We start from the raw sequence: 142,158 nt of genomic DNA on the forward strand, positions 1-142,158 counted from the left end.
CCTGCTCTCAGGCTCTGGTTTGGTCCAGTGCTGCAAGGCCAGGTCAGCTCCATCTAGGGTGTCCTGGCACTTGGTAGGACACGTTGGCTCAGAGTAAACCTTCCTATTTAGCTACGAAGTCAAGCAATCTATCAATCCTGGGGGCCCTGGTGCTGCTCTAGACTCCCAGGAGGCCCTGCAGCCTAAAATCCAGCTGTTTGCACAAGGACAGGGCGGAGGAATTCCTGGTAGTTCAACCTTACAGGATGGTATGGGTCTGGAGTCGTGGGAATACAATGGGGTTACAGGACACAAGCTGCTAAGGATTTGGGGAAGTTAACGTTGCTAAGGTTTCCGATAGCGGGCCTCAACATTAAGATCCGCTCAACATTTAATCATTCAAAGAATATTTATTATTGAGTGCTTACCAACTGCCAACCACTGTTCGACCAGGAGAGTCGAACAGAAAGAAAACTGAACCCTGCTAGGAAAAAAGGATAGATACCTGGATTGAGAGACCATGCCTGATTCATTTACAGATCGTGAGGGGTCTCAGAGATCATCTGGTCCAAACCCTCTTGTCTCCCACCATTGTTGAGGGAACCTGCCCAAAGCCATGGAGCTGACCTGGAGCCACACTTAGCACCTAACCTCAAGGAAGGCTCGGAAATTGGCATAAAAGTACCATCCTTGCAGTTAACGCACTCACCATATGGGGGCACCAGCATCCTCCTACTCTCTTGTGGCCACCGGAATATAAAAAAGCCTGATTTTCAAGCAATCTGAGGTCAGCCCAGAACTTCTACTGAAAAAAGTGCCTACTGCTTATTGAGCATTTCTGCACGTAGGACGCCGCTAGTAGCTTTATATATCTACATAAAACATGTCTATATCCTCACAATCATGTTTTGAACACCAGGAAGGTACTGCCCATGGATTTTAAGTAACTCACTGTAGGTCACAGAATGAATATGCCTCCAGAAACGAATGAAACCTTCTCAGGGTGGTTCAGAATCCCACACTCTTTCACCGGCAGTTTGATTCCTCACCAGATCCTTCTGCTTTTCTCCTTCACGTCCTTTCTTGCTATCTTTGAGGTGGCTGTATTCTACCTGATTTTCATGTGCACTGTAACTTTAATGCTGTTTGAGAAATCAGGGCCACAAAGGAAGAGGGAGGAATTGGCTCGATGTCCCTTAGAAAGCTAGGTGCTGAGGCCCAGGCTCCTGTGAGCTTTGGGGTTGCCCCCAATCCAGGAGACAAATAATAATAACTAAACATATGGAGCTGGGCCCAGTGCTCAGAGATGTAGGGAAATCGTCTCAATAAATCCCACAGTATCCCAGGGAGGTAGGCATTTCATTTCATTCCATAGATGAAGAAACTGAGGCACAGAAAGGTAAATTACTCGCCCAAGCTCTTCCCACTGAGTGGTGAGATCTGGACCCAGGTAGTCAGTTACAGAAATAGTGTTCTTTGCTGCTATTCTACAGAGCTGCACTTCTAGGAGTTTGTCCTTCCCCAGCCTTACTCTCTTGGAATGATGGTTACATACCCTTGCACAGCGCTTTACAGTTCATGAGTGTTTTGCATCTAATATCTCATTTAATCATTCAAAGAATATTTATTATTGAGTGCCTACCAACTGCCAACCACTACGTTCTAAGTCCTTGCTACCCCAAGTGTGGTCCCTGGACCAGCAGGAGGGAGCTGCTGGAAAGGCAGTCTTGGGCCCTGCTAGAAACCAGAGTCAGAATCTTCATGTAAACAAGATTCTCAGGTGATTCATAGGCATATTAAAGTTTGAGAAACCCTGTCCATAATAAAGCCATATATATCTCACTTAAATTATAAAGATTCAAAGATCTATTGTGACTTGCTTGTCTTCCCGTAGCTAATAACAAGGCAATATAATGTAAAGAACTTACAACGGTATCTCACATATAGTATCTGCTCAACAAATAGCTATTATAAATGATAGTCAAGATGTGAAACATTTGGTTCCTTTTTTTTTTTAATGTTTATTTACTTTCGAGAGAGTGCAAGTGGGGGATGGACAGAGGATCCAAAGCAGGCTCTGCACTGACAGCAGTGAGCCCGATGTGGGGCTTGAACTCACGAACCGTGAAATCATGACCTGATACAAAGCTCAACTGACTGAGTCAGCCAGGTGCTCCTGGTTTCTTAACTCTATAGCCCTTTGGCCTCAGCAGAGCCTTCTTAGGCACCATTCATTCCAAGAGCTGAGGCAATGATTGCGTTCTGTCTTCCTTCCTAACTCAGCCAGAGTCTAGAGAATGGGGATTTAGGGGCTCCAGAAGCTACTGTTTGTCCAGATCCTACAGCAGGGGGCATCCTGATGGTGAGGCTGTTCTCCAGAAGAGGCCAGATATACAAAGAGGGAGACTAGAAGGTTCTCAGGGGATCCCAGTTTCCAACCTGGAAATTCAGCACCTGTAAACCTCATCCCGTCTCCGGGGTCCCTCCATGCTGAGGAACTTCAGTATCCCAAGCCTCCCTAGCCCTCCTCTCCTCACTTCCTGCCCCATCCCCTTTAGTAGAAGGCCACCTGTTCCGTTCCCTCTCAGTCAGAAAGACACCATCTGGTAAGGGACTGGGCCTGTCTCCTGTGCTGGCCAAGTCCTCCTCAGGATCCTCTCGGCCAGGGTCTATGGTGCCTGCTATCCTGGATAGTTTCCAGAACACCTGCTCTGGCTCTTCCCCAAACTTCCCTGCTGTCTTCTTGGAAAGTGCTGGCTCCCCATCCTCTTTGGAGAACTAACAAAGGAACATTCATTTTTTTTTTTTTTATTTTTTTTTCAACGTTTATTTATTTTTGGGACAGAGAGAGACACAGCATGAACGGGGGAGGGGCAGAGAGAGAGGGAGACACAGAATCAGAAACAGGCTCCAGGCTCTGAGCCATCAGTCCAGAGCCTGACGCGGGGCTCGAACTCACGGACAGCGAGATCGTGACCTGGCTGAAGTCGGACGCTTAACCGACTGCGCCACCGAGGCGCCCCGGAACATTCATTTTTAAATAATCTACCGTTTTATCTTTATTACTCTCTGAAATAAAAATTTAAATATTAATTTTAAAGCAAAATTTGCTTAGGGCAAAAATTAAATAATAATATTCAAATAATATAAAGTGAAAGATCCCACCCTTTAAAAATTTCATGAGACTTTCTTGAAACTTGTTTCCTTTCCAAAATGACCTAAGCTTGGACGCCGTGCGAAATCAACTCAAAAAAGGTTTTGCCCGAACCACCCAAAGTTCTCCTATTCAGGAATTTAACTTTTCACTATAGTTGCCTGTCTCCATTAGACAATAAACGTTCCCAAACGCGGTTTGCTGGTCTCCACCAGGTGCTCGATCTCTGCCTCTCTGTGCCCTTCTCTCCCTTTCTCCCGCCCTTTACGCCCAACATGCGGCCACCCCCTCAGGGGAGGAGCCTCGCGCCCTCCCCAGCCAGAGCAGGGCCCCGCCCCCTGCGCTCTCCACCCCCCCTCTCGGGGGCGGAGTCCCGCTCCACCCCACGCCCCGGCCGAACACCGGAGCCCTGCCCCCCTGGGGGAGGAGCCTGGCGCTACCCCGCCCCTCCCCGCCTCGGGATCTGGACCTGCTTCTCCCCGAGCCGTTCCGCGGGTAGAGCCGGGCGCACGCCAGCTTTCCCGTCCTTTCCGTCCTGTGCTCGGAAGCGGCGCCGCGGTCCTGGGTTGGGCTGAGGGGTGCGGGCCGCAGCCGGTGAGTTCCGCCGCCCGCCCCCGCCGTGGCCCGCGCCTGCGGGGAGGGAGGAGCAGGCCGGGACGGCGCAGGCCCCTTGCGCAGCGGTGCGCGGAGCCCCTGCGGCCGGGAGTGCCCGGTTTTCCCGCGGCCTGCGCGGGGTCGTCACCAGCTACCTGCGCGACGACTCAGTGACCGACAGTTTTAGAAGCATCCTTTCCGGAATCCGCACTCGCGGCCCAATTTTTTGGTTGGTTTGTTTACCGCTGTGCGTCCCTGCATTTACCCCTGGCAGGCTCCCCTCCGTGCCCTTCAGCCCTGTCTCTGCGCCTGCCCATCTCCCTGCCTCACCCTGAGAGACTTGGGGAAAAGTAGCCATTTTAGAGCCACCCTCGGGGAGTGAGTGGTTTACCTCAAGAAGGGAGGACGCCCTGAAGCCCCTCTCCGCTACCTCTTTCGGCTACGAAGCCATTAACCAGCCTCACGGCAGTTAGCCTCTCTAAGGAGGGGCCTTGAGAGTAGGCAAGATGTCCCCATCAAATCTTTGTCCTTTCCCCTTCTGGTCCCTTCAGGCTATGGCAGAGGTAACTTGCTGCCCAGTTTTACATCTCCATAAGTATACCTAAAAGAAATACGCCCCTGTGTCAAGAAATTTCAAAGGGTAAGTGCATTTCAGATGGACGCTTTTCCAGAAACTTCCTCCGTTGGAGATGGCTTGGGTACAGAGAGCTGGTTGAGGTTTAGGTCCGCTCCAGTCTGGCAGGTCTCCTTGCAATCCAGAACTTTTTGTCAGTAAAGCCTCTCCAGTATCTTGAAGGCCTGATTAAGGGAAATAGCACTACTTTTTAGCGAATCTAAAGCACCATCAAATTTAAAATACACATTATTGAGCGTGCTGCTAATTAAACTATGAGAAAGCATGCATATAGTAAGAGGCATCTCCATTTTGGAAAACTTTAAATGTTTTTTAGAACTGCTGAAATACGATAGCTCCCACCATGCCAGGTACCTACTTAGTTCTTTGGGGTTTTGTCATAACTTACAGAGTCTTGTGCAGGTGAGGAAATGGATGGTTAAGTAGTGTGCCCTGGTTAAGGGGAGGGGTGGGGTGGGGAGGGACTCCTAGCTGCAGGAAACCTGGGTACAGGCCACTCAGACTCAAACATCTGAATGCTTATACGTAAACTCTGAGTGAACTTGGGTGATTGGGGGCAGAGAGAGATGGGGGTCACAGATAACCATGGATCAGGGTTAAAACAACCCCAGCTGGGGCGCCTGGGTGGCGCAGTCGGTTAAGCGTCCGACTTCAGCCAGGTCACGATCTCGCGGTCCGTGAGTTCGAGCCCCGCGTCGGGCTCTGGGCTGATGGCTCAGAGCCTGGAGCCTGTTTCCGATTCTGTGTCTCCCTCTCTCTCTGCCCCTCCCCCGTTCATGCTGTGTCTCTCTCTGTCCCAAAAATAAATAAACGTTGAAAAAAAAATTTAAAAAAAAAAAAAACAACCCCAGCTGTTTGCAGTTACCAGGAATAATTATCTGTAGTTAAGCTGGATGTGGCCTCTCCCTGCTCGGAACGAACATGACCCCCTGTCTGCACTTGTCATGGTTCTGAGCTCTGTATTTGTCATCACACACACAGAACCCCTACTAGTGGGGTGGTCCTGGGAAGACCACATCCACATCTGTGTCTCTGTGTCCCTTACAGCCTTCTCTTCCATCACCATTTCTCCCCTAAAAGTGGGGAGAGAAATCAGCAGCAGTGGGTTGGAATAATTTTGCTGAAGGGGGAGGACAGGGAAAGTGTGGCGAGGAGTTTGGGGCCCACAGTGCAGGCAAATTACCTAGGGCCAGCTCCCGTCCAAGCCGCCAGAGGAGCAAAGTGGAGGCTCCCATGACGTGATGCCTAGCATGCTGTTGGTGTGTAACAAGTTTGCTGCATGAAGAAAGGAGAAGGAAACTGGGCCATTACTGGGGAACTGGCCCACACCCTGGCACAGTTCGTCCTTCTCTTTGATCTGACCCCTCTTCTCAGCCACACTCTCTTTTTGGCCATCTATACTCTTCAAGCTGATGGCAAAACACAGCTGCTTGGAACTTGGCACCCATAAAAAATGCTAGAGAAAAGCTAGCTTCTTTTCCCCACTTCTGCCTGCAGGGATGCCAGAAGGACCATCTGTGAGGAAGTTCCACCACTTGGTCTCCCCCTTTGTGGGGCAGCAGGTGGTCAAGACAGGGGGCAGCAGTAAGAAGCTAAACCCTGCCAGCTTTCAGTCCCTGTGGCTCCTAGACAACCAGGTGAGTTGATTTGGGCTTGATACCTCACATAAATGGGCTGGCTCCATCAGCATGTCCTGTGACTCCCGTAGAATTTATCTCTAGGGGCGCCTGGGTAGCTCAGTTGATTGTGTGTCCGACTTCGGCTCAGGTTATGATCTCGCGGTCTGTGAGTTCGAGCCCCATGTCAGGCTCTGCGCTGACAGCTAGGAGCCTGGAGCCCGCTTCCCATTCTCTCTCTCTGCCTCTCTCTCTACCCCTCCCCTGCTCATGCTCTGTCTCTCTCTCTCTGTCGAAAATAAATAAACATTAAAAAAAAAAAAAAAAAAAAGAATTTATCTCCAGACTTGCCATGTTGTCGCTTCCTTGAGCCCAAGACAGCCACGCTAAGACCCCATGCGGCCTCTCCTCTGAAAGAGCATAGCCTTCTGATCTAGATTCCGGTTGACTCATCCTTGCCCTGAGCATAAGTCAGAATTGCCTCAAGGAGGGTCCCAGGGCTCCTGTGGTCTGACTTGTGGCTCTTCCTCTAGGCCTGCTTCTTACCCTGCCCTAAATCTCACTTCCAATCATATTGAACTATCTGGGGCTCCTCTACCAATCCTTCTTGCTCAGGGTTTTGACATGCTGCTCCCCTGCTTGGGCAAGTCTTCCTTTTTTCCCCAAATCTGCCCCATTCCTATCCCTTCATGTGACCATGGTAATTCCTCATTTTCAGGATTCAGCCTTGCCATCACATCCTCTGAGAAGCCTGGCCTGCCTGCTCTAAAGCTGGGGAGAGACTTCTCTGTGCTTCCAGCCCCCCCCCCAACCCTGAAAGGCGGGGGGGGGGGGGGGGGGGAGTGGGGGGTCCTCCAATTGAATTTGTTTTACTTGTTGAATGGAGGAGACAGATAAATAGGTCAGGGCCTGTGCCCTCATCAGTATTGTATGCCTAGCACTAAGCTGAGTGCCTGCTCTTAGGAGGCATATATATGGTAATTACCTATGGAAAAAATAAATTAGCTCTGGTTTTTAGCTGTGTGCTCCTAAGCAAATTGCTTAATCTCTTAGCTCTAGTTTCTGCAATCGTAAAATGGGGATAAATCACTTACCAGTTAAAATTGTATTAAACCGACTTTATGCCTGGCACAGATAGGTGTTCCATAAATGCTAATTCTCTTTATTCTACCTTACCCTTCACACACCCCCCTCAGGTTATAAAACCATTCTTGGTTAGAACTGAAAGAGGTCTTCTAGAGCTTCACGTATATTTTCAACGTTTGGAGAAGGGGGGCTCAGAGAGGTAGAACTCTCAACCCAAGTTGACATAGCTACCTGGAAGCCAGGTCCCCTGACTTCCAGGTCTGTGCTCCTCCCAAGGGAGCCTTTGGACTCTTTGACCAGATGCTACACTGCAAAGTTTGCAGGGGCAGGATTATATCCTTTCACCTCTGGATCACTAGCACTTAGCCCGTGCCCACCACAGAACTAGCTCTCCGAGAATATATGTGGAATGGCTGAGTGGACTGAAGAATGTGTGGAAAAGGAAATCTTGAAACGGAACTGGGAGCCAGTTTCCTAGAAAACCAAGGTAGAAATTGGGTGTTGTGGAAGCCTGAGAACCCTGCGGGACATGGCCTTGGGGAACAGCCTGGCATGTGGGTGGTAAGTTCTCATCACTGCACTTCTCTGCACGTCTCCCTCCTAAGGGTCCGAGAGTCAAATTTGGAAAGTAAGACCTGGATGGACAACAGAGGAAACTGTTAGGTAACAGTGAACGGGAAGGAGAAGAGCATATGATTAAGCCCCATTTGAGGGCCTCAACAGAGAAGAGGTCCTTGGGGCCTAGAGTAAAAGACTTCATGAAGGAGGTGGGATTTGAGTTGGACCTTGAAGGATGTAGGAATTTCGATGGACCAAAAGGAAAGAAGGGCATTTCAGGTTTCTGAAGCAGTTACAGACAGGAATGAGAACAGTGGGCTGATGAAGCAGGGAAAAGATTGGCCCCACTCTGTGCCACCCGTTTTTCTGGCATGTCACTTTCTCTGTCTTTCCTTGTTGGTTCTCCAGTTTCTATATCTGGAATTGTGTTTGATTACTCATGACAGATTCAGAAGAACAGCTTATTCATGTCTGGAGGTTCCTCCCTGCCACCCCCCGCCCCCCGCTCCCCCCTTTACTTCCTTGACATAATGGGAAGTCTAGAGGAGGCAGTCCAGAGTGGTATGGGAACAACACAAGATCATTAGGCATCAGGTTCTCTGCTTTCCCCTCCCTGGGGTGTGACCCTCATCCTCATGATGATAACATGGCTGCTGGGATTCCAGCCATTACATTCTAGGCAGGAAGAAAGAGGGATAGGGCAGAAGGGACCTGAAAGCTGCTTGTTCACCTGTTTTATTTTACTATTTTTTTTAAGTTTATTTATTTTGAGAGAGAGAGTGGGGGAGGGGCAGAGAGAGGAGAGAGAGAATCCCAAGCAGGCCCCCTCACTAACAGTGCGGTGCCTGATGCAGGGCTCCATCCCACAAACTGTGAGATCATGATCTGAGCTGAAACCAAGAGTCAGACATTTAACTGACTGAGACACCCAGGCTCTCCATGGTTCACCTGTTTTAAAGAGCTTTTCTGGAAGCCACATTTGACCACTCCTGCATATGTATCACTGGCTGCCCCATCTCTAAGGGAGTCTGGGAGACAGAGATTTTTAGCTGAGAATATTGAGGTTCCCATAATTCAGCAGGTTTGTCAGTAGGGAAGAGGAGAGAAGGAGCTTGGGAGGCAGTCAACAGTCTCCCTACACCAGGTTCCATATCTTCTTTGTTTTTCCCTCTCATTTTGCAAAGCACACACTCCAGGAGCTGCCTGAGAAAGAGAGTGCATGGGGGATAAGTATTGAGTCCTTACATGGCTCTTAATGTTTCTATTCCATCCTTTTTGGGTGGAGTGGGAGATCTAATCCAACCCCCCTACATACTTAGACTTTTAACCAATCCTCTAATTAAAAAAAAAATCTGTAGCAGCCTTACTGAGATATAATTGACATAACATACAATTCAGCCATTTAAAATGTGCAATTTGGGGGATGCCTGAGTGGCTCGGTCGGTTAAGCGTCCGGCTTCGGCTCAGGTCACGATCTCACGGTCCGTGAGTTCGAGCCCCGCGTCGGGCTCTGTGCTGACAGCTCAGAGCCTGGAGCCTCTTTCAGATTCTGTGTCTCCCTCTCTCTCTGCTCCTCCCCTGTTCATGCTCTATCTCTCTCTGTCTCAAAAATAAATAAACTTAAAAAAAAAATAAATGTGCAATTTGGTAGTGTTTAGTATCTTCACATAGTTTTACAACCATCACCACAATTGATTTGAGAACATTATCATCTCCCCAGGAAGAAACCCTGTGCCTGTTAGCAGTCACTCCCCATTTCACCCCAACTTTCCACCCCTAGCCCTAAACAACCATTAATCTATTCTCTGTTTCTATAAATTTGCCCCCCCCCCTTTTTTTAAACATTTCACATATATGGAATCATGCAACATGTATTCTTTTGTGACTGCTTTTACTGAGCATAATGTTTTCAAGGTTCATCCATGTTGTAGCATGTGTCAAGAATTTCCTTTGAAATAATGAGTTTCCAGAGGGAAAGAGTGGAGACTTACTCATCTGTATGCCCCTCAGAGTCTAGTGCACTGCCTGGCACATTGTATAAGCTCAATTAATGGTCAGTTAATTGAAGTAACAACAATTTCACAGGAATTTAAAAGAGGGACAGTAGAAATTGCCAACAGTGTCTTGACCTAGGCATTTTTTGACCTGATGAATGTTTTGATCCTCAGGGGCATTTGACAGATACAGCATTATACCAACATTGGTGAATTTTCATCAAGAGGGTGTTTTCTGGAACAAAGCCTGTTTTTGCCCACTTAATTCTTGCTCACTTTTTTATGTAGCTCAGTTAAAGCTGTTTCTAATATGTGGCAGCAAACTGCCGTGCTCAGACTTGCAGATGAGTTATTCTGGAATTATTTAGAAAGGTAATGCCCTCTTTTAGGGAGAGGATTTCGAAGAACTACAGTTATAATGTGTATACTCACTGACAAATTGGAGATGACATCAGAACTGTGTGATCTCTAAGTACGTACTTTGGGTGGCTGAAAAAGCAACATAGGTGATTCCATTATTGATGCCAGGTGTTTTGGTTTTGCCTGAATTTCAAATCATGCAGATCTGGCTCATCCTGGAATCTGGACATGCATATTACATACTAGGGCTAGCAATATGAAGATAGAATACGAAGCAGCTGGAACATTCTTTTACATACATTTCCCTTTCTCCTCTTTTACTGAAACCATTTTCATTGGGATGAGGTGAATTCTTATTACATTTTATATACATTTTATGGTTTGATTCATGGATCAGTTTTTGTTGATCGATACTCAATTTTTATTGATTATAGTTTTTTATTGTGAGTTCTCTTGTGGTTTCTTCTGAATCCAATTTCAGTGAGTTGAGAAGTACCAATTTTTAAAATGTGTAAAATACATTGTATATTTAGAGTGTACACAATACTTTAGCTGCTGTCAATTTGTGTGGTGTGTGTGCTGGCTATTTCTAACAAAGAAAGGTATTAATTAAATACAAGAATGACAATTTGCATTTACTTCTTAGCCAATCCGTGAAAGCATTTCCCCTCAGGAATTCTAGGGTGGTCCTGCTGTATAGCATGGATCTGTGTCGTTGCTAATCTAAGTCTTCTGCTTTCAATCACTTTGAAAACTATGTGCTAACTGCCCACACCACTTGAGTGGAGAGCAAAAGGCAAGTACAAAACATTCAACTTGGGAGAGCTTCATGGAAAAGGCAAAAAGGGATAAATTTACATTCAGAGAGATACCTGCATACCCCTTTTCTTGTCTTCCCTTCTTTGGGGCTGTAAGCCTGTCCCAGTCCATTCAGACTACTTTAGCAGAATACCACAGATGAGGTGACTTATCAACCACCGAAATTCATCTCTCACAGTTCCAGAGGCTGGAAATCCAAGATCAGACAGCCTGGCGGCTTGGGTGTCTGGTGAGGGCCTGCTTCCTGGTTCATAGACCGCCACCTTCTTGCTGTCCTCACCTGGTGGAAGGGGTATGGGAGCTCTCTGGGGTCTCTTTTAAGGGCACTAATCCCATTCATGAAGACTTCACTCTCATGACCTAATTATCTCCCAGAGGCCTCACCTCCAGATACCATCACACTGTGGGTTAAGTTTGACTGTACAAATGTGGGGAGAACACAACTCCATAGCAAAGGCTTAGATCACTTTCATTTTTTTTCAGGTCCATGGAAAGAAATTATTCCTTAGATTTGATCCAGATGAAGAACTTGGGTCCCTTGGCAACAACTCACTACCGGAGCCTCTGCAGGAAGGAGAGAAGAAGGAAGAGGCTGAGGACCAAAAGCAGGCCTTGGGGCCCAGCAGCCGGGAAATCAACCGGTCCTCTCAGTCCCTGGAGCGTGTTGTTCCCAGTGGAGACAACAGTTTGGAGTGTTTGCGGGGAGACACTCCCGCAGAAGGTGCTGAGAGGTGGCTGCAGGTCAGCTTTGGTTTATTTGGCAGCATTTGGATGAACGAGTTCTCCAGAGCGAAGAAAGCAAACAAGAGAGGTGACTGGAGGGACCCCATTCCAAGGTAATGGAGTGGTTGAGTGGGCTGTGGGCTGTGGCTCTGCAGTGTTTAACACAACGCCCCCGTGCAGGCTTGGGGCTAGGCTCTGTGGGCTCACTCACATGGCTATCCTCCCTGCTCTCCAGCTGCACACTTCCTGGGAGAGAGAAGACACTTCCGTGTCTACCCATAGTAGACAGCAGTCTGTGGTCTGTACTCAGAGAGCGGAGGAAACATACTGGGGCAGCTTAGAAAAAAGGAAGAACATCCCCCACAGGCATGGCTCCTGAAGGTGGGATGGCTCTGAAGGACATTTTATGGCTTGACTAGTGCACTGTGAGAGCAATGCCTTGGTGTGTAAGTCCCTGTCCATTTCCAGGATTATTCCCTTAGTACAGATTCCCAAAGGAGTCATTGCTGGTCATGGAGAACGCACATTCTCATGGTCTTGCAGAAGTGCTCACACTTGGCTGGATTCTTTTATATTTATATATATGTGTATATGTATATATAAAGCTTATAGATATATAGATCTGTAGATATGATCTATAGATATAGCATGTATATATTATACATTTTTTTCCATGGGGGTAAAATATGTTGGTCAGAGTTTAATGGATAATTTGTCCTGAGACCTTGAAAACTTACAAATCAGGGGTGCCTGGGTGGCTCAGTCGGTTAAGCGTCCGGCTTCAGCTCAGGTCACGATCTCACGGTCCGTGAGTTCAAGCCCTGTGTCGGGCTCTGGGCTGATGGCTCAGAGCCTGGAGCCTGCTTCCGATTCTGTGTTTCCCTCTCTCTCTGTCCCTCCCCCGTTCATGCTCTGTCTCTCTCTGTCTCAAAAATAAATACATGTTAAAAAAAATTTTTAAAAGAAAAAAAGAAAACTTACAAATCAGAATGCACATCTCAGCACTGTGGGAAGGGACAACCAGGTAGTCCTGAGGCTGAGGCTGAAGCCCCTGTGCACTCTCAGAAGACAGATAATGAAGATTAAGTTTACTTTTATTATGATGCCCTTACTTTATGCAAGTCTTAATATTTTAAGCCACACAGTATGTGCACAATCGCAGATAATGGCGGGGAAAATAATGCCACTAAATAAATTCGCAACAAAAGATTTCATGTGTCTGTTTGCCATCTGGATGTCTTCTTTGGAAAAGGGTCTATTCATGACTCCTGCCCATTTCTTCACTAGATTATTTTTGTGTGTGTGGGGGGTGTTGAGTTTGATAAATTCTTTATAGAATTTGGATACAACCCTTTATCTGATATGTCATTTGCAAATATCTTCTCCCATTCCATTGGTTACCTTTTAGTTTTGCTGATAGTTTCCTTCACTGTGCAGAAGTTTTTTATCTTGATGAGGTCCCAATAGTTCATTTTTGCTTTTGCTTCCCTTGCCTCTGGAGACATGTCAAGTAAGAAGTTGATGCAGCTGAGGTCAAAGAGGTTGCTGCCTGTGTTCTCCTCTAGGATTTTGATGGCTTCCTGTCTCACATTTAGGTCTTTCGCCCATTTTGAGTTTATTTTTGTGTATGGTGTAAGAAAGTGGTTCAGTTTCATTCTTCTGCATGTTGCTACCCAGTTTTCCCAACACCATTTGCTAAAGAGGCTGTCTTTTTTCCATTGGATATTCTTTCCTGCTTTGTTGAAGATGAGTTGGCCATACATTTGTGGGTCCATTTTTGGATTCTCTGTTCTGTTCCATTAATAAACATATTTGCTTTTGTGCCAGTACTACAGTCTTGATGATTACAGCTTTTTGTAATACAGCTTGAAGTCGGAATTGTGATGCCTCCAAGCTTTGGTTTTGTTTTTCAACATTACTTTGGCTATTCGGTGTCTTTTTATTTATTTATTTTGAGAGATAGATTGAGATTGTGCACAGGGGAGGGTCAGAGAGAGGGAGAGAGAGAATCCCAAGCAGGCTCCAATGCTGTCAGCACAGAGTCTGAACACGGGGCTCGATCCCACAAACCATGAGACCATGACCTGAGCTAAAATTAAGAGTCAGATGCTTAACTGACTGAGCCACCAGCACCCCAGGGGTCTTTTCTTTAAATCTTCTCTTGCCAAGTTATATCTGTTTTTTTTTACCCTTCATGTTTTATATTTTCCTTTGTCCCCCACCCTACTCTTTTTCTTAATTAGGCTTACCAGAGTTTTATCAACTTTGTTCGTCTTTCAAATAAATAATACTAGTTTTATATACTCTATAAGGGAAGAGTGTCTACTCATTTTCCAAATGTTTGAGTGGGGTCATCATTTTGTTGTCATTTTATTACTGGATTCTGATCAGGACAGTCAGCCTGTAAATTTTCTACTTTAGGCATCTGTTAAGATCTGTAGCCAAACACATCATTGATCTTTGCTTACATTTTTATGTACATAAATGAAGATCAAAGTAAAACATTATGAAACTGTTAAGAACAGGTTATTGCTTTGAAAACTCAAATTTTCTCTATCCTTGCTTATTTTTTTATTTAATATGCCAAATGTGGGAAGAAGAGTGTTAAAATCCTCTAGGGTGATTGTGGTTTTATAAAGTTTCTCCTTGTCTTTCTAGTGTGTTTATGTGTTTGCTGCCCTTTTGTTCAAGGCATCAAAGTCTCTGACTCTCATAGGTTCTTTGTAGCTTTATTATTAAATAATAACATACATTCTATTTGCCTTTAATCTTGAATTCTGCCTTTCCTGATGTGAATAATGCTACTCTGGTTGGCCCCCCATTTGGTCTTTTTCCACTTAGTTATAGGCATACTTTTTTCATTGATGTTAGGTATGTTTCTTATAAACAGTGAACATCTGGCTTTCGTATCTATTTCTTTTTAAGTTGACTTATTTATTCTGAGAGAGAGAGAGTGTGCAGGGGAGGGGCAGAGAGAGGAGAGAGAATCCCAAGCAGGCTCCACACCAGCAGCCCAGAGCCCGACACGGGGCTCCAACCCACGAGCCATGAGATCGTGACCTGAACCAAAACCAAGAATCGGATGTTCAATTGACTGAGCCACCCAGGTGCCCCGGCTTTGGTATTTCTTTAAAGTCAAACCGAAACTGTGTTTTGGAATGGGGTAGCTGCAGTATTTGGATTTCTTCCATTTGCCATTTTATTTTATCTTGTTTCTTTCCTTCTGTTGGATTTTTCAAGTTTTTTTTTTTTCCTCTTTTTAACTCCTGTTAATTTGGAAGTGCTTCTGTTCATCTCCTTTCTATTGCTAATAATCTTGTCTTTAAATTAGACCTGTGTTTTTTCTTAGCTAATAATGACTGAGTTTTTAATGACATTAAGTGAATGACACCTGTCCCTTATTATTGAAATGTGTTTTTTGCTCACTCTCCTTCATCATTCTGAGAGACCTTTAAAATGTCTCTACTTCACTGCTGCTTTTCTGTCATACCCACCCTATCTCTTGCGTTTGCTGAGATCGTTTAGAACCTTAGTTCCAGGTTGTTAACTATATAATAGTATTAATTATGTGTAGGTAAATTAATTAATATTAAAAACACATGAACATGGGTATCTTCTGATTCAAGAATGCCTTCCTAACACATTACAGTTCTCCGGTGTGCTACTGTATAGTCCGCTTAGATCTCACAATAAATATTACACAACCCAGTGCTGCCCCTTATGACCCCCCCTTTTCATCTCCCCTTGGCTTGAGGTCCCTGCTGCTCTCATCCCATTGGAAAGTTAGTCTTCCTTGAGTAGTTAACCTCAGTTGCTATGGTAGATGTGTCTCTCAGTCCTCTTCCTCTGAAGTTGTCCCTTCACTTCCACATAAGGTGCCAGCTACGTCAGATATGTGGATATTCCCTTTCAGATGTGGAGTCCGGTTGCGGTCTGATTATCTGCCCTCACAAAGTAACCCATTGTTTCTTTATCAAAGTTCCTAAAGTTTCTCCTCTGTCCTTGGAATTCAGGAAGCCCCTGGGAGTACGTGTGGGTATGGATTTCTCAGTAAATCTTGCCTGGACTGGGAGTGGTACCTCTTTAGCATTCATTTCTCTGTCCTTTTTTTTTTTAATTTTTTTTTTTTCAACGTTTATTTATTTTGGGACAGAGAGAGACAGAGCATGAACGGGGGAGGGGCAGAGAGAGAGGGAGACACAGAATCGGAAACAGGCTCCAGGCTCCGAGCCATCAGCCCAGAGCCTGACGCGGGGCTCGAACTCACGGACCGCGAGATCGTGACCTGGCTGAAGTCGGACGCTTAACCGACTGCGCCACCCAGGCGCCCCTAATTTCTCTGTCCTTCTTAACGAACTGTGTTTTGTGCAGGTAGCCACATCTGCTGGGCTTTAAGACTTTTCTGTGTGTTCCACATTGTCTTCAGTGAACGTGTATTGCTATGATCAGAGAAATGAAGCGATACAGATGTCTTCTTTTAATCACTGCATTTAGCCCTGAGATTTTTCTGATGCTGGCAGAGCCATCCCTTTTCTCTTTTGGGATCTTAGCTTCCCTGGGTTAATCTTTTTTTTTTTTTTTTTTTTTTTTTGGTTAATGTTTATTTCTGAGACAGAGACAGAGCATGAGTGGGGGAGGGGCAGAGAGAGAGGGAGACACAGAATGGGAAGCAGGCTCCAGGCTCTGAGCTGTCAGCACAGAGCCTGATGCGGGGCTCAAACCCACAAACCAGGAGATCATGACCTGAGCCGAAGTGATTCACTCAACCAACTGAGCCATCCAGGTGCCCCATGGGTTAGTCTTGACTGTGGAGTGGGAGCACTATGGATGTCTGGCCTGACTCTCGAGTGGGAACTGTGTGTATGCGTGCCCTGAACTGTATGGACTTAGGATCTTTTCTTTCTTCCCAGGTTGGTCCTGTACTTTGGCGGTGGCGGCTTCCTGGCATTTTATAATTGTCAGATGGCTTGGAGCCCTTCCTCAGTGGTCATACCCGCTTCTGACATCTTGTCCGAAAAGTTCCATCGAGCACGAGCCTTGGAAGCTCTGAGCCAGGAGCAGCCTGTCTGCTATACACTGCTGGACCAAAGATATTTCTCTGGTTTAGGTATGACTGATGGGAGAGGGAGGAGACCACCCCCCCCCCCCACCCCCGCCCCAAAGTGTGCCAGTACTGCTGGTCTTGAGGCGGTCATTTAATCTCTTCAGCTTCACTTCCCTCATCTTTAAACTGAGGGAGTTAGATTAGGCAATTTCTAACTTCTCTCCTAGCTGAAGAATTCGTATCCTAATTATATTATAAGCTGGAGTCTGCCGGTGGCCACAGTCCAGTGTAACTTCCTAAGGGGCAGGAGCCCTGTCTTCTTCCTCCTTGAATGCTCCACTGCCTGGTGCGGTGCCTGGCACGCAGCAGGTACTCGATCACCTGATCGGTATCTGCTGGGAACTGAGAGCTGTACAGTTTGCTGAGGGAGAGCACCGCGTTCGCTGGTGGGGCCTCTCTTGGGCAGGTGGAGCTGCCTGCTGGCCAAAGCACACAAGCCTCAGGCCTCCTCTGGGAGCTTAAAAGACATGCCCGAGGAAGCAGGTTCCCTCTCTCTGTGCAAGGGTCATGAGCAATGAAACTGTGAGCGTTTTGAGGCGGGGAGAGCTGAGCACTGTGAAAACTAGAACAGCCTGAACTAGAAAAACTTACTGCTCTTCCTGCTTCAGCAGAAGAATTAGTGCACCTGTGATTGGCTGCTGAGGCAATCGGGCAAGCCGGTGATGACAAAATCACCTCATAGCCGAGGCCTCGTGTTGCCTGCCGCAGCCACAGCTCACCTTGTGAGCAGGGGGGAGGCCCAGGGGCTCACCAGACAGCGGCCTCGCATTTTCACAGTAAGACTGTGGGAGTCCCTGAGCCCTGAGGAATAAAGAGACCCTTACAAGTAGCCTTTGGGATATTTATAGCGGGAGCTAATGCTCTACTAACTAGTCATTATTACTAACCATAGTAATAACAGCCAACATTTTTTCAAGTGACTCTAATATGCCAGGCACGTGCTTTCATTCTTACTGTTTCTCTGTAGGATAGTTACTTATTACTTTTCCCTTTATTCAGAGGAAGCAACTAAAGCAGAGGACACATTGCAGATAAATGGTACAGCTGAGCCGTGAAACCGGTTTGCCAGTGAATTGGTCATCCATCCAGTCCACACATGCTGAACACTTGCCTTCCGCCACGCTCAGCTTCTCCTCTTAAGGAGGTTATTAATGGCCCAGTGAGCATGGACTCAGGTCACCACAACTTAAGATAGATTGTGGCAAATGCCTAGTAGAGATTAAAGAAAGTGCGCTGCTGGAACATTTTGAAGAGAATCAGTTAACTGATTCTGGAAGGAGGGCTCAAGGCTGACTTCAGAGACCGTGGCAGCAGTAGAAAAATAATGAAATAATACCTCTTAAACACTTTCTACTTCAGGCATTATGCTTGACATTTTAAATATTTACAGCTAGTATTTATTGAGTATTTTCTGTGTACCAGCCACAGTGCTCAGCATTTGTGCTTGTGTGTGTGAGAGAGAGAGAGAAAGAGAGAATTCTCGTTTACTGCTCACAAAAGCAGGTAACCAAGCCCCATTTTACAGCTGAGGAAAGTGAAGCTTACAGAAGTTAAGGAACTTGCCAGAGTTACATAGCTAGGATCTGGTTGAGCAGGGGTTCAAAGGCAGATGGTCAGGTTCCATAGCCTGTTTTGAGAACCTCTTTGCTGTGACATGGACCATGCCTAAGTTTACTTCATTCCGTCTTCACAACAACCTTAAAGGTAAGTATTAGCAAACCCGCTTGGCAGACAGGAAGTTGACTCAGGATATGTGACTTGCCCAAGAGCCTCCAGTCCATGGTAGAGCTGGCTCCAGTTTTCCTGGAGGAGCCCCCTGCCGCTGTCCGACCAGCTTCAGTTTGCTCTGCTAACTTTGTGGACCGGGCTCCTCATGGATGTGTTCTTTTTCCTTCCCTTGCCCTCTCCCTGCCTCCTCCCAGGGAACATCATTAAGAACGAAGCCTTGTACAGAGCTGGGATCCATCCCCTTTCTCTTGGTTCCCTCCTCAGTCCTCCGCATCTGGAGGCCCTGGTGGATCACGTGGTGGAGTTCAGTGCCGACTGGCTTCGGGGCAAGTTCCAGGGCAAACAGCAGCACACGCAGGTCTACCAGAAGGAACAGTGCCCCGTCGGGCACCAGGTTATGAAAGAGGCATTTGGGCCTCCAGGCGGCTTCCAGAGGCTCACCTGGTGGTGCCCGCAGTGCCAGCCCAGGCTGCCACCTGACGAGCAAGAGCAGGGCCAGCTCTCCTAAGGCTCTCTAGCCCCTTCGTCATAACACTTTGCCCTGCAGGGGCTGATTCCTGAGTGTCAGGAAAGCGGGCACTGTCAGTATGTGGGACTGGGCACAGGAAGTGGAGGGCAACGTGGGTCGGGGGCGGGGGGTGGGTGTCAGTACCATTGCTGTCCATCTCTCTGGTGTTCTAAGGCACTTTCTACAGGGTTAGATTTTTTTCTTTTCTCTAGTTTTGGTTAATTCTTCTTATCTAATTCTGCCATTGTGAAAGATGAGAAAAATTATGACAACGGTAAAGGGAGAAACCTCCCAGTGGGGCATTGAAAGTGATAGCATATGGAGAACAGCTATGCCTCCACATTGCTTTGCAGGCCTTTGGTTTTGTTTTTGAAAGCTTGGTTGGTTTTCAGGCCCTCCATTTGGAAAAAGGAGTTGTCTCTCTTTGTTCCCTTAGAGGGGTCCAGGGATGAGGATGGAGTAGCACATGAGGGTAGTGACCCACCTGGATCCTTTCCTGTGGGATGGAGACCCCGAGAGAAGGGTGGGAGGAAGAGAGGGACCGGGAATTGGCCACCTTCCTGCCATGCCCAGTGGGCTTAAGAGAAAAGCTGCTTATTTCCTCCTTAAGGTGTTGATATGTTGAACAGTGCAGGAATCGAGGATTGTGGAGACATGTCAGGTTGTTAGCAACATGTCCAAGAAACGAGGACAGTGATGTGAAAATAAAGCTCTTTGTTCTTTTCCGTTGTTGTCTTTATTTGGTAGTCAGGGCTCTTAGGCTGTAAATACCTGAGCTCTCGTGAAGGCGGCTGTGTAGGACTGGCTGAGTTGGTCCGACGGGTCCACTGAAAAGGAGCAGGGCAGGGAGGGAGTGAACACACACCTGCTCTTCTGCCCGTAGGTGTGCTGCACTGCCATGAAATGTGGCAGAACACAGATGGATTTATTTCCATGCACCAACCTCTGGCCTGTAGAAGACAGTGATTTGCATGAGCAAAATGGAAAAGCGGTAAATATTTTAAGGCTTTCCTTTACATTCATCTCTTATGTCATCAAGAGTTGTTAACACTGGGGAAAGCCACTTTATGGCAGACCTGTAACCTGTAGGGACAGTTAACATGTACCGAGTACTTTATGAGGAAAGCTGTTAGCCCAGTTATTGCCATATAATCTGCAAAAAAACCTTTCGTGGAGATAAGTACTCACTGTTACAGTCTTTGTTTTGTAGATGAGGAAACAGAACTCTAGACTAGAGGCTGAGGAAGTTGCTTAAGATCACACAGTTAACAGAGTTCAAGGGCACACACATATCACTCACAACTTTGTGGTTCCTTCTATACAGGCCTCTATAACTGTGCCCCCGTACTGACCCAGGTGATGACTGACATCAGTAGGGGTATGTCCCTGAAAGTAGCCAAGTTTCCTTCGATGCAGCACCTCTGAAAATATGACCTTAGGAAGAAGCATCACCCCTGATGTCTCGCAAATGAAGGGTTCTGTCATCAGATAATGCCTTATTCCCCTCGTGGTGCTTTGTGGACCTCATAAAAGGCTCCCAGAAATTCTGCAATGAAGCAAAGTGCTCTTACTTTGCCCACTGTTTCCAAACCTTATTTTACCATGAAACGCATTTCACCTTTACTCCTCCTTGGAACAGAGTGTGGAAAAGGCAAACTTCTTCAAGCACCATTTGAATCTGCTCTCACACGTGCCTCTCCACTGTCTGTTTTTCCTTTGGATCATTGCCTGCAACCAATATCAACGACCCCATTCAGTCATGACTTTTTTTTAAAGTTTATTTTGAGAGAGCACACAGGCGAGTGGGGGAGGGGCAGAGAGAGAGAGAGAGAGAGAGAGAGAGAATCTCAAGCAGGCTCCCCACTGTCAGTGCAGAGCCCGATGTGGGGCACAATCTCGTGAACCGTGAGATCCTGACCTGAGCTAAAATCAAGAGTCGGATGCTTAACCGACTGAGCCACCTAGGTGCCCCTCAGTCATGACATTCTTATATCCAATCTAAATCATTTCTGCTTTCTTTGTATTTCTTTCATAAATATCTTACACAATTGTACCTTAGTTACCTTTTATACTTTACAGAAGTGCCATTCTTTCGGCCTTAGGCTGTATACGAGTCAGCTAGGGTTGCCTGACAAAATAGTATGGCGTGGGAAACTTAACAGAAATTTGTGCTCTCATGGTTCCAGAGCCTGAAGTCTACCGTCAAGGTGCCAGCATGTCAGTTTCTCCTGAGGTCTCTCTCCTTGGCTTACAGCTGCCTTCTTGGTGTCCCCACAGGGACTTTTCTCTATGTGCAGGTACTAACTGGGGTCTCTTGCTCTCCTTAGAAGGATACCAGTCCTATATATAGGTTAGGGCCCCACACTTACGACCGCATTTAACCTTAGTCACCTCTTTAAAGGTCCCATCCTAATATCCCACATGGCAGGTTAAGACTTCAATGTAAGAGTTGACTGGGGAGAGAAATGGGGGTATTTAACTTAAATTAGTTTGTAAAACCCAACTTCCAGACTGGATACTGTGAAAATACTATTTGAGTAATAGACTGCTTTTTGTATCTATAAGAATTATTTATTCACTCTTGCATGTATGTGTGTGCATGTATATATATTATATGAAAATGTATGTGTGTGTTATGTGTTTATACATATGCATATACGTATATATATGTTTCCTGAATTCAAATTTATCTTTCTAACTCACATGGGAAAACGTAAGTGTAAAATGTTAGGTATAAGTTAGGGCAGTGACGATGTCCAGACAGACTGTTTCCTCTAAGTCAACATCTTATCAGTACACTTGGTCCAGAGTACAAGAAGGGGAATGGCCTGGGAAGGTTCTAGAGACACGGGAGGGTTGGGCACTGTGGCCTGTGTGTGGGTCTACCCCATTGTGATTGGTAGAAAAGGAAGGAGAAAAACGCTGTTGCTGCTGTTGGTAAAAGAAGTGACAGAACTGGAAACAGCAGTGGGAATGGAACGGAGGGGAGGTGCAAGGGCAATCACGGGGTCGAGCTCCTAGGTGTCTAGATGTGGAGACTCGAGGCCGGGGTTGGAGAGGGAGAGCCGAAGATAGCTCAAGCCTGGCGCCTGAGCTAGAGGAGCTTCCCCACTGACCGATAGGGAAAATCAGCGAGGAGGTGAGCAGGTTCTGGGGAGAAGATCAAACTTGAGGCATGTTGAGCTGGAGGCACCTGTACGGCACCGGAGCTGGGGAGGACAGCATAGTTTGGAAGTAGACCTGGCCCTCCACGAGTGCAGGCCGGGCTGAGAGGCACGGATGTGAGAGCTTTCCTCGTAGCATGATGCTCAGTTAGAGAAGGTTAACAAGGGCCATCACATATCATGAGAAAAGATGGCGGTCACAGTGGGACCTTAGAGAATGTCTTGTGTTTAAGCGGCAAGAGCAGAAAGAGAAGCCAGTCAATGAAAGATCAAGTATAACAGGAGGAAAAGTCAACTTCAAGTAGAAGCTGATAGTCAACTGGCTCATGCCAAGTTGAAGGAGGAGAATGAGAAGAGGCCTTTGGATTTGCCAATCAAATGTGAGGTCATGAGAGCCTTCAAGAGAACAGTTGCACAGGGTGGTAGCCAGTCTAAAGGGGCTCAGAACTGCACGGGAGCTGAGGAAGTAGAAGTGATGAGGATAGTGTGCCCTTCAAGAAGGTTAGTGTTGAAGGAAATGAGAACAAAGAGGTCAGGGAGGAGGTATTTATTAAAGGCTGGATATTGGGGCACCTGGGTACTTCAGTCGGTTAAGCATCTGACTTCGATTCAGGTCATGATCTCATGATTCATGGGTTCGAGCCCCGCGTCGGGCTGTGTGCTGACAGCTTGGGGCCTGGAGCCAGCTTCGGATTCTGTGTCTCCCTCCCTGTCTCTACCCCTCACTTGCTCATGTTCTGTCTCTCTCTCTCAAAAATAAATTTAAAGAAAGAAAACATTTAAAAAAGTAAAATAAATAAAAGGTGGATATGGTGTGAGGATTTGTACATAATTAGTTGAGAGGAAAAACTAGACAGCACACTAGCGCTGGCACTTAAAGATGACCAGGCAAGGATAGGAAGAGAAAAATAGATCCGGAGGAAATTTGCTGAAGGTGAGATCTCTTTACGTACAAAGGAGGAGGGGGCGAGTTTTGTAATAGCTGTTCTGGGAATTTAGAGCCACTTAGGGTTCAAGGGAAGGGTTGTAGAGCCACACTGAACACGCAGGGTGAATTGCTCTACCTCCCGACTTTCTCCAGCAGTATCCAGTAGCCAAGGCTCCAAAACAATGAAATGGATGTTGTATTAACCCACATCTGAAAGTAGCCTGGGTAAGAATGGTAGAAGGCCAAGAAGGTGAATGAGAATCTTTATTATTTAAAGTGTTTTTATTATCTTTTAAATTACAGATATCAAAAGATTCAAGTGATAAAGTTTACAGAATAGGGACACTTCTTCGATGGCTCAGTTGGTTGCATATCTGACTCTTGATTTTGGCTCAGGTCATGATCTGTTTGCGAGATCAAGCCCCCGGGTCAGGCTCTTTGCTTGCTGACAGTGCAGAACCTGCTTGGGATTCTCTCTCCCTCTGCCTCTCCACCCCCCCCCCCACCCCCACTCGCATTCTCTCCCTCTCTGAAATAAAATAAAATAATATAAACTAAAATAAGATAAAATAATAAAGTTTATAGAAAAACATGGAAGAATCATCCTTACACCTGCTCTGTCCTCTCAGGAGGACTTCTTATTTTTCTGACTTCACTGACTTACCTAAAGTCTGTAGAATGGGGAAGATACAGCACCTACCAACAGGTGAGTTGTAGGTGTTGCTGTTGGCACCATCAGAACTTCATCAGAATTACACAGACTGGGGGGGGGGGCGGGGGGGAGGGCGCCTGGGTGGCTCAGTCGGTTGAGCATCCGACTTGAGCTCGGGTCATGATCTCGCGGTTCATGGGTTCGAGCCCCATGTTGGGCTCTGTGCTGACAGCACAGAACCTGGAGCCTCCTTTGGATTCTGTGTCTCCCTCTCTCTGCCCCTGCCCTGCTGTGTTCTCTCTCAAAGAGTACATAAATATTAAAAAAAAAAAAAAAAGAATTACACAGACTGGGTTCTGCATGGAAGAAATGTGGAAGCAGAAACGTGGAGAGCTGACAGAAACCACAGCTACCATGCTCCCCTCTAAGATTTTATTCATCATGGCAGGAGGGTGTCAGGAAGTTTAAGTTGGTCCTGAAAGGAGGGAGGAAGGTGTGGCATAAGTGGAGTGAATGGGAGCTAGAAAAGAGGTGATGGTTGTACAGAAACAACAGCAGGGGTGGGAGGGGGGGTAGAACAGTGAAATTACTCTTATCCTGTGCCTTTTGGATGGAAGGAGAGGCTTTTGCTTGACAGAATTGCAAGTGAGGGGTGGGATTCATAGAGGGAGAGTCCAGGTTTCACTTAGAAGTAAGGAGAGGTGAGATTTGTATTCAACAGATTCTAGGGGAAAGATTTATTTATCTCATGAGCTGGAGTTACGTGATGACTGACATTGTGAAAAACTTGGTATTTAATGTTGGGTTTCAGTGGCCCTAGCCATTCAATAAATTTTTTTCTTTTTTCTTTTTCTTTTTCTTTTTCTTTTTCTTCTTTTCCCCTCCCCTCCCCTCCCCTCCCCTCCCCTCTCCTCTCTTTCTCTTCCTCTCTCTCTCTCTTTTTTTAAAATGTTTGTTTATTTTTGAGATAGAACACGAGTGGGGTAGGGGCAGAGAGCCCGATGCAGGGCAAACTCACAAGCTGTGAAATGTGACCTGAGCTGAAGTTGGACACTTAACCAACTGAGCCACCCAGGTGCCCTGTAATAAATATTTCTTAAATGGCTTCTAAGTGCTGGGTCTGGGAACACAAGGATAAAAAAGACAAGAAAATCCCTACATTAGTAGCAGGAGGCTGGCTTATTACAAAAAGCATTAAAAGTGTTTCAGTAGGTTATGGAAAAAAATGTTGTGTTGAGGGTGGGGAGGATAAGTGAGTGCTGATCTTGTGTTCTAAAAGTTCCAGTACAGAGGTGCCTGGTAGTCTTAGTGGAGCATTTGACTCTTGATCTTGGGGTTGGGAGTTCAAGCCCCAAGTTGGGTTTGGGATTGCTTAAAAATAAAATCTTTTAAAGGGGTGCCTGGCTGGGTCAGCCAGTGAAGTGTCTGACTCTTGATTTAAGCTCAGGTCATGATCTCACGGTTCACAGGTTTGATCTCACGGTTCACAGGTTTGAGCCCACGGTTCACAGGTTTGTGCTGACAGCGTGGAGCCTGCTTAGAATTCTCTCTCTCCCTCTCTCTGCCTCTTCCCAACTCCTGCACTCTAGCACACACACTCTCTCTCTCCCAAAGTAAATAAACTTTAACCTGTATATATAAAATATAAAATCTTAAAAAAAGTAAATAAAAAAAATGAAAATAAAAGTTCTAGTACAGTCCCAATTTCAAGCATTGTTATTCCACAGAAAGTAGTGGAGGTTTTGTTATGTGGCAAGCACTGTGCCAGGTATTACATTTTGACATGGTCTCTGGCCTTGAGTTCACAGTGGAGAGACAGAAAAGAGATTTTGGACCACACCAATTTCAAGATGAGAGCATCCGATGAACATGATCCAAGTACTAAGGTTTATGGAAATAAAGACTACTGAAATAAGAACAAATGAGGCCCTTTATTCAGAGCTTGCTATATAGTAAGGGCATCAGCCACTGTCACTTGTCATCCGCATCTGGCAGAGACTCAGGCAGGGGAGTGGGAAAGCTTTATAATGAACAAAAAGGAAGGACTCAGGTGTGCTGATTGGAGGAGGTTGGCATAGAGAAGCTGGAAGCAGGCTACCTGGCAGCTGGGTATCTTACACGATTTCTTTGGCTTTCTGTGGTTGTTCTTGAGTTGAAAGGAAGCACAAGAGAGAAGTTACTGACCTGGTCCTGACTATTCTGGGACTGCTGCTGCAGAGGTTGTGGGTCAGAGTGTTGCTATGGTATATGGTCTGGCCATTGACTATTTGTATACGTAGTCTCTGGTTGGGCACACAGGTCAGACTCAGGGAGCTGGATTAGGATTCAACCATGTCTCTCATAAATACCAGCACCATTATGCAACCGTGTCTGGTGTGGTGCCTCTGGAAGCTCTTTGGGGTCAAAGCTCATCTTGCTCATCTTTGTTTTTTTCAGTGCCTGCCACATTGCTGATGTTCGGTGGATGCCTGTTGAATCTAAAGAACAGATAATGGTGAGGCCAGGGAACTTCAGAGAAGGATTTCCAAAGGAGGGGATTCCATTTAAGCTGTAATGAACGTGAGGTGGGTGGCTAGGTGAGGAGCAAGGGAGAGCATGCTAGAGGTGAATTACTGGGGCCGAGACTGGGGTATACTGTGGCCTGTTTGGGGTCTGCAGGTGCTGCCAGGGCTGGGTCAGGGCTAGAAGTTAGGGTAGTGATGGGATAGAAGGTGGCTAAAATCCAAAAAAAAGAATGGAGGTGCCAAATGATGAGAGAGCTTTCTTTCTTTCTTTTTTAAAGTTTATTTATTTTGACAGAGACAGAGAGTGGGGCAGAGGATCTGAAGTGGGCTCTCGTGAACCTCGAGATCATGACCTGAGCCGAAGCTGGACGCTTAACCGACTGAGCCTCCCAGGCACCCCGAGAGAGTTTTTATTTTATGCCAGAATCATTAATATTATTGAAAGGCATTTCCTTTGAGGAATTTAAAATTGAAGAATTGTAGGCAAGAGGGTAATATAATCAAGTGTGTGTTTTAAATAAATTACTCAAGCTGTCACTAGGCATGCATGGAGAGAGATGCAAAGTTGATTTCAAAATAGTTTGGGAGAGAAGATGGGACTTAAACCAAGATGGATCAGAGAGGAGAGATTAAGACGAGAGATGTTTGTTTCTTGGACTCTAGACTTGATGAATGATTTCAAAGGGGACAAGTTTAGGGAGAGAAAGGAGGAGTTAGGGATGACATCTGGATTTGATAATTTGGCAGCTGAGAGGTTGTTAGTGCTATTCACCAGAAAAACAGTTTCAGTGGGAGATTTCAGTTATGGACATGTTAAGCTTGCACTGTTTGGGGAACACCAAAGAGGGGGTCCAGCTCAGTTCAGTAAACGTTCATTGTGCAACTAGTATGTGTCAGGCACTGTTCTAGATACTTGGTGTGTTAGTGAACAAAACAAAGATCTATCTCATCTTCCTCCAGCAAGAGGAAACAGACACTAATCATCATAAGTAAACCTTGTATTAGCACATGATAAATTCTATGGAGAAAACTAGAGCAGGATGGGGATCAGCAGTGCGGTGGGCGTGGGGGGACAAACACCGTCTAAAATAGAATGATCCGGGTGGGCCTAAATGAGAAGGTGAGATTTCATCAAGGACATGAAGGAGCTGGGTATCTGGCGGTAAGATATTGCAGGAAGGGTGAAGTGAACAGCTATACAAAAAGGCCCTAGGGCCAGAGAAGGGGAGAGAGAAAAGATGGAGGCCAAAGAGGTAATGGGGGTGGAAGGGTAATGATTCAGGCCTTTGTAGACACTTGTAGGGACTTAGGCTTTTACTACACAGGGAAGAGGTTTCAGGGTTTTAGGCAGTGATTGCATCTGGCTTAAATTCAAAGTGATTGCCGGTTGCTGTGTTAAAATAGATTGGGTGTGGGAGTGTGCAGTAGCAAGTCGTTTCTAGGACTGGAGAGATCGAAGATGGAGATATAAATTTCCACATCCCTGTAACAGAGGTTATAGAAACGCTTCAGATTCATTTTGGGGACAAAGTGGGGTCTAAAACACTTATTTAAAGAGGTCCTGTTGTTGAATTTCCAGGAGTGAGTGAGATCAGCCAGAAAGAAGTGAAAGGCTTTGTGAGCGGGCAAAGAAGGGGTGTTACTGCTGGGGGCAGGTGCCCGGGGTTCCATGGGGTTGCAAGGGCCGCGGATGACCCTGCCAAGCTTTTGCTCTCCTGTGTTAAAGTAAGCACCTACACCTTGGTGGTGGGCCCACTCGCCTTTTGCTTTGCGCGGATCCAGCACAGGAGGTGCGCGGCGGCGCTCAAAGCGCGGCACTGAAGAGCTAATCTAGCCGACAGGACAAACACGAATAAACAGGTGGAGGGATTACTGACGAAATCATAGCGGACTGTCGCCCGCTGGGCTCTTCTCTGCTTGGTTCTCACCGAAAGCCCGCGCCTGAGCCAGAATCCACTGCACCTACGCCGCAGCGCCCTGGTTTGGTTCCCTCTGTGCTCGAGCCCCAAGCTCCACCTAGAGAGAGGGAAAAGGCCCGCCCCCATAGAAGCACCAATCCCGTTCGCCTGTTCCTTTCTCATCTCCAATTAGCTTAGAGGGTGTGGTCGTCACGCCAGACTCATCCTACCGTCGATTGGCCGGCGTCTGCCTGGTGCGAGCGGTCCTAGCCAATCAGAGACTGTCAGTCCACCGCGCGAGCCCACGAGAAGCGGCGCGAGAGCCAGGGACCCGTTGAGATGGGCGGGATGTGGGCGTGGCATCATGAACTGGGCCCGCCTACGCCCCGCCCCACCCGCCGCGCCCCTTGGCTTTAATCTTTTGCCGTGTGCGGGCGGGTGTCCACCGGAGGTGTACCGGGAGGTGAGCACTGATCTCCGGGACCCGCCGCCAGAATGGAGTTCGTGAAGTGCTTGGGGCGCCCCGAGGAGTTCTACAACCTATTGCGCTTCCAGATGGGGGGCCGGCGGAAGGTGATACCCAAGATGGACCAGGTGGGCCGAGCATCCCTGCATCCTGGCTGGGGCGGGGCGGCTGCGCGCGGCGCCGGGCCTGGGGCCTGGCACACCAGGCCCAAAATCCTGGGCGGAGGGTGCGGCGAGCGGGTGCCAAACGCCTCAGGCGCTCTTCTTCCCTCGGGGCGACAGACCCCCGCCCCTTCTGGCGGCCCCACCGGCCCAGCCTAACTCTGCTTTCCTAACCCCAAATGGGGCCCAGGTGGTAGGCCTCCTCTTCCCACTCCAACCCTACCCCAGGTTGTCTTGATGTTTCTGCTCTTTCAAGACATTGCTTGCCAGGTCGTTTTTCTTCACTTTTCCTTCTGTCCTTGAGCATTGATGTTATCTGTGTCTTAACTGGTGATTGCAAAATTGAGATTGTGTGGGTAGATTAAGTGGGGGAGGACCTGTGAGAGAATTTGGTGAATGTAAAAAGCTATGCAGATATTGTCCCAGTACCTTTTCTGGAATGAAACCTTGCTCATCCTTCCAGTTTTCGGTTACATCACTTCTTCTATAAGCTTCCCTCACTTTGCTTGGGTCTGATCAATCCCTTATTCTCCAGTGCTTCTTAGGTTTTTTTTTTTATAATACATATTTACTCTTCCAAGCTCTTTAGTTACCTGCATGTCTGTCGTTTAGCAACATTGTTGGTTGCTTGAAGGCCAGACTTGGTTTTATTTATTTATATTTCATCTGCCTCATTCTTGTATCCTTTGTTAACTGAATGCTTACAAAGGTATTTATTCCAACAAGAAACTTACTCTTAAGTGACTAGTGGATGAATAAATACATTCAGCCGAATTAGTGGGTTGTATCAAAAGTTTTAAATTCTTTTTGCCAATGGAAACATCACACATACAATTTTTTGCTTAAATGCACTCTTAATTGGTGTCCTTTATTAAGTAAACACTTTAAATTTCCCATCAGAAAAATTTTTTTCATAACTCAGGATCCATGTCATCCTTCAGGGTCTAGCTTCAGTCAGTGCCACCCCTAGTGACCATTCAGCAGACATTTTTAAACACCTGTTTTGTGCTAGATGTTATGGTGGGTGCACCGTGGCAGGATGTCATGTACAGACAAATAGGACACACAAAATGCTCCCCATCTTGTCAAGTGAATAAGACATTGTAAGACTGTTCACAGAAAATTTAGAAAAGCACCATAACAAGTTACCTGTGAAACTCCCTCAACCATTTTCTCTAGTACTGCTTACCTTATATCGGCCCAACGGTCTTGTATGGTGGTCCCCAAATCCCTTTCAGATCCAAGATTCTATATTTGACTCTGGATTTTTAAGCTATTTGGATGTAGAAATCTTGTTCGATGTACCTTTGGTGAATTAATGAATAAAAGGTGGGTACACTACCCCCAAGAAACCTCTAGCGTTTTAAACAAGATAAACTTAAGTAAATGTGGCAGAATATAGTAAATGCATAAGGACATTTATAAAAGGGAAAAATCACTTGTGGGTGGGACAGGGGAGTCCTTTTTTGAGGGATGCTCCTGTGCCTTGTTCAGTAGGCATTTAATTAGAGATTCTTACTGAGAGTTTTTGGAGCTTTCCTGAAATTATTTGCAAATATTTATGTTAGTGTACATTTGTGTGTTTTGAGAGAACGGTGTCCACTATTATCCTATCCTTCCAGGGATCTGTGACCCAAAACGCATAGTCACTGCTTTACAAACCAGTTTGTACAGTCTCCTGGGCACTACCTGTGACAAGTAGTAACTGCCTCTGGAGACTTGCCCACTTCACCCCCCAAACATTTTTCGATTTTAGGAAGTGCTTACCTTCTAGTACAGTAAGCAGGATTGTTTTCACTCTGTTCTCCCCCTGGAGCCAGGGTCTAATCCATGTTTGTAATCCAGCACTTGACATATTTTAAGAGAACTCTCCTGTTCTTAGTAGGGATACTGATAGCCAGGCCAAATATTCTATGTTCTTCCTTTAGTTATTCATTATATGTTTTTCTTTCCAGATCATTTACCAGCCTGTTCTCTCTCCCTTTAAAGTCCAGTGTCCAAAGTTGAACAGTACTCTTTCGGGTTGGTCTGCTCATTTCAGAACTTTAAATTCCTTCTTTATGGATGCAGTATTTCTATGTAACATAGTTGAAGACTGCTTTCGCTTTAAAAAATGTATTTTAATTATAAAATATTTCAAGCAAGTAGAAAAATACTGAAAAAACTCTAACAAACCATTTTCTATTTCCAAGATTAACTATATCGTATAGTAAGTGTTTGCTATATTTGCTTCATCTTTTTTTTTCTTAAGAAATAAAAGGGCCATATACAACTAAAGTCCTTTTCTCCATCTTACCTCCCTATCACATTCACTGTTTTTTTTAGGCAGTCTCATCATGCTGTGGGCTTAGAATTGGGGTCAGATTCCTAATTGCACTTGTTCAAGACCTTTTATTCCATCTTGATGCCCTGATGAAACACTTCAAAAAAAATACACACACACACACACACACACATATATATTATTTATTTATTTATTTTTGAGAGCTGGTGGAGGAGCAGAGAGGGAGGGAGACACAGAATCTGTAGCAGGCTCTGTGCTGACAGCAGAGAGCCCAATATGGGGCTCGTGACCTGAGCTGGAGTCCGATGCTTAACCGACTGAGCCACCCAGGTGCCCCTGTGCTGAAACACTTTTTAAACCTAGATCTTTACCTTTTAGATAAAGGGTTTCATAATAATGGCTAACGTTTATTGAGCTCTTTGTGTGTGCCAAGCATTATTTTATACACCTCCTTGCAACTATTTTTTAAACCCTCCAGTAATCTTATGAGGAAGGTACTGTTATTTTTACTGTTTTATAGATGAAGAACAGAGACATAGAGAGGTTAATTAATTGCCCGAGGTCTAGTTATTCAGGGGTGGAGCCTGTTTTTGACTCTGGCTGTCTGACTGCAGAGCTCATTCTCTAAACCCCACCATGCTGCTTATCAGTCAGGTGATGGACCAAAGAGACGCCTCAAACAGAGGATTATCCAGATTCAGCTAAAATTGACCCACTTGAGTGTGATGGACACAGGGTGGAAAATGCCCACTCTGATGTGTTCACAATCTAATGGAGAATAGGTGTACAAAAGTAAGATAGCCTAAGGAGTGCCAAGTATTCTTAAGTACATTTTGATTTCAGGAAATTTTAGTGAAATTAGAAATGTTTTAGAGGGAAAAGTTTTCAGAAAACACAGGAAAAGTACTTTGTAAAGTGTTAGATTTAGTTTAGTGGGGAGGATCTTCAGTAAAAGCTACCATGAGGCAGGTTATATAGGACTAAGCATGATGTGTGTGGGATGATGAGGAAACCAACTTGGCTGAAATGAAAGAGTGAAAGCTAGAAGTATAAAATTCATTAAGTGCATGTGGGAGTCCAAAAGCTGAGCTGTGATCAGTAAAGCAGGTGATGGTTAAGAGCAAAACTATGACACAATGAAAGCAACATTTTTGGAACACAAATTCGACAAGTGGGTGGGATTGGGAAGAAATTATATTGTGAGTTAGAATAATCAAATTAATAATGATAGTAATTACCTAATAATAGCAATGGACATCACTTATTGTGTTCTTATGTTTGCCAGGCACTATGCTGAGCTCTTCAAGTCTGTTATCTCAGTGTATTAGGTTAGCTTTCGCTGAGTAACAAACCATTCCAAAACTGAGGGACTTAATTCTGGAGACTGGTTACACACCAATGTGAATGTATTTAACACTGCTGAACTAAACACTTAAAAATGGTTAAGGTGATAAACTTTATGTATATTTTACCACAATTTACAAAAAAACTCAGTGACTCAAAATATCAACAACTTTAGTTCATAGTCATCTGGGAGAGCTCAGGAGTTCTACTAGTCCGGGCCAGTTTGGTTGATTTCTTCTGGGCTTGCTCAGCTGGCCGGCTGGCTTATGGCTGGACCATCTGGTGGTTAGCAGGCTGTAGGCTCCAGTGTTAAGGGGAGACCAGGCCATATGTGTCTCATCATCCAGCAGGCTAGCCCTTGGCTTCCGCATGGCAGCTGGAGTTTTCAAGCCTCTGTTGGAATCACATTTGCTACTGTTTTATTGACCAAAAATAGTCACAAGGGAACCCAGATTCAAGGATGTGGAGGAAAACTGTATCCCCTGATAGAAAGAGCCATAAACTCCTGTGGCCAGTTTGTAACTCATCACACTTAGTCAATCTTGACAACAGCCCTAAAGTGAGAAGTATTATTATTACTGCTATTTTACAGATTAGGAAACAGTGGCATAAAGCAATCAGATAAATTCAAAGTCACCTGGCTTGCAAGAAGTCATCCTGGCATCCAGGATGCCAACTCAGGCTAGTCTGAAAACTTCCGTGCTTCTAGTTTGCCCTCGATGAAGAGCTTAGGTTTGACTGGCCTCAGATAGCTGATTAGATCCCACCACTGTCACTCCTGGCACGTCCCAGATACTCTATAATTCCTAGTTCCTTTCTTCCCTTCTTAATCTGATGTAGATTAGCTTCCTTTCCTTTCCTTTCCTTTCCTTTCCTTTCCTTTCCTTTCCTTTCCTTTCCTTTCCTTTCCTTTCCTTTCCCCCTCTCTCCTTCTGTCCCTCTCTCTCTCCCTCTCTCCCTCTCTCCCTTCCTCTCTTCCTTCCCAAATATGTGACCACCAATTGCATGTCAGATCTCATTTTAGGTGCTGGAGATATAACAGCAAACAAGATAGGTGAAGACCTTGCTTTTATGAGCCTTACTTACATGCTAGAGGAAGAGAGAGAATGAAAAAAAGCAAATACAGTTCACCCTTGAACTACATGAGTTTGAACTGCACAGATTTACTTATACATGGATTTTTTTGATAAATGCAGTACAGTACTATAAATGTATTTTCTCTTATGATTTCCTTTGTTTATTTATTTATTTATTTTACACGTTTATTTATTATTGAGAGACAGAGAGACACAGAGCATAAGCAGGGGAGGGGCCGAAAGATGGAGAGACACAGAATCCGAAGCAGGCTCCAGGCTCCGAGCTGTCAGCACAGAGGCCAAAGCTTGGCTCGAACTCACAAACCATGAGATCATGACCTGAGCCGAAGTCGGACGCTTAACTGACTGAGCCACCCAGGCGCCCCATTAAGTTTGTTTATTTTTGAGAGAGAGAGAGATAGCGCTAGTGGAGGAGGGGCAGAGAGGGGGACAGAGGATCTCAAGCAGGCTCTGCTGTGCTGACAGCAGAGAGTCCAGTGTGGGGCTCGAACTCACAAACTGAGGTCATGACCTGAGCTGAAGTTCGATGCTTAACCAACTAAGCCACTCAGGTGTCCCCCCCGACCTTAGGATTTTCTTAATAACATTTTCTTTTCTCAAACTTATACATATGACATACGAAATTATTTGTTAACTGACTTTATGCTATCAGTAAGGCTTTTGGTCATCAGTAGGTTAATAGTAGTTAAGGTTTTGGGGAATCAAAAGTTATATGCAGATTTTCTACAATGTGGGGGTTAGCACCCCTTACCCCAGAGTCTAGAGACTTGACTTCTCTCATTCTCAAGTCTCCTCTATAAAATAAGAGTGTTGGAGAAAATGGTAGCCTTGGTTATTCCTAGAGAGAGAAGTGGTAAGGAGGTAGGAGAAAGACCTTCCACGCTATAATCTCTTGATTTTCTTTTTAAGTGAGACTCTTCTAGCTCCAAGATTTGATGAACAATACACTATAATATTATTTGTTTTGTTGCCTGCAGCTTTTCTGAGTCCTTTTTAAGCCCAAAAAGCCATTAAAAAAGAAAATAGTTAAATAGAGGAAACATAGGACCATACGTTTTCCTTAGCTTAACACGATCTTAGTTTCTCTCTTAATTAACAAAGAAACTGGGGGGAAATGTACACTTCATAGATATTGATGGCTGACTTTTTCTGTCACAAAGGATTTGGCTGTAGGATTCAGGGTTCAGTAAACTTAATTTATACTGAATTTTTAGGAGCGTTTCAGTAAATAGGGACTTGCTGCCACCTGCAAGTTGTGGCACTTGACTGCAAGAGGGGCACGTAGTGGAAAAAACAGATGTTTCATAATGATGCATTTCTGGCTTCTATCAAGTCTAAATCCTGACTCTTAGCTGAATAACTTTTGGTAACTTAAGCTCCAGGCAGCAGTTTCTTCATCTATAAAGTAGAAATATTGATCACAGGCCCTTGGCCACAATTTCCCAACTGGCAAATGATCTGAAAATGAGGAGCGTTTTCATAAATGTGGCTCAAAATCATTTGGCAGCAAACCTGCCCTGAATCAAAATGATCCTGGCTTAGTATATTCACACTGCTGTGCAGAAGAAATATTAACAATTAATTATGGGACGTTACTCCATAACAACCAAGGTTGTATGTGCGTCTTATTGCCTGCTTTCTACAACACTAAAAATTCTGAATTCTGCATGCATCTGGCCATGAAGATTCGATGTAGGTGGGTGTAGGTCTGTAATATCTTCCTTAAAGTGTTTTGTACGGGTAAAAGGTAATGTCTGTATTGTGCTTAGCACGTAGTATCTGCCCAACATATGGTAGTTATTAATCTTATTGTTACATAAATTTGGCTCCGTGTATAGGGTTTCTCCCTATTCTGAGCGATCTGTGTTAAAGTCTTAAGGAAAGCTGTCAGAAAGGTTGGTAGCTTGTGGAACTTGAGAAGGCTGGAGCCCCAGTCCTGGAAGCTCAGTCTTGCACTTCTGGCCACTGCACACTCTTCCTCCAAATGCCCTTCATCCCTGTTTTCTCTTACTTGAGAGTTCTCTGGAGTGTACTTCATCTCAGACAGCAATGGACAATGTCAGGAGGCTCTAGGGACAGGCAGCAGTTAGCCCTAGACTTTTTTTTTTCCACCCTTCCCTGCCTGCCAACTCATGCGAATCAAGCAGTGGAAATTTTTATAGTGAGCAGAGTTTTTTCCAGTGTTTAGTAGTTAGAGCTTCCTATATCTTCTTGATAATTTGAAGAACTTACTGTTCAGAGTGAGGAACTGAAACAAATAGGTGGCCAAAAAAGAGTGATGGAAGGAGATAGGGAAGGGAGTTATTGACTTTGTTGTAAGAGTGGAGGAGGTGTTGGTAAGGAGGGGTGGGTAGTATTCTTTAAGGTTGCTGCTGTCTAGCTTTTTAATGGAACTCATGGTTGGAAATCAGCCCCAAAGCCATTAGGTATAGCTGAGGATTAAAACATTTGGCAGTGCGGAGAAAGGCATCATTGTGGCCTGGTAACAACAGTTTATGTGGAGAGCTTGCCATGGAGATGAGTAATAGCTGTTGTTCTGTTTCTTTTGTTTCATTGTGAAGCCTTGCCTCTCCACACTTGAGAGGGAAGGAGTTGGTGAATGATTTTTAAATACTCTGAATGTATTCATTTATTCATCAAACCTTCGCTGAGTATTTTTTTTTTTTCAACGTTTATTTATTTTTGGGACAGAGAGAGACAGAGCATGAACGGGGGAGGGGCAGAGAGAGAGGGAGACACAGAATCAGAAACAGGCTCCAGGCTCTGAGCCATCAGCCCAGAGCCTGATGCGGGGCTCGAACTCACGGACCGCGAGATCGTGACCTGGCTGAAGTCGGACGCTTAACCAACTGCGCCACCCAGGCGCCCCACACTGAGTATTTTTATATGCCAGACACTGCACTAAATGATTTTACTAATATACAGTACTCAGTAAATATTAATTTTTATTAATAATTAAAGTTTTTTAAAATGTTTATTTATTTTTGAGAGAAAGAGAGAGAGCGTGAGCAGGGGAGGGGCATAGAGAGAGGGAGACACAGAATCCAAAGCAGGCTTCAGGCTCTGAGCCAACAGCCCAGAGCCCCACACAGGGCTCAAACCACAAACCACCTGAGCCAAAGTCAGAGGCCTAACCAATTGAGCCACCCAGGCACCCCTTTACTAATAATTTTTTTAATTGAACATTTTTTTATTGAACTGAAATGAAATTCTCATGAGTATATGATATTTTTTTTAAAGGTTAACTCTCTTGACAGTATGATATGCATCCATGATAGGAAATTTAGTTAATATACACATATGAAAAGGACATGGGTCCACTGGGGTTCAGGGTTCATTGTTAACATTCCAAAGTGGTATATCCAACTAGTGATATGCCATACGTATATTTTTAACCACTGTCCTGTTTGATATTTCAAATGTTTCCTTCTCTTACAAAGACAGTGAGGAGACTGGGGTTGGGGGGAGAGTAAGTATATGGAAACTCTGTACTTCACACTGAATTCTCTTGTGAACGTAAAATAGCTCTAAAATTAAAGTCTGTAAAACACACATACACACACAGTCAGCAATTCTTTGAGATGTGCTTGAATTGAAAACATGGCTTTTTTTTTTTCCTAGAAAAATGATTCTCGTTTTCCTTAGGGAAGAGTAAAGTTCAGGAAGCAGCTCATTACAGCTCACTAGTTTGAAAGAGAAAGAGGATTAGAAATATTAAAAGTAACAGCTAGCTTTCCAGGGGATAGAAGACGTTCAACAGGTGTTAAAAGCCAGAGGTGGACAGTAAAGTGCGAGAAACAGGTTTTATTCAGAAAAACTAAAGGGGAAAAGAGACCCCAGTGTAGACTTGGGCTCAATTTCGAATACGACAAGGAAGAGTGGGGATTTCTAGCCAAGGAGCAGAGTGAAGGGGTTGGTGGATGGAAAATGACTGAGATGAAACATCTGGGGTGAGGGGCGTTCTAGCTAAAGGATCTAACCTAAACGGATTCTTGCTGGAGGCAGGCCAGAGCGATGGGATGATGGGAGATGAGGAACCCTGCAGGACGGTCAAGGTGATCGGTAGCCGGATTATTGCTAAATTTGGGCGTTGCGGGGATAGGCACAAGCACAGAAATGTAAGGTTCAGAGAGCCCGACTTAACTTTGGTCAAGGAGAGGTTCTGTCATCAGGAGGAAAAGCCAGCTTGGCCGAGGGGACAGGGCTCCGCCAGCCATCAGTGGGTTCTGCGGACTCGGGGAAGACCGGGAGGAAGGTGGGGGTGGTGGAGGGGTCTCCCGCCTGGGGCCGCGGGGGCGGGGCTGACCTCAGGAGGGTGGTGCCCCCCCCCCCTCCCGATTGGGTGGGCGGGGCGGGCGGAGGCCCGCAGCCGCTGGGCCTACCGCGCTGGCCTGGTGGGGTGGAGGGAGAGCCCGCCCCGCCCTCTGGGGCGCGCCTCCCGGATCGGCTCGGGTCTATGGAGGAAAAATTCTACGCCAGCCCTGCGATTTCCATGGCCGCAGCTGCCTGCGGCACCAAGGCCATGTCCCTGTTCAAGCGGACCTTTGTGCTGAGCCCCGCCGCGGCGCCCCGGGGTACGGGCGCGGGCTCCCCGCCACGCGGCTGCCCCTTGCCTCCCGCCGCCTGGCCCTCCAAGGACTGGCCGCGCGGAGAAGGCGTCTGCGGCAGGCTGCGGAGCCCGCCGGTGGCCGGCCGCCTGCCCCATTCCCACTCCTGCTCCGCCGCGTCTCCCACCGCCGTGTGTCTTCTCTGCCCGCAGGATTCGCTCAGCAGCAGCTTGAAAACTTGCTACAAGTATCTCAATCAGACTAGTCGCAGTTTCGCAGCTGTCATCGAGGCGCTGGATGGGGAAATGCGGTGAGTGGCCAGACAGCTGCTTTTTGCTTGGGGCAAGAAGGCTTTTCCAGGGGACTTTGAGCCACTCGAAGCTACTTTCTGACAGTCCCTATCATTGCAGTCTCCGTTTGTGGCTCAGCTAGAACGCGCCCCACTCATGCCCCACCTGAGTGAAGGCAATGTCTCGTTGGAACACCCATGTATTTACTTTAGAATGCCCTTCCAGGCAGTTAGCCATCCAGTAGTTGCCCTGTGGGCCCAGCTTCAGGGAAGCGGGGAGGAAGGGCGGGGGAGTGGATGGTGGTGTTTATTAACTTTTTTTAGTCCTGGCAGCTCAACCTGTCTCTGAGGAGGTCATGCATTTTTTTTCTTGGCTTCCCTTATGCTGCTTTGCAATTCTAGTATATGGGGTTGATTCTTCCCAAGTTGCTGCTGTGCAGGCTGCATACATGAACCTAGACCAATTGCCTTGGTGTATGATAGCATTTATACCGAGAAGTTATAGCATCTTTTGACATTTTAATCTGCAAAATATTTGTTCCATGTAAACACTTGGTTTGCTGATCTTTGTATGGTTGTTCTACAGTAGTTAAATGTAACTCATTCTGGGAGTAGTTGTGACATCCAGCTGCTAGGTTTTTTATTTCGTGTTTTATAAATAAACCACTGAAGTCCATTGCTCTCATCTAAGAAAAGAAAGCTGAGATGGCTCATTAAGTACAAAAGGGTTTGGCTCTCCTTTCAGACTTCTTTAGAGGTAAGGCTATAGGAGGTTTGCATTCATGACATGTTATTTTAAAATACGTATCTTTGGATGTTTATCTGTTACATTAATAGTTCTTCCATTTTTTACAGCCATGCGATATGCATATTTTATCTGGTCCTCCGGGCTCTGGACACTCTGGAAGATGACATGACCATCAGTGTAGAAAAAAAGGTCCCACTGTTGCGCAACTTCCACTCTTACCTTTATGAACCAGACTGGCGGTATATGGAGAGCAAGGACAAGGATCGACAAGTGCTAGAGGACTTCCCAACGGTAGTGGAATTACAAATGTCTTCTGCCTATGGTTGTGTTGATAACTGATGATATAGTTGGCGGCTAGCCCCCATACCTGGAGAGAGCAGTAAATAAGCAGTCTGAGGACAGTGTCATATACTGTGCTGGGTGAGAACTCTGGTAGCCAAGACTCTGAAGCCAGACTGCCACCTCTTCCACTTAGTAACCGGTGCTTAGTGATGTAGCCTGTCTAAATGTCAGTTTCTTCATCTATAGAGATAATAATAATATCTACCTACCCATAGTATTGCTGTGAGATTTCTAAGATTTAACACAGGTTAGAATGGTGTTAGCTTCTATTATTGTTACCAGTATGTTGCTCGGAAGTCCAGTATTTCCTTCTTCAGAAAGTTACATTCTAAATCCAGTGTGGTAAAAGATGGATTCTCAGGCTCGTTCACAAAACCTGTTGCCATGTAATACAGCCGAAGGCTTCTGGTACCCTTAACCTGGTAGTGTGGATGTGTTGTTCTTGATGTTGTTCTTGATGGGTAGTCGCCATGGGGTAGGGAGCAGGCTCTTAGCAGCTGGGGTGAGGACTGACAAGCACAATGATGCCCTGCCACTTATGGCCTTTGTGCCTTGGTTTCCTCATTTGTAAAGTTAAGAGCTCTCAGGATTGATAAGTTCACATATATAAATTACTTAGGGACACCCGGATGGCTCAGTTGGTTGAGTGTCCACCTCTTGGTTTCAGCTCAGGTCATGATCCCAGGGTCATGAGACAGAGCCCAGCATTGGGCTCCATGCTGAGGGTGGAGCCTACTTCAGATTGTCTCTCTCTCTCTCTCTGTCTATCTCTCCCACTCTCCCTCTGCCCCTCTCTCCCACTCACGCTCCCTCTCTAAAATAAAATAAATAAATGAAAATAAAGTACTTAGAAGATTGCTTGCTGCATACTAAGTATTCTATAAATACTAGGTGTTTAGTCCATTCTGTTGGAGTAAAGTGGGTTATAATTAAACTCTTGAGCTTTAGAAAATTGACAAGTTTATGTTACATGTGTCATTAGGTCTTTTCTGGAATTTGCATGTCTTATCACACAAATAAGTGTTTCTTTCATATCTTATAAATAAAGGTTTGATTTAGCAAAGTCTCATGTTCTCTAGGAGCCCAAAGAAGCCCTTCTTTTTATGCACAATTTCTAGAATCTGGGGGGAAGAATAGTCCTCACGTGGCTGTTGCCATTGAAACAGGTCTATATTCCAGTGGGGAGGCAAGGAATCCACCCATTACAGAAGAATGTTTGAGACACTCCTTGGGTGAGGAAGGGCTATTTCAGAGTACTGAGATCATACCTTCACTGTCAAAGACAAAAATAAAATACGGTATGATTCAAACCAAAAGAAAAAGTCTGTGAGGAATTATTAGGTGGAGCCGATCCAGTGCACTGCTATGATACAAGAGAGGAAGAAGAACCTGGGACGCATAATTAGGTGAGGAATTAGAGCTCTCACCTAGAGAGGGTACCAGTGATTTGGCTCTCCCAGGATACCTCTCACATGAGCAGAGCTTGGGTTTCCTCTGACTGGAAATCCACAGACATTCACTGATGAGCTTGTGACACTCCACTAATGCAGAGAAAGTGCTGCAGACAGAGTCCCAGAGCCTTTATTTATTTGTTTATTTTTGAGAGAGAGAGAAAGAGAGAGAGTGCGAGCGGGGAAGGGGCAGAGAGAGAGGGAGACACAGAATCCGAAGCAGGCTCCAGGCCCCGAGCTGTCAGCACAGGACCTGATGTGGGGCTTGAACCCACAAACTGTGAGATCATGACCTGAGCCGAAGTCAGATGCTTAACCAACTGAACCACCCAGGCACCCTGCTCCCAGAGCCTTTATTATTGATGTGTATTCTCACTTTAAAAAGTGATATTCTAGCTAGAGCCTCCAAAACCAAAAAAACCTTCCAAACTACTTTTGACTTGAGTAAATTCATAACAAATAATTTCTAGTCATGGGAAAATGTCATAGGTATTTTAAAAATCAAGGTGCCCCTATCCACTCAGCAAAAATAGATACGAAAATGTGTGAATGCTAGAATAATTTTTGGGGGGTAGAGCTGATAAATGTTTACATAATTCCAATATGCTTAGAAAACCAAAATCTTCTCCTTTATAAATACTGCATTGCAATGGAAAAACGACAGTTTGTTTAAGAAAATTGCAGCATTAAATCTATCTTTTCCTGTGTTGGGGAGTAGAGTGAGAGCTGACAGGCACTACTGTCCTGAAAGCAGAGATTAGCCCTGGAAGAGGAGAAGGGAGCAGAGAGTACAGGCCAGGCATCATTATTTTGCTGTTGTTAACCCTTTATATCCTTATGAATGTGAAATCTATGGGAGCTAGGTGTTTTGTGAGAGAGTAACTGTGTTTTGTTTTGTTTTTTAATTTTTTTAAGGTTTATTTATTTTGAGAGAAAGAGAGGGAGTGAACAGGGGAGGGGCAGAGAGAGAGAATCCCAAGCAAGCTCCGTGCTGTCAGCCTAGAGCCTGATGCGGGACTCGAACTCATGAACCATGAGATCGTGACCTAAGCTGAAACCAAGAGTCAGACGCTTAACCGACTGAGCCGCCCAGGCGCCCTGTGAGAGTGTAATTTTGAATTGGAGGTCCTTTCAGCCTTTTGTTCGATTGAGATAGAAATATATGGAAATTCATGGTGCCTTACTTTCTTAAGGAAAGGTTTGTGCACATGCTGATCTCTCCCACCATCTCCTTGAAATGAGATGCACAATTTGAAAGGTAAAGCCGTCTGGTTAGGCAGACAGTCAGTTTTGGGCAAGGGCCTAAAGGCAGAATAGATAACTTGGCCTCACTCACACAGTACTGCTCTTTCTTAGACATGGCACACAGCCATTTCTTTTTTTATGTTTTATTATTTACTTTTGAGAGAGAGGGTGTGGGGGAGGGGTAGAGAGAGAGGGAGACAGAGGATCTCAAGCGGGCTCCAAGTTGATAGCAGAGAGCTGGATGCGGGGCTCAAACTCACAAACTGTGGGATCATGACCCGAGCCAAAGTCGGACGCTTAACCGACTGAGGCACCCAGGTGCCCCGCACAGTACTGCTCTTAGACTGAAGCAAGGAAGGCCCTACTCTGAGGCAAAAGGGGGGCTCCTCACTCTCAAAGGGGTGGGGGGGGGGTGCCAAGAACTGATGCAGCTCCCCTTCTAGACTGTGCTCTGAGTGTCTGGAATTCCCTACCCTCAATTCCCTGAGCCACCGCACCCCTAGGCCTCCTCGTGCTGGACATAGTGGGTGCATCCTGGGAGTGGGATCAGCGGTCTGCCCTGCTGCATTTCGGAACCAAGTCCTGAGGGAATTGTAAATTCACACCTGAGGCCTTCAGGCTGTTGTGGAGGTATCTCTGTCAAGGCAGGAGAACAGAACGTACTGTTTCACAAGTTACTCGTTTAACAAGCGACTGATAATTTTAAGATAACTTTCATCCCAGGCAGTGTGGATTTTAGGCATAAGCCTAGACAGAGAGTTCTGTCTAAGTGCACACTTCCTCAATGTGTGTGCCTTGAGATTGAACCTGGTATTTTATGCTTTAGTGGTCAATACTTGAAAGTCAGGCTTTCTAGAACTCTCATTGTACATTATGGATGAGATATCTTTTTCACCTGGTACTAGTGGAAACTAGCAGTCTTCAAGATAACATGGGGTTATTTTTAAATGATAATAGCAATAATAATATTTATTGAGCTGTGAATTAGTTACAAAGTATATTTCATTAGTGATTTACTATTTGTATGATTTTCTGTTAATGTAGTTTTAATATTTAATCACTGGCATATTTCACTGCTCTTTTATTTTTTATTATATATTTTAATATTTATTTTATTTTTGAGAGAGAGAGAAAACATGCAGGCAGGGGAGGGGCAGAGAGAGGGAGACAGAGGATCCGAAGCAGGCTCTGGGCTGACAGCGGAGAGCCTGATGTGGGGCTCAAACTCAATGATCCGTGAGATCCTGACCTGAGCTGAAGTCAGACGCTTAACCGACTGAGCCACCAGGCACCCCATTTACTGCCTTTTTAAAAATTGGTCAAAAACAGGACTTGGCAAATAAGCGAAGGTAGAATTACCCGGTGTTTTGATCATAACGTCCTGAAGTTTATAGGGAATTTTTAGTATAGGTTAATGGAAATGTCTTGCTACCCTTGACCCCTACTTTGGTGTTTGGCCTTTCTCCATTATACGAGCGGATTCACCATGCTATCCTTGAGTGTGACTCAAGGACCTAGAAATCTGTAGTTGTGAAACACAGTTACCTGGAGGGACAGTAAAAAGTCCTCATGGCTCAGGGCGCCTGGGTGGCTCATTTGGGTGAGTGTCTGAATTCATCTCAGGTCATGATCTCACAGTTCATGAGTTCGAGCCCCGTCTCAAGCTCTGTGCTGTCAGCGCAGAGCCTGCTTCAAATCTTCTGACCGCCTCTCTGCCCCTCCCCCACTTGTGCTCTCCCAGAAATGAATAAATATTTAAACAAAAACCGTCCTTGTGGCTCATTTCACTCAACAGAGCTTGCTGTTGCTCCTAGAGAGTATGTGAAACTGGGTGCCAAGCACGGAGGAGCCCCTTAGTGCTCTCCCTCCCTCAGGTGTCTGGGAAAACATAGGGCTCTTCACTATCACCCTTTTTTTTGTTGTCGTTAATGTTTGTTTATTTTTGAGAGAGAGAGAGAGACAGACCGTGCATGAGCAGGGGAGACACAGAGACAGAGACAGAGAGGGAGACACAGAATCCGGAGCAGGCTCCAGGCTCTGAGCTGTCAGCACAGAGCCAGAAAGCAGGGCTTGAACTCATGAACTGTGCGATCATGACCTGAGCTGAAGTTGTACCCTTAACCCACTGAGCCACCCATGCGCCCTCCTAGATATTTTTGTTTTCATTTTTTGAATTCTATAATTAGATAATGATAAGTCCCAAAAAGTTGTTGAAGGGGATGGTTCACAGTCAGCAGTGAAGTGTTTCTTTTGGTGTGCTTGATTTTAAGAATCTAAGCCCCTCCTCTTTCCTCACCTCACTGGTCTTTGTTCTCATAAACAGAATGACCTAGTCAAGGATCTGTTGAAAGGATGGGGTCCTAAGGAGATTCAGGGATTCAGATGCCCTTTGATAGAGTTGCTCATTTGTTTCAGTCCGTAATAGAAATGACTTTTTGGCTTTGTCTTCCAGCTGTTCTGGAAAGATTAGATTGATTTTATAGACTTTTGGGATTGTTTTTAATTTCAATTTTTATTTTTGGGGGGAGAGGGAGGTTTTTTTGCACTGACAGTGGCGAGCCTGATGTGGGGCTTGAACTCACAAACCGAGAGATGATGACCTGAGCTCAACCGACTGAGCCACCCAGGCACCCCGGACTTATGGGGTTTAACAGTTTATGTTATTCAGAGTAATGGTAAAATATCTTCGGCCTCTGAATCCCGTGCTGTGCCACCAGCTGGTTTTTCCTCAGGTCCTTACGTATAGGTGTTTCTTGAACAAGTTTTTCTAACATTTCTGCAAACATAGACCAAGTCATTCTCACACTTCTGATGATTAATAAAGTCTGTTAACTGTTTTCAGTATTGTGTGTTGCCTCTATTAATATTTTGTAGCATTTTATGAAGTTTCATGGTGTTTCCATATTGTGTTTTGATCACCTGTAAACACTTCTTTGAACTTAGGACGTTTGTATAATAGCAGTGAATTTAAAAAATATCAGTATGATTTCTACATTAGAGTTTGGGCTATGGGAAAAAATGTTGGGTAGCATGCCTCAGGTTGGGGTAAATTGAGTTGTTTGAGGAATTAAAATGTATAGCCTTCTAGAGGGGAGACACGATAACGTCAAGATAGAAATTTGGGAATTGATGATAGAAAGTGGTTGGCTGATCTCCTCAGTAAACTGTACAGGGGCATGAGTTTCTGGTCCTTTCCAAGGCTGTGTATCCCCATTGCCTAGAACAGCGCTTGTTGTGGGGGAAGTGCTTGATACATGTTTGCAGGAATGAGTCTCCCATCCCATGAGGTTTGTCTAAAATGGGGCATTCTTCCTAAAATTCTTATGTTTATGCCTACTCTATATTGAGGCATCTTACTTATTATATAATGGAAAGATGAGCATGTTGTGAGATTTTGAATTTTCTTTTGAGTGTAGAAATCTTAGCATTTTTAGACCCTTCTATTTTAATAAATATAAAATTTCTGAGTTTATTATTCAGTATATAGACTAGCATAACCTAGATGTTAGGCTTATAGATGAATCATTTGGGAGCCTTAATGGGTTCCACTATTGCTTTGTTTTACAATCTATAGGTAACCATGTTGGTTCCCAATGTACCTACATGTTTCACATTTTCTCTGTTTTTTGTGTGATTTCTATTTCAGATCTCCCTCGAGTTCAGAAATCTGGCTGAGAAATATCAAACGGTGATTGTTGACATTTGCCGGAGAATGGGATTTGGGATGGCGGAGTTTTTGGATAAACACATGACATCCGAACAGGAGTGGGACAAGGTGAGCGGTTACAAAGCAGTGTTGGTGTGTGGTACGTGAGACAGAGCTGAGGGTGTTCACTGTCAAGTTTAGAAAGAGGGATAAAGTTGTCTACCCGTTCCAGATTTTCTGCTTTTACAACCCATCTGTTTAGTTTGAATGGCTCATCATAAACACTTAATATAGGGGCTTATCCTTGAATACTTGAACTAATCCATGCCCTAGAAGGAGTTTACCAGTAAGTCAGGCCAAAGTAGATAGAACTTGCCCCAGGGGTACAGATGTTAAGCTTCTAAAAGTGTCTCTGACTCGCTGTGATATTTTAGATAAATGGCTAAATTGCTTCATGTAGTATAAAGATATCAGTGGTTTTCATATCTTAAAATTTTTTTTTTTATTATTTTCTCTTTTTCCGTTTCTGAGTACATGTGTATATGTACACACCTTAGTATCTGAATCCTTTCTCCAGTTCCATCTTAACACAAGATTACATTTATTTGTTTATTTATTTATTTATTTATTCATTCATTTATTTAAAGTTTATGTATTTTGAGAGAGAGAGCATGAGGAGGGGAGGGATGGGGGCAGGGAGAGAATCCCAAGCAGGCTCTATGCTGATACCCAGAGGCTCGATCTCACGAACTGTGGGGCTCAATCTTGCAAACTGTGAGCTTATGACCTGAACCGAAATCCAGAGTCAGATGCTTCACGGACTGAGTCATCCAAGTGCCCCTACCCAAGAAGTAGGCATCCCTCAAACTGTTAAATTGTATGTGTGTTTCCTTAGAAACAAAAACAAGTTTAATGAGAAACCAAAGATAGTGACTTTGGATCTTGGGTGTGTTGTGCTGAGGAGTGAGCACCTCTCCAACACCTTACCTTTTTCTTTCCCATCATCTCCTTACAGAATTAACACAGTATGAGATATTCCAAGTTTCTTGACCTCCCTCCCCCAATTCCTATGGCGGTTATAAATGGGTGTGCGTGGGGATTAGCGGTGGGAGACCTCACATGGATGAGGTTATCTTCTTCAGGAGACAGAGTAGCTGGAAAGGGCTATGAGAGCAGATGATGTGGCAGATAAAATTATAATGGCTTTTATTTGGCCTGAGTTTATTCCTGAGCAGCAGCTGAGTAGGATATTAGCCAGGGTAGGAGTAGGGGGCAGGGAGAGAGTGTTTTTCTAGACAAAGTGACTTAATTGACTCTGGGGACTAAAGTAAACATCAGAATACAGGATAGAAGGGACAGGTCTTGCCCATTTTCCATAGGCATGGTGTTTGTGAGCCTTCTTCATCACCCTAGTGGAGGCAAAGACATTTTAATCATCTAATTGTGTATGTATTTTGTATCTTTAATGGTATTTAGGTTGGGATCTCAGAAGAGACACAAACTGCATACATATGCATTGGGTGAGTGTAGGTCCAAAGTCCGGCCTCTTAATCCTTCAGTCGTCAAAACTTGCTGGCAGCGTCTTTGGAACTGCTGGCTTATGCTCTCCAGATGAGCATGCCTGTGACTGCTGCTGGGCTATCAGTTGATCGATTTAAAGTTAAAGCTAAAAAAACTCCTGGCCAAGAATCAGCACTCATTAGCTGCATGGTAACTTCCTTTTCTGCCCTGCAGATCTACACAGGGAACCTAATGATCGGTTGTTGAATACAAGTTCTGATTAGATCAGTACTTTTAATGATTTCCCCCTCTCTCTTTAACTGTGGAGGAGGAGGACTACCTCTATTCTAGGAATATTTCTACCCAAAGAACCATTATCTTAAAATATACTTTTCCTTGGACAGCTCTATGGATGTACTCATGTTTTTAAATTTCTAGTAGTTCTTTAGAAATTTCTTATAGTTTCCCACAGCTCATTTCTGTCTAATTTTAGCATATCTTTACTCTTTCCAGATTCTTCCTTTCCTAGACCGTATTCCGAGTGCATTCTTTTTGCCGTTTCATTGTGCCCCTTGATTGGTCTCTGGCTTTGTGTTACTTTCAACCAAAGACCCTCCTCTGTGGTCTTTCCCTAACGTTTACCCTTCCTAATGTCCTCCCCAGAGTGTACCTTTAACTGCTCTCCACTTCTAAAATTGTCTAATGGACATTTGTTTCATAAGAGTATTGCATTAAGTTGTCTTGCAATACTCTTCTCAGGAGAGGATAGCTTTGACAAGCCACTTTTATGGAGAAAAAGTCTTTGATGATTAAGAATGACGTTTGCCAAGATCTCTTTTGAGGAGAGGCAGTTTTATCGAAATTGTTAAAGCCTGCCTTTAAGCCAGACCACCTGGCTTTGAGTCCCTGGCCTCTGACTTCTCAGATGAGTGATCTTGGACAATTAACTGACTTCTTTTCTGTCCCAGCTTCCTAAAATGGTGGTAATAATAATACATGCCTCAGGGTGCTAGGTGGCTCAGTCGGTTCAGTGTCTGACTTCAGCTTAGGTCATGATTTCACGGTTCGTGAGTTCAAGCCCTGCATTGGGCTCTGCTGTCAGCACAGAGCCTGCTTTGGATCTTCTCTTTCTCTCTCTCTGCCCCTCCCCTGCTCTTCTGTCTTCTCTCAAAAATAAACAAACATTAAAATTTTTTTAAAAATAATACGTGCCTCATAAAGGTGTTTGTGAGGACTGAATATGCAGAGTGCTTAAAACAGTGTCGAGAACATAGTGGTTGTACTTTGTTCTTCTGTATAATGAAGATTTTGAGACACTGCCAGATCTCTAAATGTCTTCAAGATTAAACTCTACTTAGTATTCTAGTTTCTATTAGAATATTCCTAATTCCCTATGGCCTTCACTCTCAATTTTAGATCTCAAAAAGTTTACTGTACTAGTTTATTTTTTCAGTAACCTTTTATTCTAGAAGTAATGCATGTTCACAGTAGCAATACAGAAAATGCAGGTGAAACAAATAAAAACATCTCACCAGCCAGAGATCAGAGATCGCTTTGATTAAATCTTTTGTGCACATCCTTTTTGGATGTTTTTTTATTCCTTATATGTCCATAGTGTATATTTGTGTCTGAATCAAAATGAGATGTTGTACTTTCTGTTTGGAAGCTGTTTTTGTTTTTGCTTTTGTTTTGTAGTTAATGATCTTTACTGTTTTCATGTCAGTAAATACATATTAAAGTACTTTAAAAATAATCTTTTACAGTACTGTCACTATGTCGCCGGGCTAGTGGGAATTGGCCTTTCCCGTCTGTTCTCAGCCTCAGAGTTAGAGGACCCCCTGGTTGGTGAAGATGTAGAATGTGCCAATTCTATGGGCCTGTTTCTGCAGAAAACAAACATCATTCGTGATTATCTGGAAGACCAACGAGAAGGAAGAGAGTTTTGGCCTCAAGAGGTAACAGAGGGGATTTGGGAAAAATAATGTCAAATACTTTTCTGAACACAAAACAAATCTTTTGGTTGCAAGTGATAGAAACATGAATCAAACTGCCTGAGACAACAGAAGAGAGTGTATAAAACAGGTTAAGATTTAGTTTGCTTCAGGGTGGACTGGCCAAATCCACAGGTTCAGTCGTGTGTGTGTGTGTGTGTGTGTGTGTGTGTATGTGTGTGTGGCTTTTCCCCCTTCTTTCTATCTCTTGGACAGGCTTTCTCCCAAGTAGTAGGTGTAACAACCCATGACTCACAACTTATTAGCTTAACAGAAAAGTTCTTAGGAAGGCCTACTTGGTGGGGCTTGGTTCCTGTGCCCATCCCATAATCAGCTGCTGTAGCCAGAGGGCTGAATACTTTGGCCAGACCTGGATTATCTCTGCCCAACACACATAGATGGATTCCCCCCACCCACCCCAGGAAGAAAGATGCTAAATAGACAGAAACTACAGATGTTCATTATAAGAGACCAGAGTTGATCTTTGACTCAATTTTAAAAAAACAGGGAAAGGAAAGACTTGGACGTTGGTTTTATTCAGAAAGAAAACTATAAAATATTTTTCCTTATATATTTTTTTTTAATTTAAGTAATCTCTACACCCAATGTGGGGCTCAGACTCACGACCTCAAGATCAAGAGTCTTCTAACTGAGCCACCCAGGCACCCTGGAAAGCTAGAAAATCTTATAACTACTTCCTACATTTGCCTATTGATTTCCATAAAATGGTTTCCTAAAACCAAGTGGTTTTAAAGTGGAAAAAAAGGTGACAAAGTAGGGAAAATATTTGCAACTTATGCCGCAAATAAAAACTGCTAAAAGTTAAGACCAGTTACCCTATAGGAAAATGGACAAAGAGATGAGAACAGATCAAGGAAAGAAAGATCATTAAACAGCTGAAAAGATGATCAATCTTGCTCCTAATGAGAAAAATTCACATTAAAACTACCCTGGGCTGAGACGCCGTAGTTTGTCAAGCTTCCCAGGGGACTACTGTGCAGGCAGGGTTGGGAAGCAGCTCTTATGCACCCTTCCTTTGACACCAATCCTCAAAGAAGGGGAGAGATTCGTGTGAGGACCTACAGTGAATGAGTCAGTGGCCGCTAGAAGGGATGCCCCAGTCTCCTGGATCCCTGCCAGGGCCTGTCCACCGTATGACGCTGCTTCTCACACAAGCGCATCACCCAAGTGTGGTTCATGAGTACCAGCTCTGCAGTCCTGCACACATTTCATTTCCCTCTTTCTGTAAAATTGAATAGTTTATACCACAGGGTGGTGGTGTGCATGAAGTGAGATAAACTGCAGCGCAGGGTGCTTAATGAATGTCAGTTCAAATAGCCTAACCCAAAAAAGATATAAAAGAATCCTGAGATACTATTTCTTGCATTGGACTGGCAGACAGTCAAAAGTTGGATAGGCCTGAATGAAGCAAGATTGGGGAACCAGGCACTCTTGTGTGGCCGGTGAGTGTATACTGGTAACAGCCCTGAGGCCTGGCAGTTTGGCAAATGACTCATATGGGAGCATATGGATTCAGTGTTGTTTGTAATAGTTACAATTTATTAACAACCCGGATGTCCCTCTACACAGGACTGGTTGAATGAACCTATGGTATATTCACCTGGTGGAGCGCAAGAAGAACTATACTATTACGGAGTAATCTCCAGGCTATATTATTAAATGAAAAAAACAGGTGCACAATACCATAGTTTTGTGTTTTTGTTTTTTACTTTTTATTAAAATTTTAGTTAGTGAACATACAGTGCAGTACTGGTTTCAGTAGAATTTAGTGACTGATCACTTACATACAACACCCAGTGCTCATCACAAGTGCCCTCCTTAGTTCCACCATCACCCATCTAGCCCATCTCCCACCCACCTCCTTCCACCAACATTCCAGTTTGTTCTCAATCATTAAACGTCTCTTGTGGTTTGTTTCCTTTCTTCCCTCCTTTTCCCGTATGTTCATCTGTTTTGTCAAATTCCACATATGCGTGCAATCATATGGTATTTGTCTTTCTCTGACTTATCTCAACAGCAGAGTTTAAATGGAAGGATAAACCAAAAGTAATAAAAGGTTTTCAGTAATCATATTGTGAATATTTTTGTTGAAATACTGAAACTATTACAGAAACTTGGTAACATAAAGTAAATAGGCAATTGTGTTCTTATCAGTCTAAGAACCAAGGTTTTTCAGTCTAAAATACAAGATACAAATAGGAAACAAGTTAAGCAAAACTCCCATAATCCTGAACTGTATTGGAAATATCAGTATGAACTCATGATACAGATTCTTTAAAAACAAAAAAAAGTCTACCTCTGTTTAGCAACAATGACCAAACCAGTAGTAATATGTACCTCTGGTGTTCCAATTTGCTCTTTTAATACCATTTCCCAGTATACGGAACAGTAAGGGCAGAAAATACATAAAAGGAGCTTGAAATATACTGTCATGCCAGAAAGTAAGGGAACTATCAAAGTAAAAAGTACAGGATAAAGAGGCACACAATCCAATTTGAAGGGGCTTTCACTGGCCACATATGGAACACTTCGAGTACCAAAAAAGAATAAAAATGGCAATGGATTAAAACACATCAAATGTGTTTAAATAAAAATGAGCATGCACCTCTTGATGGAAGATGTTGGTGTGCTCTTTTATCAAGAGGCATGTAATGTCTGATCTTTGCCCACTTTTGATGTTAGCAATCAGGCTTCATCCCTAGTTCTGTTAATTTATTAGGGTTGCGAAATAGTATTTTTTTCACAGCTTTATTGAGACAGAGTTCACTTACTATATGCAGTTCATCCTTCTAAAGTTTTTAGTGTTTTTTTAGTATGTTCACAGAGTTGTGCAACAATCACAATTAATTTTAGAACATTTTCATTACCCCAGAAAGAAACCACATGCCTTCGAGCAGTCACGATCTGTTTTCCGCTGATGCCCACTCCCCAGCCCTTGGCAACCAACCATCTTCTTTCTGTCTCTGTACATTGGCCTGTTTTGGACCTTTCGTATAAATGGAATCCTATAATATGTGACCGACTTCTTTCCCTTAGCATGATGCTTTTAAGGTTCATCCAGGAGGTAGTATGTTATCAACACATTATTCCTTCTTAGAGTCAAACAATATTCACTTATATAGATATGCCACATTTTATTTGTTTATCAGTTGAGGAATATTTGGGTTGTTTCCACTTTTTGGCTTTTATTATTTTTTAATGTTTGTTTATTTTTGAGAGAGAGAGAAAGAGCAGGGGAGGGACAGAGAGAGAGGGAGACAGAGGATCTGAAGCGGGCTCTGTGCTGACAGCAGAGAGCCCGATGTGGGGCTTGAACTCATGAACCATGAGATCATGACCTGAGCTGAAGTCGGATGCTCAACCAACTCAGGTGTCCCCACTTTTTGGCTATTATTAATATGCTGTGAACATTTGTATACAAGGTTTTGAGTGGACATGTGTTTCCATTTCTCTTGCATATATATACATATAGCTTGGAGAGGAATTGCTGCTTCATACAGCTACTAACCTTTGAGGAACTGCCAGACTGTTTTCCACAGTGACTACACCCTTGTACCAGTCCTATCAGCAGTAGATGAGGGTTCCAGTTTCTCCACAGCTTTGCCAACAGTTCTCACCTTTTTTTATGTATTGTGTTTAACATCTTTGTTTTTATTGTGGTAAAGTTTATGTAATATAAGATTTACCATTCAAACTATTTTTTAAGTGTATAGTTCTGTACCCTTTAAACAATAACTCCCTACTTCTTCATATTATCTATCTTTTTTTATTATACCCCTCCTCGTGGGTGTGAAGTGGTTTCTCATTGTGGTTTTGATATGCAATCTGACAGCTAATGATGTGGAGCATTTCATGTGGTTGGCCATCTGTATATTTTCTTTGGAGAAATATCTATTCAGGTACTTTTTCTGAAAACTACTAAAATATTTTCAGATATTTTAATGGTATTGTTTGTTTTTATTATTGAGTTGTAAGGGTTCTTTCTATGCTCTGAATACAAGTCCCTTATCAGATACGTGATTTACAAATATCTTCTCCCAGGCTGTGGGTTATCTTCTTCCTTTCTTGATGTCTTTTGGAGCGTAAAAGTTTTTAATTTTGATGAGGTCCAATTTATCTAGTTTTCTCTTTTGTATTGTGCTTATGTAAGAAACCATTGCCTAATCTAAGGTCATGAAGATTTATGCCTATATTTTCTTCTAAGAGTTTTATAGTTTTAGCTCTTAATTGAGTGCTTTGATCCATTTTGAGTTAGTTTTTGTATGTGGTGTGAGGTAGGGGTCCAGCTTATCATTTTGCACAAATGTCCAGCTGTCCCAGTACTATTTGTTGAAAAGATTGTTCTTTCCCCCATTGAATTATTTTAGCACCCCTGTTGAAAATGAGTTGACCCTAAATATGAGGGTTCATTTCAGGACTTTCAATTTTATGCCATAAAATAAGAACTTTTTAATTCTATATTTGTGCCTTCCTTTATTAGCTGGGCTGATTTTATAGGAGATATGTTCTCTCCTTTATTATTTGCTTATTGAGTGGTACAAATCACGTATGGAAGGCAGTACATATATTTGATTCTTTCCTTTACCTAGCTTTTAAGATAATTTTCTGTCACCCTCAGAAGGTGACCAATTAGTTATCTTTTGCTATCATTATAAACTTACAGATTAAAACATATTTGGGTTTAATCGGTTGTAATTATTCTCATTATTAAAGCTTAAAATTTCCCTTCTTTGGTCGGGAATAGATTCAGGTTGGCTTTTGAGTCCTCATGACCCTTAATAGTCTATGATAGCTTCCTTGCCATTTGATACGTGAAGATGTTCTAAACTCATTTTGTACATTTACTGTCTAAGATCTGGACTCCTCCAGCTATTCAAGAAGCTCAGGGAAGACACCTGGGCTAATGGAAAATAATAGCCAACACCACACTTGGGCAGGATAGTCATTGCTCTTGGGGTAGTCCGTGTGTGTGTGTGTGTGTGTGTGTGTGTGTGTGTGTGTCTAGTTTTAAAGCTAAAATACCTTGTAATTTATATTGATAAATTTACAAATACCTTGTAAATTTGTATTGATATTTCCAATTCAAACGCAGGACAATAGAATTGTTATATAATCGCTTCCTCTATATTATATCTCTACCTCATTTTTTCCTCATTGAGATTCATATTTCTCAGGGAAATAAGAGATGCCAGAATTAGTATATGCCATAACTACTCATCTGCTTTTTTTCCACATTACAGATCTTGCAGTCTCTGAATAGTGATACTGACGCTACTACCACCAAATATGCTTACGGACAATAATTCAAAAAAAATTTTTTACATATGATATCCTAATTGCCAATTTTTTATGATTATATTTATATCTGAATCGTCAGATCAGATAGCCATTACCACCGTAATATCTCCCTTTTCTCCTTTATTTTGTCTTGGTTTATGCTCACCACCAGCCTTTATGTTGATGTCTCTAACCGTTTTGGTTGTCTCGAGCTCGTATTCTGGTAGATAGGAAAGAGCCATGAGAATAATAATTCTCCATGTTTATACATATTGAAGATAATTTGTGTCCTTGATATTTGAAAGTCAGTGTTTTCTAGCTATGAAGTTTTTAGCTCATAGTTTTGAGTACCTTAAATGTGTTACTCCCATTTTCTTCTGCTTTTACAGACTGGCTGTTGAAAATCTAATGATCGTTTTCTTTTCCTTGTAAGTTGCGGGTTCTTTTTCTTCTTGGTGGTCGCTCCCTAGACTTATTATCAGTGAAGAAGCCAAAAGGTGCTATCCTAATTCTGTCATCCTTTCTGCATCTATTAGCAGGAAGTTTGGATTTTTTAAAAATGGTAGTGATGGTGGCAGCAGCATGGTTTGGGGATTTTTCTCAAATTCTCAAAAAGAGATGAAACAACTCGACAAAAAAATCCAAACAAACACCCAAAACCCAGCCCGTGGATAACCTGTACAAAGCACCCCCAGGAGCTCCAAGACAAAAGTGGGCACAGGCGAGATGCCAACGCCACAGATAGAACCTGCATGATGGAACAAGACGGGCCAAGTGTCAATAATTGTTGAGGCCGGTGGATGTATACATAGGGGTTTATTAACTATTTTCTCCAAGTTCTGCAGATCTTGTACCATCGTTGATCTAGTACCATCAATCTGAGTGTGTTTAAGGTGCAAATTAAGAATGGATAACAAATTTGACTTTCCATAGAATCTCCTAGTCCTATTAGGCCAGTCATGTATTTGGGGGAGTGCATAAGTTTACAATGAGTGTCATTCTTTGGGCGGCTTAAGAGTTTTCAAAAATGGGGTGCAATGGCTCAGTTGGTTACGTGTCTGACTCTTGATTTCAGCTAAAGTCACGATCTCACGGTTTGTAACTTTAAGCCCCACGTCGGGCTCTGTGCTGACAATATGGAGCCTGCTTGGAATTCTCTTTCTCTCTCTCTCTCTCTCTCCCTCTCCCTCTCCCTCTCCCTCTCCCCCTTCCCTGCTCTCACTTTCTCTCTCAAAATAAATAAATAAACTTAAAAAAAAAAAAATACTTAAAAAAAATGGTTACCAAAGATGAAAGTAAGTTTTATGCTAGCTTCAGAAACTACTTTATTTTTTTTCTGATGTTTAATTTGTGTGTGTGTGTGTGTGTGTGTGTGTGTGTGTGTGTGTGTGTGTGTGTTTTGGAGAATACGAGCAGGGGAGAGGGATTGAAGGAGAGAAAGAGAGACTCTTAAGCAGGTTCCACACTCGGCACAGAGTCCGATTCGGGACTGAATCCCACGATCCTGGGATCATGACCTGAGCCGAAATCAAGAGTCAGACACTGAACCGACTGAGCCACCCGGGTGCCCCTAGAGATTCCTTTAAATATTAACATTAAAAATTGTCAAATCAGTCCCACCATTGGAGTTGAAGATGTTATTTCACTTTTGAGTTACTAAGATCCAAGGAGGTAATGTTCTCATAGTACAGACTTAGCTCATTTTCCCCAAATACGATTGTTTGGCAGCATTCTGAATTCTCGGAATTGGGTACGTAATGTTAATCACTAATTACTTGGAGACCTGACCATCTTCAGAATTTTACTGTTTAGCCTGCAGTATTGTTGTAGCTGGTTTTGTATATATCTGGTTATTTTTTTCAGGAGTAGACTAATGCCTTCTGAATAACATGAGTTTTCTTTATCTGAAGTCATTAAAGTATTGCTGTAGTACATGCTGTACTAACCTTCCTGAAAGGACAATTTCCCAGAAACTTAACTGACTGCCAGGTTGTGATCAGACCCTGACTGGCTGTCACAAATAGCCCCTGTGTGGAGCTTAAAACAGACTTGATCTTGGTGAAAGAGGAGTCCGCAGCTAAGAAAAACTTTACTGTCTATCATAGTTCTTATTCACGAAGATTCTTTCATGTTGCTTGGAAACCTTCTTCCCTTACGCACATGCCGACTTCTTTTTTAAGGTTTGGAGCAAGTATGTTAAGAAGTTGGGTGATTTTGCTAAGCCACAGAATATTGACTCGGCTGTGCAGTGCCTGAACGAACTTATAACCAACGCACTACACCACATCCCAGATGTCATCATGTACCTTTCAAGACTTAGAAACCAAAGTGTGTTTAACTTCTGTGCTATTCCACAGGTATGCAGTGCTGCTGTTCTTGTTGTAGAGGAGAGGTGGAAGCTACAGGCAGTGGTGTGGTGGTGGTGATGGGGGTAGATAGAATGCATTTACTATTTTGGTTTGCTGTATTCGGAATATGGTTCCTTAAAAAGAGGACTCTGGCCTGTTTTCTTTTGCTGGCGAAGAGGCAGACAGTATCTCACCATACCTCCCCTTTGCTCTATGACCACCACCCTCAGCTCATCCTCGCTAGATCCTTATTCTCACAGTTAAATCTAGGGCTTTGGTTTAGATTTATGGGGAGTGCTGGGTAAAATGTAGGTGAAGGTGTTGTCATTACAAAGTCTTAAGCGCCTAGTTTTTGCTGTGCTTTTCCTAGACTCATGAGAACAGAACCTGACCCTATGGACCTAGCCCCTCAATATCCTAGGAGCTTACACTTTTTTTTAAATGCCTTACCAGTTACTTTAATTTCAGTAAATGAAAGTTCTAGGATTTAACTGATTTGGAAACTCGATTTAATCTTTTAATGGCCAATCTTGAATGGTTGTTGGAGCTAAAATCTGTAGGCCTGACATGGGTTTCCGTTTATCCTAGAAATAATACACCTTTGAGCTTGGGAACTATCCCTCCTTCCCATTTGTGCCCTACCCCCTCCTCCATGCTGGTTTTTTTCATGTATGATGGTTATGTTTGTTGTAGGAAAAATAGAAAATTCTTTGCAGATATTATTTTGAGATACATCTTTCAGCTCTATGACTCATTATTCTAGCATAGAAAATGTTGTATTGGCTCGTGTTTGTTTTTTCCAAATAAAAAGTTTTCATGGTCAAACCAAAGAATCATTTAAGACTGCAAAGATCACTTGAGGCTGTTGTTGAGGAAGGGAGGAGTGGGAAAGGTACAAGTTTTGATATGCTTTCTTCATGGGTACTTTTTCTTGGTTAGTTACATCTTAGCTCTTTGGCACTTTCTTATTCTATAGAAGATTTTTTTTTACGTTTTCACAATGGTGATTGCCTATAGTACCATTTCTTTTCTTTCATGAAATGAAATGAATTAGCATTTTCTTTCGTCTCCCCCACCTAATATCTGTAGGTAATGGCCATTGCCACTTTGGCTGCCTGTTACAATAACCAGCAGGTGTTCAAAGGCGTAGTGAAGATCCGAAAAGGACAAGCAGTAACTCTAATGATGGATGCCACCAATATGCCAGCTGTCAAAGCTATAATATACCAGTATATGGAAGAGGTGGGTTTCTATTTAACTACCTGGATAATTTCTAGCTATTTTTTATAGTATTTAAATAATGTCATTGTTTAAATAGTTTATATTTGAATATTAGATGATCCTAACAACTTATTGTGTCATGGTATAAAGAGACAGGACAGGAGTTGGTCTCCTTTATTTGGAAAGTTCGTGTATGCATGAGTTACTGATTGTTCAGAGTTGCACAGCACCCTGGTGAGAGAGTATAAAGGCAGCAAGCCTTTAGGGTGGAGCTCCTAAGCAGAATCATAGGTTTTGAGCTGGAAGCTGATGTTAGAGGCCAGTCAGGCTTTTTGTTTTATGGGTGAGAAAAATGAGGCTAAGTCTTGTGGATGCAAATGCAGTATCTGAGTAGATCTGGGACCCCAGTCCATCCACATTGCCTCACACCCAATCCAGTACTTTCTATGACTTCATAGGCCTCAACTGAGAAACCACAGTAGGGAATTTTGGCAAAGGAAAACCATCAAGTTGCAATGATATCTAATTTTTTTTTCTTTTTTTATAATTCTTTTAATGTTTTTATTTATTATTGAGAGGGAGAGAGAGAGAGAGTGTGCATGCAAGTGGGGGAGGGGCAGAGAGAGAGGGAGACGCAGAATCCGAAGCAGGCTCCAGGCTCTGAGCTGTCAGCACAGAGCTCGACGTGGGGCTCAAACCCACAAACTGCGAGATCATGACCTGAGCTAAACTCGGATGCTTAACCAACTGAGCCACCCAGGCGCCCCGATTTCTAAATTTTCTAATGCAAATCTCATTTCAAGTACCGAAACCATCCTATAAAACAGAACATACTTGTTCAAGTCAAATATCCTTCTGTGGAGGGTATATGACTAGGTTCAAAAAAGCCTTTTCTTTTTTTTTTTTTAATTTTTTTTTCAACGTTTATTTATTTTTGGGACAGAGAGAGACAGAGCATGAACGGGGGAGGGGCAGAGAGAGAGGGAGACACAGAATCGGAAACAGGCTCCAGGCTCTGAGCCATCAGCCCAGAGCCTGACGCGGGGCTCAAACTCACAGGCCGCGAGATCGTGACCTGGCTGAAGTCGGACGCTTAACTGACTGCGCCACCCAGGCGCCCCCAAAAAAGCCTTTTCTTAGAGGCTAAAACTCTAATCACTAGGTCCTAGATCAGTGGTTCCTTTTTTTTTTTTTTTTAATAATGTTTGTTTATTTTTGAGAGAGAGTGTGAGCAGGGGGTGGGCAGAGAGAAAGGGAGACACAGAATCAGAAGCGGGCTCCAGGCTCTGAGCTGTCAGTACAGAGCCTGATGTGGGGCCTGAACCTACAAACCACAAGATCATGACCCAAGCTGAAGTTGGATGCTTAACTGAGCCACCCAGGCGCCCTAGCAGTGGTTCTTAATTGGAGATACTTTAGTACCCCCTTCCCTGCAGGGGACATTTGGCAATGTCTAGAGACTTTTTTTTTTTTTTTTTTTTTTTTTTTGACTGTCACACTAGGGAGGTGAGTGGCTCTGAGATCCTTAGGTATGTTCTTACTGAAGATTGAAATACTACCGAAATACATGAAAACATAATAAGATCTTCCTCCCCCCCCCCCCCCTCCCATGGGTAACTATTGCTGTCAATAGTTTTCTGCCTCCTTCCAGTCCTCTGGCTATGCCTTTACAGGGATGCAATTGGTAATAGTGGTTTCCTCTAAATAGAATTCTGCAAAAACAGTTATTTCCTCTGATTTCTATGGCATATTGCACATTCTCCTTGGAGTTACGCCCTGTCTTCTGACGAGCTTTGGACTTCAGCATTTCTACCAGAGGTACCTGTAGAAGGCATAAGAGAAAACTAAAGAAAATTTTTTTTTTTTTTTTTACGTTTATTTATTTTTGAGACAGAGAGAGACAGAGCATGAACGGGGGAGGGGCAGAGAGAGAGGGAAACACAGAATCAGAAACAGGCCCCAGGCTCTGAGCCATCAGCCCAGAGCCCGACGCGGGGCTCGAACTCACGGACCACGAGATCGTGACCTGGCTGAAGTCGGACGCTTAACCGACTGCGCCACCCAGGCGCCCCAAGAAAATTTTTTTAATCCTAAAATTCTTTTAGTGACTTAAGTGTTCAGCCATTGACCAAAAAATTGCTGCTAATGAGATTTGGGACAGTCTGGTTCACCATATAGCCAGCACTTACTCTGAGCTTATTGTGTGCCTGGCATAGCAACCAAAAAGGTGGGTGCTATTAATATCAAGGAAACTTGAGGCTGGTGCCATAATTTGGACCCAGATCTGGCTGACTTCAGACTATATGCTGTTCACTACAATTCTAAGGGGGTTGGATTATCCTTTCTAAACTGAGTAGTACTTTATTAGGCACTTTTTCTCTGTTTTGTATCAGTTAGAACCTTTTATGTAGTGTGTAGTTCAGAGAATATTTTAGTTTTAATACTGACCACCGATTTCAAAAAACCATTTTTTAAAAATGTTGTTTGCTAGTTCCGTTACTATATTAAAATTCAGATTTTATCTGGTGTTTTCCTTACCCATTGGAATTAAATCCTGGTTGTGATCAACAGTTTGATTTGGGGCATGGGTACCCACACTACAGCTGACTGACCTCCCCGCCCCCACTGCTTTTGTAAATAACTTTTTATTAAAACAGCCACGCCCATTCGCATATGTCTTGTCTGAGGCAGCCTCAAAATACAGTAGCAGAGTTGAGAAGCTGCAACAGAGGGTGATCCACCAAGCTGAAGATAATTTCTGGCCCTTTAAGGAACACTGATTGAGGTCATCAGTTTTTAAAGCTACTCTGGTGAAACCCAGCGTGATTTGGAGGAAACATTAATCCTTGATTTGATTCAGAAAAATTTCAAGTCTTTCAAGTCCAAAGGAATAAAATGTGATAATGGTTTTAATGTCCTCATGAATGAAATTTCAAGTTAAAACTTTTTGAAGACTGCAAGTTGTCTATTTGCTGGTGTCCAGAAATTAACCCTGATCCTACTTCTCACTGACCAAGTCTGTCCTTTGCAGGAAGACTGCAAGTCTTCTGTCAGCTTGGGGAGCCTGGGTGGCTCAGTTGGTTAAGCGTCCGACTTTGGCTCAGGACATGATCTCATGGTTAGATTGAGTTCGAGCCCCACATCGGGCTCTGTGCTGACAGCTCAGATCCTGGAGCCTGCTTTGGATTCTGTGTCTCCCTCTCTCTCTGCCCCTCCCCTGCTTGTGCGCTCGCTCGCTCTCTCTCTCTCTCAAAAATAAACATTATTAAAAAAAAAAAAAAGGTTCTCAGATTAAAAACAAAAAGTTCTGTCAGTTCCCTGGGCTTAACTGGTGGTAACAAGAATGCACTTGCAGGGGTGTGTAAAGGTCTCCTCATGGGACTCTAATATTTAAAGGAGGAGTTAGAGGGACACCGAACCTTCCTGAGGAGGTGGGCACTGCTCTTCCACACCCTCTGTCCTCTGGAGCAGCCTCAGCTGCAAACCAGTCTGGATACCTGTCAGCTGGCGAGAAGCTCAACCAGCTATTTTGGGACAGAAACAAATACTCAGGCAAACGGCCAGAAGCTGTGCCAATGCTTCCTTCTGTGCCAATGCTCACTCCTCGGCGAGGGCAACCTCTCTTAAGCGGGCACACCTTCCCATTTCACGCTACGCTGTGCTTCCTCTAGAGCATCGTCCTGCTCTCCAGGCCCTTTTTGTGCTCACAACTCATAAGTGTTGTGCAGCATCAGCGGCCCTTGGGCACTTGCTAGAGCCTCACCCCTACTCAAACCTGTTGACTCAGAATCTGCCTTTACCAAGATCCCCAGCTGATTCCTGTGAACATAAAGTTTGAAAAGCACTGCTGGGGGCGCCTGGTGACTCGGTTGAGTGTCCGACTCTTGATTTCGGTTCAGGTCATGATCCTTGAGTCCTGCCGGCCTCACTGGTCCAGGATCCTGCTTAAGATTCTCTGTCTCCCCCTCTGCCCCTTCCCCTCTCGTATGCTCGCTCACTCTCTCTCTCTATCTCAAAACAAGAAAAGTACTGCTGTACATCCATCCTTTCCTTCTCCGCTGGCTCTGCCTTTAACCACAGGAGGAAGTACGAGATTATATGTTGTGAACTGTCTCCACTTCTCTGTCCGTCTCTCCTGTGTGAGCCTAACCCCTGCAGGTATGCACTCCTGCTCCCGCCTCTCGCCCCCTCAAGATCCGCCTCCTCTTTATCTAAAGCCCCCTCCTTTTTGGGTCCCTCCTATAGTTTGTATTTGCACTCTGGCCACTCGGCTTCAAAAAGTAAACAGATCAATACTTGGCTTGACTTTGCTCCTCTCTACCTCATCCCCATCCTCCTCTCCCTCACAGTTAAGCTTCTCGAAGGATTCATGTACTTCATGTTATCGATTCCCATTTTTTTCTCAACCCACCTCATCCTAGCTTTTGTTCATTCCTTGTCAGAACTTTTCTTACTGAGGTGATTTAATGACCTTCTAATGACCAGTTTTTGTTTGTTTAAAGTTTATTTATTTATCTTGAGAGAGAGAGTGAGGGCAGAAAGAGAGGAAGAGAGAGAACCCCAAGCAGGCTCTGTGTTATCAGCTCGGAGCCCAACACGGGGCTCAGTTTCCCCAACTGTGAGATCATGACCTGAGCCAAGATCAAGAGTTAGGCGCTGAGCCAACTGAGCCACCAAGGCAGTGCTCTAATGATAAATTTTTTAAAAATTTGACACTGGATCTTTCTCACCTTGAAAGCCTTTCCCTGTCTTGGCTTCTGTGACGCTTACCTCAGGTTTAACCTCTTACCCATCTGTCTCCACCTTTGCCTTTCTGGCTCCTTATCTCCCAGAGTTGTCTTGATTTTCGTTTCTTCTGGCTGCACAAAAGCTTCCTGGCATTCTCTTCTGTGGCCAGGCTGTTTCCTCCACCCCATGCTTTTCACTCCAGACTTGATTATTCCAGTTCAGTCCTTGGTCATAAACCTTTTTTTTTTTGACGTTTATTCAGTTTTTTTATTTTTTTTAAATTTTTTTTTTTTTCAACGTTTATTTATTTTTGGAACAGAGAGAGACAGAGCATGAACGGGGGAGGGGCAGAGAGAGAGGGAGACACAGAATCGGAAACAGGCTCCAGGCTCTGAGCCATCAGCCCAGAGCCTGACGCGGGGCTCGAACTCACGGACCGCGAGATCATGACCTGGCTGAAGTCGGATGCTTAACCGACTGCGCCACCCAGGCGCCCCATGTTTATTCAGTTTTGAGAGAGAGAGAGAGCAAGCAGGGGAGGGTCAAAAAGAGAAGGAGACACAGAATCTGAAGTAGGCTTCAGGCTCTGAGCTGTCAGTACAGAGCCCCATGTGGGGCTTGAACCCACAAACCACGAGATCATGACCTAAGCCTAAGTTGGATGCTCAACTAACTGAACGACCCAGATGCTTCTAAGCCTTTTTTCTTTTTTCTTTTGGTTAATGACATTAGCTGTTCATACTTGTCAGAATTTTGTGTGCATTAGCCTTTGACCAAGCAATTCTAGGACTTTACCTACATAATTAACTAGAAAATATACAGAGATGCTGATTGTAGCATTTTGTCCTCGGTCCTTATTGGGAGGGGGTTGATTATAAATTATAGTGTGTTCACATTACGTAGGTTGTGTTTAAAAGGAATGACCTCTTTTTCTAGGTTCTGGCATTAAGAAATGTCCATAGAAGCTCCTGGCTCAGTTAAGCGTCTGACTCTTGATCTCAGCTCAAGGGTCATGAGTTCAAGCCCCGCATTGGGCTCCACAGTGGTCAAGGAGCTTACCTAAAAAAAGAAAAAAGAAAAAAAAAAAAAAAGAAATATCTATAAAAAATTATGTGAGTGAGACACATAGGTGGCTCAGTCGGTTAAGCATACAACTTCAGCTCAGGTCATGATCTTGCAGTTCATGAATTCGAGCCCCTCGTCAGGCTCTGTGCTGATAGCTCAGAGCCTGGAGCCTGCTTCGGATTCTGTGTCTCCCTTTCTTTCTGCCCCGCCCCCACTGTGTCTCTGTCTCTCTCAAAAATAAATAAACATGAAAGAAAATTTTTAAAAAAGATTAAAGAAATTATGTGAGTGAAAAAAGTCAAATTAGAGCATAATATGTTTATAACCTATCTTAAAAATAAAGTGTATAATTTCATATACACAATATAGTCATATTTATACATTATATAGAACAGCCATTCTGTATAGTGTGTAGACTATATAATACATATATATGACCTTTTATATGTTTTTATATTGGCTTATATGCACATGGCAAGAGGTATAAAAGTAACTACACCAGTATATGATAATACTGTATTATTGTGTATGACATTTCATACATTTTTATCTGAGGTTATAAGGGCATAGTGAGGAAAAGTATAAAAGTAACTATACTGGCCTGTGGCTGAGGGGCAAGTAAGGGAATTTTGGCTCCTTTTTTAACTTTATTTTTGTATTGCTTGTTTTTATAAGCTTAACTCCATTATCTAAATTTTTTTGAAAAGAAAGAGGAAATTGTAGTTTCAATGAAACCTTTTTCTTCTTCTTTCTAGAGCTATTCTTGGTATCGTAATATTAGGTATCAGATATCATTAGCATATTTCTGTAGGCATTTTTTTCCCAGTGAGCTCTCTGCCCATTGTGGGGCTTGAGCTCATGATCCAGAGGTCAAGAGTCACATGCTCTACTGACTGAGCCAGCCAGGCACACCTGTGGGCATATTCATTTATTTTCTTGTCATACTAAATCACAGCTGTGCCCTTTCAGTGGTGAGGTGGGAGGGTGGCAAGAATATAATCTGTCTCTGGAAAAAATACCCATTATATCGTTCAGTCGGTTAAGCGTCTGACTTCAGCTCAGGTCATGATCTCAAGTTTGTGGGTTCCAGCCCCACATTGGGCTCTGGTGCTGACAGCTCAGAGCCTGAAGCCTGCTTTACATTCTGTGTCTCCCTCGCTCTCTACCCCGCTCCTGCTTGTGTGCGCTCTCTCTCTCTCTCTCTCATAAATATTTTAAAAATATTTTTTTTAATACCCATTATATCATGAAAGTCTGGGGAAAAAAATTATTTAAAAAATATGCCCGCTTTGTAATCTTCCTCTTTTTTGTCTCTGGGCTCACATCATTGTCCCTTTCCCCCTCAGTCATCTCTTAACTGCTTTGTCAGCTTAGTGAGGGCCTCCTGTGTGCCAGACTTGGTGCTGGGCTGGAGGCAGAAAGGTAAGACGTGGTGCCTTAGAGGCTCGCAGTCTAGTGAGGGAGACGCATAGACATAGATGAATTCAGTGCTAAGTGATAAGGTAGGAGTCTGTGTAGGAGAGTGGCATGTGGCCCAACCTGAGAGTTCAAGGCAGGTTTTCTAAAAGACTAATACCTAAGACTTGGGGCAACAGGTCAAGTTAGCCAGGTCAAGTTAGCCAGGTCAAGTTAGCCAGGTGAAGGAGTGTGACAGGGGCATTCCGGGCAGAGGGAACGGTGTGAGCAAAGGGGAACAGACGCATGCAGAGCATCAGAAGTAGAAGACGACAGCGGGTAGTTGTTCTAGAGTGAGAAGAGACAGGTGGGGAGCGGCAGGTGAGGCCGGAGAGGCCCAGTGGGCCCAGGTCATGGGTGGCCTCGCGTTCCACATCACGGAACTCAGAGCTTATTCAGCTGTTGATAGGTAGCCACTGAGGGTATCAAGCAGAGGTTTTTAGTTTCTTTGGTGACAGCGTGGAGAGCAGGCGAGTGGACTTCAGGGTTCAGGTGGAAGGAGAGTCAGGAGCTCAGGTTGGAGGTTGGTGACAGCTCAGATGAGAGGCATTGAGGGCCTAGCCGGCAGCAGTGGCTGTAAGCATGGAGGCGAGGCCTGGATGTAGCAAAGGTGTCAGGTCTGTGGAGGTGGAGGAGGGTGAAGGCACCGGGAAGACTCGAGGATAACTGTCTGGTGCCCTGCTTCTGCTCTCGCTTTTCTTCATCTAGCCTGTTGCCCACACCACAGATTCCATCTTGTTTGGCTGTGTTCGCCCAGTCTTCGCGATATCATTTCCCCTTTTCTGTGTTGCTCTCCTCCAGCCCAAACTATGCTGCCGTTACCAAGCTCCACTCTGTTCCTGGCTCTGAGGCGTTCGGGATGCGAAGACCAGGGGGAGGACCTGGGTGGCTCCTCAAGTACGGGCCTCCTTGCTTGCTCCCTAGGACAGGCTGTGGGATTACCGGGCCTCGGTTGACATCCTGCCTTATTAGTGGAGTGACTTGGAGTTTCCTTTCATGTTCTCTGAATCTGTTTTGTAAGAGAAATGTGGATATAAAATACCTACCTCTTTAGGGTTATTGTAAGAAGTAGACACAGAAGATAAAGTTCCTAGGACTCCATAAGTGGCACTTAACTATTTTTTTTTTCCTTTCTTTAACAGATTTATCATAGAATTCCCAGCTCAGACCCATCTTCTAGTAAAACAAGACAGATCATCTCCACCATCAGGACACAGAATCTTCCCAATTGCCAGCTGATCTCCCGAAGTCACTACTCCCCTATTTACCTGTCATTTGTCATGCTCTTGGCTGCCCTGAGCTGGCAGTATCTGAGCACCCTGTCCCAGGTCACAGAAGACTATGTTCAGACTGGAGAGCACTGATTGGGTAAGAGTGGGAGCTAACGCTCGCCGTGGAATAGACTGACCTTTCCTTCAAGGAAGGATGTTGATTTCCTCCTCCCCCTCCATTTCCCTCCTGCTCTAATTCCTAAGAGAACTCTGTGGACTTGGACCTTTAGAAACTCTGACATGCAGTTGAGAAGATACGATAAAAGGGAAGGATAGCTCACCCTCGGCTGGCAGGTACTTGTGGGCGTGCTCACATCTGCGCAAGGTGGCCAACAGCCGGGCGCTCCTCGCTGCAGGGCAGAGGAAATGGTTGCGTATGGGGTTGCTGAGAGATCTTATTTCGTGTGAGTCCTGGCTAGAATTCTAATGAAATGTATTTAATTTGAAGCAACCTCGGAATACATGTCCTAGCAGGAAGTGAATTTTTCTCGGTTTGGTTCTGATTTTTCTCATTTTGTTTTCTCTTCAGTTGATTTGAATGTGGCAGATGTCAGTGTTTGTAGCTCTAGGTGGTGGTCCCACGTTTCCTAAGAATGCAACTGTCTTCTGCCCGTGAAGGCTAAGGATTCACTTCTGGGTGTTCTGGAATGGTTTCCTCATTTAAAAGGAGATTAGCTTTCCCAGAGAAACTGCAGGATTACCTTTGGCCCCATTGTAGAAGACTGGCCTCCAGTCAAGGCTGACTTTTTGAGAAGACACCATATGTAAAGATACGTTTGTAAAAAAGAATGGAATTACTCTGCATTTGTCAAGGGCAGTTCACTTGAAAGCCTGGAGGCACATGGCAAATAAGAACTCAAGAGCGGAGTTAGTGATCGAGGGCCAGGGGGCCTGGCCCGCTGCTGCCCGCAGAGCGGACCAGAGCGGTACCAAGAGCGAGGATCCAGCTGCCTGGCCCCGGCTCCACGGCGCCCGCCGGAGATGAGCAAGTGACAGCATTGCCTCACTGCCCAGCCCGTAACCTGCATTAACTCTGCCAGCCTACTCTAAAGTGGGCCGATTCTCTTAGCCGCAGCAGATTTTATTACATCCAGGGGGCTTGTGGTTGTTGTTGTTATTGCTTTGTCCTTTGTTTCTGTTTTTAAAAAAAATCACGTTTATACACTGAAGTTTCAACAAAGACAAAAATGTTTTCAGGTGATGGGCTGGGAAGCCAAATGTACTTAGCCTAATTCTTCTAGCATCGTTGTTTGCCTTCTTCTTTACTCCCACGCAGCCGGGGTTGGTGATGCGTTCTCACCCAGTGACTCACCGAGAATCTCAGCCTGGACCAGGGAGGACTCCTCTCTAGGGGTGTTTGAAAAAGCCCCTCAAGCTGAGCAATCACTGTCATAGGGCATTAAAGTGCTTTCTAGAAGCCATTAATGCTCTCCATGTACATAGTAGATAGTCTACTATAGTCTACTCTTTTGCTGCTGTCCTTTGTGGATGGTGGCTTAATCACCGAAGTTGAGGGTTTTCCCCAGCAATAATATTGGCCTTGCATTGTTATACGCACACCCACACTGATTTTCGTCCTGTGACTGCCGCCACCTGACACAATGGCTTAGTTTTGGTCTGTGAGAGCTGCAGTTGGTTGATTGGTTTGGGGCTCAGTTCTGGACAAACTTGTCACCACACTGAAGCCAAAGTCCTTTGCCACCTGGAGTACAGCTGTGAGCCGCACTCAACAGTAATTTCCCAAGTAATTTAAACATAGGAATTTGGTTAAAGATTCCAAGGTAGGTTGTTATAAATTTGTGCGTTGAAGTATCAGATTAGTTCTGTGCTGTGTAGAACACAGGACAACTTGGTGGAGAGCCTTGGTCGGAGGTGGATGTACCGGAAGTTTTCCTCCTGGCTCACTTGTGACCTGTGCGACTTTCTAAGCTTCTGTAAGGTTTATTAGATGACCTTCTAGGTCCCTCCCAACTGTAAAGGTGTGGAATTTTTCCTATCGCTGACTTGTGCCAAGGTCTTAGCTCTACTGTCCACTCCTGAGTGCTTTGGAAGACCATTGCCCTTCTGTTTCTCTACTTAAATTGCCACGTAAAATACAGGATACGCAGTTAAACTTGAATTGCAGACATAATAGTGTTTTTTAGAATTATGTCCCCCAAATTGTATGGGACATACTTTTTTCTTTTAATGTTTATTTTGAGAGAGCATGTGAGTGAGAGGGGGAAGGGCAGAGAGAGGAGAGAGAGAATCCCAAGAGGGTCCTGCACTCAGTGCGCAGAGCCAGACACAGGGCTCCATCTCACTAACCTTGAGATCATGAGAGCCGAAATCAAGAGTCAGACGCTTAACCGACTGAGCCCTGCAGGTGCCCTGCACAGGGTATATTTCTACTAAAAAATTACTTGATCTGAAATTCAAATCTAATTAAGCATCCTTTATTTTTGTTAAATCTGGCCACCTCACTCTGCTCCACACTATTCATCGAATATTTAGCCTCTCTGGCCCATAGTCTACTTGATTTCTACTTACAGTGGAGTATTTTTAGCTTTTCCTCAGAGGAGGATCTGACCCATCTGAATCTAAAATTCCATTATAACAGACCTGAGCAGGAACCTGCTCTCCACATTCTGGGAGCTTCTAGAGCTCCAGGTAAAGCCTGTGCAGACACACAGAGCCACCTATCTCCCTTTGGGAAAGTGCTTGGAGCAATTACCCAGAAGCCCATTCTATCAGAACCATTTCTCTGGGTCCAGCATGCACATGTGCATAGGGGAGGAGACATGGCTAGCCATTTGTTAATTATTCTTAGCAGCTTTGGAAGCAGAGCTCTAAGGCTGTGGTTCTCAGCCTTTAGCATCAGAGTTGCCTGAAGGTCCCAGATTGCTAGGACCATTTGTCTCTCAGGTCTGGGGAGGTACCCCAAAACTTGCATGTTAAGTTCTCAGGTGATACAAATACTGCTGCTGGACAGGAGCCCAGTTTGAGAACCACTGCTCTAAGGCCTTATTCTTCAGACTTGAGTGAACATATTGAATTACTAGGAGTCTTGTTAAATTGCAAACGCAGACTGAGGTCTGGCCCAAATTCTGCATTTCTGACAAGCTAGGTGATGGCCATGCTTTTCAAGTGTAGCTATCTGATATATGTGAAGAGTGGGACAGGTTCAACTGTGTGCTCAGATCCTAAGTCTAAACTAAAATCACGCCCTTCTCCAGGGAATAAACCAAAAGGCACAGACAGTCACTTCCATCTATCAGGACAGGCACCCCAGGAAAACATGGCACCAATTGAACTGAGGTGACAGGGTGGTGGTCAGTGAGGTAATTTGAGGTTTATGAAAGAATTGACATCGATTCCAATCCTAAATAGACATTGTTTTATTTTCTAACAAAGACTCAAGCTGACCCTGAGGATGCCGTGAAGTTCATTTGGGTACTTCCTTTTAGGGCAGCTCTTTCGCATTCCAGGGGGGAGGATGGGCTGCAGGTGGGCACGTGGCAGACAGGATGGAAACGGGATCATTCAACTCCATTTGGAGAGCAGGTCGAATTTGTTAGAACTACATTGAGGTTATGAATGTCTTCTGATTGCAATTTTAAGAATAAAGCGATTGCAAAATTTGTGGCTTTGGTAGCCTTTGTTAAACACTTCTGAAATATGTCGGGTTTCATAAATTTTCCCTTCAGTATTCACCGGGTGTAAGAGCTGATTTGATGATGCAGTTTCGGATTCCTTGTTTTTAATGTTCATTTATTTTGAGAGAGAGTGCACAAGCTGGGGAGGGGCAGAGAGAGAATGCCAACCAGGCTCTGCGCCATCAGTGCAGAGCCCAATGAGGGTCTCGATCCCGAGGGACACGAGGTCATGACCTGAGCCAAAATCAAGAGTCAGAGGCTTAGCTGACTGAGGTACCCAGGTCCCCCTGATTCCTAACTTGCAATTCACATCAAAAGTCACACTTTCCATGCTTCTGGAGCGAGTCTACCTCTCAGGGAAAGAAGTCACGTGTTGATAGGCCAGTGGGATGGCTGCAGTTTCCCCCGTTCCCAAGAACTGGTACGCGTCTTTGCTTAGGATTCTTAACTAGGCCCATGCAAAGCCATGGTTCTTAAACCAGCAGTGTAAATCAGAGACCTAGGGAACTGAGAATACGACACACAGGCTCTGCCTCCATCCCATTCCCTTTATCGTTCCAATTTTAGTATATGTGCTGCCGAAGCGAGCACTCCATCCCGTTCCAACATCGGAGGGGACCAGGGAAAGCCGGTCCTCCGCTAGGACACCTGGGTCATGGCATCACCGATACGCCATTGCTTGTGTGAATCCTCACACAGGTCACTGCTGGCCTGTAGCTGGTAAAATGCGGAGTACGGCTTTGTTGTTAGCTCTTTAAGCAGGGGCAGAGTTCTTCAGGGCTTGAGGCAGTTTAGGGGATGAATTTACAGAACAGGGTGGATGAAAACGGCAGAGGCCTAAGAAGAGAGAAACTGGTTTGAAAGTGCAGCTGGGGCAGCGAGGAGTTAAAGTAGGCATTTATCTAGTTCCCCCTAATTGAGGCAAGAGACCCCCGGTTAGAGTTTCAAGGACCCCCAGATGTAGGAAAATGTTGATTCCACGGGATAAGGACAGACAGCAGCTCCGAGTCTACAGACAGCGGGATCCCCACCAGAACACAAGGCTTCACGTTAAGGGAACAAACTTTTATTGGCACCGTCATTCCTTTCCTTGTTAAATTAACAGAGTGAAGCAGTGATTTTTTTAAACGGTTAAAGCTGGCTTCTCCCAAACGAGCTCCACTGTGTCAGGCTGATAGGCCTGTTCGCTCACGACCACCCGGTTTTGTTGTAAGGAGACAGCCTGTGAAGCAGGCCAGCTCTTCCAAAAAGTTTCCTCGTTCGTCCATATGACCAGCTGAGCTGCACAAAATTAAAAACCCCTATTTAAAAAGGAGCCATGCCACGGAGAAGACCAGAGAGGGGGTGCAGCACTGCAAAGCTCAAGGGATGCAGGGCCCTGGGAGAACAGCTTTCTCCAGAGAGCTGCTGCACTATTTTCCTCCTCAACTTATTCCAAATCTAGAAAGTTCCTTGCTCAGAAGTACTGCCGCTGGTGGCAATCTGTCTTGTGAGGAACTCCACTTCCTATTCCTGTGGAAAGCCTACAGGCCCATGTGGATGTTTGTCTCGCTCCCTGGTGCACGCGGGTTGGGGGGGTGGGGGGGCGGCGTGGAGGTGGCGGCCGCAGGAGTCGGAGCAGCAGGCACTACGCGCAGCACTAGTCTACGGGGGAGGCCTCGCCGTGCCTGCAGCGGGCGCTGACGTGGGCTAAGTGTGCACTGTGACAGCAGGTCCACTGAACGGGCCAGAAGGTGGCAGGCTTCGGATGTGTCTCCTTGGAAGACAGTCTGACGGTAGACACGAGGTTTGGCCCAATCCTTCAGGCCCTGTCCAAAACCTCTTGTATCTCAACTGAATGCAAAGAATAAAAGACATTCCTACCCTCCGTTACCAGCCCAATTGGCTCGATTTAGGGAAAAACTGCCCCGGGGCTGGCAAGACCAGTGCCACAGCAGATTAGATCCTTTTCCAGTACTGCTCAGTGCATGGGATTCCAGCCACAACTTCCGATTCGATTCCACAGTGATCCCGTCCCCGGAGGATTTTAAAGAAGCCTGGAAAGCAAAAGTAATATGCCTTTAAAGTGTGCCTTGGGTTTTGGTCCTTGTCAACATACTCAGACTCACCCCAGAAACACCTAGGAGCGGCAGACCCCAACCCAGCCCTAAAGCAAGCATCAAATTGGCATCGAGGTGCCCTATCGATGTCTACTGTTTGCCCAGGAGCCTGGCACCACATCGTGAGGCCTCTGGACACCACTTCCAGCGGACCCCACATAAACCGGCTCTGCACCTGGGGCGATGGGGGAACTGCGGGCACCAGCGACCTGAAGCTGTCACCTGCTTCACACCACCCTCTCAGGATCAGAGTCTACACTTATGGCAAGGGAACCCCCAGCTCACTAGCACCCAGAAACCTGGAGGCTCACAGCTGAGCCCCGGGCCTAGTGTTAGGAGCTGTGCAGCAGCTTTTCAGCTGAGCAGAAAAGGACAAGAGGACCCCTACGTCCTGGCTCACCACACCCTCCTAGCAGGAAGAGGGCTGCCACTCACCATTGTCGCCCCAGTCAGTGTTCCAGGAGTTGCCAACCAGCCAGTAAGGTGTGTCATTCTCCACGCCCCAGCCCAGGATGCGGACAGCATGGCCTCCCATCATTTCTCCAGTGACGTGCTGGTACACGCCTAAGGGAAAGCCCATTCAGGTAGAGACCAGGCCGATGCCCCATTTCCCACGGCATCCCTGCACCTCAGCCAGCTACCTGTCAGGACAAATGGGGTCCAGAGGGCCCAACGAGCCCTCCCAAAGAACTGTTTGCAAACAGGGTAGTACAAGAGGCCTGGTGTTCTCCCAGAAGGCTCCAGGGGCTCCCACAACGTTCGGGAAGTATTTAAATAGGTTTTTGAAAGCCCAACACTCAAATATGTTGAAAAAATATTAAAATGGGGGTCCCAACAAAATACGCTTCTTGGTCACCTTTAAAACTAAAGTTACAAATTCTAATTTAAGGAAAAAATGGAATGTTAACAAACCAGTTATCTGTTCTACATACTGGGACTCCACATAAGGATTTATTTGTCAAAAGGGTTCTATAAAACTTAAAAGAGTTTTAACTGCTGCCCTGGGATACACGCAGAGGAGAAGTAGGAGACAGGCTGGATCAGTGGCGGCGAGCACTGATGGATGAAGAAAGATACAGGCGGAGGTGCCCATGGGCCTGTCAAGCAGGCCATCCCCTCATTGGTGAATCACTTTGTCAAATGAAAATGCATCCTTTTGTAATATGGGTGGGGACTGTTAAAAACTGCCAGCTTTATAACTTTTTCCTTGCCAGAATCATCTTTATCCAATGAGGTCTCATAAAAGTTGAGAGGTTTGAAGTTTTCCATCTGGCACAATGTAAATGAGACCGAAGTGGTCAGCTATAGACTGTTCATCTAGAATGGGGGGTTTCTAAGAGGGCTCTTGGGCCAGGGGCTGTCCTCATTCCCCGGGTGAATCCCCACAGCCTCCCACACGGCCAGGTGCTTCCTGTCTTCTCATCCACTGAATGTGAGGCATGATCTGGGACGTGGCCGGGGCAAAATGAGGTCTTCTTCCTTGATAGAGTCCTGGTGGTCCCCCGGAACCCAGACCTCCTCTGCTCCCACTGCCATCAGAGGGGCCAATACATACCAGACTTGTACAGCAAGAAGTCCGAAAACACAGAGAAGGCCGCCTCTACAGGGCCATTTTTGTAGATCTCTGCCATGATCTCTTTCTCACTGTTGGACACGCTGTAGGAATTGCATCCTGGCAAATGAATCAGCCGAGTGGGGGTGAGGCGTGCTTCCCACGGTTCCCTCAGTCAACTATGCACTGACTTAAAGGGGCATTCGCCCAGCCCGGGGGGTCAGGGAAGGCTTCTTCAGGGGAGAATGATGGAATTGGACCCGGAAGCCAAGAAGTGGGAGAGCAGAGCTCTGTATCGGGAGGGGCAGTGAGCAGGAGACCCTGGAAGAAGGGTAGAGTGGCACCCAGAAAGATTCTCGGCCAGATTACTCCTCTGTAAAGCGAGGGGTCTGGTCCCTCCCCACTCCGAGGGTCTGTGACTCTCAAACAACAGGAATCGTGAGGCCAAATTCAGGGTGGAGACATGCAGAAATGCAGCATGCTGCTCCCTCTGACAGGAGAGTCCTTCATAACTTTCCTTTCTCCATCCTGCGTTCCTGACTCAGACTCACTTGCCCTGGCCTCTCCCTTTCTCCGGCCTGGGAAGGGTGTCGGCAGGTCCCCGGGCCCGGGGTGCTGGGTAGTAGCCCAGGCCCCACCTTACCGTAGTGCTTGTCTTCTTTGTAGGATGGGGTGTAGCCGGGCTCACAGATCTTGCTGCACTTGGGGGTGTCCCCCTCTCCTGTGCATGGGGGCCGGGAGCCATTCACGTGGTGCTCACAGGGAGGGATGGAGTAGGGTCTGCAGCCTGGGGGGGACCAAGTGGAAAGGAGGGTGTCAGCTGACAGCTTCTTCAGAAGCCCCTTGAAACAGAGGGCAGAGCTGGGGCGACAGGAGCAGTAGGTCAAATACACAGCACTCCCCACACTGTGCTAACTCTGCCTTCTTCTCCAGCCTCCTGCCCTCCACCCTCAACCGTCACTTTGTAATGCACAATGAGCCTGTTATTGTTCTTTGATATAAAATCCATGTAGCCAGATACGCGCTGATGGCAGACACTCACCTACATGGGAATCATAGAGGCCACCAGAAACCAGGCCTTGTTTTGTCCAGAAGTTCCAAGCTTCGGCAGGAAAGCCCCCATTACAGCTGAGAAAAGAGCCATTCATTAAATTCACTGTGAGAGAAGTTGTAGCTGCTCCCAGACCACTGCCTGAGGCCCCAGGGTTGCAACTGGCCCAGCAGCTCTCCTGGGTCTCAGCCAACCCCACTTCATCCCCTCCTTGGCTAGTCACTTCTTCCAGGGAATCACCACCACCATCCTCAACAAGTCGGAACGACTCTCTTCTTCCTGTCTACCCCAAACTAGGCTGTGTCCTTCCTGGGACACGGAATGCACGTTGCAATTCCCTGGTGTTTTAATACAGAAAATGCGAAGGCCAAGGACTGGTGTGAGGTGAGGCCTTGGCACTGTTTTTTAAACTCCCAGGTATTTCTAATCTGCAGCCACATCTGAGAACCACGTTATAAAACCAAGGCCAGAGCTGGCAAAAAGGCAGGCACCCATCATTCTTAATTACAGAAAACAGACCCCAAGGCTATTACATTTCCTTCAGCGAGAAGAGGGAACAAAGACGACAAAAACCAGGCCTGAGATCTGAAACTTAATCACATATTCCAAGACCATCTGTGTTGTGCCTGGACCCCACCACCCACACCCAGTATACTGTGGGGTCAGCCTGGTTTTAGGCGGCTCCCAGAAAAGAGCAGTCACGCCAGGCCTGCTTCTGGACTCCCCAGGTCCCCAAGATGTCCCAGCAAAGGACCGTTATCTGACCTGGAAGTACCACTCCTTTCCTCAGGGAGCCCTCAGCCGCTGTCCAGGAGGCCTCGGCCTGGGGGCTCCCAGTGCCATTCCCAGGGGCCCGGCTCCCACAGTGGAGGATGCTGCTTCAGACTCACCCATCCCCACACTGGTCACCACAGCAGGTGAGCATGTCCTCGGCGGACACCTCCACATTGACGTGGCCATTGGTGAGGATGCAGATCCGGTCAGAAATGGCTTCCACAGCCCCAAATGCCTGCAGGAAAACAAGCCCCACGCAGGTGAGCCCCACTCCCGGACTGTGGGCCCCACCGGCCACCGCGTCAGAGGACCACAGCAGGCGGCTCAGACCTTGCTGACTAGTCTCTCCCAAGGTCAGTGAGGGTCTTGGTGCTCAAGCTGGTCTTTAAAGTTAGGAGACCCATCCACCCCACATCTCTATCTGGTCACTCAGCTCATTTCTAAAATGTGGTTTCTGTTAACAGAAAAAACAGCTCACACAAAGGACAAATTCTGTATGATTTCACTAATACAAGGTATCTAGGCTGGTCAGTAAGAGACAGAAAGGAGAGGGGTGGTTGTTGGGGGGCAGGGAACGGAGGGGCAGTGTTTAATTTCCACGCTTACAGATGACAAGAGTTCTATGGATGGACGATGGTGATGCGTTCACAATACCGTGAATGTACTTAACGCCACTGAACAGTACACTTAAAAATGGCTAGGACAGGGGCGCCTGGGTGGCTCAGTTAAGCATCTGCTTCAGCTCAGGTCATGATCTCGCGGTCTGTGAGTTCAAGCCCCACATCGGGCTCTGTGCTGACAGCTCAGAGCCTGGAGCCTGCTTCAGATTCTACGTCTCCCTCTCTCTCTCTGCCTCTCCCCTGCTCACACTCTCTCTCTCTAAAAAATAAATGATTAAAAGAAAAACTTTTAATTAAAAAAATGGCTAAGGTAGCTCAGGTCATGATCTCACAGTTCATGGTTTTGAGCCCCAGCTCAGGCTCTGTGCTGACAGCTCAGTGCCTGGAACCTGCTTTGGACTCTGTGTCTCTCTGCCCCTTGCTTGCTTGTGCTCTGTCTCTGTCTCTCAAAAATGAATAAGCGTTAAAAAAAATTGCCGACCAAAAATGGCTAAGATGGTTAATATACCACGTGCACTTTACCACAGTTAAACAAAATTAAGAGCTCATTGACAGAGATGGATGTTTCTCCACAAAGCAGAGTAGGAGTCTAATGGTGCTTGCTGATGCTCTGGGACAGCGCATCAAACAGAAAAACAGACAGCCTCACAGCACACACACGGGCCACCCAGGGCCCTTTGCGTATCTATCTATTCTTCCACCACAGATCTTCATAATTTTTATGTTGACAGAAACGAAGGCTCAGCAAGTTCCCATAACTTGCCTAGTCACAGCTGATCTGACAGCTGTCCCCCCGCCTCACTCCAGCCCCTCTCACCCAGCAGGAACCACAGGAACCCTGGTCTCGGATCTCTTTGATGGTCGGGCAGTTAGGCCAGTGTTCCCGGGCATCGAAGTTTTCAGGCAGAACCATGTCCTCGGCAAACGAAACTCTAGATAAAGGAAGGCCTCCGTGACAAACTTGCATGTCACAAACCACCCCCACCCCTAAAGAGGCCAGTGACTTCGGGCCAGGCCACCGCCTGGCAAGGGAGACACAAGGGAGACAAGCCCAAGATGATGGCTGCAGGGCTGTCCCCTGGGAATTCTGTAGAACCAAACCAGGTTTCTACTGCTCAACACAGCTTCTCATTCCCTATGCTGTTTTCCAGTCTTATTTTCTGGGGTATCTTTCAAGAGTTTTGGTCACAAAGTCCACATAACTGTGTTTCGTCCTCCCCTAACCCGCCCCACACAGGGTCTGCCCAGGGTCCCTGCATCAATTTTAGTATCTTCACCACCGTGTTAAGTCTCATAGCTATTCCATCTGTGTTGTCAGAGATTTCTAATGCTTCTTACAAGAGTAATGTCTACATGAAAATGCCCACTGCAGAGTTCTCTAGAAAAAAATGGAACATTAATGGAGATCATATGACTTTTCTTAAATTCTCCTTAAACCATTTAAGACTGGGTCCATCCCGGTCATGCAGAACCAGACCTGGGGCCTTTTCCACTGGGCCTCTGAGACACCTGCAGCAGCACAAAACACGGGCACCGGGGGCTGAGCCCTGTCAGGTGGCGTCCTTGCGGCTCTGGGAGGGGGAGACCTGTGGGTGCCAAGGCCTCCTTTCTTCCCTCCTTCCCGCTGTGCCAAACACACACCTGCGGTTCCCATGGCAGCGGGGCAGGTGCAACAGAGTATCTATCCCCCAGGAAGCAGGCACTCACCTCTGGGGCAACTTGGGCCCACCCAGGATGGTGCCGCACAGCCTCCTCAGGTAGCTCGGCTCCACGTGGTAGAAGTTGTGTCCAGCCTGGAAGAGAGCCCCGCCCGCAGCAGTTAACAGAGGGGGTGTCTAGGGATGCGGGTGGATGGAAGTATGCACACCACCCACATGCAACGCCTGACAAGGCCAGGGCTCCCATCCAGCTCAGCAGAGCGAGGGGGGTTGGGGCCCTCCTAGAGAACACACGTGTCCCCAAATTCATGGTGAAACCTAACCCTTGATGGCACCTGCAAGTGAGGCCTTCAGGAGATGATTAGGTCATGAGGGTGGAGACTTCATGAATGAGATTAGTCTCCTTATAAAGGAGACCTCAGAGAGCTGGCCTGCCCCTCCCACTAAGCGAGGACACAATGAGCAGTCACCCATCTGCAACATAAGAGTGCCCTCCCTAGAGCCCAACCATGCTGGCGCCCTGAAATTGTACTTCCAGCCTCCAGAACCACAAGCAATACTTTTCTATTTATAAGCCACCCAGTCTGTGGTATTTTGTTACAGCAGCCTGAAAGGACAAGACAGGCACCCTGCGAGCGGGCCACGATCAGCACAGAGCGAGCCACACGGGCAGCGCACAGCTCCCAGGCCAGTGGGTGTCTCCTCTGATCCGCTATGTTTACTGATGTCAAGAGAGACGCTCTGCAGCCCTGAACGTGGCTTATTCCTCATTTCTTAATTCCTGAAGCCCCAGGGCTGCGGGCCAGCCAGAATCGAGGTGCTGCCACTACTGATGAGCACTAGCACCTACCATGGTGGGGTTCAGGGTCTTCCTGATTGTGAACCCTTCCAAAGCTCGTTTATCACCCAGTGCACTTCTATGGATGCGCGCGCGCGCACACACACACACACACACACACACACACACACACACACACGGAAGGGAGCAGGTAGGCATGGGCCTGAGTGGCCAGGACTCTCAATCAGACCAACTGTCCAGGACAGAGTGTCCTGTGGGCCACAGCTGCAGCCACCTCCCTTGGGAGTCAGAATGCACAGACCGATCCCCAAAAGGGACACACACAGAAGTCCCCACAGCCCACCTTCCATGTAGTGTTACGCTTGTTAACATAGTCGACCAGCTCATCCGACAGGAGCTGGAGAGGCGGTCTGCTCTGGGCATTGGTCAGCACCACCAGGCAGCTAAGAGTGGCCAAGAGCTGCCACATTTTGGATGCTGGATCTTAGAGTCACCTAGAAAAGAAAACACACAAGACATCAGGACACTTCTTTCAGTTCAAGTGCTTAACATACACAAGGGTGCCATCTGTGATGGCATGGTTCCAGGGCCAGAAACAACCCAGTAGTCAAAACACCCACGTCCCCTTCCCAGCTCTGCCATCTCTGCCCCCTTCTGTTCCTCAGTGTCCTCTCCTGGAAAGCTTGGGTGTGGTGGCAGAGGGCCCTCAAGGACCATGGGCTCCCAGGCCTCGTATCATCAAAATCCCAACCTATGCCCACATCACAGGGCCGTGCCGTGGACTGAATGTCCGTGCCCCCCAGCCCCCCAAATTCATGGTGAAATCCTAACCCCAATGTGGTGGGATTACGAGGTGGAGCTTGGGGGGTGATCAGTCAGCAGGATGGAACCCTGGTGATGGAACTAATTTCTTATAAGACACCCCAGAGAGCTCCCTTTCCCTTCGGCCATGTGAGGACTCCACAAGAAGTGTGGTGACCTGGAAGAGGGCCCTCATCTGACCATCCCGGCACCCTGACCTCAGACATCCCCCCATCATCCAGAACCAAGAAACAAATTTCCGTTCAGAAGCCACCCAGCGTGTAGTATGTGTCGTAGCAGCCCACGGGCTAAGACGGACTGTATTTGCTTCTCCTCCAGATGCCTGGGAGACAGGACAGAGAAAACCACATGGCTGCGTTGCAAGCGGCGAGGCCCTTTTGCAGCTGCGTCCTGGTGATGCATGTGGCCTGGGTCTTGGGGGCTGTCCTCAAGCTGTGTCTGAGTCACTGCTGTTCCCTGGATGGTCTGTGGCTATCTTGGGAGCTGAAAGGATGGGGCGCGCACTGACCCGCTGCCTGTCATAACCCCGGGGCCCAGGCCACAAAGCAGGATCGGTGACTCCACGAAACAAATCAATGAACGCAGATACTAAGGCTAAATTGAGTTTAGTGCCCTCCCTACTATTGCCAAACTGCCTCTCCATGGGTCTGTAGAACCCAAGTCTTGGAGACTTTTTTCCAAGTCAGTGCTCTGAAAGAGTCAACAGATTAGGTCCCAAGTAGAGGCCCAATGAGAACAGAAAAATACAAAAGGAAATACATTTCATGAGACACATTCTGGATATAAAACAAGCAAAACACAATCGAGCCAAGCCCAGCGTGTGCCAAACTCAGCAGAACCAGGGAAGCAGGGCTGGTTTGGCCAGTGGCACAAGTCTGAGATTTTTCTCTGGTTTTTTCAGTCAGCCAAGGGCTCTGTTTCCTGGTTCAAAGCGGGAGCTCCTGAGAAGGGAAATCATCCCATTACAACCACAGTCCTTAGATCTTGGACTGGCTTACAAGTCAGGAGACGGGCAGTTTCCCGCTCGGTCTCTGAATCACGCTCTTAGGCAAGCAGCTCTAATGAAAGCAAGAAATGCTCTTCTGGGTGTCACAGCACCATGGGGCCTTGTGAGATGCCCACACAGTGGGAAGTGGCGGCGGTGGGGAGAGGGGGAGGATTTCCTGTCCCTGACCTCTGGGGCTTCCAGAGTGACCCACCTCCTCCGGGGTCATGGGGTTACAGGAAGATGCACTGAACATGCCGCCTCCCACAGTGAAGTACGTCCGAGGGAAGATTTAAACTTGACGGCTGCCTCAGCAACAATTCATCCCAACGAATAACTATGATGGCAGCAAACGATTCTGGAAAAGAGCACTGATGGAGGCTTGCTTTCTGAGATAGTCGGCACATTATAAAACCCTGGGTGACTCCTGCCTGGGAACAGTCTGGTCAACAAAACAGACCATTCAGAAGCATCTCCTATGTGTGGGTGCTCAGCGTATGTGGTATATAGGTGGGTGAGGAAACAGCACATGTCATAAATGGTGCTTGCACATCTGCATCTTGGAAAAAATAGTAAGGCTGAACTTTTACACTTGGTTTCTCACACTCGAGAAGCGCTACACAGAACAAAGTTCTTGAATTAAAACAGAAACCGTATGAAGAAAATAAACGCAGTTTAAACAACCTATTATCGGAGTAAGATACTTAAGACTGACGTAAAACCAAGGGACAAGGCTTGCTTATGTAAAAATAAAGCCACTCTTCTAGAAAACAAAATAAAAAGTGACCAACTACAAAATAGTACTTACATATACGCAAAGCTTCATTCATTTCCTTAATATGCAAAAGGCGCCTAAAAATCTGAATAAAAACAGGGGTGGCTCACTTGGCTGAGCATCTGACTCTGACTTCAGCTTAAGTCATGATCTCATGGTTCGTGGGTTCGAGCCCCATGTTGGGCTCCACGCGGGGATTCTGTCTCTCCCTCTCTCTGCCCCTATCCTGCTCATGCTTCCTCTCTCCCCCTCCTTCTCTGCTTCTGTCTCTCACAAAATAAAAAACTTAGTAAACTTGAAAAAAAAACTGAAAAAGCACAATAAAAAAGTGGCAAATGGACACACACAATGAAGTATAGGAAAAAGAACTACAAATGGCCAGCAAATATTAAAAGATGCTCCACCACAGGGAGGTACAGATAAAATTAAGGACTGGCAAAGGCAGACAGCTGGACAGCTCCTGGGGGGTGGATTAGGCGTGGGGAGGCAGAGGTGCTGCACTTATGAACCCCATGGAGACGATGGCCTTGCTTTTTGTTTTTTTTAAATGTTTATTTATTTTTGAGAGAGAGAGCATGAGCAGGAGAGGGACACAGAGAGGGGGAGACAGAATCCAAGGCAGACTCCAGGCTCTAAACTGTCAGCACAGAGCCCGAAGCGGGCCTCGAACTCATGAGCTGTGAGATCATGACCTGAGCCCAAGTCGGATGCTTGAGCGATACCACCCAGGCGCCCCCCCACCCCCGACCATTTCTATTAATTTGGCGATCTGCACACGCTTTGACTCAACAATTTGACATTCAGAAATGTATCCTACGAGCTTCAAATTCAGATATAGGTATAGAGATGTTTACTGAATATTCTTTTTATCACAGAAGACCAGAAACAAAGCAAGTGTCTACTAACCGCAACTGTGAAGTTACAGTAAATGATTAATAGAATACAAAGTAACCATTAAGATAGGAACTAGCTGAAGCGAGAATCACATTGTACTGATAAGCAAATAAGCCCAAGATACCCGTAAGTGGAAAAAAGCAAGCAGCCGGTGAGTCATGGTAAGCGTGTGAGACCATGAAGCAATATACATTCACATTACCGTTACCACATGTAAAACACAAGGAAAAACATATGAAAGCAATATCTGTGGCGGGGAGATTTATTCTCCACTAACCCCCCTTTTTTTTTTTAAATTAAATTAACATATTATATTCAAAGTTTTGGTCTTTTAGGAAGAGTAGCTGGAGCTACCAAAACCCCTGAGCCCAAAGGCACTTCCAGTTGATTTCCAGTCAACAGTGAGGCCTTCTCCCTAGTGACTTTCTGCTCAAAACACAGAACACCTTCTTTCCAGTGACTCACAGGGAGGCTGGTGTTCACCAGACCACATCAGGGACCCACGTGACCTCCAACTGTTAGGTGAATGTCTGTGTCCTCACATGGCGGAAGGGGCAAGGGAGCTGAGGTCTTTTTTAAAAAATTTTTTTAAGTTTAATTTGAAAAAGAGAGACAGGGAGAGAGAGAATCGCAAGCAGGTTCCATGCCATCAGTTCAGAGCCTGATGCGAGGCTCAGACTCACCAACCTCAAGATCACGACCTGAGCCAAAATCAAGAGATGGATGCTTAACCGACTGAGCCACCCAGGCGCCCCTGAGGTCTCTTTTAGAACTTCTGGGCAAAGAAGCAAAGCAGTCAGATTCCTTTCTTTTTCACGGCACCCTCTGAATTACAGCCGGTACCTTCACATTTTCCCCAGATGTAAGAACCTGGGGCACAAACACTGGAGTATACACTCTGGGCACGTGGGCATTGAGACCCATGCCAGCAGGTTGAGACCTGGCTGAAGAGCCCATCAGAATCACACCCTATCCTCGGCTTTCACTGTGACCTGTCAGGCAGGGGTGACAGGAACGTGGCTGGGTCCTGAGCCAGGCCCAGGTGAATGCTCCCTATATGTCTCCAGGTGGCCCCCAGGGCTTAGCCATCTGCTGAGATATTACATCATAGGCAAGTGGAGAATGGGAGCAATTCCATGGTAGCTTGGACTTTACATAAGATTCCTCTGGTTTTTCTGGTGGCAGAGACCACAGCCACGACCCATTTATCGGATGGTTCTCAGATCTTGTACTGACGGCTGCCATGGCCATACCCGGGCCCAATTCCTGAGGTCTGCCAGGCCCCCCAGATGTGACGCTTTGGTGCACTTGTGCTTTTCTTTCGGTTCCACAGGCCCTCCTCTAAATTTCCTATTAACTTCATTCTCCCTACTCACAACCCTGCGTCAGGAAGAACCAGGGGCCCCAGTGAACTTCAGAGATCCCGCCTGGAGGGCGGGAGCTCATCTTGAACCAGATTCCCAGCCCCACTAGGACTGAGCACTTGGGAAACTCCTCTTTTCAGCCCAGCCCTCCAGGCACAGGGCTGTGGCATTTGGTGGAAAGTTGGGGTTGAAGTGGTTAATAGCTGCGGTAGCCTGTGGGGCGGAGGAGCACTGGGCTTGGAGTCAGGAGACCTGGATTCGGATCTTCCACTTACTAACTGTGCACCCTTGAGTACCAACCTGTACTGAGCCTCAGTTTCACCACCTGTAAGATGGGGCTAATGACCATTCATTGCTCCTGGTGGAAATCAAGAGTGTGATGAGGGTGGGCAGAAGCCCCTGGTACAGCGCCTGCTCTACAGTAAGAAAGCAATAAAGGGCTGCTCACGTGGGCACGCTTAATGCCCAGGTCCAACTCACTGCCCTGCTTCCTTCCCTCCTCCGTCTTCCCTTCTTCCCCCTACTTCTAGCCTGTGCCAGAGAATTCCGGTTCACTCCACACCTGTCCACAATACCCCTCTATCACAAAGAGTCTGAATTAAAATGAGGTTTTAACCTCAATGAACCTCCAAGTGGGTTTCCATTTTGAGAGTCTGGAGACTGTTGAGCCCAAAGAACATGAAGTCAACTTTCTCCTCCTTGAAGGGGACACAGATGTCCTGAGAGCAGTGGCGATTTGACTTCAGGCATCCACACAAATCATGCACACTGGACAACCTATGTGCAAATGGTTAAAATAAGCTTGTTAACATCGGGCTCTGTGCTGACAGCTGGGAGCCTGGAGCCTGCTTCGGATTCTGTGTCTCCCCCTCTCTCTGCCCCTCCCCCACTCATTCTCTCTCTCTCTCTGTCTCTCTCTCTGTCTCTCTCTCTCTCTCTCAAAAATAAACATTAAAACAAAATTAAAACATAAGTAAATAAAATAAGCTTGTTAACATGTTGGTCATGGGTTCCCTGGCCTTCGCATGAAACAGAGCCAGCTCTCACTTCCCCTCTTTTGGGCAAATACTTCCCTTTAAATTTCTCAGTTCTGTGTGTTTTTTTTTTTTTAATTACAGCAGAGAACGAACAGCAAGTCCTTATTCTGTGAGAAAAGAGGGGCCCGAAGTGGATAAGCACTTCCAAGTCATCAGACTCCCTCTCAGGGCGTAGGCTGGTGGAGGGAACAGCTGCGGGCAGATGGTGCTTCTAGCCCCGGGTCAGCTGGTCCTCCTGGGTAGACCTGGGGTTCCACTACACCCCTCTGCCATTTTGCCAAGACAACCTCCAGCTAAAAAAGGGCAGACTCTCGCATCTCTTTCCTCTCCAAACCCTGCGGCACTTAACGGCTTACATGAAAGCACATCCCACTGAGGGTCTATAGAATGTCGACATGGGCACAGAGGGGCCTGGGGCCAGCTGACCCCCGTTAGCCACCCCCCCACCCCCTTATAGCAGAACCATTCCCCAGACTCCTTTGAAGCCATTCCTGGGACTAATGCAGACCTTGGGACTCTGGAAGGTGCTGGAATAAACACAGGAGAGGAGCTGATGCCAAGTCACAGAAGGCTGAGAGTCCTGATATCCCTAAGGACATGCAATCAGTTTGGACTGTCACCAAGCTTGATTTTTAAAAAAGCTTTCTCATGTGACTGTAGAGCCCCTCAGGTAGATTGGATTCGAAATCTGTACTGAATCTAAGGAGACAGGTCTGCAATTTCCACATAAGCCAGCGGCAATCTTGTGGCCCACACAGAGGAGGAACGCCTGCCTAGCACGTCTTCCTTCCCATACGTGGCTCGTGCCTGTCCACTGCTGCTGTTCGTATACTGCCAACCTCTTGCACAGTGGGCTCTAAAGAATCAAAAACTGAGTGCGCCTAGATTTTACCAACAGCCACAAACTGAAGTTGTACCTTGGCTACAGATTAGGGGGAAGGTGGACAGGCAGGAAGGATATGAAGACCGAGTGGGACCTTGCTAGAGAACTTCGTCAAGCTTCTTTCTCTCCCACAAAGATTTATCTCGCCTCTTGCCGTCACCACTGACGGTTGTTCCTGAAGTTTCGACCGCTTCGGTACACCTACACATCGAAACCAGGCAGCTCTTCATTTCCTCTGACTTCAACTTTCCCGGTCACACCTCAGCGTTGGAGCAGCTGTGATGCTAACACAACGTGCCTTCATCTCAGATACGCTCGGACCTTGCCTTTGAGTCTGAATCACAGCCTTGATGTGTCTTTCGTGTTTCATGTCTTTGCTCCTGATGGAAACACGTCTAACTACTTCATGGCTTACGATCTTTAAATTAAAAATAACACAACAAAAAGGGCTCCTAGTCGCCATCCGTCTCCTTAAAGCTGTGCGGGTGAGCAGGGAGCAGTTGGCGATCTGTCCTCTAGAGCCAGGCTCTGCAGCTGAATGCCCCAAAGCAACTCCTGGGTGACCCAGAAAGGGGGTCCACTGCAGTCAGCCACCAGCTGTGCAGCTAACAGCCCTGCAGGGTCAAGGGGAAGCAGTGAGAAGGCCCCAGCTGCCTCACCCACCTAAACAGCTTAGGCCACTCACAGGTACTTCCCTTGCAGCCCACCTGCCAACCATCTGTCCAAAATCAGTGACTAATTCCCACCAGGTTGAGCAGGGCAGGCCTGCTCACGCTAGTCTCCCACAGGGCCTGGAAACCATCTAGCTACATGGCCCACAATGGAACATCGCTTAAGATCGGCCACGGCAGCCCACATCCTGCAAACAGAAGAAGAGAATTACTACCTTAGGCTTAAAACAATGGACCCCAGGAAGGCCCTCAGCAGCTGAAAAAACTTGTATCGCTGAGAACCAAGAGAGTTTGGGCAAAGTCCTAGAAAGTTCCGGAAGCTTTTGCTCACCAGCTTTGCTCCACAGCCCTGATACTGACTTGCTGAGATGCTAAAGGGGGCACTGCATTCTCGTGTCTCTGCTTCTCCCATGGACATACTGCCTGGATTCTGAAGGACCTCAGGACCGCTTTGCAAAAGCTTTCAGAAATCCTTGGAGATTTAAATGAGATTAGGGTTCTGTGCCTCCCCAGCCTGCAGGGGCACAGCAGCTCCGTAATTCGATTGCAGGCTAGATCACATCTCTCTGCCGGCTGGGTACGGAGGTGGCTAAGACTTCGGCAGTGCCAAACACAAGCGACAGGAAGGCCTTGCCTCTCTGCTTGATCCGGGTTCCCCTCAAAGCTGCAGGAAAACATACTCACCTCACAAGGCTGTTGGGAGATGTAAGGAGATGGTCTTTTTGAAAGCGCCTTCCATGCAGCCTGGCTCGGAGCGGGCAGCCCTTATAACGAACTGCCACCAGGAAACGGCTGTGGGCTCACTAGTGAGGGGAGTACACATCTCTCTAGTCACAGGCCAGTTAACTCTTGATGTCCCAGGCTCATTCTTTTTACTCTCAGAAGTAAATGAAAAAGCGGATGAAAAATGATGATCGCCCTATTTGCAGCAATGGGTCCCCAAACACTGGTTCATTCTGCTCTCTTGACCACCAGAACAAAGCACTCCCAAACACCAACCAGGTTAAGTGACTGAGAAGGTGGCTCCTGGCTGATGTCTGACAAGGCCTCCACTCTGGAGTGGCGGAGGCCTTTGGCTGGCACGGCCTTCCCAGGTCTTGCACAAGCCTGGAAGCCGCGTGACTTACACATGTGTGAGCACATCCTGCCCAAGTCCAGGTCAGCAGGTCAGAGGGTCATGGAGAAGCCCAGCCCCTGCTGGGTCTTTTGGCAGAGTATCTAGGTGCCTTACACTGGATCGGTTTCCTATTTTGGTGGGATCTATCCCACCCTCCTCCCCTCATCCTTCCTGGTAACTAGGTTATCTTGATGACCAGACCAAAGTGAGTTACTGGCCTGGTGGAGACAGATTACAACAGTCAAGACTGTAGGCATGCATCTTTCTCGGCGTCCAGCATTCATAAGACAGTAACGCTGGAAAGGGACCTTTGGTCTTGTATGAAACCTTTGTTTTATCACATGTGAGGGAAACTGGTGCTTGAGAAAACAAGCAAGCCCCGAGGAGTATATCTGAGTAGAGACAGACAACTGGCAAGAGATCAAACTCTAGGAGAAATTCCACCTCAGTTATTTTAGTGACCCCTGTCATGTCACCAACTTGCAGGAGCCTCAGTTTTCTCATCTGTAAAGGGGAAGCGTCAAACTACAGTACCCCAAACACACATGCATTCTGAAAGTTAAAAAAAAAAAAAAATTAGAAAATGCCACCTAATTACAGAGAAGTCCAGATACCTGTTAGGATGTAGAGAAACCTTAGTACGCTCTCGCTCTTAACAGACACATTAAAACTACAAACACTGTCAGGGATCAACAACAAAAATAGAAAACCTCACTAGATCAATGGTTTCTTGGGCAAGGAATTAATATGAATTCCTGGAAATAAAAATTAAATCAGCGACACCATTTCAAGCCCATCAGTTTGGTAAAAATTAAAGTCTGGTGATAGCTAGTGGTGGTAAATGAGGAACAGGAACTCTCAACCCCGCTAGCAACACATACCGATAACATCCACTGGACAGCGCTATCAGCATCTAGCACAACGGAAGTGCACACACACCTTATGACCCAGCAATTAATGCGACTTCTCCTGCTCTTGCCCTCAAGAAACTCTTGCAAGTGCCTGAGACGCCGAGGGTTTACTGTAGTGCAATGGTGAATAATGCAAAAGTAAAAACTAACTGTAACCTTGGTAAATACTCTGTGCGTTGGGAGAGGAACTAGATCTTCATGTATCAACATAAATAAATCGCACAAACACTACCGGGAAGGGAAGGGACACACCGCAGCACAACTACAGTAATATCAATTTTAATAACATTGTTCACAGATTGATATAAAGTATTAAAATTACCAAAAAAAAAAAAAAAAAAAAAAGTGTGCAGGAGAATTCTAAAGAACAGAACAGACAGGAGCCAGGATGTCTCCCAGGAAGATCAGAGGCAGGCCCCGGTGGGTAATGGATTTGCAGAGCCAACAAGCTGCAACCTGCCTCCTTCAAAGGGGAGCTGTAACCAAGAAGTGCACCCACCCTAGGAACCCCACACAAGCCTGAGACTTGGAGGCCGCAGGGGCTGTGGGAAGGGTGTGGGCATGAGGCTTGAGGTTAAAAATGAGACCGGTTGAAGTCTAAATATATAATGACATTTGGTTCCTAGGTCCTCTTCCCTATCCAAACGAGGGTGGAATAGGAACATTAATTAACAGCCACAGAAGGAGGATTTATCGCCCACACACCCTTTCTTAGGCAGCCTCGGGAGTGTGTGCTGAGCTTAAACCAAGAGGTGACGCTATATATGGGACCAGATGCAGACACTGCTGTCTATCCCGTATATACAATACATACCTGCATGTGCCTCACCTAGATTCATCCCCATGTCAACCCCCACCATCTCTCTGCAGGTGAGGCTGAACCCTACGAAAGTGCCCAATTTCAATCCTTCTTGATCCAGAAAAATTCCCATTTCTTTAACACCCTCCTTATGTGAAACTATCTAAAATAGGCAGCAGACGTCATGTCATGAGCCCTCCCTCTGAAATACTTCAGTTTTTCTCTCCCTATGACAGGGAAAGTCTACACAACCACAAGTCATGACCACATTTAAGAAAATGACCCAACAGATGCTCGACAGCTCCTCTGGATATGCTCTCCATTGCCTCTCAATCCAACAGCCAATAGCAACACAAAATCTCTTATCCCTAAAATGTGTGCAGCTTCCTACTCCAATTCCCAGGTCCCGTAACTGGGAAAAGAAAGAGCCAGTCTAGAAGAAAAGGCCTCAGCTCAAGCTGCGGAATCAGCAGCACACCGGCGGGTTCATCCTGGAGCCAAAAGGCCTCACCGCTTGACCAGTTCAGAAACAGAGTTGTCCTGACTCAACAGCAGGGCAGTTACTAGAGCCAGGGCTGGACTGGCCTTCGAAGCCCCCAGATAAGGGATCTACAGCTTTCCACTGCTGAGCGGCAGTATCCCAGCTGTGGGACAGATGCCCAGAAAGATGTGAGTAGAACCCTTCTCCAGGGCACCTTCAGGGTTGTTCTTTGGGAAAGCCACTGCCTGGAGGGTGGGGGCAGGGTGCGGCTCAGTCCCCTTTTCCCATCAGTTCAAGGGCTCTGGGTCACCATCACCTGTGCTAACAGGAAACAATTCTCCATTAAATTAAGGATGTTAGGGCAGAAAAGCAGCCCTTACTAAAACAGACACCCTTCTAAGCCTCGTCGCCTGTCACATTCTTATCGTTCTGAATCTATTATAAAGTCAACTGAACGCATGTATCTCAGCTGTGTTTGCCTCTGGCGGAGGCACTTGAGGATTTGTTTCCCAAGGTAACAAAAGGAGCTAGGTCTCCATTTGAACCCCACCTCCTCCCCTCCCACTGGGGATGTGGGCCTAAGTAATTGTCCCATCCCCATCCCCGCCCCGTCCCGTCCCCCCCCCCCTCCCCAGCCGGTTGGCCTCCTCCAGCCTGTGGAAGAGAATGCTCTAGGCCCACTAAGAAGGCAAATCCAATTTACATCTACCAGGACGGCCTGCTGCTACCCTCCGACTCCCTCGCCCAGGCCTCCAGGGTCACTAGCTGAGGGAAGAGGTGATGCCCCAGAGACTCTGGCCTGCTTTCTCCTCTCGCACACAACCCTGGCCTGTGGAAGGCGCCGCCTTCGCTCCACTGCAGTAGGGAGTGGCATCTTCCCCTCCACCCCCAGCCTCCCAGGGAGAGGTGGACTAGAGCCCCATGCCCTTCACCCAGTCTCCCAACCTTCTCTCAGCTTAATTTCCCCGTCCATGGTGGAATTAGCTCAACATGTGGCCTCCACCCGACTCCACCCAGTTCCAAGCTCGTGTTCTGGTTTCTATCTTCTGGGGTCCCTGGAATCGTGTGTGGTCGTGTGCAGAAAAGTTGCCCAAGCAAACCCTTTGGAACAAGAAAACACCTGCAGGGAGACACTATTTTATCAGCAATTTCCTGAGGAAACTGAGGCCCAGAAGCTCACAAGGGGTTGGGGAGGTAGATCCTACCCGGAAAGTCACCAGAACCCAGGCCAAGCGCTTCCCCGCAAGCTCCTCCCCCGGATCTCCCCCGCAAACTCCCCAGCTCCGCCCGGGCTGCTCCCCAGGCTCGACCCTGGAGCCGGGCGGATCGTGGGGTCTGGCTGAGCCGACCCGGGGCCGCGAGCACAGCCCTAGGGGACGGGCCGGCGGGTGCCTGCTTTCTGGCCGGAGTTGGGGCGGGTGCCAGGTTGCCCTCGTGGGATTGTTTTTTTGCTTCTCTCCCCGCACGGACTTTGAGAAGTGTGCGGGCTGCCATCCCTGCCCGCCCAGCTGTGACAGCCCGAGGGCACCCCCCCCCCCCCCCCCCGCTTCCCGCCCGCCCCGGGATATCTCGGGACCCGGCCTGGGCCTGGCGGGGGTGCAGAGGGACCCGGTGTCCCCGTGCCATCGCCAAGGTCACTTCCATCGCGGCGGCGCCGCGTCTCCACCGCCCGCCCGCACTCACCGACTCCGCAGCCGAAAGCCTGGGCCTGCAGCCTGCGAGCTGGGGTGCCGATGCCCAAGCCGCCGCCGGAGCTTCCCCGAGCCGGCCCCAGCGCCTATTTACAGCGCCCGGCTGACTCGCCACGCCCTGCGCGCCCAGCTGACTCGCCACGTGACCGCTGCGAGCCCCGGGCCCGCCTCTCCACCCCTCCCCCACCCCGGCCCGCTCCCCCGCCGCCTCCCCCACCCCCGCCCGCTCCCCCGCATCTCCGCCCCCGGCTCCCCACCCCCCCCACCCCCCAGCGGACCCTGCACCCGACACGGCTCCGGGAGATCCCGCGGCTGGTGGGTAGGGGGAGCTTACGGATGGGGGCCGGTGGGGAGCCGAGGAGAGATGCAGGTGGCCCTGAGGGCCTCCATCCAGCCGGGAGAAATTCCCCAGGGGCCGCCGGAGCCTGAAAGCAGCCATTCAAAGCCTGATGGATCCCTGCTGGGGGGGAGGGGTAACTGTCCTTCATTTCATTCATTCAGAAACCACTGACTGAGTGGGGGGTATCATGACAGTAGGCCTCCCAGAAGAGCCTTAAAAGGCTCTTTTGGCGTTGATATTCTGAGAACGTGCCTGTAAAATACTCCGGCTGTGTAATAATAAATGGGTATGAATTTCAGGACCTGCGTCAGGATGTCCGTGGAAGAGAAGGGGCAGAAATGTTTGAAAGAGGGGTTCCAGGAGACCTGTGCTAAAGGGGACACGCACAGCAAGTACGCTATTTTATTTGGAATTTATTTGGAGAGTGCCTAGGGAGGCTGATGTAGAAGGTGGGGTGACTCAAGACCCACCCCCTCCATGAATCCCAGTGCTTCTCATCCTTTTGATGACTTTGCTAGGTCGGTATTGTCTCGATTTTATTCGAGAGGCTCAGGAAAGTCCAGTATTATCGAGGTGCTTCTGATAATTAGGAAACTCTAGGTCTGTAGATCTTGTCCCCAAGAGGTCCTAGCTGATAGCTGCCGCATCTTGGGGATGCCTGGCCTCCAGCTGTCAGGCCCTGTGCCTGCCAGGGCCCATCAGAGAGAACCATCTGGACACATACACTTCTACCTGTTTGGTCCCCATTAAAGATCGGAGTGGAAGGAAGGAAGTCTCAGGGTCCACCCACGGTTACTAAACCTTCAATTGAGTGGGATAGCTGAGGAACTCACAATAGTGGGGAAGAAGACTGGGGGGACAGGACCTGTGGGCAGAAAGAGTTGCACTGGGGTTGTGAAGAGTGGCTGGTTATATACTATGGAGTCAAAACGGAAGTTTCCGAAGAGATTTTCTTATGCTAAAGACTCACAGATTACTGGAGGCCTAGCTATTGTCCAGCTAAGGTTGTTTTTCCCTCTAGCAAAGCATTAACATCAAGACAGTATGGAGTTCCTGGACAGTAGGCTATTAATTTTTTTTTATTTTGTTTTTTTAATGTTTGTTTTTTTTGTTTTGTTTTTTTTTGAGACAGAGACAGAGCATGAGCAGGGGAGGGGCAGAGGGAGAGGGAGACACAGAATCCGAAGCAGCCTCCGGGCTCCGAGCTGTCAGCACAGAGCCCGACGCAGGACTCGAACTCACAAACCGTGAGATTGTGACCTGAGCCGAAGTCGGATGCCCAACCGACTGAGGCACCCAGGCGCCCCAGACAGTAGGCTTTTGATGAGATTGCCTTTTTCTGGTAAACTAGTGGAGATTTTTTTCAGTTTAACCATTTGTAGGGTTTTTTTGTTGCTGTCGTTTTTTTGTTTTTTGTCCTTTTTGGGTAGCTGGGAGTGTCCAGGGAATATCATACATATCCCACCTGGGGGCGGCAGGTGTGCTGGCTTGTGCTTTGCTCTCAGCCTGCCTTATGCTCCCTCATCATTTTGACATGTCACTTTCCACATGGTGTCAGCCATTTTCAAACCCCATAATGGAGCTCATAAAAGGAAGCCCACATGGGGGTGACACGCAGATAAATATGATAAATCTCTCATCGTAACAGGAGTGCTCAGTACTTTGCACTGTCTCATTTGTATGATGTTTTCAATGGGTGCCATTATAGAGCTAGAAATCACTTTTGAAATAAAAAAGAGATAAACAAGTACTACCAGAGTAGAATTTGACCCTTCCTCCCACATCTGGGAATGCTTCACGGGGAAAGGAACACAGCACATAACTTACCTGTTTATTCTCCCCGCCACCCTCACTGGATCTTCACTCCGTGAGGACAAGCATTTTTGCCTATAGTTAAAAAGAAAGCCACAGGGCCACAGTGGAGTCATTTGCCCCAAGGACAGCAAACCAAGACTTAACTGCAGGTTCCACCTACCCAAGAGTGGAATTTTAAACTAATCTATTTGGAATTTCTGGTCAGCATCAATGAGGTCATCTGTCCCACGGGCCCTTTCCATGCCCCCTCCCCTGGGAAGATGACATTACCCACCTAATAAGACCCCCTGCCCGCTGTCTAAGGGAAGGCAGCGGTGCCTGGAACGGTCTTCTTTTGCTATAACTTTTTGCCCCAACCTCTTTCCCACAAAAACTTTCCGTTTTGTACAGCTCCTTGGAGCCCTCCTTACTTGCTACATGGGGGGTGCTGGTCAATTCACAAATTGCTTAATAAAGCCAATTAGATCTTTACATTAACTTGGTTGAATTTTGCTGTTTAATGCTATGTTGTTTTTTCTGCATCCCCAGCATGTCAGAGTGCCTGGCACCTGGTACAGAATCAATAAATATTTACTGAGTGACTGTATCAGTGAATGAAGTGGGCCTTGAATCTTAATCTGCCAGGTTTGAGGTCAGAGGCTCAGGGAATACCCCTCAGAGCTTATAAGGGCCTGGGCCTGTATAGGCAGAAGCCATTCGCCTGCTGAACCTCTGGAAAAGAGGCCTAGGTATATACTCAAAAGACATGAAAACATATGTCTTCACAAAAATTTGTGCTCAGCGTTGATTGCAGCATTATATACAGTAGTCAAAAGATGGAAAAATCCAGTGTCCATCCACTGATGAGCAAAACGTCATACACACATACAATGGAACATTTTTCATTCACAAAAAGGAATGAAACACTTGTGTATGCTACAACATGAATAAACTTTCAAAACATTTATGCTAAGTGAAAGAAACCAGTCACAAAGGCCACATAGTTATTAATTCTACTTATATGAAATGTCCAGAATAGGCCACTCTATATATAGAGTAGACAGATTCGTGATTGAGGCTGAAATAGGAGATTTGGGAGGTGAAAGATAAAAGATACAGGATTTCTTTTCAGAGTGATAAAAGTGTTCTAAAATTGTGATGATGGTTTTATACTTTTATTTATTATGTTTATCTATTTATAGATAGTATTTATACATTTTTAAGTTTATTTATTTTGAGAAAGAGAGAGAGTGGAGGAGGGACGGAGGGAGAGAGAGAGAAAGAGACAGAGAGAGAGAGAATCTGAAGCAGGCTCTACACTGTCAGTGTGGAGCCCAATATGGGGTTCAAGCTCATGAACCGTGAAATCATGACCTGAGACAAAATCAAGAGTTGGACGTTTAACCGACTGAGCCACCCAGGTGCCCCTATTTATATTATTATATTATTATAATAAATAATATATTTATAACTATATGTTATTTATAAATATATGTTATATAAATTATGTTATATATAAATACAAATTTACATTTATATTTATAATATCTTATAAAATTATATATAAGCTATTGAATTGTACCCTTCAAATGGATAAATATTATAGTATGTCACTTATATCTCAATACACCTATTACCAAATAAAAGAAAATTGAGGAGAGAAGTACAGGAAAAGGCTAAGGTAGCAATAATTTATTTTTTCTTTTTGGGGCTGTCCTTTTTTTTTTTTAAACTATTCTTTTTTTTTTTAATGTTTATTTATTTTTGAGAGAGCGAGCAGGGGAGGGGCAGAGAGAGGGGTACAGAGGATCCAAAGCGGGATCTGCGCTGCCAGTGCAGAGCCCAATGTGGGGCTCGAACTCACGATCTGTGAGATCATGCCCTGAGCTAAAGTTAGAAGCTTAACCAACTGAGCCATCCAGGTGCCACCCCCTTTTAAAAAATGTTTTTATTTATTTCTTTATTTTGAGGGTGGGAAGGGGCAGAGAGAGAAGGAGAGAGACTCCCAAACAAGCCCTGTGCTGACATGGGGATCTATCTCACAAACTGTGACATCATGACCAGATCTGAGATCAAGAGTTAGATGCTTTAGGGGCGCCTGGGTGGCTCAGTCGGTTAAGCGGCCGACTTCAGCTCAGGTCACGATCTCGCGGTCCGTGAGTTCGAGCCCCGCGTCGGGCTCTGTGCTGACAGCTCAGAGCCTGGAGCCTGTTTCAGATTCTGTGTCTCCCTCTCTCTGACCCTCCCCCATTCATGCTCTGTCTCTCTCTGTCTCAAAAATAAATAAACGTTAAAAAAAAAATTAAAAAAAAAAAAGAGTTAGATGCTTTAAGGGCACATGTGCCCCAGTGTTTATAGCGGCACTTTCAACAATAGCCAAATTATGGAAAGAACCTAAATGTCCATCAACTGACGAATGGATGAAGAAGATGTGGTTTATATGTACAATGGAATACTACTTAGCAACGAGAAAGAATGAACTCTGGCCATTTGCAGCAACGTGGATGGAACTGGAGGGTATTATGCTGAGTGAAATAAGTCAGTCAGAGGACAGATAGCATATGTTTTCACTCATGTGTTCATCTTGAGAAATTTAACAGAAGACCATGGGGGAGGGGAAGGGGAAACAAATAGTTACAAACAGAGAGGGAGGGAGGCAAACCACAAGAGACTCTTAATTACAGAGAACAGCCTGATAGGAGGGGGATGGGGAGAGAGGGGAAAATGAGTGATGGGCACAGAGGAGGGCACTTGGGATGAGCACTGAGTGTTGTATGTAAGCCAATTTAATGATAAATTATATTCATAAAAAAAAAAGAGTTGGATGCCTAACTGAGCGACGAAGGTGCCCCCTTTGGGCTGTCTTTTCAGAAGTCCTTTTTCTGAAGAAATGCCTGATTTATTTTCATTTTATTTGTAAGCGCTTGTAAATTTGTTTTCCTCTGGCTTCTCTCTGCCGGCTTCTAAATCCCCGGGGAGTTAGACTCTGTAGTGGAAAGATTTTTCACCAATGGTCTGTTGCTATTCAGTGGGTGCTTTAGTAGTTGGCAATGGTTTCTGGTGGTATTGCAAGCAGAAAGAGTTAGGGTTCCCCAGAAGAAGAAAGACAGACATAGCTCTCTTGACATAAGAAAAATCATTTTAGGCCTCCAGCTGTCTTGTGAAAGAATGTAAGAACAAACAGCCACTGGCAGGTCAGCAGGTAGCCTAATCATATTCAGAAGGGAAAATTGACCTGACACATTGAGCACTGGTGAATTATCTTCACAGGATCTAAACCCCTATGAGCACTCAAATACCAGACCAGCTGGAGTCAGAGAACTGATAATGCTGACCCTTGCTGGCCCTAGTGATTTTGACATGGACTCCTTCGCTTTAAGATGACCTTTGGCCCAGCCTCATGCTGTATTCCCATTACACAAACCCGTTTGTGAATATGTATGCACCCTTAGCTTAAAACTTCCCCAGGTCTGGGGGTGTCTGGGTGTTTCAGTCGGTTAAGCCTCTGACTTCGGCTCAAGTTATGATCTTGAGGTTTGTGAGTTCAAGCCCTGCATCGGACTCTGTGCTGACAGCTCGGAGCCTGGAGGCTGCTTCAGATTCTGTGTCTCCCTCTCTGTCTCTGCCCTCCCCCGCTCATGCTCTGTCTCTCACTCTCTCTCTCTCTCTCTCAGAAAGAAATAAACATTAAAAAAAAAAATTAAAAAAAAAAAAAAAAAACACTTCCCCAGAACTGTTGTTCGAGCAGACACTGATTTGGGAAAGATCCTAGGTGTTCTTCTGTATTTGTTGCAAGCAAGACCCTTCCTTTTCCTATTCTTTGGCTTGGTTGTGACTTGAGGCCCAAAGTCCACCAAGGGGAGAAACCAGGTTCGGGTAACAATTTTAGCAGTGGTCATGGTCTCAGTTCCTTCTCCCAGGTGTTGGCTCAACAGTGATGAGTGAATCCCCTCCCTATCTTTCCTTTCCTCCCAGTTAGTGCTCAAACCTGTTAGTTCAAATTCGCCTGCAGGCTTAGAGTTGCAAGGGTCTTCCAAGATCAGACCAACCTTCCTGCCCAAATGGACTTAAAAGGAGAGCAGCTGGACAAGAAGGTCATAGGCCCAAGGCAAAAGTGTGACAGCATGGAAGTCTTTTCACAATCCCCAAAGGAATAGGATCATATTTAACACAATAGAACAAGTTAACTTTCTTTTTAACCATCTATTTGGCCAAAGACCAGAGGAAAGGAGAATAGAAAACAGTTAATTGTCTATTCTGTAGTACACTCTATTATATAATACATGCCTTTTAAAGAATATTCTCAACCACCGCGTGATGAAAGGAACAGTTTTTACAGATGAAGAAAAAGGGACTCAAAGACAACTTGAGACAATTTATTGGGAGCAGAGCAGCGTTTATAACAGCACTTTGTGAACCCGCAGACTCAGCCTTTCTCCTGCTTCAACAGGCAAGAAGAGAGGCCACAACTCACACACCTGTGAGCCATAGAGTCTGTGATGGGATTTTAGGAAGGGACAAAGAGTGGCTTTTTTACTGGCCAAGGTACTGTGTCCTTAGGAGATTGCTGCTAAAATGCAAATAGGTAACCTGTAGAAATAAGTGCCCAGGATCCCATGGCACACTTTCTGCTAAGAATTACTCTCCCTTTACTGGGTCCCTTCAGGCTGTAGTCCCTCCTAAGACCACTTGGAAGGCACTGCCTTCCCTCAAGATCCCCACGCTTCAGCATTCTGTCTCCGAGGTGGGGGTCTCAACACAGAGCGGGTGCAGCAGAAGCTGAGGCCGTCTTGTTGAGAATTTCACCATAGTGTGGATTCTCACGGGCAGTCTGGCGGGTTATGGAGAGGGTTCTGTCAGTCCTTCAGCTCCAGGTCTGTGATTCTACAGCCCCTGCATCAATCCTTTCCTCTGGGAGGTGGAAGACGTTTGGAATCTGCCATGTATGACTTTAGATAAGTGCCTCAGAGCCTCTGACCCTCAGATTCTTCATCTGGCTAATGAAGATATTTATATTTACCTCATACCATTGTGGGGACTGGATGGACAGGGCTCCATGCATTCCATTTCCTCTCCATTTGTATCCCAGATCCCAGCAATGACATATTTCCTCAAAACTGGAAGCTCCCCAGGGACATAATTGGCTCCCACTGGGTCAACCAGTCCATTTTGGAGGATATTATATAAGCAAGGCAGAACTTTAACTGGGATTAGAGCTGCAACCAGAACCCTGTAGCCCCAGAGGTTCCTTCTGCCAGAGGCTTAGGGATGTAGAAAAGACCTTCGGAAGGTCTCTCTAGGCCCCTTATTCTTCCTTCAGGCCTTTTATGAGCCTGAGAGCTTTATTTCCTAAGACCTCTAGCAGGTGGAAGGAAGTGAGTGTTTGGAGAAGGATTTCTTTCCCCCCTTATTCTCTGTCCCCAAGTCATCCAAACCTACAGGGCCAGAAGAATCAGCTTCCAACGTGAACCGGAATCTTCTGAGCTTCCTGATGGGCTCTGACTAATGGGAAAAGGTTGACAAACACTCCTTTGCACAGGAGTCTCCCTTTTCAACACCTTCTTGTTTCTAACGAAGCTGGGGGAAAAAAAAAGAGCCAGGAAAACCTGGGTTTGAAGCCCAGTTCTACAATTATTCCACTTCTCTCAGCCTCTGATTAAGTTGCTTTGAGGAGTAAATTTAAATTAGATCCTGTACAGTGCCCCAACCCCAGCGCCCACTGACACATGCTTAGGGATGGCAAGCCCCTCCATTTCCTAATGTCCAGAGCCAGATATATAGTAAGAGTCTAGTTTTCTTAAAGGGGCGCCTGGGTGGCGCAGTCGGTTAAGCGTCCGACTTCAGCCAGGTCACGATCTCGCGGTCCGGGAGTTCGAGCCCCGCGTCGGGCTCTGGGCTGATGGCTCAGAGCCTGGAGCCTGTTTCCGATTCTGTGTCTCCCTCTCTCTCTGCCCCTCCCCCGTTCATGCTCTGTCTCTCTCTGTCCCAAAAATAAAATAAACCTTGGGGGGAAAAAAAAAAAAAAACAAAACAAAACTTGAAAAAAAAAAAAAACAAAAAAAAAAACGCTGACAACACCAAATGTTGGCAAGGACGCGGAGCAATGGGGTAATTGGACATCGTTAGTGGGAAAGTAAAACGGTGCAGGCACCTTGGTTTAAGAAACACTCTGACACTTTTTTTTTTTTTAAACAAAACTAAACACGCCCTAACCCTATGACCCGATGATTCCATTTTTATGTATTTACTCAAGAGAAATGAAGATACGTGGCCACAAAAATGCTCATACAAGAGTTATAGTGGTTTTATTCATAATAGCCCCAAACTGGAACCAGACCAAGTGTGCATCTGTAGGAGGATGAATCAACAAGCCCCAGTATATTTAACCATACTTCCCAAGCAGAAAAAGAGGTCAACTTATTGTTACACTCAACCAACCACAGGATCAGTCTTGAAAGCATTATGCTGACTGAAAGAACCTGTAAGCAAAAGAATGCATACTGTATGATTCCTTTCAAATGAAGTTCTAAGGCAAACAAAACTAATCTATAGTGGAATGAAAGTTACAGTAGTTGCCTCTGGGGATAGTGAGAGTGGAATTGACTGAGAAGAGGCTTGACCACTTTCTGGAGTGATGGTTACGTTCTACAGCTTGAGAGGGGTTTGGGTCACACAGGTGTGTGAACAAGACTGACGCCATCTTGGACAAATCTGCCACCTTCTTGACCTTGAAACCTTCTCGAGCTCAACCTGCCCTCCCCCCATTTTTTTTTTTTTTTAATTTTTTTTTTCAACATTTATTTACTTTTTGGGACAGAGAGAGACAGAGCATGAATGGGGGAGGGGCAGAGAGAGAGGGAGACACAGAATCGGAAACAGGCTCCAGGCTCTGAGCCATCAGCCCAGAGTCCGACGCGGGGCTCGAACTCACGGACCGCGAGATGGTGACCTGGCTGAAGTCGGACGCTTAACCGACTGCGCCACCCAGGCGCCCCGCCCCCCATTTTTTCTTTTTGTTTAACCACACCCTTAAGCACACCCTCAAGCACACCGTCAGGGCATAATATCCATATTCTTCCCTGGAGAGAAGACTGTGACGCACACCTATTCCTAAACATTCTCTTTTTGAGTGGTCCCCCAGGAAGGGCTCCCAGCTTCTAAGGGCTATAAAAAGTAGATTTTCAGGGAGGTGGGATTGCAGAAGTCTACTAGTCTTGCATCCACGCAAGACATGTGTCTTTCCTAAGTTCCCTAAACAGATCATTTCTTGCCTCAATAAATTTGTCAGCCTTTTTCTTTGGTCACGGGGATCCTTTGGCCTTTGGAAGTCTTTTTGAACATACTTCCTTTTCACAGAACAGCAGATGTATATCCTTGTCAACACTGGGGGAATATACACTTCAGCTTTGTGAGTTTCCTCATTGTTGATACATTTTACATGAAAAGAAACCACTGAAAACAAATACTGGATTCTGGTTAGTGATGTAGATGCTGAAAGGGAAGTTACAGATACCTGCAACTTACTTTGAAATGCATTAGGATGATGGAAGGATGGAGAAATTGAAGGAGGGGAACAAAAATGGATAAATGTGCGTGAATGCAGTAAAATATTAATGGTAGTATACTGGGTATACATATCAGTGTTCATCATAAAATTCACTGTAAAATTCTTCCAGTTTTGTTGTTTTTGAAATTTTTCTTAATATGACATTGGAATAAAGTTCTGGTCTTAGAACTATATGAACCAAAACATAATCTAAGTTGAAAACAACTCCACAAAAACTATACTTAAACGATGGGTTCAAATACATCTTTTTTTTTTTTTTTCTTTGCACACACAATCCCTGGTGTTTCTTTTTGTGTCCTAATCTCCTTTCCTTACAAGGACAACAGTCATGTTGGATTAGGCCCGCCCCTAATAGAATCATTTAACATAATCACCTCTTTAAAGGCCCTATCTCCAAACACAGTCACATTCTGAGGTCCTGGGCGTTAGGACTTCAACATAGGAATTTTGGAGGGATACAGGCCAGCCTGTAACACTGTCGTAGTGTACAGGGCTGCTTTGGACTTTCCCAGAAGAGTCCCCAGAGAAAAACCTGGGGACATTCTGGACTGTATGTGTAGTGAGCAGAAAGCAATGAGGAAGCAAAGGCCAGTCATTCTCAACAAATGTTAATTGACAGTCTTTTAAGGGACAGGGGCTACGCTGGCTCCTGAAAGTTAAAAGGAAACTTTGCAGTAGAGCGTAGTGGATTAGGTTGCACGAGTGTTGGTAATCAGAATAAATTTCCTTGAAGACAAATGCCACAGTGAATGAGCTTTCCTATATTCCTTTTAAAAGTATCATATGATTTCACTCATATGTAGAATTTAAGAAACAAAACATGGGAACGTAGGGGAAGGGAAGGAAAAATAAGATAAAAAGAAAGGGAGCAAACCATGAGAGACTTTTAAACCCAGAGAACAAACAGAAGGTTGCTGGAGGGGTGTCGGCTGGGGGGATGGGCTAAATGGGCAAGGGATATTAAGGAGGGCACTTGTTGGGATGAGCACTGGGTGTTATATGTAAGTGATGAATCACTAAATTCTACTCCTGAAATCATTATTACACTATGTGTTAATTAACTTGGATTTAAATAAAATTTAAATGTTAAAAAAAAAGTATCTTTGTGTTGTTTCCTGGTTTACAATCAGAGGTGGTATTCAGGTTTTTACATTACAAACAAGTATCTTCATCATTTTTATATAAAATACTGGTTTAGTTACCTTGGTGTTTAGAATTCACCTTATATAATTAGAATTCACCTGAGGTAATATGAGCTTCTATAACAAATACACCTATCCCAACAGCAGTTAATTTCTTTTCTTTTCTTTCTTTCTTTCTTTCTTTCTTTCTTTCTTTCTTTCTTTCTTTCTCTTTCTTTCTTTCTTTCTTCCTTCCTTCCTTCCTTCCTTTTTCTTTCTTTCTTTCTTTCTTTCTTTCTTTCTTTCTTTTTCTTTCTTTCTTTTTCTTTTTTCTCTTTCTTCCTTCTTTCATTCTTTTCTCTCTTTCTTTCTTTCTTTCTTTCTTTCTTTCTTTCTTTCTTTCTTTCTTCCTCTTTCTCTCTTTCTCTTTCTTCCCCTTCTTTCTTCTTCTTCTTCTTCTTCTTCTTCTTCTTCTTCTTCTTCTAACATTAGTTCATCTCCTATTACAGTTGGAGACCAGTGAGGGTTGGGGGAAGGTGCTCTCCTTCATGATGTCACTGAGGGACCCAGGCTGCTCCCTTCTTGTCGCAGGGCCATCTCCTACACATGGACTCTGAGTTCCCTGCCAAAGGAAAGGGAGGAAATGGTGGAAATGTCCATGTCCTCTACACCACCCTGGCTTATGAGCAGTATACAATGCTTTCACATACATTCCACTGAGGAGAACTCTCCCGGTACCAGGGCTGGGAAACATGGTTTAGCTGTGTGCCCAGGAAGAAGAAATGGTTTCGGTGAGCTCCGGGTGGTCTCTGCCATGAATTCATAATCCTGGTTCCACCACTTCCCAGTTGGTGGCCTTGGCCTTGGACACGTTTATTCAATTCTCTAGATTCCTTTTCCCTCATCTGTAGAATGGCAGTGATGATAGAGGTGATCTCAGGGTTGTTAGGAGATCAAGGGAATGTCTTAGCTTGAGCTGCCGTAACAAAACACGATAGACAGGGTGGCTTAAAGAACAGGACTTTGCTTCTCACAGTTCTGGAGGCTGAAGTCCAAGCTCAAGGTGCCTGCAGGGTTGGCGTCTGGTGAGGGCTTTCTCAGTGGGTTGCAAATGCTTTTGCCTTCTTGCTGTGTCCTCACATGGCCTTTCCTCTGTGAGGACAGGTGGAGAGAGACAGGAGGCAACCTCACTAGTGTCTCTTCTTATTTCGTGAGTGACCTCACCTAAAGCTAATTACTTCCCAAAGGCTCCATCTCCAAATACTGTGCCACTGGGGATTAGGGCTTCAACGTATGAAATTTGGGGGACACAATTCCGTCCATGGTAGGGAGTTAGTACCTGTACAGCATTGAGTGCCCAGCACAGAGCAAGCTCAGTAAACAGCCTGCTCCAAATCAAAGCACTGGCAATACACGTAAGCATATTTGCACTCATATGGCTTCTTACAGTTTACAACATATTCTCACCCTCAACGTTTTCTACTTGGAGCCTCTTAGCAGCCCTGTGAGGTAGGCTTTTTCCGGATGACAAAACCAAGGAAAGGCTGGGCGATTTTCCAAAGTCACATGCACGTAAGCAGCTAAGCCTTCTGACTCAGTCCAGTGTTCTTCCTGTCTCGTTTTCTGAGATTATAGTCATCACCTTCGGCGCCACATGGTTCCCTGGACCTACTCCAAGGCTGCTGAGAAGCTCGCAAAGAGGGTCTGAGGTAAGAGAATTGATGAGTCTACTTCGGGTCTCAGACTTTGGGCTTTCATGGAATGTTTCAGGGCATTTTTGTCTTAGGTGCTAAATTTCCCCTCCGGGCAGACTTACTGACTTAGGTCTCTGTGAAAAGGCAGCCCTATGCCACCAGTAGTGAATACTCACTGTCCAATAGGAAGAGTGACGTTAGGGACGTACCCCAATGTAGGGTTTCTCAATCATCGGCCATAATCCAAATGAAGCGAAGGAGAAGAGTAAACTGTTCCCATTTAAATGCATACTCGTTGCTCGGGCTCATTTTAATATCACTGAGATGGGCCATGGAGAATGGTCTAATTTCTCTATCAATTTAGAAACATTGGCTCATTTGCTATCGATAGCCGGTGAGCAATTTTCAAAAATTAACTAACCTTTAAAGAAGTGTTTTTATTTTTCATGAATTCTGCATTTGCTTGAGAAGGCCTTCAGATTTTAGAGATCCATGGTAAGGCATGAAATCCTTTGTTTCCTCCAGATGTGTACGCGTGTGCGCTTTTCATCCTTGTTTGTTTATCTAGAGTTATGTGTGGATGAGAAGACCTCCTCTAATTGATGTGTGTGTTTGTGACTAAACGTAGAAAGCATTTTTTAATTGTTAATCATCTCATTTGTGTGTGTGAAGGGAAATGGTAGATCAGTCATGGATCAGGTGGGGGAAGTTGGTGAATTTTGTACCAAGGGCTGAGAAGGGGTTGGACATTCAATGGAGGCAGGGTACAGCTTACTCCAAACTCCATTTGCTGCCTTTCACTCAGCCAGACATGGCCTTCGGTCCTGGAAAGGAGCTTCCTGGAAGGTCATCTGGACTTATGGGCTGTGAATCCGTAAAAGAATGGAGCCTCCCGCCAACAGAGGGGAGTCGACATGTAGGAGGCAGGGTTGTAACGTGACCAGGCCCGTCATCAGAGGGTGCTTGTAGCACTGAGCCAGACGTGGGTCAGGTAGCCTAGGGCAGGAGGACAGTCTTTGCTCAAGCCTGAAGCCAGCCTTCACGGTGAACCAGCACATCAGCTCAAGACCATGGGACAGGAGGGGAAGCATGGTCTGTGTATCCAAGATTAACCTGAGTCAGTCAAAGCAAAAACATCTGTGTTCTGTCAACTTGTTCCTTTTATGCTTTTCTATTTTGGTGCTTTTGCTTTAGGTTTTCAACTGGGGGCTTCCCCTTTCTTTAGAGCCAGGTAATATGGATGGAAACCTTCCATTTTCATGGCCCTTTGGATGTTTAAAGCTGTCCCTTTCATGTTTGCCTATCTGTGGGTGGAGGAAGCACACTGGGGGAGGGGTGTGCTTGCTTTCTGAGGACATAGAACTCCACTCCATGCTTGATTTTCGTACACATCTGCCCAAATCCTGGGGAGTTTCGTAGACCCTCCTGGAGATTTGGGAGTGCGCAGTGAGGTGGGCCGGAGGCGGCCAAGAGGTGGAGGAGGGTTTTACTTGGCCGAAGAGGGGCTCCTGGGTGGCTCAGTCGGTTAAGCGCCCCACTGCAGCTCAGGTCATGATCTCACGGTTCGTGGACCCGAGCCCCATGTCGGGCTCTGTGCTGACAGCTCAGAGCCTGGAGCCTGCTTCGGATTCTGTGCTCCCTCTCTCTCTGCCCCACCTCTGCTCATGTTCTGTCTCTCTCTCTGTCAAAAATAAGTAAACATTACTTTGCAGAAGGGCGTCCAGAACATGAGGCATCTCCTTTCAGATAATGTTCTTTAGTGACCCCACCTGTGCTGGGTTCCATTTAGTCCCCACCTCTCCATCTTTTGGGCTCTCTTGCTCCTTTACATATCTCTCCCCTTTTCTTTCAGTGGCCAAACAACTCATTTCTTCCCTCTCTCCTTATGCACAGCAGCCTCCCCATTCTCTGAAGTGCCTCAAGGCTTATCTACCCCAACCTGGCTTCAGGAGGCCCTGTACCAGTTAGAGCTCTGAGACCAGTCTCACGCTGTCTTTTCAATTTCACTTCTCTGCAAAAGTTCCTTTAGGAAACTCCAAACTTGCTCAGTTGAACTAACTGCGTCAGGGCAGGATTGCTGGTGGGATTGTATGTGCCTGGAAACCCAGTGTTGTGCTGATCTCCCAGTTCTGGGGTCTGGCTGTGGAGAGGACGGAGAGGACGAGATGGCTAGCAGGGGGCCCAGCCACTGGGCTGGGGGTGGGGGTAGGGGTGCAAGTCCTTCCCAGTTGGTATAATGGCTTTGCTGGTGCTCCAGAAACTCTCCTGGGAGAGGGAACATGTTCTAGACACACCTACCCAGACCACAAACTTGCCCGGAAGTTTTTTTGTGTTTGTGTTTTAGAGCCATTTTGGGTTCACAGCTGAATTGAGAGGAGGATAGACACATTTCCCATACACCCCCTGCTCCCACACATGCACAGCCTCCCTTACTATCAACACCTCCCACGGAGTGGTACATTTGTTACAATCGATGAATCTACATTGACACATCATTATTACCCAGATTCCAGGATTTACATTAGGGTTTACTTTTGATTTTGTACATTTTATGGTTTTGGGCAAATTTACAATGACATGTATCCACCATTACACAGAGGAGTTTCGCTGCCCTAAAAAAACTCTATGCTCCACCTGTCCGTGCCTCCTCACTTTTGCCCCAAAATTTTCATCTTAAAAATGCATGTAGGGGCGCCTGGATGGCTCAGTCGGTTAAGCAGCCGACTTCGGCTCAGGTCATGATCTCGCGGTCCGTGAGTTCGAGCCCCGTGTGTCTGTGCTGACAGCTCAGAGCCTGGAGCCTGTTTCAGATTCTGTGTCTCCCTCTCCCTGACCCTCCCCCGTTCATGCTTTGTCTCTCTCTGTCTCAAAAATAAGTAAATGTTAAAAAAAAAAATTAAAAAAATATTTTAAAAAATGCGTGTAAAATTTGACTTGCATCTGTAATTTCATATTCATGTTTGTATTTGTATAAAAATAATGTATTCTTCAGGCTTGCACTGTTTATTATGTATTTATTGTGCCTACCATGAGCCAGGCGCTGTACTGGGCATTGGACATTGAGTGGCAAGCATGACTTGTGCATAACTTAGGACCTAAGTGGAGAAACAGATGTTAATCAGTCAGCCCCCCAACAAAAAACACCATGGCTGTGGTTTTTATCTAGAGGCTGCATATTTTTGGGGGTCTGGTAAGCCAGGTTACCAAGTGCTATTTTACTCTTTTCCAATGATTTTCTGTAGCTATTCCAACGGGTGGCTCACAGAAAGCACTTAGTAGATGTTGGTTGAATGATTGAGTAAAGGGATAAATGTATGGATTATAAAGTTTGACTCTGATTCTTATCTAGGAGTGTGATGGCTAATATTATGTGTTAATTGGACTGTCCTGAGGGATGTCCCGGTGACTGGCAAAACATTATTTCTGGGTGTGTCTGTGAGGGTGTTTCTGGAGACAGTTAGCATTTGATTCAGTTGACTGAGTGGAGATCAGCCCTCATCAATGCAAGTGGGTATCATCTAATCCACTGGGGGCCCAAATAGAAAAAGACAAAGGAAGGGTAAATATTTTCTTTCTTGTTGAGCCGGGATGACCATCTTCTCCTGCCCTCAGACATCGGAGCTCCTGGTTCTTACTCTTTGGACTCCCGGACTTATACCAGTAGCTCCTTGATTCTTGGGCCTTTGACCACAGACTAGGAATTATACTGCAGGCTCGCTCCCCTGGTTCTCGGGCTTTTGCACATGGACTGAATTATACCACAGGATTTCCTGGGTATCCAGCTTATAGCAGATTGTGAGACTTTTTGGCCTTCATAACTGCATGAACCAACTCCTAGGATAAATCTCCTTTTTATCTCTCTCTCTCTCTCTCTCTCTATATATATATATCCTATTGGTGTGTTTCTCTGGAGAATCCTGACTAATAATAAAGAGCTTGGTACAGCCAGACTGGGATAGAGATGAAATCCAGGGAATGAAATCCCAAAATTCTGGTGCTTTGATGATCTACTGAGATATATGTACATGTACATGTACATGTATATGTATATGTATATGTATATGTATTTGTATATGTATTTATCTTCTGAGATGATGTAGCTTAACTCCTTAATTGGGGCTTGAGGAGGATAAGATGTAGAGAAATAACACAGACATGAAACTATCCGAGGTAGAACAGATAAGAACCCGAGTTCCTGGGCGGCACTGTGAATGTGAATCTGCTGTCCATTCTTCCGGACACACACAGATGATGGCACCACTTGACCCAGATGTCAACAAACAGGACATAGGCATTCACCTGATAGGGATCATCATTGTGCTGGTGTTTCCAGAGCCGGAGTTAACAAACACAAAGATTATAGTGTGGATGCTGGCTGCTTCCCCGCCCTCATGGCTATCTCCTGCAGTGTGGGTCAAGGGCATGGGGCAGAGAGATACAGGGTGCTAGAAGCTAGGGGTACGGCTTGGTGGGAACGTGCTATCTATAAACCATCTTTGGTCTCCTCCTGGCTGAATTCCCACTTTATTAGGTGGATGATGAGGTTGCCATCTGTGGAGGTCTCCTGTCTCTTGTGGTGAGGCTACAAGAAGAGGCTTCTGTGGGCTTTTGAGTGTGTCTTCTTAGGGGTCTTGGGACCAGCACTCATGGGAGCATAAGTTTGTCTCCACGTGTCCTTTGGTTTCTGTCAGCATGAGGCAGGGTGGTGGAGAGGAAGGACAAGTTTTTGGAAACTGTGACATGGGCTCTGTGCCTTTCTAGTCGGTGCCTCCTTGGGCAAGCTGCTCAGCTTTCTAAGCCTCAGTTACATCCTCTGTGCACTCTGTAATAGGGGATAGTATTCACCTCATAATACGGATGCCAAGTGCCCAGCATAGTGCTTGGGAGACGGAAGTTGTAGGTGGTGGTCATCATCCTAATTAGTAGGGAAGGGGCCTGACTCTGCTATCCATCGGAGAAGGGGGCTGAGGTCAGGGTTTGTAGAATAATGTCTCTTTGAGAGAGTACAAAGGAGCCTTCCCCTCTCCCAACTTGCTTCCCATCAGGTCCTGTTGGACACCACGTGGCTCTAATACCATGAGAGGAGCCCACAGAGCTTCTCCTGTCAGGTTGTCCTCAGCTCTGCGGGTGCACGTGACCTTTGCCATGGGTGGTGGCAGAGCGCGTCCAGGAGGTCAAGTTGAGGAGAGCCCAATGTCCCTATGGTACTGGCAAGAAATCCCTTCCACCGGAGCATCTTGCTTTGATTGGTCTGGCTACAGGACTGGTTGTAGAGTGTTTTCAGTAAAACATTAATTTTACTAGACAACTTGATGCGATAGAGACAATGTGGGTTTTGCAACCCACAAACCTGATACAAAATCCTGGCTCTGCCACTCACCCACTGTAAGAATTGGGGAAAATTAAGTGACTTCTCTGAGCCTCGATTTCTTCTGCAAAATAAAGAAAATAAGTTGAGTAGTTCTAAGGGTGAAACGAAATATCCCAGGTACAAATGGTTTGCTAGGGCTACCATAGCAGTATACTGCAGATTGGGGAGCTTAAAGAGCAGAAATTACTTTTCTCACAGTTCTGGAAGCTAGAAGTCTGAGGTCAAGATGTCAGCAGGTTTGGTTTGCCCTGAGATCCCCCTCCTTGGCTTGTGATGGCCATGTTCTCTCTCTGTCCTCTTGTGGTCTTGAGCACCACTGAGTTTTCTCAGTTTCCAATTTCCTGGGATTATAAGGACACTGGCCATCTTGGATCAGGGCTCACCCTAATGACCTCATTTTAACTAGATCACCTCCTTCAAGACCCTATCTCCCAAATACAATCACATTCTGAGGTACTGTATTTTCATTCATTCATTCCACATATGAATTTTGTGGGGACACATTTAGCCCATAACACCAGGTGAAGCTTCTAGCTAAGTACCGGCTCCCATAGATGCTCACTGTGATGAGACTCGACATCTCGTTCCCAGTCTCTTTCTCCTGGCTCCCGTTCTGTAATGTTTCTGTGGTTTGGGAGTTGGTAATTACGCAGGGGGTGGTCGTAATATTTTGCACAGAGTTCAATAGTAAAAGCTAATTAGTGGCAGGAAGAGAATCACAAAAAACCTCCTCAGCATTGCTCTTTAAGCAAAGAGTCTACCCTCAGGTACTTTTCTTGGGATGTATTACTGAGAAATCATTGGCTAGTTCTGGAATATTCAGAAGTGTTGCGACCAGCTCAAAAACATGATTGCGGTCACCTCCCACCTCTTGTTCCCTGCATGAGTGAAGAAAGAGTGTTTAGTGGATATTTATATACCCACATAAGTGGACCCTCTTTGGTGAGAAGGTCTCTCTCAGTAGCATTATTATTTTGTTATAGTCCTTGAAAGAATCTAAATAATCTTAAAATTGAAAGGTACTTCAAACATGATTGTATGTGCCAGGTACCGTACTGGATATTGGGGATAAGATTGTGTCTTGACAGGCTCTCTGCTCTCAAAGAGATCAACTTTTCTTTCTTTCTTTTTTCTTTCTTTCTTTCTTTCTTTCTTTCTTTCTTTCTTTCTTTCATTTATTTATTTGTTTTTGAGAGAGAGCATACAGGAGGCGCAGAGGGGGTGGGGGCAATCCCAAGCAGGCATAGAGCCCGATGTCAGCATAGAGCCCGATGCAGGACTCGAACTCATGAACCCTGAGATCATGAGCTGAACTGAAACCAAGAGTCAGTCACTTAACCAGCTGAGCCATCTATGTGCCCCAAAGAGATCAACAATATCCCACACATAGCTCGTCAAAAGTTTACATAGCACTTTCCATACATAAGGTGAACCCAAGCCAGTGATCCCTGGCCCAGTGCTTGCACATATGGGATGCTGGAATCCTTGCAACCTCACAAATCCTCTCTGATTGTGCAATTTCCTGACATGAAGTTGGATCTCCACCCTACCTTCCCTACTCCTCAGCTTCAAATATCACTTTCTGCCCAGGCAAGGCTGCCATATCCTTTGGTGTAGAGCCAAATGGCTTTAGTTCCATTAGCTCATGTTCCTGGGATACAGTTCCCAGACCTGATATCATTCTGGCTGGGCCTCTTACCATTTGGCCCTATCTTCCTAAAAGCAGAGCCTCTAGAATGGACCCGACCCAGGAAGAGTACAGCAGCTGGGGGGTGGAATGAGGATAGCACTCCCCACTAGGACCGAAGTGCTACTTCCGCTGGGAGCAGTGAAGTTACAGATAGTTTTTCTAAGGGCAAGAGTCTTTTTTCTCAGTTTTCTAATGTTCAGACTCTTCATTAAGTCACCTGACTTCTCTCTTCCCCACATTAGGGTAACATAACGAAGCCACTGTCTCTCACCTTCGTTATTATTGTGAACAATAGTGTTCATTTATTTATAAAAATGTTGACCAGCTAGGGGCGCCTGGGTGGCGCAGTCGGTTAAGCGTCCGACTTCAGCCAGGTCACAATCTCGCGGTCCGTGAGTTCGAGCCCCGCGTCGGGCTCTGGGCTGATGGCTCAGAGCCTGGAGCCTGTTTCCGATTCTGTGTCTCCCTCTCTCTCTGCCCCTCCCCCGTTCATGCTCTGTCTCTCTCTGTCCCAAAAATAAATAAACGTTGAAAAAAAAAAAATGTTGACCAGCTAGGGAAAGTTGGGTGTCACAAAAGCCCCGTCCTAAATATTGATGGATTTCTAGAAGCCTGACCCATGGTTTGAGCTGCAAAGAGGATGACAGGAATTCTTTTGTCTTTCCAGAATAGTCCCAGGTCGCTGTGAGCTCAAGGACAAGTCAGTCTCTTTTGCTCATTTTCAGTCATTGAAGGAAATTCTTATCTCTGGACTCAAGGTGAAAAGGATCTTGGAATTCTCAAAGAGAGATTTAAAAATATATGTGATATATACATAACAAATAAGTATAAATGGTAGTAATAGTCATTATGCTACTTTCAGTGTGCAATGTCATTCATTCTTTACATCAACCTTATAAGACCTCTTAATGGATGAGGAAACTGAGGCACGGGGATTGAGGTAATCCGTTCAAGCACCCATAGTCAGTCAGCAGTAAAACCAGGATACAGATGGAGTTCATCTGACCAGGATTCAGCAAATCAGTCAGGAGTGGTAATCAAGACCAACTGAGGGGGGTTGCGGGGGGGTGCAGAAAGCAGAGGGACCCCCAGTGCCCAGCCCAGGGGGGTATTCTACCTGGGGAACCACATGAGTCACACTTCAGCACACATACAGACACACACACTCCACACATGCACGCACACACACACACACACACACACACACACACACACACAAATACACACACACCGTCAGACAAAGGATGGGGAGAAAGAAGGCATAATTGGAATTGTGACTTGGAGAATCAGGGAAGGCTTCACCAAAGACCTCTGAATTCGGACCTCTAAAGACAGTAGAATTTCAACAGGAGGAAGAGTGGGGAGCAAATGCCTCAGATCCTTCTAAGCCAGGAATCAGCATGAACACCTGGGGAGGAAGGACATGGCAGGCACATCCCTGAAGACGGCTGGATGTGGCCAGAATGTTGGACCTGTGGGAGGGGGTTAAGCACCCGGAAGAGGTAATAATAGACTCTGCAGCCTTGTGAAGTTTGTTTTTGCGGTGCCCTGTGCTTTATATGCTCTCCCTCTCTCCTCTTCCACCTTGGAGTTCCAGGCTAAGAATAAATGCATCTTTCCCCTGAAGTGTTTATTGATCACCGTGGCGGGAAGTGCACTCTCCCTCTCCTGCAGCTGCTGGAGTCAGTTCTCAGTTCTCTGTAGTCACCTTGCCGGCAGCCTTGTGGTTATTTGGTGGTAAACACCCTGGGGAGCCCCAGGAGGGAGAGGCTCATCTCTGCCCCTTTTCTGGACCCTGTTTCTGACCTTGCACATGGGCATCTCAGTGCAGCTCATGGCAGCCTCCAGCTTCAGTCCTTCTTCCCAGACCCCTCCTGCTAAATTCATACTTAGTCTTGCCCTCTCAGCCCCTCAGCCAGTCTCAAGAGGCCTTGGAAGTCACTGGGCAATAATTCATTATACTTTGGGGAGCAGGTGGAACTAAGCTGGGGCCATAGTCTAGTCTTGACCGCTCACGAAGGTTTATATGCCCTTCTCTCAGAAAATATGCCAGGTAGAGAAAGGAGAAAGTCTTGAACCTGCAGAACATTTTGAGTCTATAAAGTAGGCTTGCTTTTTAATGCTGCAGTTTGCGTTTAGAAAAAATCAAAGCACTTGCCCCGCATTATTATAAATGAAGTAAGTGACTTGTGATAGCAGGTCTTGTGAGCCCACATTCATCCCTAGGGGAAGGGAAAAGGAGGCTTAAAGCCACTACCTGGTGGCTTTCCTAGACTTGGCTGCAGGACCCATCAAAGGTCCTGTGGCTAAGGGAGGGCCGCCCCGTGGTGAGGAAATAAAGGGAACACAAAATATTTTGTCTAGTCTCTGTCTCTTAGTGTCTAGAAACTTCTTGTTTACTACAATAAAAAATATCAAGTTGAGACCTAATCTAGAGAGGTCAGTTATGCCTTGTTTGCCCCTGAGATGGGAGTCCTCTGTAAGTCCCAGCTTCCAGCCCATCTGACAAGGGCAAGGTGCATATTGCTAACCTTGGACTTCAGAGGCCTCCTCATATTTGCTTTGTGTTCTCGCCTTTGGGGATCATGTACTTTCCTGAAGATGAAAGCAGGAAGAGTTAAGTGTGTCCATGTTCTTCTGAGGTCTGCCATCATAATCAATCCCAAGGCTTCGTCATTTCTCTTCTCTCTTTTAGTAAAGCTGAAAGGCTCCTTCTGTGGACTTAGTGTGCTCTCCCACCCCATTTGGGGCCATACCCTGCCTGCCCTATTCTCACCAGTCTGTGCCATATCTGTACCTTTCTCATGCCTCCAGAATGTACTGAACAGCTGTGTAGATTGCTCACTGCACAACCTTAGGGGGCACCGTTCACAGAGGCAATGAGACGAATTGCACAATGGTACAAAACGGCTCCGTGGGCCCCCTCCATCCTTCACACACTGCTTTTGTCATGTCAGAGTCCATCAGAGGCTTCCTGGAGTCGGCAGCTCTGAGTTCCTTTCCCCATTTTTGAGAGCCTTGCCCAGAGAAATATTTCTCTATTATCAGGGGAAAAAGTTCATTATGATGAATGGTAATTTTTGTGTGTCTTAGTATTAGGGAGAAACTTGGGGAATGGTGAAGAGAGGAGAACCATGGAGCGCATAGGCCTTACATAAAGGGATAACTTCTACTCAGTTCTAGCAGATTCTTGCCATGTAGGGGATGCCAACAGAATGTTGCTGTATCTTCTGGTTTATTTGATAGAAGTAGAAATCTGGAGTTGTAGGGGTGCCTGGCTGGCTCAGTGGGCAGAGCCTAGGACTCTTGATCTCTGGGTCAAGCATTCAAGCCCCACATTGGGTGTAGACATTATGTAAAATAAATCAACAGAATTAAAAAAAAAGAAGAAATCTGGATTTTTATATTTTTACTATTTTATTTTATTTTTTTTTAAATTGAAGATTTTTATTTTATGTACAAAGAGGTATCAGCATTCAAGTAGAAATCTTGGATGACCCACTGAAGGCAGTTCACTTAACCCAACTTAAGGGAGCCTCTATCCTTTGCGTACTGACAGAAACACCAGAGGCATACGTGGAGGCTGTATTTCTGGATCAGACCGTGCAAGACGAGGCACGGTCTGTATTTCTGGAGCAGACGAGGCAAGAACGACAACCCTAGCTGACTTTTCTCATGCGGCTACAGCAGAGCTGCTGGTGACCCCACCCCCCACCCCTTCTTGGATGCAACCAGGCCAAAAAGGAAGAGCTCCCAAATTTTAGTTGGGGAGGTGGGGGGGGGGGGCGGGGGAGAGGCACAGTTTACCCAGAATATGGTGCTGACTGCTTTGGGCTGTGTGGCTAACTGCTTTGCCCATGAGAGTGAGAGAAATCTGAATTTTTAGAGGAATCCTCCAGCTTTAAATGCTGGCTCAAATGAGGAACCAATACCAGATGGGACCAAACAAAAACGATTGTGAACCGTGTTTGTCCTACAGGCTGCAGATAGTAGTAATTTCTGCTTTGCATCCCCAAAGGCAAAATTATGGCAGAGAAGGAAAACTGTTATCAGAGGTTCTGCCTCAAGTGCTAGAGACTTTCTTTTGGGCAGCCTTTTGCAGTCTTGAAGGCTCTCTGACCGGGTAGTGCCTTGGGGATCTGCAGGATTTTCCTCTTATGATGGCACCTCGCTCACCTTGGTTCCATAATTTCCTGATGAACACTTCTTTGTCATTATGGCAAGGCGGAGACATTTGATCTCCAGGGATGACAGTCAGTTTGGATAGAGTGGTGTGCCCTTACTGGTCATAAAACAGTGACATAAATTGTAGTGGTGAAGGGTCCCCCCCCCCCCCCCAGTGCCTCCCCAGGTTTCAAGGCCTGTTTGGAATGCTTTAAACTAACGAGTACTAAAGACTTAACAACTAGCACAGCAGGAAACCTCCAGGCACCATGTTGGTCACTAAATACTTTGAATAGTATCCACATGGTTTCTCTTTTTAGACTGAGAAGGAAAATCTAGAGGTTTTCTCAGTGTGGCCCATAACCTCCTGCCTGGTGAATGGTAGGACTAGATCATCAGTTCGGGTCTTACTTTGGCTCTCTCTTCAAGAGACCACATGACTTTCAGATATTTAACAGCTTTGCGTTTGAAATTTCGAAGACCAGTGTAGTACTTAGGTCCTCACAAAAGGCAAAGGAGCACTGCTCTGAGTGAAAGGACACAGGTCGGAAAAGGGCATGGTGTGCACACAAGAAGGGCCTCCAGGAGAGTAAGACCCTGATAAAGAACATGCCCCTGGGAGTCTCTGCCTCTTCCACAGGGGCCTCCGAATGAACATGGAGGTTACCTGAACAACACGTGCAGCCTGCTCCTTGAAGCAAGTTGCCCAGCGGAAACTTCTGGATTGCCAGGTCTAGACCTGCCAAAGTAGTCAACCTGAAAACCAGTAAGCAGGAGACCAAATAGTCGTGACAAGTCACCCAGGTTTGGGGTGGTTTGTTATGCGGCATCGTTGTGGCTGTATTGACATACAGAAAATGTGACTCACACAGGAGTTGGTTAATATTTTGACATGAGTCAGACAGGAGTTTGGCTTGGCTTCTGCCTCCACATGTGCAATCCTGACCAAGTTGCTTAACTTCTCACGACCGTAGCCTTCAGCTTATTTTTGCAAAGATTGAATGAGGCAACATGTGTCATTTGCTTCGAATATGATCTGGCACATGATAGGTTCTGAATATCCTCATTAATAATAATGCCATTTGGTTTTTTTGAGGAAAAACGTACTCCCATTAGTCTAACAACAATTCTCATTTTACACCTTTCTTTCCACTCTTGCCCACGTGAATACATATTCTAGAGCCTTGCAGTCATAATGTGCATAGCCACCGTTTTGATCATAAACATTTCCTTTTGTTTCTATATAGCTTTCATGATCTCACTTTTTTACTGTTTACGGAAGATTTGTGGAGAAAGACCGTAAGTTTTTCATGAACTTATAATATTTCTGGTTTAAAAAATATTGCCAAGGCCACCATAAATATGAAATCAAACATTTTATTGGGCACCTGCAATGTGCCAGGCACTCTTCTAGGAGCTGGGGGTGCAGGAGTAAGTGAAAGCAGACCAAAATCTCAAGCCCGCAAAACTCACACTGCAGCGGTAAAAGACAGAAACTAAAACATACAAATAAATAATGATATATTGTGTCACTTGATGATAAGCGATGGAGAAAAATAAAACAGAGAAGGTGGATGGTAAGTACCAATGGAGTGCAGGGTGTGGCTTGCAATTTTAGATAGGATGGCGTGGACATGTTGTCTCCCCACGAGAGGATGAGGAGGTGGGAAGTTGAGCCATCCACATACTTGGGGAAAAGCATTTTTCCTTAAGATTTTATTTTTAAGTAATCTCTATGCCCAATGTGGGGCTCCAACTTACAACCCACAACCCCGAGATCAAGAGTCTCATGCTCTGCTGACTGAGCCAGCCAAGCGCCCCAGGGAAGAGCATTTTTGACGGAGAGATTAATGAGGGCAAAATGTGGTGAATGCCCTGTGTGTTTGGAGAACAGTCAGGAGGTCTATGTGAGCAAAGTGGAATGTATGAGATGGGAAATGGTAGGAGATAAAGTCAGGAAAATAAAAAGGGGTCAGAATGTGGAGGGCCTTGGCTTTTTTTCTTTTTAAGCTATCTATCTTTTGTTAGATCGCTGGGCAACCAGCACCACCATCTACCTCCAGAACTTTCAATCATCCCAAACTGAAGCTCTGTACTCATGAAACACTACGTCCCCCTCCCCTTTCGCCCAGTTCCTGGCAGCTCCCATTCTACTTCCTGCACCTTGGCTTTTACTTTGAGTGTTATGCAAACTACTGGTGGGTTTTGAACACAGAAGTGCTGTGATTTGACTTAGGTTTCAACAGGCATATCTGGCCGCTGTGTTGAGAGTGATTGAAGGGGAGGAGGGACAGAAGCAGGGAGGCTAGTTAAGTGGGAGAGACAGTGCCTTGAATCAGGGTGGTTGTGGGGGAGGTGGTGAGAAGTGGAAATATTCTCAAGGCAGAACCCCCAAGACTTTGGATGGATTTTATATGGGCTATGAGAGAAAAAGAGAAGTCACGGATGACTGCAAGATTTTTTGGCTTAAAAAGCTGGAAGATGTTGGGGTTCCTGGGTGGCTCAGTCGGTTGGGCGTCTGACTTCGGCTCAGGTCATGATCTCAGGGCTTGTGAGTTCAAGCCCCACGTCGGGCTCTGTGCTGACAGGTTGGGCTCTGTGCTGACAGCTCGGAGCCTGGAGCCTGCTTCAGATTCTGTGTCTCCCTTTCTCTCTGCCCTTCTCCCGCTCATGCTCTGTCTGTCTGTCTGTCTGTCTCTCTCTCTCAAAAATAAATAAACATTCAAAAAAAATTTTTTAAAAAGCTGGAAGATGCTATAAAGTTAGGTGGGGAAGACTTCAGAGGAGGAAGTTTGGGGGGGGGGGGGAGGTGGAGATCAGGAGCTCACTTTTGGACATGTCCGGAATGAGATACCTTATTAAATGTTCAAGCTGAGATGTTGTATAGAGAGCTGAGTCCGGAGTTCACAGCCACCAAACTGAGGGTCAAGATTTGCAAGTGAGCAGTGTATAGATGGTGTCTAATGCCATAGACTGATTGAATTTACCAAAGTGGAAAGAATAGCCCCAAGAAACAAGTCCTGGGAGTGAACTTGAAGAGTCTCCAAGGATAGGAGGTCAGGGATACAAGGAGGAATCAAGAGGAAAAATGAAGAGAAGCAGCTAGAGAAGGACAACCAGGATAGTGTATCTTTGTGGAATTCTAGTGAAGAATCTGCTCCAAGGAGCAGAATCAGTGGTGGTTTGTTCTTGATGAGATACGTCCACAAACCTGTTGAGTGTGAAGGCCACTGGTAGGCCAAGGAGTGGAGTTTATGACTCAGCATTTAGGAAAGGGGATTGAGGCACATTTCAGGGAGGGCCAGGGTATGGGGTTAGAGGGCTTTGAGGAGTGAGAAGAATTTATGGATTAGGGAAAAACAGCTGTCCAGAAACATCCATTGTGGGCTCTAGATGCTGAGGTTGAGCCCCAGAGTAAGGAGACTGGGTCGGTGGCAAGACACGGGAACACAGCAATCCCTGAGGGCCCTGGACCTTCTCCCTATAAGAAGGGTCTCCAATGAACTCTGAGGCTGCTGGTGGAACTATCCTCAGTCAGATGCACTCAGAGGCTACCAGTGTGATGGTGAGAGCCAAGGAGAGTAAGAGCTGCTAAAATAAGGTCAGGTCTATGTTATGGGCTTAATTATGTCCCTCCCCAACCCCAGTTTCCCTAACCCCCAGTATCTCAGAGTATGACTATATTTGGAGATAAGTTCTTTGACGAGGTGATTGAGTTAAAATGAAGCCTCGGGACATCCGGGTGGCTCAGTTGGTTAAGCATCTGACTCTTGATTTCAGTTCAGGTCATGATCTCATGATCATGAGATCGAGCCCTGTGTCAGGCTCTGCACTGGGCATGGAGCCTGCTTAAGATTCTCTCTCTCCCTCTCCCTTGGCCCCTCCCCTGCTCATGTGTTCTCTCTCTCTCTCAAAATAAATGAATGAATGAATGAATGAATGAATTAATTAAAGCCATTAGGGTGGGCCCTATTCCAGTCAGACTGTTGTCTTTATAAGAGGAAATGTGATACCAGACAAGCACACAAAAAGGTGACCATATGCGGACACAGTGAGAAGGTGACAGTCTGCAGACCAAAGAGAAGTCTCAGAAGAAACCAACATTTCTAATACCTTGATCTTGGAGTTCCAGCCTCCAAAACCATAAGAAAATACATTTCCTCGTTTCAAGTCACCCAATCTGTAGAGGGGCCCATAAGGCAAGAAACTGAGGGTCACCTCTAGCCACAATCCAGCTAGGAACAGAGGCCCCCAGCCCAAGAGCCCAAAAGGAATTGAATCCTGCTGACAACCACATCAGTGAGCTTAGAAGTGGATTCTTCCCCAGCTGAGCCTTCAGATAAGAACACAGTCTTGGCCAACACCTTGAGTTCAGCTTTTCGAAAGAGGTTGAAGCAGAAGACAGCAAAGCTGAGTCCAGATTCAGCCCATAGAAGCTGTGTGATAATAGATGTATGCTGTTTGAAGTGTTAAATGTGTGCTAATTTGTTCCTCAGTGGTAGAGAAATAATATAATCTTGGAAAGGTCCTTGAGATATAGACTGGGCCCAAGATATACTCTTGGGCTCAAGTAGCATTGGCCTGAGGTGGCCTCCTTGAATGTAACCAGAAATCTGAGTCTCCTAGGATAGATCACCTTACCACTAACCCCTTCAAATTCCTTATGGTGAAATGAGAAGTTTGCACAGATCTCCAAGATCTCTTTGAGTGCAAACTCTCTACAACTTGGACTAAGAGCCCACAGCCAGTACACCTGGATTTGTTGGCTTGTGGTCCCTTTTGCCTTAATGATTTATTTATAAATAATTTACTTATAATTTATTTGTAAATAATTTACTTTATTTATAAAGTTTATTTATTTATTTTGAGACACAGAGAGGGAGAGAGTACAGAGGAGGGACAGAAAGAGAGAATCCCAATTAGGCAGGCTCCGTGCTGCCGGCACAGAGTTCCACACGGGGCTCGAACTCACAGACTGTGAGATCATGACCTGAGCAGAAATCAAGAGACAGATGCTTGACCAGCTGAGCCACCCAGGCGCCCTTCCCCTTTCACCTTATTTAAAAGCCAGTTTTTGTTTTCAGATTTTTGCAAAAGGCAGCTGGAGCGGGTCAAATAGTGTCTCCCAAAATTCATGTCCATCTAGAACCTCAGAGGGTGACCTAATTTGGAAGTAGGATCTTTGCAGATATAATTAAGTTGAGATCATACTGGACTAGGATGGACCTTTTTTTTTTTTTTTAATGTTTATTTTATTTTTCAGAGAGAGAGGCAGAGCATGAGTGGGAGAGGGGAAGAGATCAGAGACACAGGACAGGAAGCAGGCTCCAAGCTCTGAGCTGTCAGCACAGAGCCCGATGCGGGGCTTGAACCCACGAACCCTGAGATCATGACCTGAGCTGAAGTTGGTGCTTAACCGACTGAGCCACCCAGGCGCCCCATGGACTAGGATGGACCTTAAACCCAATAAGTGATGTCCTCACAAGAAGAGGAGAGGACACACAGAGACAGAGAAGAAGGAGATATGAAGACAGAGGTGAGAGTAGAGTGACCAGCTACAGGCCAGTGAATCCCAGGATTGGCAGAGTCGGCAGAAGCAAGGAGAGAGACAATGAAGGAAGTTTTCCTAGATAAACTTGGAAAGGAGAGTGGTCCTGCCAACACCTTTATTCAGACTTCTGACCTTCAGAACTGTGAGAGAATAAATTTCTATTGTTGTAAGGTACCTGGTTTGTGGTAATTTGTTATGCCAACATTAGGAGACTAATAAAACAGCATTGCTTATTTTCTTTTAAACTCACATATAACATACAGAATCACTAGGATTCTTAGAATTTTCATGAAGAATTATAGAGATCCCATTATGTGGCCATGAAAAAGGACGATTTTGAAGATTTTAGAAAATTTGGAAAACTGCTTATAATTCAATGTTAAGAGCAGAAGCAGAGGTATATACAGTATGATTACAACTAGTTAAAAAAAAGAAGCCATGTACATAGGGAAAGAGAGGAGGCTGTGAGCTGAAATTCAAATAAAGGGGTAGGACTATGGAGGAATTTTTCCCTTTTAATTTTTCAAAATTCTTAAAAATTTTTTTAAAATTTATTTATTTATTTTGAAAGAGACAGAGACAGCATGAGCAGAAGGGCAGGGATAGAGGGAGAGAGAGCCAAGCCGTCTCTGCACTGTCAGCACAGAGCCTGACACAGGGCTCGAACCCACGTACCCTGAGATCATGACCTGAGCCAAAGTCAGACGCTTGACTGACTGAACCACCCAGGCGCCCCTCAAAATTCTTTAATGTGTTTGTATTCACTTTTGCAGCTAAGATTACAGGAAAAGTGAATAAAGGAAACGTAGATTTTGAGAGAGAATCTGCAAAATATGCAGGTTATGGACCATGATAATGAAATGAAGTAACACTGCTATCCAATGTAAGAATAACAACACTAGTCACCAAAGTGTATCACCCGTATCCTTCCCTATCTATCCCCCCACTTCCAGAGGTGACACCTTTTCAAAATTGACTATGTATCGCTGTTTTGCCTTTTGAAACAAACAAACAAACAAATATTTATTTATTTGCTTGTTCATTTTGAGAGACAGGGAGAGAGCTCAAGCAGGGGAGAGGGGCAGAGGAAGACAGAGAGAGAATCCCAAGCAGGCTCCACGCTCAGCACGGAGTCCATCGCAGGGCTGGATCCCATGACCATGAGATCATGACATGAGCCAAAATCAGTGAGACCATGACCTGAGCCAAAATCAAGAGTCGTACATTCAACGGACTGAGCCACCCGGGCATCCCTTTATTGTAAATATTTTAAAAATTATTTTTAAGTCATCTTTATGACGTGGTTTGAAGTGTTGGGGTTTGGAGCCAAAGGCCAAGAAAGAATTTGGTGCAAAAAGGTGTTTTTGTTATAGCACAGGGAAAGGACCCACAGGCAAAAAGGGCTGTGAGGAGTGACTGATTACATACTTGGGAGTTGGGGGTGGTAAAGACAAAGGAAATTTCCAAAACGTTTTTCATATGTTAAAGACGACCTACAGGATCCTGGAGGACTAGATATTATCAAGCTGAGGTTGTTTTTCCCTCTAGCAAAGCATTAAGACAGTTGGGAGTTCCTGGAGAAATGTCCTTCTCTGCCTATCTGAAGTATTTGTCAATGGGCTGCAGGTTATAAGGAATTTTAATTTTATCTATGTTTCTTTTGCCTTTGTCCTCCACATCATTCCCCCTTAAACGATTTTGACCCAGTCTTTAAGGTTGTTGAGGGTAGATAGGTCTTATCTTCTGTAACTTCGTTGGCTGAATAAAGTTGTAGAGATGTCCCTACCTATGCGTCAACATTGGTCAGTTGGGGAATTTATATTTAGGAATTACCAAAGGCAGAGGGAGCCAATCCAAGGTAGACAGCACATATGAACCTTCGTGAGGAGAAAGGATCATCTGTCAGCTGGAGGTTATGGCAGTAAAAGAGTCTTAGCACCAGGCAGGGAGACACCAGAAAAGACAAGGTTAATATTATTATGAGAAAGAGAAGTCTGATTAAAAGACTTTTTTTTTTTTTTTTGACAGAGAGAGAGAGAGAAAACGAAGAGAGAGAGAATGAGAGTACGGGAGAGGAGCAGAGGGAGAGAGAGAATCTTAAGCAGGCTGCATGCTTAGCACAGAGCCTGGCACCAGACTTGATCTCATGACCGCGAGATCATGACCTGAGCTGAAATCGAGTCGGATGCCTAATTGACTGAGCCACCCAGGTGCCCCCTGAAAAAAAGACATCTGAGGGTTGACCAAAAATTCAACTCCAGTTGAAAAATTCAGTTCCAGTCCACGAGTTTAACCAATCACTAAAGGAAAGCGAGAGATCGTTTAAAGTACTGATTTGAGTGTTTATATCTTTTAGCAATCCTGTTACATTTTTGTGATATCTGGAATATATACACAACATTCTGTTTTTATGATAGCACATGTTCCACCTTGCGCAGCAGTTAAAATATCTAATGCTGTTTTGAGAGTCATGTAAGGCCTTACTTGTGTAGCAAGTGGTGTTAGCCGTCATGTACTGTTTTAGTTAGCAAGCAATCAGGTAGTTAATAAATGGCACTTCTATAGAAGCAAAAGAAAAAATATAGGTTAATGGTTAGAACAAATCACAAACCCAGTGTCTGAGTCTCCAGGGCTGCCAGTGAGAAGAGTTTTAGATGCCAGGCTCAGGTGGAGTGAGAATCCATCATGCCTCGGGAATAAGATGGGTTTTTCCAGTTTGTAATTCAAGTATCTCTGGTGAACTTTCTGAATGGCCCATTGTAAGAAGGAATTGCCAGTATAAGTTGGGGAAAGGAGAATGAGAAAGGGAGGTACAACCATCATGTTCATTTGAAGAGAAGTTTGAGGTCTTCCTCAGGTTCACAGGAATAAGAAGGCATGTTAGCTGGCTCGCTGGATTCCTGTGAGGAAAGTGATGTGGGAAACAAAGGCAAAAGAAGAAATGAAATTTTCTTGTACTTCCAGCGCATTGACAAGTCCTTGAGATAGGCAGTGACCTTGCCCTAGGAACTCAGCCGCCTTGATGTTAATTAACACTTTTGCTAAGGGCAAAAGGCAATCTTAGCTTAACAATATCCCGAGGTTGAAAATCCTGTAAGTCTACTTGAACATGTAGATATTTTTTTGGAAACCTCCTTTATCTCCCCCCAAGATATATGCTAGCAATCGTCCTCCAAGTATATGGCCCACTGATATACATAGAAAGAGTCTCATGACTAAGTTATTACTAAATAGTGATAAATCACCTGTTTCTAACAATAGCTAGCCCCCTCAGGGTTTCTAAAATACCTTGGAGGTTTATGCTATCCCTAACCCCTTCCTAACTTGAAAGTGTATAATCAGTCTCCTGTCACAACCCCAGTGCAGCTCTTTCTGCCCATGGGTCCTATCTCTGTGCTTTAATAAAATCACCTTTTTGCACCAAAGACATTTCAAGAATTCCTTCTTGACCATTTGCTCCAAACCCCAACATTTTCACACCAGAAGGTACAGGTTTAATTCTTGATATATGAATCCATGAGGAATGTCCTAATTTTATGGCTGTGGGTGTATATAATATGATCTGGTAGGGGCCTTTCCATTTTGGAGTTAAATCCCCTGCTGTACTAGAGTTTCAATCCTTTAAATAAACCATGTCAACTGGGTTTATACGGGCTGGGTTGCTAGTGGTGTTAGGTCAGGTTTAGGGAGGATATGGTTTGCGTATTCATTTAGAGATTGATGAATTAACCGGGCCTCAAGTGAATAATTTAATAAAGCACTATAGTCTTCATCTATTGATAGGTCTACAGTGAGAAAAGGCTTTTCATATACAATTGTTAGGGGAATACATCCCATTTTCCAGTTGCTCAAATAATCACATGCCCATGGAGTCTTTGTTAGTATCCCCACAGAATAACAAGCAACAAGATTATCTATACACGATCTATTTCTCTGACGTTTACCTTAAGTTGTCAGTGTCAATTTTTATAGGGCTTTTAGGAAAAAGACAGTTTTGGTTTTTAATGACTTTAAGTCAAGTGAATGGAAGAAGATTGGAAACCTTAGTTGGAAAGCCATGGTCAAATATTTGAGGAAACCAGAAGAATTTAGGATCTAGCCTAGTTTATAATAAATAGTATTCAACTGTAATAAGTACAAAGATGTGTTATTGAAACATAATTTTTCTCTATGATTACCCTCATTCCAGAGTTAGCCAAATCAAGGCTAATTTGTTTGTAAAACAAGCCCAGTTTTAACAAATTTGGCCTAATTATTTACACAGACACAGCAAGAATAGTAGCTGATCAGTGGCACCTGGGTGCCTCAGTCAGTTAAGCGTCAGACTTTAGCTCTGGTCATGATCTCCAAATTCATGGGTTGGAGCACAGGCTCTGTGCTGACAGCCCAGAGCCTGGAGCCTGCTTTGGATTCTATGTCTCTCTCTCTCTCTGCTCCTCCCCCACTCACACCCTGTTTGTCTCTCTCTCTCTCTCTCAAAAATAAATAAACCACTTAAAAAAAAAAAAAAGAAAAAGAATAGTGATTGATCATATAGATCCTTTAAAATCTGCTTTGCTGAAATTTTTTATAAGGAATTTCAATTGAACTTTTAGTAGCCTCTCTAGACCAGAAGCCAGCCAAATTCTTCCATCAGACATGCCTGCAATACCTGTAGATTTGGGCAAATTCGTCTTCTTGAGGTCCCCAAATATCCTGAGGTTCCTCACCTGCCAGGAAGTGACATTCTTTACTCACCTGGTAAGGCTGCTGGGAACTCTGCAAGGTATTAGGCCAACATTTCCAAGGGGCTCTCTTGGCTTCATGCTTCATTAAGTCAACTTTAGTTCCTTAAAGCTGTGTGGTCATATCTGAGTCTATGTATGCACGTCTCTCAAATAGGACATTCCAATCAACGTCTTGGTAAAATGAGAAATATTTCCAATGGTTTCCTGTTACAAGGAGAGCAGATTCATATTGAACCTATGCATGTAACTATGATTGCCATGAAAGAAGGAATATTCACTGAGGGTTTGTGAATTTCAGAGGGTTCAGGTAGAGAGAAAAGTCAAAGGCTTCAATTTGTTTACTAATGAATATTTCTGTAAGTCATAGATATCTTAAGAGAAAGTTTCCTTAATCTGGAAGGGCAAACATTAGAGAACCAGCAATATATCAAACAAGAATCTCAAATCTATAATCATCTTCCTTACTTTATTTAATCCCACATTACTAATTCTTACTCAGTTTGGATGCAACTTTTTAGTTAGTTCTTTGGTGAATTTTTACCAATTTCAAAGAGATCAAAAAGCCTGTATTTGTCCAAAGCCCTATTTATGAATCTCCTTGAAGATGACACACGTTTCACAAGAGAATAAGGAGAATAAATAGAAATGATAGAAGACTCAAAAATGGACATGGTTAAGGATGTGATGAGAGGTCAGAATAATATAGCTGACAAAGAAATCCAGTTACTTGTGACACACTCCAGTAATCAGAATATTGAGCGAAAACCTCATACCAAAATACATTTAAACTTTAGGAATTGCATATAATCTTTAGAATAGTTAACAACATTTACCCAAACATGACCTAAGGCTTATTATTTAACTGTAAGTTAAACAAGTAACTTAACATACCAAATAAACAAGCCTAATTGGTAAAAAGACTTCCTTTGCAATTTGAATCTCCAGAAAGTTGGTTAAAAAAACTTCAGAAAGTTATAAAACACATGCCTAAATAGGATTACAGACTGTTACAAAAGTTAAAACGTAATTATTCAGAAGCTCCTGGGTGGCTCAGTCAGTTAAGCATCCGACTCTTGATTTCAGCTCAGGTCATGATCTCACGGTTCGTGGGTTCGGAGGCCAGAATCAGGCTCAGCGCTGATGGTGTGGGGCTTGCTTGGGATTCTCTCTCTGCCCCTCTCCCCACTGTGTCTTTCTGTCTGTCTTCCCAAATAAATAAATAAACATTAAAAAAAAAAACTCAATTATTTATTTAACCAAGGTAACAATAAGAGATTCCAAAGGCAAATATGCAGGGTTATATAGTTAGCAAAACTTAGCTCCTTCAACATTGAGAAGTAGTCAAGGACCTGATAAAGACAAAACATAGAAACTGGTCTCCTGGGCAGATAAAGAAAAGAAAAATATTGTTTATATTTTCTTATCAAGAGCACACCAACAATCCAAGAAAACTTTGTCTTTTTAACAGAGAGAAAGCAGACTTTCAATCTTATACCAGTGTACTTTTAAAATCCATTATTTCGGGGGGTGCCTGGGTGGCTCAGTCGGTTGAGCGTCCGACTTTGGCTCAGGTCACGATCTTGTGGTCCGTGAGTTCGAGTCCCGCGTCGGGCTCTGGGCTGATGGCTCAGAGCCTGGAGCCTGCTTCCGATTCTGTGTCTCCATCTCTCTCTGCCCCTCCCCCGTTCATGCTCTGTCTCTCTCTGTCTCAAAAATAAATAAAAAAAAATAAAATGTTAAAAAAAATTTTTTTAAAAAATAAAATCCATTATTTCGGGATGCCTGGGTGGCTCAGTCAGTTAAGCGACTGACTTCAGCTCAGGTCATGATCTCATGGCTCGAGAGTTTGAGCCCTGGGTCGGCTGTGCGCTAACTTAGAGCCTGGACCTTGCTTCGAATTCTGTCTCCCTCTCTGCCCCTTCCCTGCTTGTGCTCCGTCTCTTTCTCTCTCAAAAATAAATAAACATTAAACAAAAATTAAAATCCATGCATTTTGACTTTAGTCCATCCTGACCACACATAAAATTCCTTTCCAAAGATTTCCTTCATAAGCCCTCCATAACTTTCCTTTGCATTCAGATTTTGTCCCAAGCCATTTCTTTCCAAACAACCAGTTTCCTTTTGGGACAAAATTACTTTCTTTTACCTTCGACAAAAATGTATTCTTATGCCTTAGATCTTTCTTGCACATCTCCTACCTTTCTACATGTTGAATTGCGTCCCTTGTTTCTATCAGTCTTGGTTACATTTAGCAGAATTTTAACTCTTAGAAACCCTAGTTGCACCTCCAGTGAAAACTAAGTAGCAATCAATTGTGAACTGTTATACTAGAATTCTTTAGATCTGAAATTTATAAATACATCCCATAATTTTAAAAACATGTTTCTCCATTGTGTCATCTTTCAATAAAGCACAAAGCATTTTCACCAACAGACTCAAACATCCTTAGGTTCTCTGCAGTAAGAAGTCAAAAGCAGGGGCATTTTGGTGGCTCAGTCGGTTAAGTGTGTGACGCTTGATCTCAGCTCAGGTCTTGATCTCAGGGTTATGAGTTCAAGCCCCATCTTGGACTCTGTGCTGAGCATTGAAGCCTACTTAAAAAAAAAAAAAAAGTCAAAAGCAGATAAACCTTGTGCTTAGTAATCCATGCTTTAGCACTCCATTATATTTGGAAAAGTACTAGATGTCTGACAAATTCGCTCCCAATTTATCATCCAAGCAAAATGTTAAGGTTTTAGGGGTGCCTGGGTGGCTCAGTTGGTTGAGTGTCAGACTTCTGCTCAGATCATGGTCTCATGGTTTGTGAGTTCAAGCCCTGCATTGGGCTCTGTGCTGACAGTTCACAGCCTGGAGCCTGCTTTGGATCCTGTGTCTCCCTCTCTCTGCCCCTCCCAAGCTGATGCTCTGTCTCTTCTCTCTCTCTGTCTCTCTCTCTCAAAACTAAACAAAAACATTTAAAAAAATTTTACGGTTTTAGGTTACCAAAGACCGTCTTAACAATTACCTATGAAAACTTAGAGACAGACAAAATTAACAATCATTTTAAGTCATCCTTTTGTTAAATTGCAACAGAGATGACACGAGCTTGTTTGACCTTCAGCAAACCTTGGTAGAATAAAAGTTTCATATTTAATGCTTATAATTCTAAAGACACATCTATCTTAATTAAACTAAAAAGCTTAAGTTAGTTTAAATATGGACTATGTTTCACCTGGGCCACTTAAAAGTCAATCAATTTGTTTCCCATTGTCAATTTTACCCAGGACACTGGTGGGAAAATCTGAAGTGGGTGGTGTTAAGTCTGAGGGGGTGCTCTTTGCCCTTGACAGTGAAGGTTGGAGGAGAAGCCAGTGGGGCTCCAATTGTGCAGGCATCACCCAAGGTGATGCAGAAACAGGAAGAGGGGGAAGGGAAGGCAGAAGTAATGAGGTGCCACCAGAAGGCATGGAAAGAAGGTTCCTGGTTCTAAACCTCATCAGCTTGGGGGCACCTGGGTGGCTCAGTTGGTAAAGTGTCTGACTCTTCATTTCAGCTCAGGTCATGATCTCACGGTTCCTGAGTTCAATCCCCTCATTGGGCTCCGCGCTGACAGTGTGGAGCCTGCTTAGGAGTCTCTCTCTCCCTCTGTCTCTGCCCCTCCCCTGCTCACACTCTTTCTCTCAAAAATAAATATATAGAAAAAAACTTAAAAAAATAAACCTCAATAGCTCGGACAGATGAACAGACGCCATGTTTTTTCCATCGAAGTGGAAATATGCAGTCCACGTCAGGCTGGAGAAGACTGAGAACTTCTCTGAAACAAAATGAGTTTCGTCACCTGCTTGGGAATATTTCTTAAAGTCCCCATCCCAAGGTAGATTTACCAAAGACAGTTGACTCCAACTATACCCATTAGCTTGAGAAATGAATGAGGGAGAAACCCCCACATCTATTCAGAGGAGGAACTGTGACAGAGAGAGTCAGTGTCCCCTTTGTCAGGGACAGCCTGTGTTTCCTTCAGCAACCTGGGTTTATTCGGAGGCCTGTTTAGACCATTATCATCCAACATATCAGGAGGGAGTTTACTGGCCTTGTTAAATGGCCAAACACATTCTGTCTAGAAGCCCCTAGATCTGGGTTCTGATTTAGACAAGGCCTGGACCTAGAGTATCTCTGTCCATTTGCTGTTTCCTGTAGAAGAGATCTAACTGATAGATCCTACTAAGGCCAAGCAGTGCTACAGGAGATCAGTCCTTTCTTAAATTTTGCAACCTGAATTGTTTCAGGTGGGTTAAAAGGCATCCCAAAAGACAGTCCTTGGGAACTAAAGAAGCCTAGAGAAGGTCCGTTACCAAAAATCTCCCTTGACTCCCGACTGGCCTCCCACACAGAGGTTCCGGATGTCAAAAATGACCTGGGGCACCAGTTGGTTGAGTGTCCAACTTTGGCTCAGGTCATGATCTCACAGCTTGTGGGTTTAAGCCCCACATCAGGCTCTGTGCTGACAGCTCATGGCCAGGAGCCTGCTTCTGATTCTGTGACTCCCTCTCTCTCTGCCCCTCCCCCTCTCACACTCTGTCTCTCCCTACCAAAAATGAATAAACGTTAAAAAAAATTTTTTTTTAAAAATAACCAGAGACTTCCCTTGAAGAAATTGCCCTTAATCACCGTCCTGCTGTAAAATCACGTAGGTGGGATTGCTGGCAATGCCCCCCCCTTCCTGCTTCTCCATTGTATTCTAGACTACAAAAGGATGCCTGTGTTTGGATGGAGATACTGTGCCTTGCCTTGCCTTGCCCTGCGTAAGTTCTAGCGGTAAGAACCCACTATTTTAGGGGCGCCTGGGTGGCGCAGTCGGTTAAGCGTCCGACTTCAGCCAGGTCATGATCTCGCGGTCCGTGAGTTCGAGCCCCGCGTCAGGCTCTGGGCTGATGGCTCAGAGCCTGGAGCCTGTTTCCGATTCTGTGTCTCCCTCTCTCTCTGCCCCTCCCCCGTTCATGCTCTGTCTCTTTCTGTCCCCCCCAAAATAAATAAAAACGTTGGAAAAAAAATTAAAAAAAAAAAAAGAACCCACTATTTTAAATCTATGGAAAACAATAGAAGAGTTTTACAAGGGGAAATTACCCAATTTTGTAACTTAACTGGTCAGTAGGGGACGCTGATGGAAAACAGTAAAGATAGAAATCCATCATGATCTAAGTGACATTCCAACACCTGTAGTCTTTATAGCCAACTTCCCTGGTTGGGTTTTCATTCACTCAGGTACTGGTTTCAGCCGGCTCCCAATGGAGGGTTCATGGCCAGAGGCAGCTAGACCAGAGATGTGGAGGGGATCATGTTAGATCAATGAGGAGGAAACCTCAGATGGGAGTCTTAAGATCAGCAGTCCTCTTGGTGACTTAGGTGGCTGTCCCATGCCCAAGGCACGCAACTTTGTATAAGGACAGAAATGAAGAGAGGACATCAAGTTTCTGGGTCTATTACCATTCCAGCCAAGGTACTGACTTCCAGCTAAAAGGCATGCTTTCTCCTCCTTATAGAGTGAACACAGGACAGAGGATTGGAGGCTGAACAATCAACATGAAAGTGTTCCAAGAAGATCATACTCCTTAAAAAAAATTTTTTAATGTTTATTTTTGAGAGAGAGAGAGAGTCAGAGCATGAGCAGGGGAGGGGCAGAGAGAGAGGGAGACACAGCATCAGAAGTAGGCTCCAGGCTCTGAGCTGTCAGCAGAGAGCCTGGTGCGGGGCTCGAACCCACGGACCACAAGATCATGACCTGAGCCAAAGTCGGACTGACTTAACCGACTCAGCCACCCAGGTGTCCCAAGACCATACTCCTTGAAAAGCCCCTGAAATGAAAGTAAATGGGGAGGAGACAAACTACTCACCAAGTTTGTACCACAGCTCAGAGTTCAGATAAGAAGACTCAGGCTACACATTTGGGTGCCAAAATGATGTGGTTTGAAGTGCTGGGTTTAGAGCAATCGGCCAGAAAGAATTCTTGAGACAGTTTTGGTGCAAAAAGGTGTTTTTATTCTAGCACAGGGACAGGACCCCTGGGCAGAAAGAGCTGCACTGGGGTTGTGAGGAGTGACTGATTTTATACTTGGGAGTTGGGGGAGATAAGGCCCAGGAGAAATTTCCAAAAGTTGTTCCATATATTTTTTTTAATGTTTATTTATTTTTGAGAGAAAGGGTAGACAGAGCATGAATGGAGGAGAGGCAGAGAGAGAGAGGGAAACACAGAATCTGAAGCAGGCTCCAGGCTCTGAGCCTAACACAAGACTCAAACCCACAAGCCATGAGATCATGACCTGAGTGGAAGTCAGACACTTAACCGAATGAGCCACCCAGGCACCTTTGGTTTTTCACATGTTAAAAAAGACCCACAGGATCCTGGAGGCCTAGCTATTGTCATGGTAAGGTTATTTTTCCCTCTAGCAAAGCATTCACATTAAGAACGTTGGGAGTTCCTGGAGAAATGTCCTTCTCTGCCTGCCTCAAGAATCTGTCAATGGGCTGCAGGTTATAAGGAAATTTCATTTTATCTACATTTCTTTTGCCTTTGTTCTCTATATCATCTACACCCAAGGTGGGGCTGGAACTTACCACCCTGAGGTCAAGAGTCACATGCTTCATCAACTGAGTCAGTCAGGTGCACCTAGTTTACCTTGAAAAAAGGTAGTATTATTGTGGGTTATGCACCTGTAAATAATCACTATTGGGTTCTCCTTATTTTGAGGTTTATTAAAATGGTTGTATGTTCTTGTTCTGTGACATGCTTTTTTGATCCAGTGTTAAATACATAACATCTATACGTATTGATCTATAGAGTTATACCTCGTTCAGTTTCCCTGATGTACATAGCCTGGTCTTAATATGTATTCATTCATAGCTTTGTCTAGATAAAGGAGGAGGGGGGGAAATCCATTGTGAGGCAAAGTTTTCAGACAGTGAAACTTTCACAAATAGGAATTTGCCGGCACGATTTGAGCAAGTCATGGTGGTTTTTTTTTTTTTTTTTTCTCTTTTTCTCTTCACCACTGTACGTATTTCCTTGCCTGCTGTCAGGCGTGATTTATGTCAGGCACCCCCAGCCCAGTTCCTATTCCGGGAGGTGGTGAGGGCAGGAGGGTGGGGGAGGGCGCAGTCCTTGCTTCAGGGACACCTGACAGCTCAACACAGGGCACAGACTTCCCAACGCAGCAAAATTCTGCTGGTTTCTTGGAAGTCCTTACGAAGGATCTTTCATTTTTGGCATTTTGGCTTCCTCCCTGGGTCTTCGGTCCATGCAGTGACCTCAGTGTCTCCTGACCGTGGAGTCACATGCCTTTCTCTACTTTGGAGTTTGAGCCTTATAAAGCCTCAACTCTTTGGCAATAGATAGCTTGTGGGCCTGATGTCAGCAGCCGGCAAAAGTCTTTCTGTGACTTTCCATCCACATCCACATGACACCAATGACTCCTGGTGGACCCCTGATCTGACCCTCTGATAGAGGAAGCCCCACTAAGCAGATTCTCCTGAGATAGGCTCTTAAATGCTAATAATAGCATACGTGAAATACTTGACAGTTTATAAAGCCTCTTCAAATACACATTCCCCAGAGGTGGGCAGTTCAGGTCCATTGGACAGAGAAGATCCAATGTTAAGTAAGAGAATGAGGAATAGTGTGGTTAAAGAAGCAATGGGCATGTACTACGTTTCTCGCCCACGCCTCCTGCTGTACTAGGTGCTTTATGCACATTTGATCCTTTGAACAAACTTGGGAGGCAAGTAGTATTTTCATGCTATTTTTTTTTTAAGATAACTGTTATGCATTGCATATTTGCTCCCCGCCCCCCATTCATATGTTGAAGCCCTAACCCCCAAGGAGGATGTAATTAGGAGGTAGAACCTTTGGGAGGTAACTAGTTTTATAGGAGGTTATGAGAATGGGGCCCCCAGGATGGGATTAGTTTCTCCACCACGTGAGCATATAGCATGAAGGCAGATCTCTACAAGTCAGGAAGTAGGCTGCCACCAGACACTGGATCTGCTGGCGCCTAGGTCTTGGGCTTCCAGCCTCTAGAACTATGAGAAATTAATGTTTGTTGCTTAGGCCACCTAGTCTATGGTCTTCTTGTTATAATAGCCCGAATGGACTAGGACAATCACCAGGCTCAAAGAATAAAGTGACACAGCAATAATGGGAAAGCAGGAACTGAAACTCAGCTCTGTTTCCTGTTCAGTGCTTTTGCCCATCACTGCTCATGTTATTCTTTGCTGAGCAACTGATTAACCCAAAACTTAGTAGTTTAAAACAACAGCAATCACTTATGATCTCACAGTTTCTATGGTTTAGGAATTTGGGAGCTGTTGTAGCTGGGCTGCTCTGGCTCAGGGGCTCTCGTGGAATCCCAGTTAGGATGTCCCCTGAGGGGTCCCTTGAAGACATGACAAGATCTGGAGGATCTCCCTCCTGGAGGATCTCCAGCCTTCCTGGCTAACTCACATGGCTGGCAAGTTGGTGCTGGCAATTGGCAGATGGCCTATTTTCTCTGCCTCTGTGCTGCTGGAGTGTCCCCACAACATAGAGGCCCACTTCCTGAAGTGAGACACCCATGAAAGAGTCAAGACAGAGCCTCCATGTCTTTTATGACTTTGCCTCAGAAACCACAACTGTCATATCTGTAATATACTATTGGTTGCAAAGGCCAGCCATATTCAGTGTGGGAGGGGACTACACAAGGGTGAGAATACTGGGAGGTAGGAATCATTGGGAGTCATCTTGGAGTCTGGGTACAATGCTATGACATTGCCTAGAAACATGGAATGTTGGTGTTGGTTAAAACCCAATATGGAGATAGCATTTTCATAATGTTAATTGAGTTCCAGAATCTGACAGTATGAAACTTTTAGGTTTCCATGATTTTATGATAAAAATTGGACTCGAGGGCTTTTGCTCACCGATAATGTAAACATGGGAAAGGATTAATGTAAACATAGATAGTATTTGGGGGGGAGGGGGTATTTGATGAATTAAAACAAATTAAAGAATTGTTTTTTAATGTTTATTTATTTTTTTTTACAGAGAGACAGAGCGTGAGCAGGGGAGGGGCAGAGAGAGAGGGAGACACAGAGCAGGCTCCGGGCTGTCAGCACAGAGCCTGATGCAGGGCTTGAACTCACGACCGTGAGATCACGACCTGAGCTGCAGTCAGACGCTTAACCGACTGAGCTACCTGGGTGCCCCTAAAAATTTTAAACATTCAATATATGTTTTTTAAAAAAGAACGTTTCCCAATAGACTCAAGTTAACATGATCACACTTAAAAAAAAACAATAATTTCTTAATATTGCCTAATCTCCAATCCAAGTAGTCTCCCAAATGTCCTTTTCAGTTGGTTATACAGAAACATACATTGCATTTGGTTGTTATGTCCCGTAAGTTTCTTTTTTTTAAAAAAAATTTTTTTTTCAACGTTTATTTATTTTTGGGAGAGAGAGAGAGACACAGCATGAACGGGGGAGGGGCAGAGAGAGAGGGAGACACAGAATCGGAAACAGGCTCCAGGCTCTGAGCCATCAGCCCAGAGCCCGACGCGGGGCTCGAACTCCCGGACCGCGAGATCGCGACCTGGCTGAAGTCGGACGCTTAACCGACTGCGCCACCCAGGCGCCCCTGTGCCGTAAGTTTCTTTTATTCAAAAGTAGGCCCTTTTATCACGACCCTGACTTGGGAAGTTCCCGAGCCAATAGTTCTGCAGAAAGTCCCATTTTCCGGGCTTGTCTAATTGCTTCGTTGCTGTGAAGGTTAGCCTGTTTCTCTATCTTCTAAATTTCCCATAATTGAAAGTTAGGTCTAAAGGTTTGATAGGTTTAAGTTAACTTTCTTAACTAGAATACATCATAGGAGACAGATTTGGTGTTTCTGCATTTCAAGAGACACATTAAATCTGTCTGCTCCTCCATTGGTGTATGTGATATTGTAATATAATAAGAAATATATATTTGGTCTGTGATAAAATAAGAAATATATCTTTGGTCTTCTCCCTGGCTCCTGGCACAAGGGCTTCTTAAACCCATGGAATTTCCTGAGTGGTATGGGTAAAAGGATTGTCTTTTGTTATTAATAAAAAAGCTCCTTTCAACCTTCCCTGGGTTTATACGAATGAGGTGACTCTTGGTGGACCCTTAGATAGCTTCAGCATAGGGGCTGGTTGCCAGTGATCAACCATGCGATCAGAGAGTTGGAACTTTCTGCCCCATTCCCTGGCCTCCAGGGGTATGAAGAGCTTCCTGGTTGATAAAGACATCCAGGTGCTGGGAGGGTGATGCACCCCAACTCTACTGGGACAGAGGCTCCTGTACTAGTGAGCCTTCTGGTCCTCACCCTATGCACCTCTTCACTTGGCTTTTCATCTGTATTCTTTGTAATATCCTTTACACTAAACCAGTAAATGTAAGTCCATCTTTTCCTGAGTTTTGTGAACGATTCCAGAAAATTACTGAACCTGAGAAGGAGTTTTGTGGGAACCCCTGACGTATAGCTGGTTGGTCAGAAGTATGGGAGACTTGGATGTACGACTGGTGTTTTTACGTGGGGACAGTATAACTCGTGGGGTCTGGGCTAACTCTGGGGAGTTAGGTCAGCATCGAATTACATCATAGGACACCCGGTTGGTGTTTGCAGAGAATTGGAGAATTCGTTGGTGTGAAGAATCCTCTCTCTTCCCACTTGTCCCGTATGCACACATAATAAACTGCAGGGTTAGGGGTTGATAGCCTGGTCACTCTGCTGGGCAGCCGTGCTATTCCTCTTGTGGCTCGGCAGTAATGACTGGGTGTTACTTTGTCACACAAAGTCTAGTTCCCCGCTTAGAACTCATTCCACAGTTTCAACATTAAGGAATAAACCTCAGTGGAATCAGGAGTTTTATTAAGATTGGAAAATAATGATTTTCCCAAATCAATTAATCCTCTTATGTTTATAAGCCAGCATTTTTCTGGAGGGTAGAACTTTCTCTCATCAACTGAAATACAGTTCTTACTGGAAAAGTAGAACCAAGGCTAATTCCTTCCCTTTAAATGACTCATTTTCAAAGTAAGGGGTTGGTTTTATAGTCCTCTCAAATCATAACAAATGAATTTTTTTTTTATTGCCTTGGATTACTCTTCTTGGATCATCAACATGGATTTGTGGATTTTTATTAATTCATGTGCTTCAAGCAACTGTATTCATAATTTTTTGATGCTCTAATGCATTTTTAAACAATTATTTTGAAGTATAATTGCGTGATGGTAAACTACACATACACACATATAGTGTACAATTTGATGAATTTTGTCATATGCCCATATCAATGAAACCATCACCAAATGAAGATAATGAATACTTCCAACACCCCCAAAAGTTTCACTACGCCCTTTGTGATCCACTGATATACTGTCTGTTACTATTTGTTTTCATTTCGAAGAATTTTATTTTTATTTTATTTTTGAAGTTGATTTATTTATCTTGAGAGAGAGTAAGTGTGGGCACAAGTGGGGGAGGGGCAGAGAGAGAGGGAGAGAATCTCAAGCAGGTTCCTCACTGTCAGCATAGAGCCTGACGCAAGGCTAGAACTCATGAACTGTGAGATCATGACCTGAGCTGAAAGTAAGAGTTCAATGCTTAACTGACTGAGCCACCGGGCACCTTTCATTTCGAAGAATTGTAAAGAATTGGAAACACACAGTGCCTTCTAGTTTATGTCTGGCTTCTTTCATTCAATGTAAGGATTTTGACAATCATCCATATTGTTATGTGTATCAATAATCTGTTCCTTTTTAATGTTTTATTTATTTATTTTGAGGGAGAGAGAGAGAGAGAGAGAGAGAGAGAGAGTATGTAGGGGAGGGGCAGAGGGACAGGGAGAGAGAGAGAGAATCCCAAGCAGCCTCCACACTGTCAGCACAGAGCCTAATGGCAGGGCTTGAACTCATGAACTGTGAGATCATGACCTAGGCCAAAACCAAGAGTTGGACGCTTAACCAACTGAGCCATCCAGGCATGCCAGTTTGTTTCTTTTTGAAAATTAAAAAAATTTAAACAGCGGGGCACCTGGATGGGTCAGTGAGTTGAGTGTTTGACTCTTGATTTCAGCTCAGGTCATGGTCTCACAGTTTGTGGGTTCGAGCCCTGCATTGGGCTGCACACAGACAGTGTGGAGCCTGTTTGGGATTCTTTCTCTCCCCCTCTCTCTGCCCCTTCCCTGCTCATGCTCTCTCTCTCTCTCTCAAAATAGATAAATAAACTAAAAAAAATTAGCAGCTTTACTGAGGTATAATTGACATACAATAAACTGCATGTATTCAACATGTACACTTTGATAAAATTTGAACCATGAATATACACCATAAAACCCTCACTGGAATCAAGATAATGAAAGCATACATCACTCCCTAAAGTCTTCTTGTGCCCCTTAGTCATCCCTCCCTTCTGCTTTTCTCTCTGTCTCCATCCCCAAACAACCATGGATCTTGCTTTCTCTACAGATGTGACTGTATTTTCTAGAATTGTGTATAAATGGAATCATAGAGTATGAGCTCTTTTTTTGGAGCTGCATCTATGTAGGTGCATGTGTCAATATTTCACTTTTTTATTTAAATTGTGGAGTAGTATTTCGTTAAATAAATAGACCACAATTTGTTCATTCATTCATCTATCAGTGAAAATTTGGGTTGTTTCCATTTTGGGGGCTATTATAAAGAAGGGTGCCATGAATTTGAGTACAGTCCTTGTGTGAATGTATATTTTCATTTCTTTTTTTTTTAATTTTGTTTTTAATGTTTATTTATTTTTGAGAGAGAGTGTGAGCACAAGCGGGGGAGGAGCAGGGAGAGAGGGAGACACAGAATCTGAAACAGGGTCCAGGCTCTGAGTTGTCAGCACAGAGCCCAATGCAGGGCTCGAACTCACAAACCGCGAGATCATGACCTGAGCTGAAGTTGGACACTCAACAGACTGAGTCACCCAGGTGCCCCTGTATATTTTCATTTCTCTTGGGTAAATACCTTAAAGGGGAATGGCCAGATCATCTGTAGGTGACTTTTAAAGAAAACTGTCAAAACTGGTTTTAAAGTGGTCACACTATTTTACTCCCCCCGCCCCCGACCCCCAGCAGTGTACAAGAGTTCCAGCTGTCCCCCATTCTCACAAACACTTGGTGTGGTCAGCCTTTTTGTGTAATTATTCCAGTGGGCGTGCAGTGGTATCTCATTGTGGTTTTAATTTGCATTTCCTTGATGACTAATGATGCGGGGCATCTTTTCACGTGCTTATTGGCCATTCATTTATCTTCTTTTCTGAAGTGTTTATGTAGGCCTTTTGCCCACTTTTGAAATTGGGCTGTTCATCTTCTGAGTGTATAAAACACAAAGTATACAGAGTTATAAACACATAAGGTATTTGCGCAGGGACAGTGAGTTCTGCCTATAGCTTGCGCTCCTGCTATGACCAGGAAGCTGGAAGGGAATTGTAAGGTCCTGGGCAAATGCAGCAAGGAGGGTCACATAGCAGAGGAGGAGGGCGGGTGGAAGAGGGGGAAAGGTGAAGTTGGCAGGCATCCCGTGGCACTGTAACCTTTGAGATGGGGCCCGTGTGACTGGGAGGTTCATTGGGTCTGGGCATCTCTTTCTACCTTTTGGTCTCAGCCCCCATATGGCTCCAGGTCAAAAATCCTTCATACCACAAATTACCAGGGAATTTGGCTGCAAAGTATAAACACTATAGATTCATCCCATTTCCAAACTGGTGTTTCTGTGAAGGAGAAGCAGCCGGGAGTGCAGGTTTGGTCGTCTTTGCTGCCTCAGAGGGGTTTCGTAGATCACTGGGCAATGGCTTTGCCGATAATGATGATTAGGATGGCGGCTCTACCCTTTTCTACCCTGACTGTGCATGTAACAATTTTACAAAGTGTGCCCTTGCCTAGCATACTTCTTCCCTTTGTGATGGGCAGAGCATTGGTCAGTGCGCCCATTTTACAGTGAAACTAACTGAGGTTTTGCCAAGTTGGGAGTAGTGGAGCCAGGACTCCTTCTCCAGTCCAGAGACCTGGGTGGAGTCTTTCCCCAGGCCAGTGTCTGGCATCACCTGGTGGTGACCTCCCACACGTTTACCAGCTCTGAAATCACAGATCTGGCCTGTTGCATACCAAAAACTCAACCGAGTACATTTCAAAGATTTAATTGCTTTTCTTAATTCATGAATCAGGCAGCATGCCGTCTAGCAAGTAGAGGTCCTTGGAGGAGGGGAACAAAATGTAAGGTTTCTGTAGAAGGAGGGCAGGGCAAGAAAGTTACCAGCAAAAGAAAAGAATCCTTCCAGGCAAGGCTGCTTTTCTTTAGGGAAAAAAGCAAGAGGTCTCATCTTGCAGCTTACCTCATCCTTGGGGGAAACAGAGAGCCCACGTGGTGGGCTCATTGGCAGTGATTGAAAAGTTCCTAACTGTCTGGTTAAGACTACCTTTCTGGGTACTGACGCTGCAATTCTGGTTTGGGAACTTGGCTGAAGTGACACCCTTGGGGGCATATGGTTTTCTTTTTAACAGACCCATCTTCTCTTTTCCCTGTCAATCCCCCCCGCCTCCCATTATGATTTATTGCGCAATCGTGCCCTGTTCACAGAGCAAACAACAGAAAGAGAAGCACCTGTGCTTACTGGACCTCCGAGCGAAAGAAACTTGGGTAAGTCCTGTAACCCCCAGGGACCAGTTTCCTCCACTTTATAGTGGACAGTCACCATTCCTGCCCTCTCATCTTAGTACATTCGACAGACCCTCTTCTGGAGCCCCACTCCGAAACCAGCCAAGAGCTGGCGGCCCCGGGCCGGAATTTGTTTCTAACTCAGGCCCGCAGTTGGGCCCCTTGAAGTCATGGAGCCTTGGTTTTCCCTGACCTCCCTAGGGAGCTTCTCAGACATCCTTCCCCGGGCCTGCGCAGCCCGGCGGCGCCCTCCATTCTTGCGGACAGCGCCACCCAGCGGCCAGCCTGACGAACAAGCAGCCGTCCCCAGGAGCCGGGGAAAGATGTTCAAGGGCAGAGAGGGCGAGCGACCCCGGCGCGGGTCTGGTTCTGATCCGGTGGAAACCACCCGGGGCAGGACGGGGTCTTCTCCCCTCGGAGGCTGGATGGCGACACATATGCTAGTTGGAGCCACCTCTGTGGTTGCTGCTATTGGGACTGAAGCTTTCCCCCCTTTCTCGTGCTCCTGGGAGTGAGATCTGTGCACAGGGCTGTGCCTGGAGGAAGCCCCCTCCTGAGGTCTGTTTTGGGGACGCTCTCGCGCGTGCCTACATTTACAGACTGGGTGGTGCGTGCAGGTTTCCATCTTCCCCTTCCCCCCAGGTCTCCCTGGGAATTCCTCCCTCCTCCTGCCTCTCCTGCAGCTTCGTCCTACCTCTTTTTCTTTAAACGCCTTCGTTGTTTTGGACACCCAGGTGTCTGGCGGCTGGATAACCGAGCATGGGGTCAGGAGACTTGGGATTCAGATGCAGCTGTGCCACGTCGTCTCACCATTAAAATCAGAGCCTCCTTTGGGGCGCCTGGGTGGATGGGTGCGTTAAGCGTCAGATTCTTGATTTTGGCTCAGGTCACGATCTCGTAGTTCATGAGTTCCAGCCTCACCTCGGGCTCTGCAGAGCTTGGGATTCTCTCTCTCCCTCTGTCTCTGCTCCTCCCCTGCTCACTCTGTCTCAAAAATAAATAAACTTAAAAAATAAACTAAAGTCAGAGCCTCCTTGATTGGCTCCTACACTCGGGACCCTGCTGTGGTCTATAGCTTAGAGGAGAAAAGACTGCCTGCAATTCCAGACCCCCGTTCTTCCAGCCTAACTGTAACTATTCTCTCTCTACCCAGGCAGATGGGCTCGCTGTGGTCACGAACCATCCCCATGATTTCCCGCCTCCACACCGCGGGCGGTACCATTTTCTTGTCCTGGAAGGCGTGGACCCCAGCTACAAGCCGTGCTTGCTCCCCAGCCATCAGGGACATCCAACAGGAGTCTGCCACCTGAGCTCCAAGACCAAAAGCACAGGTTGGGTTGTGGATGCAGTTGGTTAATTATGCTATTGGTTTCCACCCAGAGGGGCAATATATACATACATGCTGTTTTACACAGAAACATTTTTTTTTTTTTTCCAACGTTTATTTATTTTTGGGACAGAGAGAGACAGAGCATGAACGGGGGAGGGGCAGAGAGAGAGGGAGACACAGAATCGGAAACAGGCTCCAGGCTCTGAGCCATCAGCCCAGAGCCTGACGCGGGGCTGGAACTCCCGGACCTCGAGATCCTGACCTGGCTGAAGTCGGACGCTTAACCGACTGTGCCACCCAGGCGCCCCTACACAGAAACATTTTAAAGAAAAAAGAATCGTCCATTACCCTACATAATTACTATTTATTTAAAATCAATCTTAATTAATATATGCCTCTAGACTTATAATTTGTTTTCTCTGTAAATACATGTATTTTACAAACGTAAGATCATACATCTTAAACATCTTTTAATGTGTAAAAGGGATGCTTCTGTGGCTAGTGAGCTTTGAGAAAGCAGGAACTCCTACTCACCCCTTCAAAGGCCAGCCCATGTCACTCTTCCCCGCAGGACTCTGACTGGCCCAGGCAATGGTAACTGCTTATCTCCGTGTTCATGACACCTTGACCATACTTTTATATCAGTACTTATTATCTTGTATTTGGCTATTGGTTTATGCATCTGAATTCCCCATTTGATTGGAAGTCTTTGAGGCTGAGGGCCCTTCTGATAGATTTTTTGTGTTCCTAACTGTTAAAAAGAAATGATCCTGACAGTTGTTAAAATGTAAGGAAAACTCGATTCAAGAGTATTGCAGTGGGGGTCTATGGCACTAGGGGAGAGAGGTGGGGCTAAATTCCGAATACGACAAGCACAAGTGGGGATTCATAGCCAAGGAGCAGGGTGGGCCGAGTGGATGGAAAATTACTAAGAAGAAACATCAGGGTAGGGGGATTCTTGCTGAACTGATCTAACAGGATTCTT

The 142,158-nt window shown here is 45.4% G+C and overlaps 3 protein-coding genes and 1 non-coding gene across 12 annotated transcripts; 3 read left to right on the forward strand and 1 right to left on the reverse strand.

The window, feature by feature from the left end:
* Nucleotides 1-3,568: 3,568 nt before the first annotated feature.
* On the forward strand, nucleotides 3,569-19,582 carry NEIL2 (nei like DNA glycosylase 2). 3 transcript variants are annotated; one of them, XM_045462460.1, is made up of 5 exons: nucleotides 3,569-3,956; nucleotides 5,859-5,998; nucleotides 11,278-11,630; nucleotides 16,428-16,624; nucleotides 18,544-19,582. In XM_045462460.1, exons 2-5 carry the CDS (start codon nucleotides 5,861-5,863, stop codon nucleotides 18,855-18,857), a joined length of 1,002 nt encoding a protein of 333 aa, XP_045318416.1. In that variant the 5' UTR covers nucleotides 3,569-3,956; nucleotides 5,859-5,860; the 3' UTR covers nucleotides 18,858-19,582. The 3 variants fall into 3 exon arrangements, with proteins under 3 accessions (XP_045318416.1, XP_045318409.1, XP_045318417.1); XM_045462453.1 differs by having other exon boundaries at nucleotides 3,569-3,727; XM_045462461.1 differs by lacking the exon at nucleotides 3,569-3,956 and adding an exon at nucleotides 7,446-7,624 and having other exon boundaries at nucleotides 5,889-5,998.
* A 4,154-nt stretch (nucleotides 19,583-23,736) lies between these two features.
* On the forward strand, nucleotides 23,737-23,821 carry TRNAS-UGA. Its single transcript has one exon. It is a non-coding gene; the product is annotated as a tRNA-Ser (tRNA).
* A 4,568-nt stretch (nucleotides 23,822-28,389) lies between these two features.
* On the forward strand, nucleotides 28,390-67,921 carry FDFT1 (farnesyl-diphosphate farnesyltransferase 1). 3 transcript variants are annotated; one of them, XM_045462464.1, is made up of 9 exons: nucleotides 28,390-28,597; nucleotides 38,115-38,212; nucleotides 39,047-39,230; nucleotides 45,624-45,752; nucleotides 48,887-49,078; nucleotides 56,593-56,769; nucleotides 57,850-58,002; nucleotides 66,372-66,597; nucleotides 67,030-67,921. In XM_045462464.1, exons 1-8 carry the CDS (start codon nucleotides 28,499-28,501, stop codon nucleotides 66,591-66,593), a joined length of 1,254 nt encoding a protein of 417 aa, XP_045318420.1. In that variant the 5' UTR covers nucleotides 28,390-28,498; the 3' UTR covers nucleotides 66,594-66,597; nucleotides 67,030-67,921. The 3 variants fall into 3 exon arrangements, with proteins under 3 accessions (XP_045318420.1, XP_045318419.1, XP_045318418.1); XM_045462463.1 differs by lacking the exon at nucleotides 28,390-28,597 and having other exon boundaries at nucleotides 37,746-38,212; XM_045462462.1 differs by lacking the exons at nucleotides 28,390-28,597; nucleotides 67,030-67,921 and having other exon boundaries at nucleotides 37,747-38,212; nucleotides 66,372-66,982.
* Nucleotides 67,922-71,185: 3,264 nt separating this feature from the next.
* Nucleotides 71,186-91,296, reverse strand: CTSB (cathepsin B). Of its 5 annotated transcripts, XM_045462465.1 has the most exons (11): nucleotides 91,111-91,186; nucleotides 86,804-86,996; nucleotides 79,032-79,182; nucleotides 77,939-78,024; nucleotides 77,049-77,163; nucleotides 75,728-75,846; nucleotides 74,829-74,914; nucleotides 74,430-74,573; nucleotides 73,790-73,906; nucleotides 72,670-72,798; nucleotides 71,186-72,171 (listed from the first exon to the last, which is right to left on the reverse strand). In XM_045462465.1, the coding sequence occupies exons 3-11, from the start codon at nucleotides 79,155-79,157 to the stop codon at nucleotides 72,074-72,076; spliced, it is 1,020 nt and encodes a 339-aa protein (XP_045318421.1). In that variant the 5' UTR covers nucleotides 79,158-79,182; nucleotides 86,804-86,996; nucleotides 91,111-91,186; the 3' UTR covers nucleotides 71,186-72,073. The 5 variants fall into 5 exon arrangements, with proteins under 5 accessions (XP_045318421.1, XP_045318436.1, XP_045318428.1 ...); XM_045462480.1 differs by lacking the exon at nucleotides 86,804-86,996 and having other exon boundaries at nucleotides 91,111-91,296; XM_045462472.1 differs by lacking the exons at nucleotides 86,804-86,996; nucleotides 91,111-91,186 and adding an exon at nucleotides 81,304-81,350.
* Nucleotides 91,297-142,158: the final 50,862 nt, after the last annotated feature.

This window comes from Leopardus geoffroyi, chromosome B1, assembly GCF_018350155.1.
Source record: "Leopardus geoffroyi isolate Oge1 chromosome B1, O.geoffroyi_Oge1_pat1.0, whole genome shotgun sequence".
Lineage (NCBI taxonomy): Eukaryota > Metazoa > Chordata > Mammalia > Carnivora > Felidae > Leopardus > Leopardus geoffroyi.

What these genes read in the sequence shown, in the direction of transcription:
- CTSB (XM_045462480.1), bottom strand. Translation starts at nt 79,157, where the DNA reads ATGTGGCAGCTCTTGGCCACTCTTAGCTGCCTGGTGGTGCTGACCAAT. An exon ending in GTTCCTGTGGTTCCTGCTGG is followed by an intron (nt 75,847 to 77,048) that starts GTGAGAGGGGCT and finishes GTTTTCCTGCAG; the next exon opens with GCATTTGGGGCTGTGGAAGC. An exon ending in CTTCTTGCTGTACAAGTCTG is followed by an intron (nt 72,799 to 73,789) that starts GTATGTATTGGC and finishes GCTTTCCCTTAG; the next exon opens with GCGTGTACCAGCACGTCACT.
- FDFT1 (XM_045462463.1), top strand. Translation starts at nt 37,812, where the DNA reads ATGGAGGAAAAATTCTACGCCAGCCCTGCGATTTCCATGGCCGCAGCT. An exon ending in ACTTCTGTGCTATTCCACAG is followed by an intron (nt 56,770 to 57,849) that starts GTATGCAGTGCT and finishes TAATATCTGTAG; the next exon opens with GTAATGGCCATTGCCACTTT. An exon ending in TATACCAGTATATGGAAGAG is followed by an intron (nt 58,003 to 66,371) that starts GTGGGTTTCTAT and finishes TTTCTTTAACAG; the next exon opens with ATTTATCATAGAATTCCCAG.
- NEIL2 (XM_045462460.1), top strand. Translation starts at nt 5,861, where the DNA reads ATGCCAGAAGGACCATCTGTGAGGAAGTTCCACCACTTGGTCTCCCCC. An exon ending in TGTGGCTCCTAGACAACCAG is followed by an intron (nt 5,999 to 11,277) that starts GTGAGTTGATTT and finishes ATTTTTTTTCAG; the next exon opens with GTCCATGGAAAGAAATTATT. An exon ending in AAGATATTTCTCTGGTTTAG is followed by an intron (nt 16,625 to 18,543) that starts GTATGACTGATG and finishes GCCTCCTCCCAG; the next exon opens with GGAACATCATTAAGAACGAA.